This window comes from Podarcis muralis, chromosome 3 (genome assembly GCF_964188315.1).
Source record: "Podarcis muralis chromosome 3, rPodMur119.hap1.1, whole genome shotgun sequence".
Classification (NCBI taxonomy): domain Eukaryota; kingdom Metazoa; phylum Chordata; class Lepidosauria; order Squamata; family Lacertidae; genus Podarcis; species Podarcis muralis.
Window position 1 is genome coordinate 93,716,324 of NC_135657.1, and position 144,179 is coordinate 93,860,502.

At 45.1% G+C, this 144,179-nt stretch overlaps 3 protein-coding genes across 4 annotated transcripts; 1 reads left to right on the forward strand and 2 right to left on the reverse strand.

Annotated features, from left to right (window-relative positions):
* Positions 1-4,966: 4,966 nt before the first annotated feature.
* On the reverse strand, positions 4,967-67,676 carry RNF144A (ring finger protein 144A). Its single transcript, XM_028722483.2, has 8 exons — positions 67,272-67,676; positions 31,301-31,446; positions 15,864-15,968; positions 15,605-15,665; positions 14,642-14,849; positions 13,045-13,192; positions 11,093-11,182; positions 4,967-9,635 (listed from the first exon to the last, which is right to left on the reverse strand). The coding sequence occupies exons 2-8, from the start codon at positions 31,433-31,435 to the stop codon at positions 9,504-9,506; spliced, it is 879 nt and encodes a 292-aa protein (XP_028578316.1). The 5' UTR covers positions 31,436-31,446; positions 67,272-67,676; the 3' UTR covers positions 4,967-9,503.
* Positions 67,677-71,455: 3,779 nt separating this feature from the next.
* Positions 71,456-82,494, reverse strand: RSAD2 (radical S-adenosyl methionine domain containing 2). 2 transcript variants are annotated; one of them, XM_028722482.2, is made up of 6 exons: positions 80,782-82,494; positions 79,322-79,483; positions 76,546-76,775; positions 75,109-75,258; positions 74,000-74,032; positions 71,456-73,346 (listed from the first exon to the last, which is right to left on the reverse strand). In XM_028722482.2, the coding sequence occupies exons 1-6, from the start codon at positions 81,062-81,064 to the stop codon at positions 73,182-73,184; spliced, it is 1,023 nt and encodes a 340-aa protein (XP_028578315.2). In that variant the 5' UTR covers positions 81,065-82,494; the 3' UTR covers positions 71,456-73,181. The 2 variants fall into 2 exon arrangements, with proteins under 2 accessions (XP_028578315.2, XP_077782481.1); XM_077926355.1 differs by lacking the exon at positions 79,322-79,483.
* Positions 82,495-82,503: 9 nt separating this feature from the next.
* On the forward strand, positions 82,504-92,534 carry CMPK2 (cytidine/uridine monophosphate kinase 2). The gene is made up of 5 exons (XM_028722481.2): positions 82,504-83,256; positions 84,494-84,608; positions 86,174-86,375; positions 87,952-88,185; positions 89,963-92,534. Exons 1-5 carry the CDS (start codon positions 82,609-82,611, stop codon positions 90,084-90,086), a joined length of 1,323 nt encoding a protein of 440 aa, XP_028578314.2. The 5' UTR covers positions 82,504-82,608; the 3' UTR covers positions 90,087-92,534.
* The last annotated feature ends 51,645 nt before the right edge of the window (positions 92,535-144,179 follow it).

A 144,179-nucleotide genomic window follows, 5' to 3' on the forward strand; every position in this document is an offset into this window, starting at 1 on the left:
GCCGCCATTGCACCATCGCCGCACGATTTCTTTTCTCATTCTGAGGTAAAGTACCTGAGGTACTATTTCTGGGTTAGCGGAGTCTCTAACCCAAAGTGTTTGTAACCAGAGGTACCACAGTATTTAGTATTGTCCCTTTAATAACTTTTGAATGCTTTATCTGGATTTGTTTTTAACTGGCTTTTTTTCTTTCCCCATTTCCAATTCAGCATCTGAAGAAGCAGGTGGTTGCCTGCCATGCCAATTTGTAATAGAAGCATATTAAAAATCGGTCTCAAGGTGCCATCAAACACATTTCTCTTCAAGAGACAATATACTATTAAAGAGTCTTGCGCACATGTCTGTACAGAGATTTCACATTGAATGCATAGAGTATTGCTCACCGCAGATGCAAACAGGCACTTCCTATATAGGAGGAATCCCATGTTTGCATCTAAGCCTGCAGAGTTTGGATCATGCCCAATTTATGTATTTTTTTTTTAAAAAAACCCTATCCGTGTTCCTTTCCTTCGGGCTTTTCCTCGACCTCACAACTCTCGCTCTTGAAGAGTTTCTCTATTTAGCAGTCTGCATTTCAGACAAAAAGCAGAAACTTAAATACAAGAATAAACTGAGGTTTTTATCTTGAAATACCTTGGAGAGCAAGTGCTTTACCAAAAATGTGTTAATGCTGACAGCGTGATCATCCCCTCCCTGTACGCTAATAAAATACCAGCTCAGTCTGTGGAAATGTTCAGGAAGAGATAAGTGCCAGCAATAATTCTTACACAGAGACAGCTGAGAGAAAATTATTAGCAGGCACAACTTGAGTACAAGGCCATCTTCAAAGCACTCATCCTGATGCTCGAATCGAAGGCATTACTTTACATTTAACGTGATTAATTGCTCTTAAAATAATAAAGATCACCCAGAACCGTAAAAACAAAGGGGTGATTGAGCACTTATAAATATTTAAAGTGCAGACATATGGCTTCTTTTTATGTCTCTGCTACAGGTTGGAAGCCTGGCTTTAACCCACGGACATGAAATATTAGGCGGAATATGTATAAAATGTTATTGATTTGAGTGTCCATGTGCACATTTGGATATCAGCTGTAAATTCTGAGCCTAGGGGAAGAAATGTAGCAAATGTATACCTGATGGGCAATGAGCAAAGAATGAAAGGTGCTTCACTGTGTTTCGGTAGGAGAAGGCTGGAATTATTCCATTACCACTCCCAATTTTGAAGCAGGCATGTTGTTTCTACCATGTTTGTCTTTTCAATTCTGTGCCCAGTTAATAACTTGCTTGCTTACAGCATACCCAGCCATTTCTTCTTTTCCATTTGAGGAGAGCAACAAAAGCCTCTTAGCTTAGACTATGTTTTGAGAACCTGTAGCCCTTCAAATGTTGCTGGACTACAAATCCCATCCCCCCTGACCATTCTGGCTGAAGCTGTCGGGAGTTGGAGTCCCACAACATCAGGAGGGCCACAAGTCTCCATCCTTTCAGGGCCGGCCTGACCATTTGTCTCGCTGAGGCAGTTGCCTCAAACAGCAGGCTTGGGAGGGCTGGGAGAGGCGGCAGATATGGAAAGAGATGGGTGTCCTCACGCATCTCCTTTGTTGTGGATGCAGCACCACAAAGTCAAATTAATGGATTATTGGGGTTTGGGAATTGGTTACCTGGTGGAAAGTAGTACTAAAAAAAGGGTTCACTGTGGTAACTCCCATTATCGTCATGCTTCATGGTCCAATATTTTACCTCAGAAAGTTGCCATTCTTTATATACTAAAAGTCAAATGTTTTACCTCAGAAAGAAACACACACACACACACACACACACACATTTTTTGTCCCCTGAATCCGCTTCTGCTGTGGCTGCACATTCCATCTTAAATCTTGTTGCTCCATTATAGTAGTGTTTGTAAAAACCCTGCTCCCAATTTCCCCCACAATGAATCTATTTTAGACCATCACCACCCAGCCTTATTATAATTAATATTAATTTTATTATTTGTACCCCACTCATCTGACTGGGTTGCCCCTGCTATTCTGGGCAGCTTCCTATATCCAGTAAAACATTAAACATTTTTAAAAAACACCCTCCCCTGCTGCCTTCAGATGTCTTCTAAAGGTTGTATACTTATCTCCTTCTATTCCAATAAATATTTTCTCATCTTGGGACACTTCCAGCTTAAGCAAAAAGTGCTTGTGTGCTTGACCTCAGTTAAAGTAATATCCCGCTCACTTTCATTTGTGTATTTTTTCCTAAAACAGAGCATGCTAATATGCAATAAAAGACGAGTTAACAATATTCTGCAGCGGCCTAAGCATGTGCCTGCCTCATTGTCAGCAAGGATTAAGTGATCACTGATAATGTTTATCACACAAAATAATGTTTAGTGGATCTGCACTACAATAAATTTATTTCTTATGTGATGCATGCTAAATATTTGATCAAGGAAGCTGTTTGACATACTTTAATGTGTGTAAAGACTGCGCCCTGCTGGTTTCCTAGCAAAATAAGTGAAAATATGAGATGCTTAAAAACCCACTTGCTTGTAAAAGAAACGGGCAGAATTGCATCATTAAAGTAACAATCGTTGGGCCTTTAGCCATTCAGTTTTCAGGATGAACAACCAACATTTACTGAAGCATAAAATGTATGCATGGTGGACTTTGCCTGGAAATCTTTATGTTGGTAGCTCATATTTTCTAGCATGGCTAGACAAAGTATTTATTATAATGACAAAAATGACACTCTCATGCTAATAACTGCACGTTTTTTAAAAAACATTTTACTTGCCAAATATTCATTAAAAATCCCCTCATTGTGTATCTATTGCATTTGATTTAACTGAAACCTGTTCAACAGTTACCCAACCAGGCTGAATACAACTCATATAAAAACTGGGGGCTATTAGTGGTTCAATAAACTTGCTTTTAGTGGCTTGCCTGAGATTGCAAAGATTTTTTAAAAAATGTTTACAGTGTGAATATATGGCTGGTAGGCTTCCGTTTAGAGAGGTGAAAACTAGGCAGGCCTTATTTATCCATAGCTTGAAAACAAAAAGGCTGTTCTTTTCACATCCTTCTTTATTCTTCTTATTTTGAATTAAACTTGATATAGCACTAGAGTGGTCAATTCATCTTCACAAATACATGTACACAAATAACAGATTCAATCACTTCTCAAAGGTGTTGTTGTGGAAATGATGAATTTCCCTGGGGAAACAAGGAAATCCAATAATTTTTCTAAGCCAATATAGGGGTTTGGAAATCTACCCTTGCCCATACCAAAAAAAGTCTCTGCCAGTGCCTTCACCCACAATCCACCAAAACAAAAGTCCAACTTCTTCTCCTTTCCTCCATAAGTGACCGTGACATGGGGTCATAGCAGAGGTGAGGTTCCCATTAAAGTCTTGTTCTTCTTTTCCCTCCCTTTCTCACTCAACTGTATACTTAGCAATGACACTTACCCAGCCCTCCTGGGTAAATTTCTGACAGCCACTTGGGCTTTAGATGCTGGCACACTGCTACAAAGGTCAGGGTGATGGAGAAGGGAGGAGGAAAACCTTGTGTACCTGGCCACTATCATTCCAGCTTACCAGATATATGAATGGATGGGGCAAAATGTGTTTTGGGAGAGAGGGCTGGAGGGACAGGCAAGGGAAGCTAGGAATTCTTCCCCAGGTTAGATATCACTCGAAGCGTTTTCCAGAGAGATGTCTGCAAATCTTATGGCTGTTTTGAGCATGCTGGCATTTTGACCTTGTTTCTGTTTACATCTCCAAAGGCACAGGTTGAACTCTTAATTTACTATACAAAAGTTGTTACATGATGCTAAGAGTTCTTCATTTTAAGTTGCTTTGCGGTGCCTCTTGTGCAGGGATTCGTTAATGGGGGAAAAGCAGTAATGATTGCGTTTTGATTACAGGAAGAAGAAGAAAAATGACGGAGTGAGTTCAGATGATAATTTCATCTCGATTTGGCAGTTAAGGCATACTTGTCGTCACTGTGCCCATGCTCATCTTCCTGTCAAAATGTGATCCTGCACACAAATAATCCAGTGCATGCAAACCTCAAAGATACAGCTTATTCCTCAATGGAAAATCAACTGAGTGATTGAGGATTAAACATAGTGATGACCAGCTTTTCTTTTTTTACAGCCGCAACTCAGTTCTGGCTCCTCTCAGGTGGGCACCATTGCCATTATAAGAGAACAAGGGAGGCATTCATGGCAAGTTCCAGCACCTATTTTCTATAAATAAATAAATATAGCAGTGGGGGTGACACATACAAAATCAGCCTGTATAAGACAGGGAGAAAGCATGCCAGGTTGGGAAGGGGGCAACCAGGCCCTGCTTACAGGCAGGGGGTTAGTTTGGGACAAAATATCATTGGAAACACCCCAGGCTTTTAAGTTTAAACCAGGCCTTTTGACAGCCGCAGGACTGTGGACAGGCTTGACATTGAAATATTATTATTTCTTCACCATCTTGAGATGGTTGGTTTATGTGGAGCAGAAGTAGCAAGTAGGATGTTAGTGAAACATTGGGCAAGATTGAAATCTTGTCACTCTGATATGGGTTGACTGGGAACAACAGAAAGGACTGGAGCCACCAGAATCTCTATCAGTTTCTAAAGTTGCTGATAGAGATTCTGGTGGCTGAATCTCTATCATTGCTCAGTTCCATGGTGGATGGTTCTTTGTACTGTTCTTGCAAGCAGCCAGCCAGATGAAGCACATATTGCATGTGATGGAAGAAAATAGTTTAGCTGAAACAAACCAGTAGCCCCTGTGGCTTATTGCTGACCAGGATGCAAATCTTAAATGTGTTTTTTTCTTGCAGTTGAAAACATCCAAAGCATAGCCCTGAAAAAATAATCACTTTGTGTTGACTTCTCATTGAGAACAAGCCCACGAGAAGGCTATTATGCTGAGAGGGAAGGGGGGAATAAACAAACTTCTGACAGGAGACAGGTTCATTTAAAATATCTATTGAAATTACAAATAAAACTCTTCAATATGATTCGAAGTACAAAACAACATTCAAAGGCATTCAACAGCTCTTTTATACATCACAGTGTTAGTGGCACGAAATGTAGTTACATTTCAAATACGGAAAACAAAAATTAAATTCTTTTTACACTAGTCAAATACATCATTTATACATATGCATGACTCCTCCGTGCTTCTCTATACAAGGTTAAAAATACATCCATGGTAAAATGAGTAAGGGAGGGATTTGTTTATAGGGCACATACCTATACCTGCACCAAAGGTTCCTCATCTTTGTTAAGAAAGATACACATATTAACAAAGCCAGAACCATCATGGGGCTTTAAACACAAATGGCAGGCGTTTACTTTATGGAAGAGTATTAGTAAGTAAGCATGATTACAAGCTGTTTGGAAATCCCTAATGCCATCACCATCAACTAAATCCATTATTGTCCATCTTCAGTAGAGTCCCTGGGAGAAATCTCTTTGTAAAGCTAACCAGGCCAAAGAGCTTTGATACACACACACAAAACCAGAGATGAGTTCCATGGGCTGGCTCTTCCTCCATTCCCTCACCATTTTTTTCTTGTTCAACTTAAGACTTTTTTTCAACATTATTTCTGGAATTTGCTGCAGTTTTCAGTTCACTTTTTTTGTACCACCCTCTCTCCTACAGGTTACTGGTGTGCATGAACTTAAATTGAAGTATGGATTAAAAAAAAGGCCTTCAAAGGATCTTGGTGCAATCATAGCATTGCCTCAGGTGGACTTAAAAAAAAACAACAGCAACAAGCATGTATATGTACCCATGTTCATTAAAAACAAATGAGTAGGAACTGAAAACTGTGACGCATTGTGTGCATGTATAGCAGCATGAACAAAGTCTGAAAATCAAAAATGGAACAATGATGGATTCCTAATGCGTTGGTGTGATATTGCAAAGAAGATCAAGTAATTCAGAAACCCAAACCCATAGAGGAAGCAGCTCTAGGAAATAAACTATTACTTTCTCTCCCGACCAAATATTTACAATTGCAAACAAGTATTTGTATGTATATATTTCTTAACATGGTTCATATGTCCAAAATTTCTGTCGCTCTGCTTCAGATAAAAAGATATTGTGCCAACTACACTAGACCATTTGTTGCATACAAAGAATTGGTCTAAATAGTTCTGATTTATTTATTTTTTTGCAGCCCAAAGGTACACAGAATAAAACATTATCTAAAACACTGCCATGCCCAACACTAGAAAAATGGTGACTTTGTAGGGTACAAGGGTTGAGGTGAAGACAACTAGAATTGTACCCCAAGCGCTTCCCAGAGAAGCTTGAAAGACACAAGACTCCTGCAAAATGAGGTTTCTTTAAAGGTGGGTGAGGAAAGATGCAGTCAAAATGACTTGCCCCACATGGGTGAAGCTCAATTTGGCATACACTGGAGTTTGGTCTAAAGTTTAGGGACCAGGTGTAGCAGAACATTTTGCTAGTTGCTGCTCTCATTTTAGCGTGTGTAGAAGTATAACCCAGGTCAGCTGGTAGGGGTTGGAACGTCCTAGGCCATGGAATGAGCTTTACATCAGTATTGTCCAAAAGAAAACACATTATGTCCATTAAAAAGGGATTTAAGGCAATGCACTAAACGCAGCAACAGTACAGAAATAAAATACAAGTGATACCAGGAGATGAGGTCCACCCTTCATTAGAATGAGAATAAAAATGCTAATATCTGATGTTCCTCTACAGAGGCTTGAAATTTAAAGTTTAAATAAGTTCATGTTATATCACTCACACACACCCATTTCAAAGAAATACTGACAGTCAAAATATGTGATTCCCAACAAATGGCAACTACTTGATTCTAAGCAAGGACCCAAACTTAAAACACAGTGTGATGTGTATGATATGCAGGATGCAAAAGCGATTTCAGTGTCTGGTTTAATGTTAAAGGAGGTTTTTCCCCCCTCATCGAAGTATTCTTTGAGGATATGATATGTTAGGAACAGCATGGCTTCCAAAGACGGAGGCTGCAACCTGAAAGCAAATAAAGAAGTGTGCCTCTAACGCCATTTTGCTTCTAGTGTGATGCAACTTTGGATTTTTTTGTTGTCTGGCGGCATCAGATGGATGGTTGAACCTCTAGAGGTTCTGTACTCAGCCACATGCAAGCACACACAAAACAAAGTCGCAGTCAGCAACCTGAGGTAACCAGAGAGAACAAAAGCGAGTGCCCACCTTAGCAGGTCTCTTCCACTTTTCACGGATGCTCACTGCCTCAGCTCCATCGTTATTTGAAAGGGTGAGAAATGGGAGAGCCAGGCAGTGAATTTGTTAACTTTGTAAGCTAAATAGCTGAAAACAAGCAGAGGACTAAGTGTTTCCATACATAACAGCCTGTGCAACTTGACAGGAGCAGGCAAACCATACTCACTTGATGTCTGAGGGGGTACCTTCACAGCAACGTATGATGCTGTTGGTTGGGCGAATTAGTATATAAAACAAAGATAGACAGAACAGGTTCCTTTCCCTCCTGCAATCAATGGATCGATTATTTGGCATGTGGGGAACAGCATGAACCAGGTGTACATTAGATTCACAAGCTACCTGCCCAATCCCCACTGCTGTGTACTTAATGCCTGGAAATTTTTGGTTGTCACCTACCTGAGATGTAGGCCTAGCTCCTGTTCACTGTCATTGCACAGGCATCGAAAGATTTCCCATTCTCTTCATTCTTCGGGATCACGTTTCATATTGATTATATACTACATTTTCAACTCATACTTTTTCCTACTATGGAAACTTATGTGCTTTTAGGAGAGTTTGTTTACAGTTCTCACCCAAAGCAGCACGGAAGAATCACATAGAGTAGCCTATCAATATAGTAAGTTGATGTCCACATCATTCTCCTTCAGGATAATGGCAGCACCTCAATTTAGGCAAGACCCGGGACAACAAACAGAGCAGCAAAATGATAAACAAAGAAAAACGAAGGTGGGGAGAGAGGGCTGCTTAAAAACAAACAGAACTAAATGTTTGTTGTCACAGTATCATACAGCACGAGATATAACAGTTTTAAAAATGGACTGGAAAACCTATCAGTCTCAACGGACTCTTTATATTATTACAACTGCGGGCGCTTGCATTAATTAAAGAAAAGTGAAAACAAAGCAAACTCAAGAGAGCCTAAAAATCTGCATACTCTATAGGGTGGAAATGATTGTACAAATAAATTTACATCTCATGCACTGAGATGGATGTAAGGCTCAATACTACACTCCTTCCTTCTTCCCTCTTCATTCTATTCAGGAGAAGATCTATTTGGCTTAAAATGATATATAGGTACATAAAAAGATACCTGACCAGAGGTAGCCCTATTTATGCAACACGTAGCCACGTAACGGGTGAGAGAGATGTAGAAAAGAATGTCAGACAGACTTTCAAAGAAAAGGAATACCAACATCTTTTTTTTAAAAAAGAGCCTTGATAATAATAGCAGGTCTGGGTTGTGTATCTCAGCCTCTATGGTTGGCAATTTCTTTTTCTGTTCCAAAGAACAAATGTGCATCCACACAAATAGTTCACGTTTCCCAAAATGTTAGGAGGCATCCTATTGAAAAGATATAGGCATAGGATGCCGTATGTCAGGGGTGGCTAACCTTTTTTAATAGATGCATTCACACTTTGCTAACCCTCCATGCCAGCGGCGGGTGCAGCTCGCCCCCCCCCCCATACTCTCACATGCTCACGGACAACACACATACGCATGCAGATCAGCTGAGAAGCGGGGGCTACAGCTCAATCCTATCCAATTCCCCATTATGGGGAAAAGGGGATCCCTAGCTGGTGCTGGGGTGGGCAGAAAGGTTTCAATCCCCGTCCCCCAGGCTGTGTCTACTTTTTTAGTGTCACTGCCAAATTTGGTGGCATGAGGGATGCAGAAACATTGGCTTGGAGGGCTGCATCAGCCCCCACCCTCAAACATTCCTGGCCTATACGTACGTGACCAGATTGTTCTTATAATATTGCATGGGAAACAGCTTCAGGGGTGTATGGATGCCCAATATTTTCCCAGGGCAAATATTAACAGAGACTTCAGTTTCATTAGACAAGATATTTAAAGTCACACTTTAAAATGGGCCGATATATTTTTTTTTTAATGGTAAGCGATTCTTAAAACACACATGTCTAACACCTCAATTTGATGCAAATAGATATGCTGAACGGGCTTTGTTTCGACACCGTAGCGTCTCAGTTCCAAATCTGACAACGTAGCCTTGCGTTACTGACACATGATGTTTCCGACGTCCCAGCTTGCTTCGCGCTGGCCCCCCCCTAAAACACACCAGGATATGCCTTGCACTCTGTAAACCGACTTGCGGGCAAGGTCGCTGGGAATCGTGGAGCCTCCTGCAACGTTGGGAATCAGGGCGAGTAAGGCCAACGCAATGTCAAGTGCAAGAAGAGGGTGGTTGAGTAGGAAATGCACTGCGATGATGAGCCAGTCCCACTTTCACTCCACCTTAAGTCGGGAGGGGGTCGTCGTCTCCTTTACTACACTTGCACTTGCAGCAAAGCACGAATGGGGTAGCAAGCAGAAGGAAAGGGGAGGCCACTAACAGTAACAGACCAAACCCTGCAAAGATCCCCACGACCTGGATAAAAAAAAGAAAAAGAAAGAAGATCACATATGCCAGCGGTTGTTCTCAAATAATCTGCCTGAAGGGGGACTGGGGGAGAGTTCTCCCTTCCAAACTGTGCAGTGGCAAGGGGTTGCACACTGTTGCAACACACACACACACACACAGAATAAAGGGCTGGCAACTGCAATTTCAACTGTTCTGCGCCCCTGTCACCTGTCTCATGAAAGGCCCTGAGTTTATCCATGGAATTACGCACTCCCCAGGGTAGCCTATGAGGAGGTATGGGATTCAGAAGGGTATTGTTCAATATGCACCTGAGGATTCAGTTTCATGGAGGATCAAAATCTCCAAATTGCTGACCTACTTGAAAAGTATGGTTCCAATGATTTATAAAATTGTCCAGCTAAAGAAAAGTACAACAGGTGCCGCCTTTAGTGTTTGACATCCATTAACATAACTGTCTTAAGTTAAACAGAGATGATTTGGGTGGAGGGTTTTTCTTATGGGGAAAAAAGCCACTTTATAATAATCTCTCTCCCCCCCCCCCCTTTCTGCTTCAGATTCAGATTACTTTACTTTCTCTTTATTGGTCCTGAAAAAGTCAATTTGTTTTTGGCCAGCAGGTGGTACTGTTGAACAACATTCAAAATAAGGAATGGCATGCATTACTTACTGTATTATATAATAGTATATTTGGAGGTTTTCATTTCATTTCCCTTCTCCCCCCCCCCCCCAATAATTCCTCAAATATTTATATTTTTGTGGAGTGGGGAATTTATTATTGTGCTTAACATGGGCTTCCCTCGCATCCCCTGAAAAATATGTCTGCTTCCCTCTCTGCAATCTCCTGCTATACATCATCTCTGAAGTGTAATTTTGGCATGAGCAACACAGCTCCCCATTGCAACAGCATGCCTGCTGTAGTAATAAAAGCTCAGTTGCTCTTTTAATATTATTCTTCCAAGGTTCTTCTATGTCAAAATAAACATGGTAGGTTTTAACAGCTATCAATCTGTCTTGTGGGCCACCTCGATCAAATTATGTCATCTTGGGTTTGCGGACTGATGTCTGTAAATCCTGCAACAGCTCTCAGGGTGTTTTGTTTCTGCCCAGCAGAAATCTAGCAGCTACAGACTCACAGAAACTACAGGGAATAACTGATTGAGACACAATTTTACCTTACTCTCCACCTCATTGCAAGTTGGGTAACTGCCTCTATTTTCCTGCAACGTGACTCTGTAGTCTTTCCACCTTGAAGAGGAACTATTGTTTCTGCACTTCAGATCAGCTTTCATCAGCAATACTTGTATGTAAGGCAAACCAGCTAACATTGCTTTTTAAAACCTTCCCATTTTCCTCGTGCCATTTTCCCTCCTCTGACTCCCAATTCCCCACATTCACTTTTTTCATGAATAAGACGAAAATTGGGGGGTGGGGCAGCAGATACGCAAAGTCACATCAACACCTACCTGCGTTCTGTGCCAAATAACTGATGCCCTGGAATGACCGAGCTTATTTCGGCAAGGTCCCTTGTCATAATGTATAAGAAGGAAGTCATCCTGTAAAGTGTCAATAAAAGGAGAGGGGGAAATATGCATATATATTATTTCAGCCGTGGCTGAGAACTTGACTCTTGACAAGCAGTCAAAAGGTTACAAAACCTTTTGGTTACAAAACCTTTCCACTTAGCAGGTACGGTTGCAATTTCAGCTGAATTTTCGGAAACTACTTTAAGCACCCGTTGGGTTGAGCTATTTCAATTGCTTCTTGTTTTCAGCAAACAGCTGAAAGTCTGCAAATTTTTGTAATAAACCTGATTTGTGATGAGGGCTGGATAACTTCGATTGGGAGTCCAATTGTGTACTCAGAAATAAGTCCTACTGGGTTTAGCAAGCAGAGCTTACTCCCAAGTAAATGTGCAGAAGACTGCAGTTCTAGGATCCTGCCACAGGCTAGAGAGAGAGAGGAGTGAATGGTACTTCTCCCTGTTTTTCCGCCCCCACTCGCAGAGGTCAATTTTCATTTTTTCCCCTATCTACTTTTGGCACATCAGTCACATTTCACAATGCAATGGTAACGTCACAAGCTATGGATTCCGCTGCTGTGCCAACAGCAATGACATCACTGAGTTGGCTCCTTTGGAACAGGGAGCAGCTAACAGCCAGCATAAATGAGTCAGACCGCTCAGCTCTATGGCACGGAGCGCAAAGTCAATATTGACCGCAGAAAGGGCCCCGTGGAACCCAATAACACATATTTCACAGAAATAGGCCGAAGTGGGCCATTGTGCAATCTACAATATTGGCAGCAGCCCTTTCAGAGATGTGAGTTAATGCCAGGAGGAGTTTAAAAGACAAAAACAAAAAAAACTTAAAGAAAGACAAGAGAAGGAAAAGGTAATACAGTGGTACCTCGGGTTACAAACACCTCAGGTTACAAATGCTTCAGGTTACAAACTCCGCTAACCTGGAAGAGTTACCTCGAGTTGAGAACTTTGCCCAAGGATGAGAACGGAAATCGTGTGCGGGCGGCACAGCGGCAGCAAGAGGCCCGATTAGCAAAAGCACGCCTCTAGTTAAGAACAGTTTCAGGTTAAGAATGGACCTCCGGAACGAATTAAGTTTGTAACTAGAGGTACCACTGTATGCCCAAACTGAGATAGTACAAATAAGACCCCTTCCCCAGTTCATCCCATTTCAGGGTTTGTTCTTGTGCTCTTTTTCTGCAGTTAAACCAGGCCCAAAGTGCCATCATCGGTATAACAGTAAAACAATATTATGTAACAAGAAATGTAACCCTAACTTTTCAAAACAGTTCATTGCTTAAAAACAAAAAAGCACAAAAACTATACCAACGAAGTTTACAGCAGCAGAGAATCAACATTTAACATCCCGCATCGAAACATTCAGTATGAAAACTTAAGATTAAACAGCCCATCATATTAAGAATTCACAAAACCACCACCACCCAGAAACAGCCCTAAATTTAGCAACAAAAAATGTATCTCTAAAACAAAGCTAAATTTGCTTTCAACAGCAGCTAAGCCAAAGCCGAAACTCTGATATGGCCAAAGTAACTCCAAACTAAATGTCACTTCTGTCCCAGATGATGGGGCTTTTTATGCCATAAATATATACAAACTCTAATTTTTTGCAACAATGTTAGTTCATGCAATGGTATCTTGCTAATTGTTTGCTGCAGTACAGCTAAATGTATGCCACAGTCTGTATTTATGTCTCTGTATTTATGTCTACAGAGGCAACCTAACTTTCTAGGACTTGTAACATTTCAATGCTTCCCTTTACAGTTTTTGAATATTATATCAATGGACATTTTGAATGCTTTATTAACAGGAATTTATTACAGGGATAGAATCAAGGAATTTCATCTTCCAATCTTAAACTCAACTACGTATACTTACATCAAGTGATTCCAAACAGTACCAGCAAAAGGCATGTTTACAGTTTTTGCACATCATTTGGGCACAGCCTTCGTCCCGTTCAATGTAAACTTTGCATTTCGGACAGCGTTTGATGGGTGCATCATCTTCTTCCATTTTATAAGCAGAGCTGGAAAAGATGTTTTGGAAATTTTATGGGAGAAATGTGTTGCGAGTCCAGGTTCCCGGCTTGGTAACACGGTAAGTGTTGTTAATTAAAAAGGAGAATTTATTACAAAAACAAACAGATAGCTCCGGACGGCTCTAACAAAGCATCATCAATCAAGATGACCCTTCTGAAGACTCCTTCCGGTTTCTACAGAAGATATTGAACTTTCATACCTTGTCTCATTTTGTTTCCTGTCTAGCAGCCCTCCCATTTGACGACTTTTAGGAGAGATTGGATCAGCTCCAATCTCTTCCCGTTCTGACAGACTGCTTCCGTCTCTGTTTGCAGCTGTTTGAGCTTTCTGAGAGCTTTGGCTGTGTTCCACCCCGCTCTGTCGTTCCCTTGGCAACCAACATTCCAATGTCCGGAAGAGTTACCCTTGTCTGCTGTGGTTTTTGCCCAGTCTAAGTACAATATGAGCCAGCGGTGGCCAAACTCAGCCCCTCCAGCTGTTTTTGGACTACAACTCCCATCACCCCTAGCTAATAGGACCAGCGGTCAGGGATGATGGGAACTGTATCCCACAAACAGCTGGAGGGCAGCGTTTGGCCACCACTGATCTAAGCCTCTCTGTTCCTGGCTGCTTTCTGCAGTTGGCTGCAAACCTTCGCTTGGAATTGGCTCATTCTTGACAAAATGCTCTTGGTTTTTAAAAACTGCATTTCTTAAAACACTCTGAGCCTTTTGCAGACTGAAGCTATTCCTATGTCTGCATGGATTTGTCACACAGCCACAAGACCAAAGGCAGGTTTTCGTTTCCACTGAAACTACACATCCTTCATCTTTATCATTCAGTTTTAATAGCTTCTACAAACCTCAAATAAGTCAGGTTGACTAACAATACATCTGCCAGTATTGCTTGTATAAAATTGATTTGTATCAACCTAGGAATTGGGGGCGGGGAGCTAAGTTGTGCACACAATTATGGGCTCCTTCCAATGTTACTTGAGATGGTGGACAGCTCCATGACTTCTTTTCATGCTGATCAGCAGCATTAGAATTCCACAGGGAAACTGAGTAACACAGGTGTGCTGATAAAGCAATTGTATGGGATATTTCCATCAGAACATGGACTTCTTACCAAACAGCAGGGCATAGAGCCACAGTCCAAAAGGTAACCCACATTGACAAGGTGACATCCTAAAACTTCCAGAACCTTGAGGAATTCCTAGCATATACCTGGTTTCAGAAGCAGGGCAATCTATCTGCCAGAGTTGGGCTTTTTCTGCTTCCGTCTTGTGATGGGAGGGAGAAACGGCTTCAAATAACAGGTGAATAAGGAGACACCTGAGGCTATCACAATGAAAATCAGTCTTTTTTAAAACAAAACACACAAAAAAACCTGCTGAGCGAAGCTGTTAATGTGTTAAGAATTATGCCAACGTCAATTGGTAATGTACAGTTCTATACCTTGTTTCCCCTGGAAGGTAGCTGATTGGCATATTTTCTTGACAGCCTTGTCCCGGATGCCAATTGGATTTGCACGCCGAGCAAAATTCTATGTCGCAAGATTTGCATTGTACCAGCTGTGGGTTCTGGGGGCCTGATTCCTGAAGCTGACAAACCGCTTGGCAGGAAGAGGATGGGCACCAAGTCCGACAAGGATCCAAAAGCACTTCTGTGGAGGAAACAAACTGCAGTTGGGAAAAGGCCACAGCTCAGTGAAGGAGCATGTATATATATAATATGCTTTTGCATGGGTTCAGTTCCACAGCATCTCAAGGTAGGGCTGGAAAATCCCTGTCCTTGGAAGACAATGGCTTGACTCAAGCATAAGGCAAGTTTTTAAGATGCAGAATTCTTCTTGAATCAAGCCACACACAGTGGAATGCCAATTCCTGATCATATCCACTATCTTATTCTTTGGTATGGCTGTGGAATATCAACGGGAAGCAGGAAGTTTAATAAATAAATAAATTTAAATACCATTTGTTTATAAAATGTTCCAAGTGATGTACAACCATATAACGAAGACATAAGAAAAATAAACAAGAACCTTGTTAAATAGTATCTGTAGCCTCATTAAAACAGAGTCTACAATAGGTGGTAATGAATGTAATCAAAATCAATAAATGCCTGGATGAACAGGTAAGTTTTTAACATCTGTTGGAAATACAATATTGACAGCGCATTTCGAATTTCCGTGGGGAGCTATCCCGCATGGTTAAAAAAAAATAAAAATAAAGCACCTCTTCCTCATGTTTTGGAAATGTATTTTCCACACACGAGATTGAATCCAATGTTAGTCATGCTCAGAGATGACCCTTTGAAGTTAATGAACATGGGCACATTATTTTCAGTGGGTCTACTGTGAGTGGAATTTAGTTGGCTACAACCCCCAGTTTGGGGCCACCTGGGATGTCTGCTGTATACCTCTTTCAAACTGTAGCTTCTTATACTTCTGCATGATTTCTGATGCAACCATACACTCAATCTGTTTTAAAGAGAGAGAGAGAACGAGAGAGAGAGAGATACAAGCATCCGATTAATGATAGCGATAACTAAAGGGATAACAGGCAAAGATAGACAATGAGCTTGGAGCAGAAGTTACATAACGGCAAGTCGCACAAATATCTGCAATAACAACTGAGCTGAACTTTTACGTAAGACAAATTCGTGTCAGGAAACGTACTTCATTTTCTTGAAGATGACCTCGCTTCGGGCAGGAGGCATCAGGGCAGCTAATGGCTGTTTCTAAGCCTTCCTTGATCAAAATCTCCACATACTGTTTCAGGCACTGTAAGAAAGTCAGACCCAGTGGCTGTCAATATTATTCACCATTGAAATATATGCTTCAACAATAACAGTTGGTCTGTCATCCAAAAGGTGCAAATCCCGATGGGTCTACTCACGTGAGCAGCGTTATTTCAGATCTTCCTCGAGCGTTTTTCACGCTATTAATCTTCCTTCTCCAATACCAGGCTGCTCACCAAAGAAGACCCCCGCCTCTGCTCCCCAGTTTGAATGTCTATTTGTACTCATCGGACGGCTCCTACAAAATCTGATCTACCCATGGCCCAGTTGAGATGTTATGGCTGACCCCAGTTTCCATGCCAAGCATGCAGTGGGGAAATCATGCGCCTTTCCTCTGCACATGTCCAGGCTGGTAATATATTGGATGTAAACAGTCATGTGGTTGGTTAGACTCCAACTTCCTGGAAACCAGCTGGGAAACTATGAATAGTTTATTTAGAGCTTGGTTTGCCATGTGAGGATTGGCCAACCCTTCATCTTAAAAGGAAAGCCAACCTTCATTTGGTGAACAAGTCACTAGCCTATTAGAGTAAGCAGTGTTCTGTGTTTAGGGAAGCTTTTAATGTTTGATGTATTACGGTATTTTAATATTTTTCTGGAAGCCCCCCAGAGTGGCTGGGGAAGCCCAGCCAGATGGGCGGAGTATAAATAATAAATTATTATTGTTGTTGTTAATGCCCTCCTGCACATCCTTGGTTCAGGGTAAACCACAGTTTGCTGTTATCTTCATGACAGACCAGTAACTGTGGTTGTAACTGGATATAGTTTGCTTCCAAACCAGAATCAGAACCATGGTTTGAAGTGCTTTCCATTTCTGGTTTGGGGGAAAACAATGATGATTGGTTACCCGATTCAGACCTCATGTCAACCCAAGTTTCCTGCTTGGCAGGGGGTTGGACTCGATGGCCCTTGTGGTCTATTCCAACTCTATGATTCTAAAATTAATTTATAAGGCTAAACGTGCATGATGGTCTTTCCTCCCCCACCCCCAGCATGCAAGTCTGATGTTCCTGATGACCAAGCTATAGTTTGACAGGAATGACTGAACCAGACTCAGACTTGACCAGACTCAAGAGAAGGTTGATGAGTTACAGAATCAGACACCAGGGATCCCAAAGGCTATTTTGGGATAGCCCAAGGGCTACAGCTCAGCTCGCCCAGTGGGATGTGTTGAACTCTTTCCCTTTCAACAGCAGCCTGCCATATGACCAGAAACAACTGTGGCGTGGGGGCTGCTATGGACTAAGTTCATTCATACAATCCTTGGAACTCTTTGTACACTTCTATGGTCCCTTCCCAGCACACAGGGCCTATTGACAGTTACATTTAAAACCAAGTTTGCGGCAGCTTTGTTTTCTAAGACCGGTAACATGTTTTCATCTTTCATGGTATGAACTGTGGATTCTCACAGCTCTTTCCACAATGCTCTTAGCAACTACCAAGCCGTTCCCATCTTCAAGGATACAATACTAGAGCATTTTGCTATAATCGTTTTCTTTATATAGCTGTTTCCACCCACGGTGCTTTACATAAACGAACCCATGCTTTTTAAAACACACACACATATATGCATGCTCAGGCAGCCTCCATTCACACCAGCAGATACCCGCCCACCCCCCAGTTGCCATAGCTTTCTTTCATATGACGTTTAATAGGTTTTAAGTGAGAATCCAGGTTTTGGGATTAATGGTTGCAGAAAAAATGGAAAGCATATAGGTTTGTGTTCTGCTCACACTCAGCCTCTCTCGATGGGAGGGAATGGGTGCGCTGAATGGGACTGTAAGCAAAACTTGTACACATATGTACACATGTGGCAACCTGGTGCTGTGCTCTCTTTTTCCTTTTATAGTACCTCTGAGGCCAACTTCCTTCTCTTTCTCCCATGTTCCCAATGGCTAAGAACTGCAGACTCTAAAGAGAATGGAGTGGTGGGAATAAGAGGCACAGCTAGGCAGGAGACAAACAGGTGGTCATTTCAATTTCACTTTGGCTTCAGGGGAGGGAACTAAGGCAGTGTCTCCCAAACTTGTGCCTCTAGGTGTTTCTGGACTACAGTTCCCAACATCCCTGACCACGGGTTCTATTAGATAGGGATGATGGAAGTTGTAGATATCTTTCCTCCCAAGACACCCTAAAGCAGAACAGGCCTATTTCATAGTCTGTTCAGGTGACTGGATCTGCTCTGAGGGATTCCAGTCCTATTACAAATTACTAAATGAGATTAGGCTCTCCCATCCACTTTCACAAAAAGCGCTGCTCATTTGATGGTCCCTCTTCTTCCTCCAATGAGACATACAGTGACCCGGGAAAGGGTATTCTCAGTGTTAAGTTGTGGGTGAACATATCAGACGACACAGCGATTCTCCAAACAGCTCTTGTTTATTCACAGATCAGAACAGAACTGAACTGAAGGGTTCAGCCAGCCTGCTTATATAGAGCTCCAGTACAACGTAACTGTAACAACTTTCTGTAACTATCCAATCACTGAATGTCACTTTCGAACCCTTATTTGAATATGTGGACCTGAACTATCTACAGTATCCCCTTGCTGGCCCAGGGTGAGAACTTCAGTACATAACACTCAGGCACCTCAACTTCCCTCGCAAACCCAAACAATGCCAACTCTTAAGTTGCTGGCATCAATTAAACACTTATTTATTTGCACAGCCCTGTGTGTGATTTATTGGCCTCTATGCCTGCTGCTGTGTAGTTTATTTATCTTGCTGCTATTTTATATTTTTAGAGTTTGTTGATGTGTTCCCTGCGGGTTGGGTTGTTGGGTTAGGTATTTTACTGGCAACCCACTGTGGGATCATCTTGCATGCTGAACAGCGGGATATAAATATTCAGCACGAACAAAGAAATATATATATATATACACAAATTGCCTTGTGTAAGCAGAGCAGCCTTCTGCAGCGAAATAAATATGGGCAGGGGAACTTTGTGCACATCACAGCTCTGTGCGCTCACAGAAGATCACAGAAAGAAGCACATCTTTCTTCAACAGGCGCACCATTAATGATCATCAGCCACACACCACACAGTACTGGGACCCGGCTGGGCAGGGACAGTGAGATTTCCGACATGGCGCTGTAAGTGCGATCGAGAATGCTATCCAACTTGCACATGAGAAATGTGTATTAAAATGAGACTGCGTGCATATCTGATGACAACATTTAGCCCTCAGAGAGCCACATCTAGAGATGAGTATACTTTGTGAATGATTCATTTAAAACAAAAGGGCTTCTTCCCAGCAAGGTTAGCTGGAATTTTATTTTATTTTCCGAACATCTTCCAAACAAAAGAGGATACAGAAGACCCCCTGCGATACATGGCAGGCAGTCCAGTTGTGTTAATACAGGTCTACCCATGCATTATTCTGAGATCTACAAGTAGGTATACAAATTTAACAAATAAATAACAACAACAATTCAGGTTCATTCCCACTATAACCAGGTTTGTTTGTTTTTTTAGTGCAGAGATAAACTGCTAAGTGGGCAAGGATGGCAGCTGTGTCACAACGCATAACACAATGAGCTGTTGCTACACATAAATAGCCAGAGGTAGCATGCTTGTACAGCGGCGTACAACATATCCATACATCAAAGCTAGCAATATATAGTACAAAAAATGCAAAACCCATGCTTTGCACTGATGAAACACACCACTCATGAGCTCTCATAATCAGAATAATTACTTGATAATTCATTTGGGCTAAAGCATTTTTACATAAAGATGATAGATGTCGCTGAGGGCTGTTTTATCTCTGTCACAAATAACATCTCTTTTAGTGTTGTTGCGCAGAATATTGCACAGCAGATGTTCACATTGCTTAGCACCCCTTTACACTTTTTTTTGGAGGGGTGTCCACTTAGTGCCGATGTTTTTCCAATCCTCTCTGCTTGGGGCAGGGAAAGAGGGCACCCTTGTCTCTATTGCCAAAGTAACTAGGACATCATTTGAGCATGTAACTCCAATCCCAGCGCAACTGCTGATTAGTTTCCGGGCCCACATCAAAGTGCTGGTGTTGACCTATAAAGTCTTACACAGCTCAGGACCTCAATACCTTAAGGCTCACCTCTCCCCATACAAACCCAGCCTGCTTGTCATCTGAGGCCCTTCTCTATGTCCCCCATCCCAGAGAGGTTCGGAGGGTGGCAACAAGAGAGCGGGCCTTTTCTGTGGTGGCTCCCCGATTGTGGAATGCTCTCCCCAGAAAGGCTCGCCTGACTCCATCATTACATGTCTTTAGGTGCCAGGCAAAAACATTCCTCTTTACCCAGGCCTATGGCTATTAAATAATCTATGGCCTGTGAAAGTGGGGGGGGGGGGGGGGCTGATATTATGATGACTATTTTATTATTGGGCTGTCTGTCAGTATGCTTTTTATTATGTTTTTATCATTGATGTTCTGTAATGTGTTTTTAATGCTGTACACTGCCAGGTATCTTTTGATAAAGGGTGGTGTCAGGGGTTCAGGAGCAGAGGGACAGGAAAGGGAGGAATTAGAGACCGAGGGAGAGGAATCCGAGGGAGAGGTCAGCGATGATAGCCGTCCGAGGTCTCTAAGTCTCTCCAGCGAATCAGAGGATTCACAGAAAGGGGCTCCCGTGGTCAGAGCTAGGGGGTTGCCAGAGGGAACACCTCAGGAAGGAGGAGCCAGAGGGGACTCAGAGAGCAGCAGCTGGAAATCGGGACCAGCTTCCCCACCGGAGAGCAGTAGGGGGGAGGAGCCCCGGGCATCGGCAGCAGGCAGCTTTCCATCAGCGGAAGGACATGAGTCAGGGTTAGCCACGCCTGCATCAGAGAGCGAGGAAACGGTCAAAAGGAAGGTCAGGGGCAGCGCGCGCGCGCCAAGTTCAAATGTACAAGAGGGTGGCGCAATGAGCAGCCCGGAGAGGGAGCCGGGTCCCAAAGCCCGCCGAAGAGAGGGGGAGGAGTCCGAGGGGTCCGCATCCGAGGCGTCCAGGAAGGAAGGCACCCCGGGGGGTAGTAGGACCCAGAGGCGGAAGGAGAAACGAAGAAGGTGGAGTAAGGCTAGAGTCTTAAACTGGTGTACAGGGGGCGGAGACTCAGACGAGGCTTCGCTGGTCTAGGGTCTAGACGTAGAGACGCACGCTAGGGCTTGAAAATGGGAACTAAACTTAAATAAAGACTTTTGTACAGTTCTGCTGGCTAGCGTTGGTCTTCTGTGAGCTGGGACCTGGAGGCAGTCTCTGACAGTAAGCCTCGTCTCCGTTTTTCATCGGTTTTCTTCGCCTCAAGCATCGCTACGGGAGCGAGGCAGGGAGGGCAGAAGACTGGTGCCTTGCGAGCTCACAAAAGTCAGGCGTGATGACTACAGAACAGAAAATAGCTGCCCTGCAAGAAGCGGTGACACAACTCAGCGCTGAGATAATCGCATCCAGGAAGAGAGAGGAAGAAGCGGCGGCTGCCTGCAAAGATCTTCAAGCCAGGTTGGAAGGGCTTGCGAAGCAGGGGCTACCGGGACCCAGATCCGAGGGGATTGGGTTGGGGAAGAGAGGAGGCAGCATTGTATCTCATTTTGATGGGAATTTGCAGCAGTACCCCAATTTCCGAGCAGACGTGCTGTTTGCGCTGCAGCTGTTGGATAGAGACTTTAGAGATGAGCAAGAGAAAGTGGGGTTCATCCTGTCCCATTTGCATGGGGACGCGAAAGCATGGCTGCGCAATCTGTGGAGGGATAAGGATCCAGCGCTCCAAAGCGCAAATGCATTCATTAAGGCAATGGATTCCTGTTTCTTATCAAACATAGACATTGACATTGCCCGGAAAGACATATTTGGGCTAAGACAAGGGAAAGCCAGCGTCAGGCAGTATCATTCCCGGTTTTTTGCATTGGTCAACGCGCTGAATTGGGATAAGGATTCTCCGCCAGTTAGAGACCTTTTTTTGGAGGGATTGAGCCCACAGATCAAGGATGAGATGGCACGGGGAGAGAGACCCACAACCACTCAGCAAGTGGTTGAAAGAGCGCTATCGATTGGGGTGAGGCAGGAAGAACGCCCATGGAGCAAAGAAGAAGGGCGTTGGGGACGCACACCAGGGAGAGTGCCCACCCTCTTGCCCAGAGATGCAGCGCGTGCGCAGTCCACGCCTCCACAGGGAGGGGGCGAAGAGCAGATGGAGATTGGCGGTGCTAGGGCTCACTCAGCTACCAGAGCCTTAACACCGGGAGCAGTCAAACCGAAGCTGCCTAGAGGGAACAGGAAGTGCTATATATGTGATAGTGGACAGCACATGGCGAAAGAGTGTCCCCAGAGGCTCCACAAGCACACTGCAGCTTCAGTGACAGTACTGGAAACAACTCAGCAGAGAGAACCACAGCAGGGAAACGACGGAGTCTTGCTGGAAACGGAGGCACTGGGGCCCAGCCAGACGAGTCAGTGAGGAAGTCCCCAGAGATTTTGCAGCCCACAGACCCCCTCCCACCCAAACCAGTGGTGCAGCTCACCGCATCGCTCCAGCTGCCCAATGGACTCACCTTAGAAGTGCCTATTACAATTGACTCTGGCAGTAATGCAGACTTTATAGGACTGGAGTTCATTCAACAACACAACGTAGCTTTACTGCCAGCCACGCTGCCCCTGAAGGTTGTCACGGTGGATGGCAGGGAACTGCTAGGGGGGCAGGTGGTACAGCAGACGCCGCCGATGGTGATGCAAATTGGGAATCACCGGGAGGTCATCAGCTTCAATGTCACCCAACTGTCGGACACGCCTGTAGTATTAGGCATGAGTTGGCTGCACAGGCACAGCCCAGCATTGGCTTGGTACCAGCGCCAACTGACTTTTGGCTCCTCCTACTGTGCGGAACACTGCATTATACCCAGCCCAGAAGGGGAAGAGGAAGACCCGCAGTTACAGTTGGGCACGCTGCAAGCAGTACCCCTCAAGTATGCGGAGTTTTTGGAGGTATTCTGCGAGAAGGAGGCGGACAAGCTACCTCCTCACAGACCCTATGACTGCAAGATTGACCTCCTGCCGGGGGCGACGCTGCCAACTGGGAAACTGTACTCCATGTCTGAGGATGAACTGCAGGAACTCAGGGAGTTCATAGATCACAATTTGAAGCGTGGGTTCATCCGGGAGTCAAAAGCGGTGGGAGGCAGTCCAGTATTCTTTGTGAAGAAGCGGGACACGCCCCAAAAGAGGCTGGTGGTGGACTATCGAATTTTAAACTCGAAAACTAAGCCCTCAGCCTTCCCCATGCCCAAGATAGACGACCTGCTCGCGACGGTGCGGAAAGGACGCGTTTTCACCAAGTTGGATCTACGTGGGGCGTACAACCTGATTCGCATGCGCGAAGGCGACGAGTGGAAGACGGCCATGTTCACGCCACTGGGCACCTACGAATACAGAGTTATGCCCTTCGGATTACAAAATGGCTCTCACTGTTTCCAAGCCTTTATGCATCATGTGCTGGCGGGGCTCCTTTACAAGAAGTGCGTATGCTTCCTGGACGACATCCTGATTTTTTCAGAATCGCGAGAGGCGCACGAGAGGGATGTCAGGGAAGTTCTGCAGAGACTGAAGGAGCACAGGCTGTACGCCAAGCTGGAGAAGTGCCAGTTCGACATGACGGAGGTGGATTTCCTGGGATACAAGTTGTCGGACACGGGGCTCGCCATGGACAGCGCCAAGGTTCGCGCAGTTTTAGACTGGAAAAGCCCACGCAATCGGAAGGAAGTCCAGCGGTTTGTCGGCTTTGCCAACTTTTACCGCAAGTTCATCAAGGGATTTGCCATGCAGACAGCGGCCATCACCGACACGCTCAGCTCCAAGAAGAAGAAATTCATCTGGACGGAGCAAGCGGAGCAGTCCTTTCAGAAACTCAAGCGTCTCTTCGCGTCCGAAGAGCAGCTGCTGCATGTGAATCCCAGCAGACCCATGAGGGTGGAGACAGACGCCTCAGACAGAGCCGTGGGAGCTGTCCTGTTGCAACAAGACCAGCAGGGGGACTGGAGGCCGTGCGCCTTCTACTCGAGGAAGCTCAGCAAGTCGGAGCAGAATTATACCATCTGGGACAGGGAGTTGCTAGCCATCCATGCAGCGTTCAAGGCATGGCGGCACTTCCTTATCGGAGCCAGACACACAGTGCAGGTCCACACGGACCACAAGAATCTGGAGTACTGGCGCACGGCTAGGTTCCTCAACCAGAGACACATTAGATGGGCAGAGTTCTTCGCGGACTTCGACTTCAAGATAGAGTACATTCCAGGCGACAACAACGTGATGGCGGATGCATTGTCCAGAAAGCCGCAATACCTTGAGGAGGCGGCACCGTCGGCGGCCAAGCACATTTTCGCACCGGAAGCGTGGGCATGCGCGTCGGCAACCGTGGACCTGGACGCCGTACGTCGCGCGCTGCGGGAAGACCCCTTCGCACAAGCCAAGATGGAGGAGGTGCACAAGGGCACAGCGAAGGCCGACGAGTTCCAGATACGCGATGGGTTGCTCATCCACAAGGGAGCACTCTACGTGCCGGGAGACGACCTCCGCGCAAGGGTACTGCAGCAGCTACACGACGCTCCCACCGCCGGGCACTTTGGCAAAGAAAAGACTGTCGAACTAGTAGCCAGAGACTTTTGGTGGCCCAAGATGCGGGGGGAAGTAGCGGATTACGTCTCGAGATGTGACACCTGCCAAAGGGCCAAGTCAGTTCACAAACCGCCGGCGGGACTGCTGGAACCGCTGCAGACACCGTCTGAACCGTGGGAGAGGGTGGCCCTGGACTTCGTCACGGATCTGCCCAGTTCGAGGGGAAAGACAGCAGTGCTAGTAGTGGTGGACATGTTTACTAAAATGGCACACTTCATTCCGTGTGCGAAGGTAGCCACGGCAGAGCAGACCGCCAAACTGTTCATAGACCACGTGTTCAAAGTCCACGGTCTGCCACGGTCTATTCTCTCCGACCGGGGGCGACAGTTCATCTCGAACTTCTGGCAGAAGCTGATGGGCATTCTGAACGTCAAAGTCAATTTGGCGTCGGCGAGACACCCACAGACCAACGGGCAAGCGGAGAGGGTCAACACCATCATGCAACAGTACCTGAGATGCTACGCCAATCAGCAGCCCACGACATGGGTGGACTACCTGCCACTCGCCGAATTCGCTTACAACAATACGAAGCACGTGTCGACGGGGGTGACGCCGTTCTTCGCCAACAACAGGAGGCATCCCAGAACCTTCCCGAGTTTAGAGAGAGTGGGGGAGGGGGAGCCACAGGCAGCGGAAGCCTTAGCGTCGGAGTTGCAGGAAGTCCACGAACAGCTCAGGAGGCAGTTAGAACTAGCAAAACACGCATACAAAGTGCAGGCCGACAGACACAGAAGAGTTGGGGAAGACATACAGGTGGGAGACTGGGTCTGGTTAGCAGCGCAAGCAGTGCCGACCAGATCGTTAGCGAAGAAGAAGCTAGGGCATAAACAGATAGGACCTTACCAAGTCCAGGCACAGGTCAATCCAGTGGCCTTCCGGTTGGCTCTTCCGGAGGGTTCCAGAATGCATCCGGTGTTCCATAGATCGGTGCTCACGCCCTACAAAGCACCTCATAGATTTCAGGAGCCAGACACAGCACCAGACCCGCTCAGAGAAGGGCCCAGAAAGGGGGGGTCGCCAAGGAGGGGGCACATCAACGAGGTCACAGAGATTTTAGACTCGAGATGGGGGGAAGAGGGAGTAGAATATCTCCTAGCCAGAGAGGGTACCCCGGCCAGTGCCAACAGCTGGGTACCGGACTATGCTTTGGAGGAGCCTCTGCTCAAAGAGGAGTTTCATGCCCTCTTCCCACACAGGCCCATGCCAGCCGAGTATTTCGACGACTGGCTCTTCACACCCACTCTTTCAGCCAGCACATTCCAGGGGTTCGCCTCGGACGAAGAACAGGCCCCAGTCACGAGCTCCCAGGTGGGTTCGCCACCGGGGTCTGCCTCAGACAGCTCTTATTGGTGGGACGATCGACCAGAGGAGCAGTGGCGCAGGAAGTGGCTGAGGGGTCCTTGGCTGGGACCACCCGAAGAGGGGGAGGGGGGCGAGACGGACATGGACGTGTTGGGGGAAGACGTGGGGTTCGAGCACGGAGACAGAGAGATGGAAGCAGAAGAGAGCGACGTCGACGAGTACATGGGGGACGGACTGTATCCTGCACGCACCCCCGCTACGACGGAGCACCCAGTACCCACACCGGAAGGAGGGGAGGGGGGAAGGGGGGGCTTCGAGGGGGGGATGGATGTCAGGGGTTCAGGAGCAGAGGGACAGGAAAGGGAGGAATTAGAGACCGAGGGAGAGGAATCCGAGGGAGAGGTCAGCGATGATAGCCGTCCGAGGTCTCTAAGTCTCTCCAGCGAATCAGAGGATTCACAGAAAGGGGCTCCCGTGGTCAGAGCTAGGGGGTTGCCAGAGGGAACACCTCAGGAAGGAGGAGCCAGAGGGGACTCAGAGAGCAGCAGCTGGAAATCGGGACCAGCTTCCCCACCGGAGAGCAGTAGGGGGGAGGAGCCCCAGGCATCGGCAGCAGGCAGCTTTCCGTCAGCGGAAGGACATGAGTCAGGGTTAGCCACGCCTGCATCAGAGAGCGAGGAAACGGTCAAAAGGAAGGTCAGGGGCAGCGCGCACGCGCCAAGTTCAAATGTACAAGAGGGTGGCGCAATGAGCAGCCCGGAGAGGGAGCCGGGTCCCAAAGCCCGCCGAAGAGAGGGGGAGGAGTCCGAGGGGTCCGCATCCGAGGCGTCCAGGAAGGAAGGCACCCCGGGGGGTAGTAGGACCCAGAGGCGGAAGGAGAAACGAAGAAGGTGGAGTAAGGCTAGAGTCTTAAACTGGTGTACAGGGGGCGGAGACTCAGACGAGGCTTCGCTGGTCTAGGGTCTAGACGTAGAGACGCACGCTAGGGCTTGAAAATGGGAACTAAACTTAAATAAAGACTTTTGTACAGTTCTGCTGGCTAGCGTTGGTCTTCTGTGAGCTGGGACCTGGAGGCAGTCTCTGACAGGTGGTGTATAAACTGCAGCAGCAGCAATAACGATAATTCTCTTGCATGAGTACAGAGGAACAACATCCATATATGGGTGTCATTACTCATACCTCTTCCAAATGCAAGGGAGCAGGGGACCAGTTCATTCATGGAGCCAGTGTGGTGTAGTGGTTAAGAGCGGTGGACTCGTAATCTGGTGAACTGGGTTCGCTTCCCTGCTCCTCCACATGCAGCTGCTGGGTGACCTTGGGCTAGTCACACTTCTCTGAAGTCTCTCAGCCTCACTCACCTCACAGAGTGTTTGTTGTGGGGAAGGAAGGGAAAGGAGTTTGTGAGCCGCTTTGAGACTCCTTAGGGTAGTGATAAAGCGGGATATCAAATCCAAACTCTTCTTCTTCTTCTTCTTCATGGGAAGCTGCCTTGTACTAAAGAGACCTTTGTCTCTCTAGCTCCATATTATCTGCAATGTTCTCTTTAGTGCCATATTGTCTACAATGACTGGCAGTGGTTCTCTAGCCCTTCCTGGAGATGCCAGGGTTTGAATCTAGGGTCTTCTGCATGCAAAGCAGGTGTTCTACTGCTGAGCTACAGCCCTTCTGTTAACAGGAGCTCCTGCCCTCTTCTACCTGCCTCTTTGCAAACTCGTTTCAGCTGCATTTCTTCTACAAGCGAGGATGGCCAACTATGCCAAGGCCAGCACTATGTCTGTGGTTTTTTTCCTCTGCACCAGAAGATAACAGGCAGCTTGACAACCTTGGAAAGCTCTTCCCGCCCACACAGCAGTGAAACGTGGGCTGAGGAAACAGGTCCGTTTCTGCAACCTTCGTACCGCGCTAATCCTGCTCGGCTGGCAAGTAATTCCCCTGCAAAGCATCAGTGCATTTTTAATCACGGCTGTGGCTTATACAAGGCCTCAGATGGAGCTGAGAGGGATGCTTCCTTTAAAAAGGACACAGGGCTACATGTTTGCTGGAGAACATGTCAAAGGGCACTGGCAGCAGATGCTCTCGCAAAGCTGCTCCGAGAGAGAGCACAGTGCTGGCTACCCATTAAAAGAAGCTGGGATAAGCATGACTAGGGGAAGTGACTGGCTGCAGACAGTGAGATTAATAGCCGAGAAACTGGAATATATTCTAGGAAAGCAGTTTCAGAAATTGTCGCCGAAAGGATTAATTAGCAGTACTCTTAGGTGCTTCTCAGCTCGTGAACTGTGTTTTAATTTAAAGGTGGTTTGATTCCCCAACAGCCACTCACCCTCACATAATTATCAATCAGGGAGAGGCATGGGTGCGGGACACAACAAGGAAACACAAACCCTGGTTAAGTGCTCAAACACACACACCAGGAATCTCTTGCTATCGCTTAGCGGCGATTGGGTTGGTTTGTAATAGAAACTGTTCCAAAATATAACATTGTGAATTAAGCTAACCGATCTATTCCCCCCCCCCCCAAGAAACCCGAAAACATTATGCTAATGTGTCAAGGAGATTATCCTTTATGAGCTCCTTTCCAGCAACACTTCAGGGGTTGCCAATGTAGTGAGGGCTATTCAGTTATATAATGATCCTTTACTAGTGCAGACTAAAACGTTGGCGTAGGATGTGTACTTCGTTCCGACTATGTAGTTCTGAAAGATCTCTGTGTGGCTCTTTTTCCATTCATTTTTCCACCCACAAAAAAGAAAGAGATCTTCCAGCAGTTCCTACCAACGTACTGAACTGTAATAAATGGCAGATCTCTTAACAGCTGCATTTAGTCCTCCCCAGTTTAAGGGAGCTGCTCAGAGCTGCAATTCTATAAAAAAAAGTTCGAAGTAAAGCCAAACCCAGTGATTTCAACAACAAACAACAACAACAACAACAACAAAGAGTCTAGAACAGTCAAGTTTGTACCTAGGCTCAAAGAGTCTAGAACAGTCAAGTTTGTACCTAGGCTCAATCGCTCCTAGGAACCCTGCCTTAAAGGGCCCTTGCCATCATTCCCTTTATTTACAATATTCAGGCTTTCAGTACCATTGTTTATGTAGCCAAAATGCTCCCATGCACACACAAAAGGGAGATGTCAGCCAGCTTGGGGCAACCCAGAGGTTTATGGAAGTACAATGCAAGCTTCAGAGAAAGTGGGAGGGAAGAGAACCTCAAAAACAGCCAAATATGGAATGAGTGTAGCCACAGAATTGTTGACTATCCGGATAGTTAAAAATCAGGCAATGGGAAACCTGAGCAGGGCAGCACTCCAGGCCTCTCTGACTGGCTTTCAGAACTCTCCGCAGCCACCTCTTGTCTCCAGGCCACACCGCTCACCAACCCTGCTTCGCCTCCGCCTGGAGCTAGAATGTGTCTGTGAACTGAGAATAGGCCTTGCTTGCTAAGGGAGCGCTGCGTGAGTCAATTAACAGTTGCTGCTCTGCTCTCGTTTGCTCCCTCCCCTGCCCCTTGGAAGGTTACTCAGAATGGAACATGGCACTGAAAAAGATTCCCCAACCTTGCTTTAGCAAAAGGACTGTGTGGACAGTGCTGTCTTTCAGGCTGAAAACCAAAGCGTGGGGCAAGTCACGCTGCCAGTCGTGGATTTGAAAAGCTTGGAACAGGTACCTCGAGCGGCCACAACCAAGTGGGTAAGCAAGAAAAGGCGCACCACGGGGAAGTCCAGAAAATAGTTAAACTTTGCCAGTTACCTGCTCTATAAGGGATGATTGCTGCTTGTCACCAGCAATTTGTATGCATGCACAAATTCCTGCTGCAACTAGCAGTAGAGAGCACAAAACTGCAAGCTAAGGATTTGTTGCTGTTGTAAAACTCTGCATAATTGAGCTAGATGCTCTGGTGCTAAAATGTTGCTTTTTGGTGAATGAAAGACTGTACGGTGGTACCTTGAGTTACAGATGCTTCAGGTGACAGACGCTTCAGGTTACAGACTCCGCTAACCCAGAAATAGTACCTCAGGTTAAGAACTTTGCTTCAGGGTGAGAACAGAAATCGCGTGGCGGCAGTGGGAGGCCCCATTAGCTAAAGTGGTACCTCAGGTTAAGAACAGTTTCAGGTTAAGAATGGACCTCCAGAACGAATTAAGTTCTTAACCTGAGGTACCACTGTATATGCAAGTGTGGGGGAACTACCTCACTGCCCAGGAAACACGGAGTTGCCCTTAAGCCTTCCTGTGCTGCGAAGTACAGTGCCCGAAGGAAATAGAGAGTCCCCATCACCTGGGCAAGAAGAATGAAGCTGCAGAAGAATGAAGCTGAAAGTCATTTGGGTTGCATTTTTTGTTTAAGCCAAGGGAGGAGTTTTGCACCCTCTACCCACCCCCAGAATTTCTGAAGAATTTTCTGCTTGGCTGTTGCTTAGACTCAGTCCTATTAATTTCTTTTTTAAGGGGGAAAAAACCTGTAGAAGTGGGTGGTGTTCTTTGACTGAAACTAGTCTTCTTGCTTGCTACCCTTCTAGACCCGACCTGGCCAAGTTCTCCCTGTGTAAATACATACTGAAGCTACTTTAGGCTTTTGTTTTTAACTGGAGATGGATGAAGCTCGACGCCCACTCACTTCCCGCCCATGCCATTCTCAATACACTTATGACCTTAACCAGATGGCTCTTTCTTTTCTGTGGCACGCTGCTTTTCAAAACCCAGACGTCAAAAGCTCCACACAGCCGTTTAGGAGATTGCTCTTTGGCTTCTCTGTTTGAAATGTTGCTGATGTAGCACAAAGACACCCTCCTCTCACACACACACAAACACACACATTCCATCCCCCTCTTTCTTTCAAATGTGCTTTTTTATGAAGAAAGGCACACAACTTAATAAACACAACCTCACAATCCGGTAACGGATCATAACAATATGGGTCTGAATAAGCCCCAGGTGCCCGCTTATCCATAAATGGGCACAAAATTATCATTATAATATTTTTAACCCTCTGCAAAAGTGGCACCTATAAAGATTACCTCCATTTTATCCTCTCACAAGCGCTGCAAGTGAGATTAGGCCAAACGCCAGCGACTGAACCAGCAAGGTGCATCTTGGGAGCTTCTGTCCAATAAACCTCACCACTTCCATCTTCCCTGAAGCAGCCCAGAATTTTCCCACAGTTCTGTATGTGTGGTATTAAGCACCAGGGTAATACAACAGGAGGTGTAAAAGCACCACAACAACCCTGGGACTATGCCCACACGCCTGCATTAACTATGTACGCATGCACGGCACGTACAACCCACAAATCCTCAAGCATAACTCTCGTTGGCTGCGCACAGATCTTGGCGGGTGTGGTGTGGACAACAGAACCGTTTCCAGCCGAGGCGTATACATTGTTTGAAGCTTACTAACCAAAGTACAGAAGATGCACTGGCATTGTGCGATTGTTGTCATCTGCTCCACTGGAAATTCTCCAAGGCAGAGTTTGCACGACACGAGAGGATCGAGCACCAAGTCCCAAGTAGGTCTGTATCTTGCTGTAGTCATTGCAGAATAATCTGAAATGAGAGAGAAGAGATGCATCAGTGAAAGAAAGAAAGAAAGAGAACTTTATCAGACACCTGGTCCATCTTCTGCCGCCTGGCCTCGATGCAAAGCTGAGTGTCAGGGAACTGCCATCGGCTCAGGGGCGAGAGGGGAAAAGCCGGATGGATTACAGAGAGCCCCCAAAGATCGTGGGAAGCAGCTCCTCCTCCGCGGAGGAGAGTAACCGCGCCTCCAGTGGAGAGGAGCTTCAGGGCTTGGAGGAGGCGAGGTGGTGCCAGGACACCTTGGCCTGGGCAAAGCGGGGAGGAGAGAGGTCCTCCGTTACCCACGCCCTCCCTGCGCAGTAAGCTTCCACGCCGAGAGGGGAGGAGCAGATTGGGCATCAAGAAACTACTCTGCTGGGGAAGGTTTAAGGACCGCCCACTCACAGATTCTGCCAGTGAATGAGCGAGCCACGGGAGAGTGGCGCTTTGCACAGAGAAAGTTTATTTTGGCATCAAAAGCAAGGCTTCACAGCCGAGCAGGGAGGCATTTGCCTACTTGCTCTCGAGCAACCCCTTGGTACCCTAACACTGAGCATAGCCTTATTTTCCCCTCCCAAATGGGAAATGTGCATAGAAAGGGGACAGGCATGGCCACCCTACTTGACTGGGTGTTCTGGCCACAGTGTTTGCGTCACATGTCAGTTTACCGCATCAGGCTATTCGTCACTTCCATCACAGCACTAATGGGCTCAATCACTATTCCCGTTTCAAACTGCAGAGTGTAATGATGCATAGAGTGGACACTTAAGACATAATCTTGTTCAGGAGAAATGGTTTTATGTTATCACATAACTCATATGCACAGGCCAAAGAGGATGTTTATATTCAGCAATGGCCAGCCTTGCTGGCAAACGTACTGTAAACTGAGTCCAAGCTGCAGACTGTGCCATGCTAGTGAATCCTGAGCCTTGGTGTGTTTTTAGTTCTGTTCTTCTGAGGTGGGGAGCAGAGCAACACAGCCTGAGCTTTCTGCCACAGGCTACATAATCCATAACATACAGCTCCCCCATTCTTTTAAATGCCCAAACACGCACCTGCACCTTAATTATAAAAGGGATAAAAGCCCATGCACTCCCACCAGTCTAATGAACAATGTACAGTGGTACCTCAGGTTACATACACTTCAGGTTACATACACTTCAGGTTACAGACTCCGCTAACCTAGAAACAGTGCTTCAGGTTAAGAACTTTGCTTCAGGATGAGAACAGAAATCATGCTGTGGTGGTGCGGCAGCAGCAGGAGGCCCCATTAGCTAAAGTGGTGCTTCAGGTTAAGAACAGTTTCAGGTTAAGAACGGACCTCTGGAACGAATTAAGTACTTAACCTGAGGTACCACTGTAATTACATAGATTCATCCCTATATTGAGCTACAGTTTTAGCTTTTTTCATAATTCATATCTCAGCTCAAAAGGCTGCATTTTCCTGTAACTATCGATTTGTGGACTTGAAGCCCTCCAACGGTTACGAAAAATCGCTTTATAGTTTGGCCTTCAGGTCTCCAAGGAAAGAAACAAACAAAATATTTCAGTTCTTTGCCACAAAGCAGTATCGGGCAAAGCTAACACTGAACTGGCAAGAATTGGATGAGAGAGAGAAAAGCAAGAAAAGATCAAGCAATCATATATGGGGGTGGGCGTCCCAGATCATTTCTTCTGAAAATCCACGGCATGAACTTTGCTCGCGGCGAGGGGATAGAGAAAGGTACTGAACAGGATATTAGCTCTAAATCATGTTGTTACAGAGATATAGCGGACCTCAGAGCAAACTATTTTCCTTGTGTGAAGTTCTAAGGGTGTGCAAGAGTGTGTGAACCTGGCAGAAGGAGGAGGGGTAGAGATATTTGTGTGTATATTAAACCACACTTTTTGTTGGTTTTGGTTTACTGGGGTTCACTCCCCTCTCCCCCACCAATCAGCCCAGGGCTGGTTTTAAAAAACGTTCATACAAATGTGTCTCTTAGAGATTTCCTGGAATATGTAGAAACCGCTTTATTTTTAGATGGCTCCATTTTTTGCTTCCAAACTGAGAGACACTGAACTACCTGAGCTTATGCGGGAATGAAATTTGCTTACCAGTACATTTTTAAGCCTTGTGATGCATCGAGTGTACCACTTACTGCTGCATTACAAAAACAACACCGAAAATGGGAACATCAAGAGATGCCATTTCATCTATGACTACTCAAGGCGCTGCTCTGTTTTCAATATGCCAGGGTGGCTCAACTGTACTATTTCCCTCTCAAGATACACACAAGTAGCAGAGAAGAGCCTTCCCCAGTTGCCAAGTCTGTGGGTTTTAAAGGAGAAAGTGGTTGTTTGTACATATGTGCACTCTCACAAGTGATGTGGAGGCAAGTGCGTTTTCTACTTGCTCTGCTCCCTATCCAATTACAAAACACAACACAACAAGCTGCCCTTAGAGAGGAAGTCTGTTGTCTGTGGGTGAGAGAAACGCAGGCACTTGGTTGGTGCGAAGCAGAGAACAAAGAGGCCTGTTTACTTGTCGGGAGCCAAGTGGGAGTAGAACACTTAATATTTTGAAATCCAGGGTTGTGTTATTTCCTGTTGGGAAGTGCTATAGGGCCAGGCTGTGTGCAAGCCACAGAACCGTTAAAGGCGTAGAGTCCGTCCCGGGAAGAAAAGGGTGTCCATCTCTTCTATTATTGTCAGGGATGGTACACAAGAGAGACATCACCCCTGAGAGAAGCTTTCGAAGAGGCTGGGCCTCATGTAGAAGCAAGCAATACAACGTTGATTTGTACCGTTAGCTACTTTTTAATTTTTTAAAAAACCCATCAGTATAATATCCACCATCCCATAAGATCTCTTCTCTCTCTGCTGACCTCATCTCTCTTGCAGCCTCATCCTCCAACTCTGCCCTCACTAACTGCCCTCTTGGTACACCGGACGATCTACTCTGATGTCACCTGCAAAGCAGCATGACATCACAGGCACTCTGGCTGCCATTAGCTCAGCTTCAAATAACTCACACGCTGAGCAAAACTACACATCATGAGTAATGCCAGTCCAGTAAATGATTCTCCCTTGTAAAGGAACTCTCGTTAAATATGAGTCAGGAAACCTGCAGGGCGGGGAGTGGGGAGACGGTGTCAAGAGAAAATAGTCCACTAATGAAAGACCCTAGCCTCTTCCCATTCTGCCCCCTTTTTTGCTACAAGCTTCCCCTTCCCAAAGATGTTTCAAAAGGGGCAAGGAGCATAGCTCCATTGTAATGATTTTTTTAAACTGGACCTGAGTGCCCTAGAGCAGCCCTCCTCAATCTGGTGCCCTCCAGATGTTTTGGACAACTATGAAGTCTCACTGGATAGCTCAGTTAGGAGAGCATAAGATTCTTAATCTCAGGGTTGTGGGTACGAACCTCACGTGGGGCAAAAGATTCCTACACTGCAGGGTGTTGGACCAGATGACCCTAGTCCAACTAGGGTCCAGTTCTATTCTTCTAACTCCCATTGGCTATGCTGGCTAAGCCAATAGGAGTTGGAGACCAAAACATCTGGAGGGGCACCGGATTGCCTTTGAGCGAGTGTGGGGAAGCGCTGGCCCTTCGGATGTGGTTGTAATAACACTCCCAGCATCCCTGGCCACTGGCTACGTCTGCTGTGGCTAATGGGAGCTGTAGTTCAGTAACATCTGGAAGGCCAAAGGGTTCTTGGACCTGCCTTAGAAGTGTCCTAGGTCCAAAAGCAATGGACTACCCTTACCCAGACATGATGCTGTTTGGTAACACCGTGCAAATTGGCCAAGTAGTTTCAGAGCCTTATGATGTTGAAGAGCCGCTTGTAGTATGTAATTAATCCCCAAGCCATGTGATAAACAGAGGCCTGCATATATATTATTTGGGAGGTTGAATGAGGAAACGTTGTTCCTAAGGGGAAAGATTATGAAGTGCGTGTGTATGTGTTGAATCAAGTCAACCTAGGCTGCACCAATGAGGGTGCATATGGGAGAGCGGGGCAAACTTAACTGGGAGCGAGTCCCATTCAGCAAAGTGTTAACCTGTGTTAAGAGCAGGGGCACCGTCCCAGAGAAACGATGAAAATAATATCATGAGGCACAGCTTACAAAAGATGGAAGCAATATAAACATCCCACAAGCTTCCTGAGGGCTATTTCACTGTGGTAAATTATTGTCCCCAGTATATACAAGTCCACCCATAATAGCAATGAAACATGGCAGAGCCTTAGATGCTACATTTTACAGTGTAATGTTACAGGGAATGTGAGGGAGCCACTGAAAAAATATATATACTCCCAGCGTAAGAGTCTTCCTTCTTTGGGACAAAAGGCATGTGAGTTGGACCTTCCTTCCAGATGGAAGGTTGTTGGTACCACAGGTGAGAATTGCAAGGCAAACTCTAATTTTGGCCAGGCAATTTCTGCCCCCTTTGGCAATTACTCGAAAAATACGAAAATGCATCTGTTACTAATATACCAATGAAAATTACAATGTACTTTGTAATTGAGGAAGCATTTTATGAATTTTTAATGGTCTGCTTATTTAAAACTAAATGTTAAAAAACAAGGGGGGGTTGAGGGAAGCATCTTAACTAGAAGATCGTTATTGCTGCCATGTCCGTCTCAAGCAGAAACCGAAAATTAACTTCTGAGTTAGTAAACTGATTAATTCCCTCCATGTTTCAGCTGCTTCTCTGAATGTGGTTTAGCAATTCTAGCGAGCTAAGCAAATTAAGGAAGAGGAATGCCAGATTTAGAAATTAACTTTCCGTTTCAGTTGGAGCTAGAACAAATTCATGTTCCCCTTACAGATCGTTCTGCGCTTCTTAAGCAAGCAACACTAGTTAAAAGTGTTGCTTAAAAGCAATTCTCTCTGATCACCACCCACCTACCTTCAGAGGGCAACAGGATACAGAACAGGGCGTCTGATGACAATTATACCACCTGGAGACAGTTCTTTAAGTACCAGGGTCCAAAGCCATTAAGAATGTTCAAAGGTAATGTGTGGCACTTGGGCCCAGAGTGGGCGGACAGCAAGCGAGAGATACACAAAAAGGCACCAAACATTTGTACTTTTACATAAATCAGATCCAAGTGTCCCTATTTTCCAGAGACAGTCCCAGATTTACAGAAGCTGTCCCGATTTCTGATGTCATCCCGCTTTTCCTATTTCCATCGCAGAAATGTTCGAGGGTGTGGTAGGATGTCCCTATGTTCATCAGAGAAGTGTTGGCAGGTATGGAATAGGACACCCCTATTTTGATCAGAGAAATGTTGGATGGTGTGCATAAACATGTACTATAACTCATAGCCTTGATAGCTTGGACATATAAACTGAATGAAGAATTGAATGTATCTTAAGATACTAGAGCCAGCAATACTTTCCACGCTTCCCATCATAAGTCACTGCTCCCAGTGAAGTTGCACAAATTGAAGAGGGGTGATTTATGGGCAGCCTGCTTGTCTATGCAACCGTGTACCATATGGCCATTGCATAAACCAACTAAGTAGATACTACAATGCCACATCAAGCTGGGCATGCAGGGATCCATGACGGTCTGGCTCTCCCAACTTGTCAAGTACCTGATGGCTGGCATGGACAGCAATGAGGCCAGAAATAACTTGTGTGGCAGAACACAGCACAGAGAAGCAAAGAAGCTAAGTGCACTGTAAGGGTCAGGACAAGCTTCCTTCCTCATATCAGATTTCAGAAAGAGAAATAATAATACACTTCTCTTATACTATCCTAAACATTCTTCTGAAAACACCAGTCCTATTGATTTTGATGGAATTGATTTTCAATAAGCATGCTCAGAACTGCAAGTTTTATTTTTAACTTCTAGATTGCGACTAAGTTAAAAGGTGCATGTGGGGGGGAGGGTGTTGGGTTGTCTCCAAGTAAACACAGGCATCCAACCATAGGAGGTTGAGGGGGAAGAGGGGGCACCTCTCCCTTGGTGGGGAAGAGTTATTGTTAGAGCCTGTGGTCTAAACCACTGAGCCTCTTGGGCTTGCCGATCAGTAGGTCGGCGGTTCGAATCCCCACAACGGAGTGAGCTCCTGTTGCTCTGCCCCAGCTCCTGCCAACCTAGCAGTTTGAAAGCATACCAGTGCAAGTAGATAAACAGGTACTGCTGTGGCGGGAAGGTAAATGGTGTTTCCGTGCACTTTGGTTTCTGTCACGGTGTTCTGTTGCGCCAGAAGCGGTTTAGTCATGCTGGCCACATGACCCGGAAAGCTGTTTGTGGACAAACACCAGCTCCCTCGACTTGAAAGTGAGGTGAGCACCGCAACCCCATAGTTGCCTTTGACTGGACTTAACCATCCAGGTGTCCTTTACATTTTACCTTACCTACAGGTGAATGGGCAGAAGCTGTGAAAATGCTATTACAGACTTTCACTTTACCCAGAAATAATGCCTGCCATCTTTTTGCCCGCCGTGAAATCTTGCACAGCTTCCATTCACTACAATGGGGCTTTTACTGGAAAACCTCCCAATGGATTGTGTGCCCACTGGCATCTGTGACTGCAAGCACCAGGCAGTAGACAACACACGCCATATTGTGCTGACCATACTCCACGAAGGAGTACGGGTTGTCCTGCCAGGAAACTATTCTGGGAGGAATTTTCCTTTTGGGCTATTTTACCTTTGCGAGCCTACCTATGTCGGTGTTAATAATATTCAGGGCTCCGTGAAGGGCTCAAACATAGAGACGTCTTGAATAAATCCTAGTGCTCATTACAAAGCATTTGCTTGTGCGTCTCAGAACTGCACATTCCAAGCAGTGAAGTGGTTTTGGTAGAACATCAAACAAAATCCTCCTTCAGCCATGTCCTGATGTGACACCCAACATGTCCCTGCTTGAGGAGAAGCTGCTAGCCATGAGTGGTTATCAGAAGAAAGAAACTGCTTTTTTACTTTTACCTTGTGAGGATTCCATCATGCAAGAAAGAAACAGAGAATTAAGGGCTGTAAAAAAAAAAAAAACAGACCAAAAACAAACGTCTGGTTTGCTTGCAAACTTTCGAAGCTGAGGATTTCAATGCTTTTCCCTGCTCCGTAAATAGCTTAGGGCCTACAAATTCCAGCCAATTCTGTCCAAATTTACATAGCACTAAGTCCCATTCAGCTCAACAGGGGGCTTATTCACACTTACCTTTCCTCTGCTCTTTCCTGGCACAGTTCGGGATTTAAAGCTCTCCTGTCTGAGTGCCTGGGGTTGTTGTTTTGCGTTTCCTGCAAAAACCTGCTCTTTAAAGCTCAATTGGAGCAAACGTCAATCCACGGAGAAACTCGAGTTGACATTTGCACCGATTCAGCTTTAAAGAGCAGGTTTTTGTGAGGAAAGCTTGGGACAAAAAAAAGCGGGGCGGGGCAAAAAGTAAGTGTGGATAAGTTTTACCTGTGAGTAACCAGGCATGGGACTCCTCCATAAGGCTGCAATCCTCCTAAACACACTTATCAAGGTGCAAGCTGCACTAAAGAATTATTTAAAGCTTTTTAAAAGAAATCTCAACCTTCAGCTAAAGAGGGCTTCTGGAGCAGCTTACAAACGTAGTTCCTGTCCTTAGGCTTACAATCTAAAAGACACGACACAAAAGGGATTGTAGGGGAGGAGGTACAGTACTTCAGAGTCGACCTGCACAGAACCACACAATGCAACCAGGAAGGGAAGGCTTTAGCTTCCTCGCAGGATTAAGGGACCCATTCTAACAAATCCATCTGTGCTCAACAGCCGCACTGTTCATTCTGCTTGGATTGGCTTTGCCTGCACAGAGCAGGGTTGTGTGAATATATGCACACTGCAGCAAACCCTTTAGAAGCTTATGTTGTGGGAGGGTCCTATAAGTCTAGCTGTGCAACTTCAGTGTATGGCGGTTGCGTTACCCTTCTGGCATAGAGCAGTGTGGATTGAAATTAGCTTGAATTGGCCAAAAGGAAGGAAGGAAGGAAGGAAGGAAGGAAGGAAGGAAGGAAGGAAGGAAGGAAGGAAGGAAGGAAGGAAGGAAATGAGAACCACCAGCACATGCCATGTGCACAAAGGCTCATGTGATTTGGCTCTGAAACTGGCAAGGAAAGGAGAAGAAAGTAAGAGAAAGGCACATCACTGCTACTGAAGTACAGTGGTACCTCGGGTTATATATGCTTCAGGTTACATATGCTTCAGGTTACAGACGCCGCTAACTCAGAAATAGTGCTTCAGGTTAAGAACTTTGCTTCAGGATGAGAACAGAAATCGTGCTCCAGCGGCACGGCAGCAGCAGGAGGCCTCATTAGCTAAAGTGGTGCTTCAGGTTAAGAACAGTTTCAGGTTAAGTACGGACCTCGAGAACGAATTAAGTACTTAACCCGAGGTACCACTGTATACCCAAAGCAGGACTTGGGTAAAATTTGGGGGGATTTGCCAATTCAGAATACTGCCCTGCAGAATACTAAACAAATCTAATGCATACTCATTTATCAATTGAAAAACTGCCTTGTGTACAGTGATGATGAAAAACAGTATATAAATCTAAAATTAAATGAAAAGTACAGACCCCCCCCTTTCCCTTGACACCATTTTTATAAATAAGCATTTTGTATTCTTGCAATAATCTTTATCCTTGCAGTAATATGATCCATTTAACCATGGTGGTTAAAAACAGCAAAAGGAATGCTTGAAACGGGCTTTGCTCTGCAAACTGTTCTCTCAAAGAGTTCTTGGGATACGCTTAGAAGACCTGCTTTTTCCTCATGCCCAAAAAGTAAACGCTTCAAATAAATTCTTATAAAAAGCTTGGCTGGAAAAATCAAGTTATTATTAAAGAGACTGTGATTAAAGAGGAAGAAACCTGCTCTAAAGTTTCCAAAAGAGAGTGTTTGCTGAATATTTTAGAAGGTAGGAATCTCAAAACTGAACTTCTGCTGACAGAGATCAAACCAGTCCAAAACCCACAGGGCCCTGCCCTCTGTTCAAGCTTCTGGGACGATCATAGATGAAGATCCCTCCACAGTAGCCCAGTTGAGTCATGTGGTAAAAGAAAATCAGCTCCTGGGACATACATGTCTATTTAAAGCAATACCACTGTTCCAACAGTGAATCTTTTTCTGGGTCAGTCTCTTTCATTATTGTCCTTTCCTATTTACTTTAATGACCGCTCTTTCCTTAAGGGCAGCCTTATAGTCCAGAATTACCATCTAAGATACAAAAATAGGATCTGGGTTCTAAGAGGGCACTACCTCGGGTTTTCCTATTTTAAAACTGTACACCCTAAATTACATCGGAATGCTTAAATTAGGACTTCCAAGCTGTTTTCGGACATTTCCAGTAAGAGATTAAATCTTAATAAGTCATAAACTTTCTCCTTTTTTCAGGGGAGGTTGTTTTTGTTGTTGTTTCACATGCTACTGCAAACGCGTACCAAAGAGGTCTGCGCTTGAGCAGAATGTATATTTCCAGAGCTTGGATAGCTCAGTTGGTAAGAGCTTGGTGCCGATAACACCAAGGTTGCAGGTTCAATCCCCTACATTGCAGGAGCCTGGAATGGTTAGATGATCCCCCCCAACTCTACAGTCCTATGATTCTATGACAACACTTGTACTAACCAAATGCAGTCCTCAGATGGCAGGAAAATGAAAGCAGAAAATTCTTAAGAGGGCAATCCATGCCTTTGGTGGAGGTCGAGGTGGGGAGAATAGGAATACAGTGGTACCTCGGGTTACATACGCTTCAGGTTACATATGCTTCAGGTTACAGACTCTGCTAACCCAGAAATAGTACCTCAGGTTAAGAACTTTGCTTCAGGATGAGAACAGAAATCGTGCTATGGCAGCAGCAGGAGGCCCCATTAGCTAAAGTGGTACCTTAGGTTAAGAACAGACCTCTGGAACGAATTAAGTACTTAACCCGAGGTACCACTGTAACCACAAATAGTGAACTGAAATGTAGGCCTCCGAAGGAACAGCCCCACACCCTTGGTCTGTTATACCAGGGGTAGGCAACCTAAGGCCCGTGGGCCGGATGCGGCCCAATTGCCTTCTAAATCCGGCCCACGAATGGTCCAGGAATTAGCATGTTTTTACCTGAGCAGAATGTGTCCTTTTACTTAAAATGCATCTCTGGGTTATTTGTGGGGCATAGGAATTCGTTCATTTTTATTATTATTTTCAAAATATAGTAAGGCCCACCACAATGTTTGAGGGACGGTGGACCGGCCCACGGCTGGAAAAGGTTGCTGACCCCTGTGTTATATTATCTAGCTGGGCTGGGCTGGTTGCTCGCTGGGATCAAACATTTTGGAATAGCACATCTCAGCCTTGAAAAGGAGCCTTGTAGAAAAATGCTCTTCAAAGTGGTTCTGGGTGGAATTCAACATTGCGCTTTTCCAACGGTTCTACTTGTGCAAGCATTCCAGCTTGTCAGATGTAAAAAATAAAATAAAAATAAAAACCAACCCTCCCCCTGCTGTTCTAGGGTTCTCCTGACAGCTCCTTGAGCCAATATGGGGGGGGGGGGGTCCTTGCTGTGAAGGCAGAAGTACTTGCACAGGATTTCTTGAGGCAAAAACATGAGTGTGAGTCACCAACACATCAAAAGTCATCAGCCATGTCTATGGCTGCAGTTCTAACCCTACTGACCTGGGAGTAAGTCCAAATGAATTCAATAGGACTTATGTCCACTGTGCAAACATGGCTGGCACTGAGCTATAAAGTCTCACCAAAATCAATGGAACCAATCTCAGTTGCAAGTTGGCTTAAGTCCCATTGGTGAGATTCAGATGTCCTGGTTTGGGCGATCTGGAACAAGCCCTGTGTCTGCACATTCCCTCTCTGCTTTCAGCTTCGTATACTGTATTATGCATTGTAAGTATCTCTGTTACCATCCTTCAGTTGTATTCCCAGGACAGTTTACACAAAGAATAAGACAACGGAAACGCCTTTACGTCTAAACCTGTGAACCGTGACTTGACGAAACCTTCCAAACAAGGATCAAATCAGCAATGTGATCCATTCTTCTCAATGCACCTGGCAATGTTTAGGGTTTTACAGGTCAGGACTTTCAAAGCCATGAGTAGCAACCTCCCATGTTAGTATTTGCTTGACACCCAAACGGAATTAATTACTAGAAATTAAGTCCATACTACTCCTGCCAACCTAGCAGTTCGAAAGCACGTCAAAGTGCAAGTAGATAAATAGGTACCGCTCTGGCGGGAAGGTAAACGGCGTTTCCGTGCGCTGCTCTGGTTCGCCAGAAGCGGCTTAGTCATGCGGGCCACATGACCTGGAAGCTGTGCGCTGGCTCCCTCGGCCAATAAAGCGAGATGAGCGCCACAACCGCAGAGTTGGCCACGACTGGACCTAATGGTCAGGGGTCCCTTTACCTTTACCTTTAAGTCCATACTATTTCAATACAACTTCCAGGAAGTGGCTTCGGCTGCGGCACCATGCCACCATGATTAGTCAAGCTTCCTAACAAAGAAAACCAAAGGACTGATGGTTCTCAAAAGACCTTGCATAATCGGAAATGAAGTTAGCTGTGCATTGTTCCGATACCACCCATCCAAGTCCCGGGGTTTTTTTATCAGTGGGAGACCTGCTGGTACAGTTCTAAATTTGCCCATTCCCGACCACAGAACACAATTAAAATGTACTTTAGCTTTCACCACATTCCTATGATAGAGCTCTTCCTTCCCTTTAGAGGCAGTTTAAAGAAAACAAACAACCGCTTGACCTGTGTAGGCAAGGTTACGCTTGCCCTCGTAGAAAACTATTGTTATAGCGACTCTCTCTGCGTTAAAAGAAATGGCTCCGTCTAACTACCACAAAGTAGCAACAAGTGGCACATTCATCACAATTGCACCAGAAATGTGAGCAGAAAAGGGAGAGCACGTGAAACGGCCAGGATCCAAGAAGCTACTGTTCAGTTGTCAGTCATACTTAGAGTAACCTCCGTCTGGGCGATATCATAAATTGCTTTTGAAGCTTCGCTCATTTTTAAAAGCCATTTGGCACAGTCATGGGATGGCGGCGAAGGCTGCGGTTTTGAAAGTGCGAGTCCGTTTGGGTGGAAGGAATGAGTTATGCAGTTGCTTCCGACACTGGCCAAATCTAACTATGAAGGAAAGCTCAAAAGGTGAAACAAGAGGGAGTTGTGGCCAATTCATGTGACACTAAGTGGGGTTGGTCACAAGTGTTTAGGTCAAGGGCATCTGAGTTTTGGCACCGGGCGATTTGATTAGGCCTCCACAGGCGTTACAGCCCGCTACACGAGTACCATCTTGAGAGGGAGAACGTTCCCCTCTGTCACTACCCTGCTCCGCAAACTGGGTGGTGAACTTCTGAAGTTAGGAGCACCCTGTACTCACAGAGTCTCCGTTTGTGATTCAGAATCCAGGAAATTAGCTTTCTAAGCTGCTCTAATGGATTATAACACTTGGCTACTGATTTAGCACATGCCCCTTAATAACTCAACCTGTGTTTATCTGCCCATGTTCGTAGATTTCATCCAAGGTGGGAAGAGTGCACCCAATTATTCTCTCCACAGTCTTTACAACCCTGGACAGCATTGTTTCTTCACTTAACAGACCTAAAACATACTGTGGCTAAATATGAAGCTCCCAGAAAGGACATTTACTTATCTCTGGCACAGCAGCACAACTAAGGTCTAGTTTGTATGTAGAACGAAGGAGTACACTAGTTGACCCTACAGATTTATTCTCTTGCTCAAAGTATACAGTACAGCTGAATTGGAGTGCTGAAGGAGTTGACTTTTAATCTGGAAGCGGTTTAGGAATCATCCCAAGTGGTGGCCATACCGCCAGAAAAAAACAGCAGTTCACAAAAGCCATGTTGCTTTAAGTCATAAGCATACCAGCAGTGGTTCCCTACTGGTGGTCCACAGACCAGAAAAGCTCCATGTAACCCACCCAGGGGGTCTGTGGCACCATTCAAATAACAAAAATTACCACAGAGATATCAGAATTTTCCAAAGTAGGAGGTCCATGCTTTGGCTTTTGGAAAACAGGGGGGTCTGCCTTCCTTAGCTAACGGAATCACTGCAATATAGGATTCTCTTTTAATGATATAATGCACAGAGCTTCTCCAGTATGAAAGGAAATTTGGCATTTTGCTTCACTAATTCATTATTTGGATAGCAGCCATTCTAGCTGTATTTAAAACTGAAAATGCATTTCTCATGCAACACTAAAATAATATATTAAACTGATAAAGTACATCAAGCTAAGTATTTTACACAGGGGAGGGGAGGGATTCCAGCTAAAATGACAAAAAGCCACCCAAAATCACTTTAAAAAGCAATTTACCCTGGTCCTGTTTAGCACACTGCCAAAAATCTTGTCAGCTCTGTCCTTTCCTTTGCGCTGAAATTTGTTGCCAAGAGTTTAGTAATGAGCACTCATTTTATCACATATATCTTTCCGATTCTTTTTTTTAAAAAGCAATTGAATTTTCATGGTTGGTATGAGGGGAATATATAAATAGAAAGTTGTACTGGATCTCAGATTCGTTTAAAGGAACTTGCCATAATATTTTTTTATTATTTTTAAGCAAAGTAAAATCCATGTTCTTCTTGGCACCGGACGACAATAAAAGGATAAAAAGTGAAAACTGTGTGCAGAGGCCAACTGTTGTCAAGACAGCTAATGCAAAGTCCAGCACAACAATGTCTCTTTTGTCTGTACTGCCTATCCCACAAGAAGGGCAGCAGGGGGAACGTTAGAATACTGTGAGCCAAATATCTAACAGAGGAACTAGTTGGAGGACCAAACCTTATCTAGATTACTAAACTAAAACAGAGGCACAAAAAGAGCCGAGTCATGGAACCACCATTATTTGTGTCTGAAGGGTCACTCTTTTATACCTCGGGCTTTATGAGGCTGGTAACTAAAGAGCTAAATGAGCTGTCGCAGGTTTTCTGAATAGCGAGCCGCTTTTGAATGGGAAGAAAGGGCAACTGTCCGCTGCCACTGAATACATTAGGTGGAAATGGAACTAGGCTGTGCACGCTGCTTTCAGGAAAGACCCAAAGTTAACTCTTAACGCTGAAACCTCAAGGCTCTGGATCTGTCCCCCTGGGCATAATCTGAACTTCGGAAGCAATCGCTGTTCTCTGCCCACCTCAGCCCTCAATTCATACCTTTGAGGATTGAGGAAATAGCTCGGCTGGTTAGAGTGTGGTACTCATAATGCGAAGGTCGCAGGTTCGATCCCTGTATGGGACAGCTGCATATTCTTGCATTGAAGGGTTGGACTAAATCAGGGCTTCCAAAAATTGGTCCTCCAGCTGTTTCTGGACTACAATTAACATCAGCCCTAGCTAGTGATGGTCAAGGGTGATGGGAATTGAACCAGATGATTCTCATGGTCTATGATTCAATTACTTGTTCATATTGCTGGTGTTGGCAAACGGTGCAACATTTTTCCGTGTTGCTGGTTACGTACACCGTCTCTGTTGCCATAGGTCATAGGTAGGCAAACTAAGGCCTGGAGGCTGGATCCAGCCCAATCGCCTTCTAAATCCAGCCTGCGGACAGTCCGGGAATCAGCGTGTTTTTACACGAGTAGATTGTGTGCTTTTATTTAAAATGCATCTCTGGGTTAGTTGTGGGGCATAGGAATTCGTTCATTTTTTTCCCTTCAAAATATAGTCGGGCCCCCCGCAAGGTCTGAGGGACAATGGACCGGCCCCCTGCTGAAAAGGCTTGCTGACCCCTGCTTTCTTGCTGCTCCCCACTGCTGTTCTTAGACGCATTTGCCCAAGAGCTTTCCGTTGCACAGCTCAAGTAAAGGAGGGGGGGGAACTGAATGTGGGAAGATGCACTGCCACCTTCAGTGGTCTCTGCCTACGTAACACTTTTGCTTTTAAAAACCATATTCCCTCCACCCCTTTATATGCAGTTTGGGCAAATCCAGGCTTTAAAACATCTGGATATGCTGCAGCTACATCTCGGTTTGGCCCTAACTGGCGAACACAGTGCTGATGACAGGTCACGTGGGCAAAGAGCAAATCACATGGGCAGCACCTTCCCCACAGATAACAGAATCATAAGAGTTAGAAGGGACCACCAGGGTCATATTGTCCAACCCCCTAGCATTCACTCTGACACGCTATTCCCCCCCCCCCCAAACATTCAAACATGCAAATCCTCTTCTGCTAGTCCAAATAACAGAGCCAGGAACAGCTTTTATCACATGATCTGAGGCTTGTCGAAACCAGGCCGAAGTTATCAGATGCCCCTGTGGACAAAATGTGGCTTACTGTGTTGTTATCTCCATTTTCTTAACGTACCACCACTTTTTTCCCATTGGGGGGAAAGCTTCATTTCTTAAAGAGCTGAATTTTTACATCACTTTGCAAGTATACAGTGGTACCTCAGGTTACATACGCTTCAAGTTACAGACTCCGCTAACCCAGAAATAGTGCTACAGGTTAAGAACTTTGCTTCAGGATGAGAACAGAAATTGTGCTCCGGCGGTGCGGCGGCAGCGGGAGGCCCCATTAGCTAAAGTGGTGCTTCAGGTTAAGAACAGTTTCAGGTTAAGTACGGACCTCCGGAATGAAATAAGTACTTAACCTGAGGTACCACTGTACTTAGAAAAAGAGACACACACACTTCCCTTCTCCCCATAACGGAGCAACGTACCACCATTTAACTATTAGTGAATATACTTTCAATATTTCAATTTTTAAAAACGCAGGTATTTTGTATTACCAAATAAATTCAAGAAACACATGCCTTCCCCAGGAATGCTAGCAGTGTCCATTCAAGCTGATATGGTTGAACACATTGATGTCTTCTCCCACATACCTCCTGGATTTGCCAAAGCAGGTTATGCTGAGTTCTAGCATATAAACAAAGCATCTAAAAGCAATTTTGTAGGAATCGGCTCTCACCACAAGCAATGCTGGACGCCCTCTGGTGCCATGCATTGAGAGAGAGAAAGATTACCTATCAAAAGTCACAGCCTGCCTGTCATTCAGCACTTTTTGCTTTCTGCAAGTCTTTTTTTTAAAAAGGGGTTTCTATTTATATGTCTGTCAAATCCTTGTGACTTTGATAAGGAACATGGGTTCTCTGCATGCATGGCTTGCCATCATTCCTCTGTGCCTTGAGAGAGATTACCCTGAAGCCGTTCCTTTTCGCATTTATGCCCCCTGCATATGTGATGCATTTTCAGAAGAGACAAACTCTGCTACATCACAAGTTCTGGCTGAGCTGACCTAAGCCAGGCAGAGGGGAGGAAAGCCTTTAAAATAGAGTTTGGCTTGGCACATTACCACTAAATATGAGTCTATTTGACAACATTCATGAATATTTGGGAAGCGGGTGGTGCTGTGGGTAAAACCTCAGCGCCTAGGACTTGCCGATCGCATGGTCGGCGGTTCGAATCCCCGTGGTGGGGTGAGCTCCCGTCGTTCGGTCCCAGCTCCTGCCCACCTAGCAGTTCGAAAGCACTCTTAAGTGCAAGTAGATAAATAGGTACCGCTTTATTTCGGGAAGGTAAACGGCGTTTCCGTGTGCTGCGCTGGTGCTGGCTCGCCAGAGCAGCTTCGTCACGCTGGCCACGTGACCCGGAAGTGTCTGCGGACAGCGCTGGCTCCCGGCCTATAGAGTGAGATGAGCGCACAACCCTAGAGTCTGTCAAGACTGGCCCGTACGGGCAGGGGTACCTTTACCTATGAGTCTATTTGACAACATTCATGAATATTTGGTACAAATATAAACTGTGTACAGTGGTACCTCAGGTTACATGCACTTCAGGTTACATACGCTTCAGGTTACAGACTCTGCTAACCCAGAAATAATGCTTCAGGTTAAGAACTTTGCTTCAGGATGAGAACAGAAATCATGCTCCGGCGGCGCAGCAGCAGCAGGAGGCCCCATTAGCTAAAATGGTGCTTCAGGTTAAGAACAGTTTCAGGTTAAGTACGGACCTCCGGAATGAATTAAGTACTTAACCTGAGGTACCACTGTATTTCAATATGGAATATATTTTACGCCACTCATTCTTTTTAAAACTTTCTATGATTATTCATTTATTATCTTGCAATTGTATTCTTCCTTTGGAATTTGCTGGATCCAGAGGTTAGAAGGATCTCAAATACAGCTTGCTTCCTCTCCACTCTCAAACTCATGACAATCCTTAGGGTTATCTCTCAGCAATAATAGGAGAAAACAAAAAAATATTCCTTCCAGTAGCATCTTAAAGACCAACTAAGTTAGTTCTTGGTATGAGCTTTCGTGTGCATGCACACCTCTTCAGATACACGGCTACCTATCTGTAACAATAATAGGAGCTAAAACATATTGGAACACTTTGCAAAATCGAAGTGAATTGTTCAGCACAAACAGCCTTAGCAAAGAACAGGGCAGATGAATGGAAGGAAGAGCAGCCTGAGCTATTTCAAAAGAGCAACTGTCTGGTAGTTAGAGAGACAGGCAATTAAAAAACAACAGCAGCACCGGGTGAAAACTTTGCGTGACAATACAACCAGGGCTAATACATGATCAAAAGTAAGGAACAAGAGGGAAGTGTTAGGCTTTATGTACAACTGTGAACTAGAGCTGTTTGATGATTTAAATGAAATGTGAAATGGCTGGTGAAAATATTTTAGCACCAGCTGACAGTCTGCAAAGAGACACCCAAGTGCTTTGATTCTGCAAGTCTTTGAGGTATTTTGTCAAAGCCTCGTTTCAAGATAAACCTCTAACACAAACTGCAGTTAAAATTAATTTTCCTCTTCCCTGTGAAATCTGTCTTCCACATTGGGAGTTCTAAAATGGAGCTCCCATCTTGAAACAAAAGACGGAGGTTAAACGGGAAGAAACTGCGCCAAACAGCCTGATTTTGCTGACAGACTTTGAATACTAGTAGGTATTGCGCTGCCTCCCTTTTTCCCATAGATAACTGCCGGCTCCCCCTGCCCGAAGGCTCCCCCTGACCGAAGAGGCTGCGCACGGCTAAGGCAGAAGCCAGGGCGGCACGTCGCTGAAGGGGCGCTGCGCAGTTCTCCCTCTCTGAGAGGGAGAACTGCACAGCGCCCCTTCAGCAAAGCTGGAGAAGGAACAGAAGGAGACCCTTCTGTTCCTCCTCCGGCTTCGCAGGCCAGGCGCTGCGCAGCAACACCGGGCTGCGCAGCGCCCCTTCAGTGAAACGGGAGGAGGAACAGAAGGGGCTCCATTCCTCCTCCCGCTTCGCTGAAGGGGCGCTGCGCAGTTCTCCCTCTGTGCGTTGCACCATTCGCTCCATAAGACGCACTCACATTCCCCCTTACTTTTTAGGAGGAAAAACGTGCTTCCTATGGCACGAAAAATACGGTAACAACTACTGTGGTTTTTTCCTTTGTTATTGTTGAATTCTAAATAAAGTATTGTTCTTTTTTTTTTTTTTTGGTGTGTTTTTTAAAAAAAGACACCTGCAAGGAAAAGAAGGCAATTGTAGGAATAAATCTATGACATTTGTTTGGGCAGGAAAGAGGGAGGGAGCACCGAGTTCTACATGGGTGGCAGTGATCCTCTGCCTTTAAGGGAGAACTGCCTGATGTGCAGCATTTCCGCAGAGGAAACTTTTCTAGGCCTGGAGAAGAAGTCATGGGAAAAAGCTTCGCCTGCTTAATTTCTAAAAGCCAAAGAGCTATTTAAAGGCATGGAATGTCTGCCAGGGAAAGGACTGGCAACTCTAGCCGAGGAGTGTGTCTGTGTGTGGGTGTGTAAAAACAGTGAAGATTCCTTGGTTTTAAGGAACAATTAGCAGTGCATGAAAATAACCAACAAAAACGACAAACGGCACTGTTTGTGCAACCTGGTGCACGTAGTTAAAAATTAGATCAAACAAGTTGAAGTAACATAAAGGCAAGAGAGGGAACACCTAATACAGCCCCATCCCAAGACTGCAAGTCAGTCTCTTCTCCTCTGTCCTTCCCTGCCCAACATCCATGTTCTAGATCCCTGGAATAATAATAGTAATAACCTCTGCAAACCTCAGTATTCTGCTTCTCAATGGCAAAAAAATTAATAAAATCCTAACCCAGCAAAGGGCAGCAATTATGAGCCCGTTATAAACCTGGATAAATAAAAAGCCTCAATTTTTATAAAGTGGCTGCAAATCATCACTTACAGTTATGAAACCCAACTGTAGGGTTGCCAGATTCTTTTTTTTTCATGCATAATTTTTTATTGGTTTATACAAAAACATAATACAAAAATTCAATATGTTATTTTCACAGATTTTTAACTTTGACTTCCTTCAGCCTCTCCACAAATCATCCTTAACCATTTTTTATCAAGTTTCGCATTTCCTATTTTATATTGACATTAATCACCTCTCTTCTTCCATTTCTCTTTAGACAATACTCTTATCTTTCACAGAACTCCTTTAAAGCCCACTAGCGTTATCTGTCCTTCACTTAGATTCTCCAGATAACCCGTGAATCTCCAAAGAACCTTTGGTCTTTTAAGTATCTGATTTTTCCTGTCATTTTATCCAACTCCGCGTACTCTAACAGTTTGGATCTCCACTCCTCAATTGTTGGCAGTTCCCCCTGTTTCCAGTATTGAGCTAACAAAACTCTTGCTGCCGTTGTTGCGTACTGGAACAATTTACGGTCTTTCTCCTTTATCTCCCTTCCTACCAATCCCAACAGAAAAGACTCCGGTTTTTTTTTCAAAGGTATATCTTAAAATTCTCTTGATTTCATTATATACCTTTTCCCAAAAATCTTTTACCTTTTGGCATTCCCACCACATATGGTAGAAGGACCCCTCCCTTTCCCTGCATTTCCAACATTTATCACAAGTTTTATACATTTTTGCCAATTTTGCAGGGGTCATATACCATCGGTAAAACATCTAGGGTTGCCAGATTCTTGTCTGTCTAAGGCTGCCAACTTTGCAACTAGCACCTGTAACAATGTCTTTAAAAAACAAAGCACAAACAGTGTGATCTATTGCAATTTGCATGTGATAATGTTCATCTCTGTACAGGAGAAAAGTTTTGCTGGCTAATTCTTGCCTTTTGTGCAGCTATTAAAAGGCATAGCTGCAGAGGCAGACTGAAAAGCTGGTTCTTGATGACAGTCCCTTTTTGCTTGTTGAAGCAGGCAGGACTCTGGGTTTTACCCCATAGCAGCCAGGGTATGAGGGACCTGTTGGAGAAAAGTTGGAGGGGGCACAAAAATATCTGCCAGGAATATAAGCTGCAAATGTATACCTATAGGCCTGAAAGTATGGAGTTGATTTCTGAGTAAGGTAAAGGTAAAGGGATCCCTGACCGTTAGGTCCAGTCGCGGACAACTCTGGGGTTGCGGTGCTCATCTTGCTTTACTGGCCAAGGGAGCCAGCGTACAGCTTCCAGGTCATGTGGCCAGCATGACTGAACCAGAGCAGCGCACAAAAACGCCGTTTACCTTTCCACTGGAGCGGTACCTATTTATCTACTTGCACTTTGACGTGCTTTCAAACTGCTAGGTTGGCAGGAGCAGGGACCGAGCAACGGGAGCTCACCCCGTCGTTGGGATTCGAACCGCCAACCTTCCGATCGGCAAGCCCAAGGCTCACTGGTTTAAACCACAGCACCACCCATGTCCCTGATTTCTGAGTAGGGACTGGCAATTTGGTCAAACTCAGTTTCTCATTTTTCTAATGTTTAGTTCAGTTCTCCACAATCCCACATAAGTTTGTGATTATTATTTTTAAGTCCTCATGAAAATTCATCAGCAAATTTATACTACTACATAGGCTTTTTATGCAGTTTTGCATAATCTACACATTTTTGTAAAGCAATTTTCCCTAATTCAATGTTGCTTCCACTAATAAATACATTTGTGTGAGCACTTGGACCTAGCATATGTGTGTTAGTACACACTGCTTGGCTGGAGAACTGCAAAGAAAAATGTGCAAAGTGTGAATTCAAACGATGCCTGAATTTCAGTTTGTGTAATGTTTTGTAGTTAGGTAGGCTTGCCTTTCAATGTGAATTAAATCTAATTTGTCCGCCATCCCTACCTCTGAGTAGACAGTTTTAAAAATCTTTATCTGTTGTATTTTATCAGCTAGGCTGTTGTTTTATTGAACTTGAGATGATAACAACAACATCAATAAACAACAACAACAACGTTATCATTTGTACCTATTTGTACTTAATTTATTTTAACTCTATTCTCTCAACCCAGAAGCACTTGTGCGTTGCAGGTGCAAAGTTAAAATAAATGACAAAAATACCAAGCTCTATTGTTACATTACTGCTGAATGAACTTCTGCATATATAGCTTTTCTTTCCAAACTTGGCAAACAGCTGGCGTCAACTTGCCAGCTAGCACTTTTTAAGTTGTTAGCAAGTTATGTATTTTTAGCCATTTATTTTTCTTAAAGCCATTTGAACTTCAAAAAATACACATCAGAAGAATTTATATGAAATGAAGACTTTTGAGGCATGAGGTCCATGCACTAACAACACAATCCCATGTCTACTCAGAAGTAAGTCACACTTGAGTTCAAGGTGAATTCCAGGTAAAGGTGTGCAGGATTCAGCCTAAGCCTGTGAAGGAGTGTTGCTAGATCCTGTTCTACAGCCCTTTTATAATACCTATGGTTGTCTTTAAAACTAAAACTAAGTGGGTTCCAGTACCTTTAACAGTTGCATTCTCAAAAAAACAAAAAACCAACCTCAGCGTAATGGGGAGTTTATCACTGTAAAGTCGTACCTTAGTTGTCAAACGCCTTGGTACAGTGATCCGTGCGGGATGAATGTTCGCAACCCGCATCTGCACACGCACAGGTTGCCGGCGCTTCTGCGCATGCGCAAAGCGCAATTTAGCACTTTTGCACATGCACAGCCGTTGAAACCTGGAAGTAACCCATTCTAGTACTTCCGGGTTTCGGCGGTCCACAACCCCCAAAAAGGCAACCTGAAGCATCGGTAACCCGAGGTATGACTGCACTTGGGACGTTTTCGTTCCTGAACGCTGCAAAGTGAGTGTTCTGGTTTGCGAAAATTTTTCGGAAGCCGAATCTCCGATGAGGCTTCTGCTGCTTCCAAATGAGTGCAGGAAGCTCCTGCAGCCAAATGGAAGCGGCAGCTTGGTTTTCAAACCATTTCAGGAGTCAAATGGATTAAGTTTGACAACCAAGGTGTGACTGTATGTGTGTCTGTTGGATTTCAGACAGTTACACTGAAATTAAAAGCACAAGAACCACGCTGGAACAAAACGTGGCAGTCCTAAGAGCATCCCCATTGTTACTAAGAATAAGGAGAACCTTTACAAAAATGTAGCTAGTTGCAATAAAGAATTGTATAAAGTTTATGGAATGAATTAACAAATAAATAACTTCAAAAACAACAAAAATGTAGCTAGTCTAATACGAACAAAGGGCAGGAAGCACAACGTTAACTTTCCAAGGGAGGAACTGCCTTCTGTTTCACCCTAGTCTAGTCAATATGTTTTGGCCATTGCTTCCCCTCTGCAATGGGGCACGGGTGGCACTGTGGGTTAAACCACAGAGCCTAGGACTTGCCGATCAGAAGGTCGGTGGTTCGAATCCCCACGACGGGGTGAGCTCCCATTGCTCGGTCCCTGCTCCTGCCAACCTAGCAGTTTGAAAGCACATCAAAGTGCAAGTAGATAAATAGGGACCGCTCCAGCAGGAAGGTAAACAGCGTTTCTGTGCGCTGCTCAGGTTCGCCAGAAGCGGCTTAGTCATGCTGGACACATGACCCGGAAGCTGTCTGTGGTCAAACGCTGGCTCCCTCGGCCAATAAAGCGAGATGAGCGCCGCAACCCCAGAGTTGGTCACGACTGGACCTAATGGTCAGGGGTCCCTTTACCTTTACCTTCCCCTCTGCAAGAAGGGCTTAATTTGCATTGGGGGGGAGCAATAAGTGGGAGAAATATTTAACTCTTCTCCTGCTCATTGGTTTTCTTCCAAGGGGGCCCCTCCACCATTTTTCCTTCCAAAATTAAAACTGCCATGGGGAAGGGGAATTGCACGTTCATGTCTTCCACACTCAGCTCCCATTCCTATCTGAAAGTAGGGGTGCGGGGGAATTCAGAAGGTGTGATACGTGGGCAGGCAAGCAAAGAGAGTTTAATCCTGCCGCAACCTGCCTTTGACACAGAGACATGGGCCTGTAATCTGGGCTGCAGAAGGAAGCAGCTGGGGGTGGGTAGGTGGGTTAAGCCCCCTTTGCCCACTTCTCCGCCACCTCAATAAATGTATCAACACCTTCTGGAACCCCCACCCCAACTTGCAGAGGAGAAACGGTAGCAGGGTGTTGAAGACATGAGGCTGAGGCAGAACGTGCCGTCCGTCCCCAAGATGGCAGTTTTAGTTTTGGCAAGAAAGATGTGGTGACTCAGGCAAGTAAACTATATCCCAAGATTATTATATATATTTTTTTAAAAAAATGCAGAATCTCTTGCCAAATCCTATCTACAGAAGGCAGAAACCCTGCTGATGACTTAATATGGTGAGAAGTTAAAAATGTGACAGAAAGGCTGTGAACACTGGTAGTTTCCTTATCCAACTGACAGCTACCTCGGGAAAATGCAATACATGCCAGAAAGAAAGATAGAAAGAACGAAAGTCTATTTTAGAGGCTAAGAAGGGAAATGTACCTACTGTGAAAGTTTAAAACAGATTAGAACTGAGCAGTTTGCAAATGTGTTGTTATTAGGTAGCCCACCAGACTGGATGTCAAGTGAGAAAACACAGATCTTAAGCCAAACAGATCACCACCTTGAGATACCACTGTCCCAAACTTGGCCTGGCTGGTTTTAGATTTGTCAACTTCTGAGATCGGAAACTACCTCACTTGATAGCTGTTTGTTATCACAGTAATGGCAAAACAACAACTAAACAAACCCCCTGCCAGGAAACAACATCTCCTGGACCAATGGGGTGTTGAGGCTTTAAAATTCCTTGCCTCTTTTCTGCAATAGTATTCCATATCAAAATCCACTTCTCTCTTCAGGCTTATTAAGAGCTACTATTCTGGTTGAATGTGATGAGTAAAAACAGTTTCCCCTCCCTTTCAAGTCATCAATATGCCACAGGTAATTAGCTAACATAAATGGGCGAGGATATGCTCACCGGGTGACCCTGGGCAAGTCACCATCTCTCAGCCTCATAGGGGCTGCTCTGAACGATGTACAGTGGTACCTCAGGTTGAGTACTTAATTCGTTCCGGAGGTCTGTACTTAACCTGAAACTGTTCTTAACCTGAAGCACCACTTTAGCTAATGGGGCCTCCTGATGCTGCTGTGCCGCTGGAGCACGATTTCTGTTCTCATCCTGAAACAAAGTTCTTAACCTGAAGCACTATTTCTGGGTTAGCAGAGTCTATAACCTGAAGCGTATGTAACCTGAAGCGTATGTCACCTGAGGTACCACTGTACCTGATCTTAACCTCCTCAGAGGAAAAGTAAAGTATAACTCTATTGTAAATGTCTTGTGGGCCTGTAAAAACATACCTGCAAACCTGTCTCACCTTTAAATGCCGGGAAATTGTCAGACTGGAGGGAGCATAACAAGATGGAAGGCCTAACACTCCAATGTTCAGCAGTGCAGCATGTTCATTGTTCCTCAGTCAACAAAGACACAAGGACATTCCAGACTAGGTAGCGGACTCGACCATTCCTCCTACTATCTCTACTGAAAACTAAGCAGATCCTATACCACCGTACTATTCTGCTGCACAGCTTTCGTTATAATCAATAAAAGGTTTGCTAGAAACCAGAGAGGGAAGCTGAGGTTCTGTTGCAGCAGGATTAATCTGAGGAAATAGACCCGATGATTCAAGAGTGCATGCCTCGTGCACTGCTGATGGGGATGGAGGAATTGTGCCAAATTTAAGCCAGTTGTTTTCCTTAGGATTAAAAAAAATAATAAAAAAATGATTCCGGGGAACAGCAGAACAGAGAAGATTAGCTGGCTGTAGCAAATGCTGGTTTCCTTGAGCTGCTGAGGCAACAGTTGCATGTATATTATTCTAACCTCAATTCAAGGCTTCAGATTCAAGATCTGATTTAAAGTGCTAGTGACGGATACAAGTCCTAAACAGCTTGGGACCCAAATCTCTGCAACATCAGACAACTAAATCTGCTTGCAGATCCTGCCAAGATTCAGGGTGAGGGGATACACAGGGCAGCAAATATGGTGCAAATATCTGCCCTGGATCATAAACAGGCATATTAAAATGAAATATTCACCCCATGAGAAGTAACTTTGTGATGATTCTTCCAATAACAGGACAGTTACTATATGCAGAAGTGAGCTGACTTCAACTTGCATGTGAATGACCCCCAAAAATGTTCAGCTATGGGGTGTGGCTCTAACAGTCTGGAATTCCACCTTTCTTTGTCTCGGAATAGATTTATTTCGAAATCCACTATGTGTTGTCTAAGTGGGGCTGGCCACACTGATTCCCAGAAGCCACCAGCATATGTGTGCATGTGGGGTAGGGAACTTGTGGCCCTCTTATGTTAATGTATTCCAGTTCCCATCAGCCTCAAGCAGCATGGTCAATGTCAGAGCTGATGATGAGTTGTAGCTCATCAAAATCCATAGCGCTCCAGATGTTGCTGAACTACAGCTTCCATCAGCCCCAGCAAGCATAGCCAATGGCCACGGATGAGGCAAGTTGTAGTTTAGCAACATCTGGAAGCTAACAAAGGTTCTTCATGAAATCTGGGTGTCCAACCATTTGGAGAAGCTGTATACATGCAGGAAAAACCCTTTCCATGTCTGCACTGAACACAAAAAGTTTGGAAGACAGAGCTATTGGGCACGATCCGTCCTCCTCAAATGTATCCAGCATACATGGAAATGGGGAGAGAAATGAAATGACTGAATTGGGCTATGGATTTCAAACAGAATGAAATGAGACAAAAACTGAAATTATACTGGAATGGATGAAGTAAATAATTATACATATAGAAGTCAGATGAAGAATCAAAAGTTCTTTAGCTTCTTTACTTCTCTCTCTGAAATCTTTTTCTATTCCTTTTTCTCTATCTCTTCCTCTTTCTTTCCTTTTTCCTTTACCCTCTTTCCTTTCTCTCTTTCCCCCCGCCCCCTTTAGATTATTGTTTTATTGTTGGACACACAAAAAAAAAGCTATTTGATAATAATCTTTGTATTTTTCTTTATAAATCCTAATTAAAAATATATTTAAAGAAATCACCTTTAGATAACACAAAGATTGAGGGTGATCAATCTCCCCACAGAATAGAAAGGCATCTTCTTGAGCATCTTAGTGTGGGGAAAGATGCAAAAGTTCCACTTTGGATGCACTGAGGAAATGCAGGAACAGAAAGAGCAAGTCACTTTTGTACCATTTCCCAGCATCTTCAAACATCTCGAGTCCCTCTAAATAATAAACGATGCTTTCTTTTTCTATGCTGATGTGTTTGTTTCCTTTGCCTCCCGCTCCCTCCCCTACCGAATCACTGGAGGAGACGGTGACTAGTTCACACCATCCCAACGGGATTGTTGTTTTGCTCTCAGCTTGAAGAACATTCAGTTGTCAGCAGCACTGGGAGTACCCAAAGTGGGCCCTTATGGCTAGGATTAGGTGCCCATGAACAAAGGTTTAGAGATCCAGGGGTAAGGATCACCCTGCCACCACATCTCATGGTGCCTCGGAGGGCACAGATGCAGTCTAGTAGCAGCTACCAGGAGCCACAGTTCTCTCCAGACGGGAAGAAGCTTTTTGGTGGTACTTCACCTCTGCTTCTTCCAAGGCAGCTACTTTGGCTTGGATGTACCTCTCACAAGTGCTTCTTGGGTGGGGAGTTCCATGGCTTCGCTGGGAGGCTGGCACCTCAAATGGGCTACAAATAACTTCCTGCCTGTCCAGCCCAGGGAAGAAGAGAAGAGTTTGGAAGGAGTCTCAAAGCGGCTAACATTCTCCTTTCCCCTCCTCCCCCACAACAAACACTCTGGGAGGTGAGTGGGGCTGAGAGACTTCAGAGAAGTGTGACTAGCCCAAGCTCACCCAGCAGCTGCATGTGGAGGAGCGAAGACGCGAACCCGGTTCCCCAGATTACAAGTCTACCGCTCTTAACCACTACACCACACTGGAAAGCCCTTAATGGTAGGAAAAGCACATGCCAGGACACCTGCACATCACTTGCAAGCTGCTGTACACAGCTTGCCCAAGAGCCCCTTGCTATGTGTGGTACCCAATGCAATGTTCATCTGTGCTGCCAGCTTATCCAAAGTCAAGTATGGCTCTGGAAATACTCAGTTCTCAGTGTGTGTGTGTGTTAGGAACCACCACACTCTATCCAGCTCTGTATCAGAGCTAAGCCACAATCAGCTGTCAGAGGGAAATCAGGAGATGGGAACCAGATGTCAGTAGTTGGGTCATGGAGTGAGACAGTGGTCAGCTGGGGGGTGTTTTTTAGTGGGGCGAGGGAGACACTTAAGCCAGGAGTCCGAACCTATGAGCAAACAAGAATGTGCTAGAGCAGTACAACCACGGCTATGGGAAGATACTCCAAGTCACGGTTCAAGTTGCTCCTGACACAAAGTCACTGCGCACAGAGAACCAGATTGAGTCTAACCCACAGACATATGTGACAGCCAGGAGCTAAGTAGCTGAGACGGAAGTATCTTCTAAAAGTTGGATATCTAGCTGGAGTCACACCTATCTCCAGGCAGATCGATACATACATACATGCTCTTCCCTACTTCATGACTGTCAGACTTCATATTGGACCATCACCACAGGCAGCAAAGAGTTGCCATCACAGAGGACTTTTAGTAGCTGACACATTTAACTGTCAATCAAATAAGAGATGAGAAAGATCAAGGGATGCATGTGACTCATGCGTGAAACAGGCCTCAGATGAGAGTTTTGCACCTCAGGTTCAAAGAATTCCCACATGAGCGGTGGTCACAAAGCCATCTAGAAATTGGAGCAGAATTTAAAGGATATTATTTTGAGTGCAGTTTTCTGTTGAAAGCTCATACCTCCAAAAGCTACCTGGGCTGGAGTTCCTATTTCTCAAAAGTCTGGACCCAAAAAGACCTAGTGTTCTGCTTTAGTGTACTGGAGCTTGGAGATATCCTGCTAATATGCTGCTTTATTTCTTCTTCTTTCACATCCTTCTGGAGAAGACAGCAAGAATGGATTACATGGGCAGCTCCTGAATGAGACATTATCTAGAGGCTTTCGAGGGAGCAACTGAGCCATTTATGGTTGCAATTGTTTTTTAAATGTCTGGAACATAATGCGCTGAAAGACCTAAATAGATAAAAAGAACTCTGACTGCTGCTTCTTTTTACCTCCCTATAAAAATCTAGGAATGATACTGTACTGTAAGTTCTAGGAAACAGATAGAATTTTCAAACCAGTTAATTTTGGAAAATCCAAGAATAGTCCTATTTAATTGGTGGCTCTTGAGCATTTCCCTCCAAAGTACTGCAAAGCAAAAATGCCATATACCTTCCATCAAAAGCAGTTTACTTCAGCTCATACAATAAAGCAGCATTTCTGAAACACTACTCAGGTGTTCTTAGAGGCATAGGTCAGTCTTTTTACTGAACCAAACTATGCTGGAGAAGCTGGCCTCTGCATTTAACGGGCAGTCCAGAAGTACGAGCAGCCAAAACAAAGATGGATGGATGTTCTATATCACACAGGATGGCAATCAGCTCGTAAAATAACCTGAGGCGTGTCGGCAAGCGACGGCATCGAAGGACAACTCAGTTAGGCTGAAACAACTTTCCACCTTCCTTAAATTAAGGGTGGGGGCACAGGCCATTGGTGCTGAGTGGAACTCTGAACAAACAGCCTTTTAAACGCACTGCCGAAACATTTCCACAAACTATGCCTCAGAGCTATGCGGGGGAAAATGAATTGCACTGAGAGTTCAACACATTCTGCAACACCAACAGACACCAACAGCAAGAAGTCATCATCTGCACCAACTGGGGAAAGGTGTCAGACGACGGTCCCCTAAAACATTTCCCTAAAATATTTGGAGGGATAGCCACACGCCCGATATCATCCGCTGACATCTCTGCTGTTGGAGTTACCCTGGACAGAAACATGTGGCCAAGCATTCTCAAAACATTTAACTTCCATGCATTATTAAGAATGGATAGATCCCTGAGGCCCAGATCTCCTGAGTTCAAAAGCTTACAAATTTAGTGCCAAGCAACCTAGAAAATCTAAGATTATTTAGTTTTCACTAGCTACTGTTGTTGTGAATCCCTCCCTTAACTTACTCTACATAATTAAATTGCCTTTCACTATCCATTCCGCTGCCATCTGACCCCCACTCTTTCTTCCACCCATGTATAAATGTGCCATCTGATGAAGCAGACTCCAGTCCATGAAAGCTAATGCCACAGTAAACTTGCTATTCGTTAAAATGTCACAGATTCTTTGCTTTCTTTAATCCGTTCCTGAACCACGTGAGAATCCACCCTCTCCCCCCACCCCCACAAGTCTGCTAAATTTACCCAAGAGCTAATGAAGACTGTTGAAACCTTTTTGGAAGTCCAAAGGGTGACTTCCTCCATGTGTGCTGACAGTGTCAAAGAATTCTGAAAAATTGGTGAGGCAGGGATACCAGCAGCCTTTTCTATAAACCCTTACCCATGCTGTGCTTTATGCTAGCTGCTTATCTGCACAGCGGGTGGTGTTGAAGGTAGATAACGTGACCCTTAAAACAGAACAAAGTAACTACTGCTCAACAGATGCACACTTGGGTGTTGGAGGGCCTTCCCAACCAGTGCTCAAAATCAGCCAGGTGCCAGGCGCTTTTTGCACCTGGCTATTGGCCACATAAGGCATGCGGGTGGCGCTGTGGGTTAAACCATAGAGCCTAGGACTTGCCAATCAGAAGGTCGGCAGTTCGAATCCCCGTGACGAGGTGAGCTCCCATTGCTCGGTCCCTGCTCCTGCCAACCTAGCAGTTCAAAAGCAGTTCAAGTGCAAGTAGATAAATAGGTACCACTCTGGTGGGAAGGTAAATAGCGTTTCCGTGCGCTGCTCTGGTTCGCCAGAAGCGGCTTAGTCATACTGGCCATATGACCCGGAAGCTGTACGCCGGCTCCCTCGGCCAATAAAGCGAGATGAGCGCCGCAACCCCAGAGTCTACCCTCAGTAGATATTCACGTTTAAACTGACAGGCAAAAAAGGGAAGAGGATGGAGAGATCTCTTGAAGAGAAACCATAGGATCCTCATAACTCCCCATAAAGGCTTGGTGTGCTGCTACAGAGAAGAAATGGCCAGGGAGCAGAAGAGAACAAGAATTCTGAAGGATGTGAAGAGGTCAAAGGTCAGCGAGGGAGGCTCATATAATTAGACCGGAAGATCTGCTGGAATAAAATAAGATTCCTATGATGTAACTAGATTTGAAATAGCCTGGGGTGACTCATGACATTAATGAAATCTGCCCCAAAATATAAGCCAAGATGGAAAGGACGCAGAGAACTCCAGTGAATTATGGAAAAATGCAGGCAAAACAGCAACAACTGAGAAGTTTTCATGCTGTCAGTGTTTAGTTAGCAAAGGATGGAATCCCTCATGATAAGCTACCCAGTTAATTCATCCGTTACAGTTACTCAAAAATTAAAATTCCACATTTCATCACCAACTGCAGGTGGCTTCAACTTTGTAGATTTTAAAATCTACAGGCTTAAAAAATGCACACACCAGTTTTAAATTTAGGCCTTAATTTTAGGAGCTAAAATTAAATAGCTGTTTTGGAATGCATAGCTTTTTTAGCTTCTGGAATTCATGCTGCTGTTCCATTTATTTTTAACTGGTCTATGTTTCGGGTAATTTCATGCTGCTAGCATTTAAAACGGTCTAGTTTGCCTTTAAATGGTATTGTGTCTTTATGATAGGTAAGCCGCCTTGTAAGGACTATGCCCATAAAGGCAGCCTATAAATAAGTTTATAAGGAAATAAGTACAGCCCAGACCCGATGCAACACATGCACATATATTCCTAAATTTTGATTTACGCAGGGAAGAAACCTGCGCCACCTGAAAGCTTGCATACAGCAATTCTGAACGACGACTCGGCCAAACAATACTTATTGCCTTCCTTTCTCCGTGTTCTATTTCTTACACTTCGATCTCACTCTTAGCCTCTTTATGTGAAGCAAGGTTATGGATAAATGTCCAGCGACGCTGCGTTGACAGCATACTTGAGGGTACTATTCCCCCTCCCTGCCCCCATCTATCTCCTTTATGTTTCCCTGCAGCAAATGATGAGTATCCTGAGTCAATTTGTGTGGGTTTCCTGCCAGCGGCTTCAGCAAGGCTCGCTTCAAAAAACATACCAAGAATAGCATATGAGCCTCTCCAGGCAGCAGAGTTGGAGGGAGTGGAATATTCGCCAGGCCAGCCTATGGATGAGATGACCGGAGCTCCTTTAGAGAACATGTAAGGGGGCCTCTGTGCAGTTCTGCGGTCTCAAAGTGCAACATATAGTTCCTCCTACACTTGGTATTTTTAAGATTAAGATTGCTGGAAGAAATATCAACAACCTCAGATATGCAGATGACACAACATTGATGGCAGAAAGTGAGGAGGAATTAAAGAACCTTTTAATGAGGGTGAAAGAGGAGAGCGCAAAATATGGTTTGAAGCTCAACATCAAAAAAACGAAGATCATGGCCACTGGGCCCATCACCTCCTGGCAAATAGAAAGGGAAGAAATGGAGGCAGTGAGAGATTTTACTTTCTTGGGCTCCATGATCACTGCAGATGGTGACAGCAGTCACAAAATTAAAAGACGCCTGCTTCTTTGGAGAAAAGCAATGACAAACCTAGACAGCATCTTAAAAAGCAGAGACATCACCTTGCCAACAAAGGTCTGTATAGTTAAAGCTATGGTTTTCCCAGTAGTGATGTATGGAAGTGAGAGCTGGACCATAAAGAAGGCTGATCGCAGAAGAATTGATGATTTTGAATTATGGTGCTGGAGGAGACTCTTGAGAGTCCCATGGACTGCAAGAAGATCAAACCTATCCATTCTTAAGGAAATCAGCCCTGAGTGCTCACTGAAAGGACAGATTGTGAAGCTGAGGCTCTGATACTTTGGCCACCTCATGAGAAGAGAAGACTCCCTGGAAAAGACCCTGATGCTGGGAAAGATGGAGGGCACAAGGAGAAGGGGATGACAGAGGACAAGATGGTTGGATAATGTTCTCAAAGCTGCCAGCATGAGCTTGACCAAACTGCGGGAGACAGTGGAAGAGACAGGAGTGCCTGGCGTGCTCTGGTCCATGGGGTCACAAAGAGTCGGACACGACTAAACGACTAAACAACAACAACACTTGGCATTTGCACAATTCTGCTGCTTCTTCTGAGGCTAATTTTAGGCACCCACCATCTTTCAGCCATTTTAGCAGATCTGACCTTCCAAGAGCAAGGCATCTGCCAGTAGCAACACAAGAGAGAGAGACAGACTTGACATTCACGCAACTCTGGCTCCTCCAGCCAACAGAGGGAATGGGAGAAAGGGGCTTGCACTCTAAGTCACAACACTTCCACACTTGCATTTTTGAAAATCCCACTTGTGAAGTGCCCAAAGAATGTGTTGCAAAAGAATTATTATTATTATTATTATTATTATTATTATTATTATTATTATGTCAGCAAGTTTGCTAAACATGTGAACAGGAGGTACAAAGCGTTCCCAGATTGTGAACCAGGTACTCCATAAACCAGATTGGCCCCTTATGTAGTCCATTAATTGGTCCAGGCAAGCTCTGCCATCTGGTTCCTTATGATCACAAGGAACTGGTTCACACATGCGAGCCGGCCACTTTCTCTTCCCCACTCATCTCTCAAGCAGCCTCACCCAAGGCCTCCCTGGTTATAGGGTTGCACAGACAACCACAATGACTTCAGGTGGCAATAGCCAGCAGCAATGCCAGTGCTTTTCTAGCTGGAGTGATTGGAGGGATTTCACACAGAAGATCTCCATAACAAGAAGTGGTGAGCCCAATGGGTTCAGGAAAGGGATGGAAGCACCTTACCAGTGTATGCAAACCAGTGCTTCCCAAACTTGGGTGTCTCCAGCTGCTTTTGGACTACCACTCCCACCATCGCTAGCTAGCAGGACCACTGGTCAAGGATAATGGGAAGTGTAGTCCAAAAGCAGGTGGAGAGCCAAGTGTGGGAAACCCTGCTCTAATGGAAGCCTCCGCTGGATCAAATGGCTTTCCAACAGGGGATGGTGATGGCTGGATAGCACTCTTGCAACACTAGGCAGAAGCAATAAGCATGAGATGGATGAAGTGACTACAGGTGCAGCTGCTCCCAACAATGTATTGTGAAGAGACAGCTCATCTGAAAATGTCCACAGGTATAAGAATAAAGTCAATTACCCAACAGCAGGGATGGGGAAACCTACCGCCTTCCAGATGCTGTTGAAATCCAACTCATCAGCCCCAGGCAGAATGGCCAATGCTCTCGAATGATGGGAATTAGGAGTCCTAAAAAACCCCATCTGGGGGGGCCACAGGTTCCCCATCGCAGCCTTGCAGCCTTGACCTTCCCGGGGGACATAATAGGTAAAGGTAAAGGGACCCCTGACCATTAGGTCCAGTCGTGACCAACTCTGGGGTTGCGGTGCTCATCTCGCTTTATTGGGTGAGGGAGCCGGCGTACAGCTTCCGGGTCATGTGGCCAGCATAACTAAGCCGCTTCTGGCAAACCAGAGCAGCACATGCAAACGCCGTTTACCTTCCCACCGGAGCAGTGCCTATTTATCTACTTGCACTTTGACGTGCTTTCGAACTGCTAGGTTGGCAGGAGCTGGGTCTGAGCAACGGGAGCTCACCCCATTGCGGGGATTCGAACCGCTGACCTTCTGATCGGCAAGTCCTAGGCTCTGTGGTTTAACCCACAGCGCCACCCGTGTCCCTTCGGGGGACATAATATGTCTCAACAAATCAGAGAACCGGCAAAGGGGAATCTCTGGGCGTTATAATCACATCCATCCAGCCAAACACACATAGCACCATCCCAGGCCTAAATCCTCTGAAAGCTTCTTAAATACTCTCCCAACGCTTTCCCCTCTGTTCTGGCAGCCCTCCCCACATACTCAGACCTTCAAGTGCGGCCAAAGGTTGTCAGATCTCGCCCTTTTTCCCCCTGCAGAAAATCTGCCAGTGGAAAGGATTAAGTTGGGAGATTGCTCTCCCTGCTGCTGCTTCTCCATCTGAAGGGATTCCAAGGCTGCCTGAGTATTAATGTCAGTGGAGGCTGTGGATGCTGGCTGCATCCCCCTGCCTTTTTGTACTGTCTCTACAAACCTGTTTCTACCTTGGCTGGGGCAGGGTGGGGGTAACTAAGCAAAAAAACCAAAAAGTGTCCCATGGGCGCAGAGAGCTTTATAAATGGAGGGTCATGTCAGGATGGATGCCAAATGCGGCAGGAGGACAGCAGGAGAGAAGCCTATGATTATATTAAATTGTGTGCGTACAAAGAATCGTAGAGTCGGAAGGGACCCCAAGGGTCATCTAGTCCAACCCCCTGCAATGCAGGAATCCTGCTCACAGCCGTGCCTTGGTGGGCTCGGGGTCAACAGCCAGATGCAATGACCCATTGTGCCACAAGATGCCACATAAAGGTAAAGGTAAAGGTACCCCTGCCCGTACGGGCCAGTCTTGACAGACTCTGGGGTTGTGCGCCCATCTCACTCTATAGGCCGGGGGCCAGCGCTGTCCGGAGACACTTCCGGGTCACGTGGCCAGCGTGACATCGCTGCTCTGGCGAGCCAGAGCCGCACACGGAAACGCCGTTTACCTTCCCGCCAGTAAGCGGTCCCTATCTACTTGCACCCGGGGGTGCTTTCGAACTGCTAGGTTGGCAGGCGCTGGGACCGAGCAGCGGGAGCGCACCCCGCCGCAGGGATTCGAAACCGCTGACCTTTCGATCGGCAAGCCCTAGGCGCTGAGGCTTTTACCCACAGCGCCACCCGCGTCCCTAAGATGCCACATAGCTATCCAATAAACTACCGGTACTTCCACAGCCATCTGTACCTGCCATGGGTGCCAATCAAGCAGGTCTTCCCCCACATTGGCCAGCATGCCGGCCAGCTAAGGGAAATAAATAACCGACGTGAAAACCAATTCCAAGAGAGATAAATAACCAACACAAAATCAATTTGCGCCTCTTGGCGATCAACGACTTGCGTGGATATTTTTTTTTCAGGTAGATGCTATCTATTTAGCACTTTAGAAATGAAGAAGCGTTAAGAGTGGCCCGATCCAACTTCCTACACTCATTTGCCTGGTGGAGAAGAACAAGGAGAATAGCCAAGGATGCCCACCACCCAAGAGGCACACCCACCGACCCAGCCAGAGGGACAGGCGAGAACCTGGAATCCGCATTCCCAGCCGCCCTGGGGGGCAAAGTGAACTTCTCCATGGCGCCACCGCCTCAGCCTCTTGGGGGGGGGGAGTGGGGCTAAAATTTAACACTGCACTGGGGTACCAACTTGAACAAATTATTGGGGATGGGGGACCAGGTAAGCTCCGCCCCGCGTAATCCATCACAAGACGTGGCGGTGCGCACAAGCCATTTGAACGGCAATGTCCATAAACTGGGGGGGGGGGCTCCGTTATTTTATTGGGGGAGGGGGGCGAAGGGAGACCTCGGCCCTAGGAAGGGGCTCCTATGCCCGCATCTTCGTCCCCGGGAAGCAAACACAAAGGCGCGCGTCGGTGCGGACGCCTCGGAGAAGGAGCCGCCTCGCCAATTCCCGAGCGAGCGGCCTAGAGAGCGCGCCATCCCCGTCGGATGCAAGCAGACACAAAGCCGAGCGCGCCGCGCCGCCTTACCCTCCTGCCGCCGCCGCGCGGGAAGAAGGGGGGACTGGGGCCGCCGCTGCCTCTTCCCTCCTGCTCTGCTGCTGCTGCTCCTCCTCCCGCTCGCCTGGACCGCCGCGCCTCAGTCTCTCGCGCTGCCTTGCCCGGGTGTTGCCTCTTGGCGCATTGTGTGCCGCTGCCTTCCCGGCGAAGTCTTGCCCGCGCGCTTCTGCCTCTCCCTCTCCCGCCGCTCCTTTTCTTCTTCTCCTCCTGCCCGCTGCCCGCCTCCCCGAAGGAAGGGGGGGAGGAGGAGGAGGAGGAAGGAAGGAAGGAAAAGGGAGCAGCTAATCTGAGCGCAAGGACGCCATTAAGCTCCGGCGGCTTTGCAGCCGCGGCGGCTGGGCTTTGAAGCGCGCCGCTCAAGTCCGGGCGCGGCGCGCGCGCGGGGAGGACGCGCCCCCTGCCGGACTCCCCAGTTCGCGCCTCGCTCAGACGGGGCGGAGGCTTTGAATGGTGGGGGGGTCTCCTTTCTCCGGCTTGGGAAGGAGAAGCGCCTCCGGAGAAGAGGGCTGGCTGGGGGGTAGCTGCCCCTCACAGCGCCCCGTCGTCGAGATGCGCCTCCGGATGGCGGTTTCTTCACCCGTTGCGAAAAAGCGCCTCTGGGTGGGTTGTGCGGCAGTACGAATGCCTGCCATCGACCCATAACAGAAAGCGAGGAGAGATTGTGTCCTCCCTGGCCAATATAGGTAGGATGAGTGTGAGTGGAAACTAGCCTGCTGTGGGGTTGGACTACAACTCCTGTCATCTCTGACTGCTGGTCTCTGCAGGCCAGGGATGGTTGTGGTTTGTAGCACAACAACATCTGGGAATCCGAGATGGAGAAAGGTAATAGGCATTCATTGCTTCACCTGGGCAGTGTGTATAGAGCACCTGAGCTGCCCAGATGACAAGCCTCGCTGATGTGGTCCGAAGGAAAGCAGAGCAATACGTTTGGCACCAGTTTGGCTGCAGGAGTTGCCGGAAGGTGCCATCCAACCGCCTTAGGGATTTGTGTAGCCTTTTCTTCTCCTGAAGATATCCCACAAGGCAGTTCCGGTTTACGGTCATTTCTCCTAGATGGGCTACCTTCCAGAGTTGATGACCCATGTCTGCTCCTCGCTTCCTTCTACAGCAGGCATCCCCAACCTTTGGCCCTCTGGATGTTTTGTACTACAATTCCCATCAACCTGATCTGTTAGCTAGGGATCATGGGAGTTGTAGACCAAAACATCTGGAGGGCCGCAGGTTGGGGATGCCAGCTCTACAGCATGTGCAGAAACTGCCTTCTCGGCTGTTGGACCCGCTATTGGTCTGTCTGCTCCATCCTCCAGAGCCTGCCTTCACTTATTAAGGTTTTGATACCTATCAGCTGCCCTCGCTTGGTTTAGCCAGCCAATTGAAGCCATTCCCCTGGTATGGCTGCTGTCACATTCTGACAGTTTATAGGAGCCACAGGTGACAGCTGAATGCGGGGGGGGGGGGGGGAGTGGACAAACTACTCCAGGAGGACCACAACATGTCTCCCCCACCAGAGGTACTACCTCTCCCCTCACACTCCCATCAAACACAATCAAGTGGGCAGCATTTTTGAACTGTCTGGTGATGACCTGAATGGCTAATCTGTTTATAACAAAAAAACTTTTTTACTAATTATGAGCAAGATCAACACACTAATTAGATCATTCTCTGGGGCATCAGGAAGAATCTCTGTGCAGAATTGCCCAGAAAAACTACGGTACATTGCTGGCTAACTGAGCTAGAAGATTTGGTTCTACAGGCTGTAATACATTCAGCTGCTAAGTAGCTGATATTCTGGATGGGCAGCAGACAGCGGTTGTAATGGTAGAGTAGCAGTGCTAGTAAGGCTGGAACAGACACCATCACGCTTCTTGCAACATGTGTGCTGGTGGCTTTGAGGTTTTAAGGCTTGATGCAATCCATAATGAAATATATGTGGTTTGGGTGTAGACTTGCAAACTTTATTTAGGCAAGATTCCATCTGAAGAGAGGGCAGATTTGGCTAAACTGCTGTGGAATCAAGCCCCATAATTTCTTCTTACATATTTTGAAGGCGGGGAGGGGGAAAACTAATGTCAAAGGCCTACATAAAAGAAATAATAAGGATGGGAGAATTTCTGGACACACTTTGTTGTGTATGATTATGGTTATGGCAATAAAAATAGTGATTCAGAGAATTACCATTCAAGAAGTTCTTTTTTTACATATTTATTTTGTCCCGGCAGCAAACGATACATCTTTATATAGAGCCTGTGGCTTTGGTCTAAATTAGTGTCTTGCCGATGTAACGCGGGTCATCGTAACCAGCTTAAAATTCATCTTTCAAAATATTACTAGACTGTGTGGTTAAAGGGACAAAATAAAATCCCTCTCAAATGGAAGGGATTGTAGCATAATGGTGCATTACAGTACCTGCCCAGGTTCATTGTCATTCGGAATATTTATTAAATTTTAAATTGCTGTTTTTATCTATGTCATTTTAATGTGATATTAATGCTGTATTCTTAGTTTGAGATTTTGATTTATGTGGAAATTGTTTTCCATTTGGTTGTGTATTTTTTGATGTGGTTTATTTATTGTTTATGACTTTTGTAATGTAAAGCTTGTCATGTTGTAAGCCGCCTTGAGTATTGTTTTTTAACTGGAAAAGTGGCATACAAATAAAAAATGATGATTTTTTTTGAGGATTTTAGGCTTGTCTTTGAAATGCAGTTATTCTCAGGCCAGCTTACAAGTTGTTGACAGCAGCAATAACAAGCTCAAAACTCACATGCAGGCCAACAGCCCTGTTGATGGTCAGAGCATGCTCCGTGCTTGGGGCCTGCAATCTCACGGTCTCTGGCAGTTGCTATCCATAGAATCATAGACTTGTAGAGTGGGAGGGGACCTCTGAGGGTCATCTAGTCCAGCCCCCTGCAATGCAGGAATCTCAAGGAAGGAGAGTCCAGTGTTCTTTCTGGTGGTGGGAGAGGAGGGGAGCAAGCTCCCTACAGCGGCTCCTTCACTGACTAATGGATGAGGGCCAAGCTGGTCTCCCCCTTGTCATGATGTTTGTCCTGGATACGACTGGGCGCTGTATCGATATATCGTTCAAAGTAATCAATTTGAAGTCCATATTGTGATATCCGTTTCATAGTTCTTGACCCGGCAATATAACTTGAATCAGGATATGCGCTAGGGCGGGGCGATATATCATCCAAAACTGGTTTGAAGTCCATATCATGATGTTGCTTTCATAATTTTTGACCTGGCAATATATTACATTCATGATGTGTGCACGCGCGCTATGCAAAAAGAACTATGTGGGGAAAACTGTGAAGCCAGCAGATGCCGCTCCATAGCCTCATCCTTGTTTCAGACATTGTGATAAATCAGTATATTGTAATGTTTGGCTGGCGATACATTGCAATGTTGAAAATCAGCTCCATCCTTATTTTGGACATTGTGTTATCTCGGGTATATTGCAATGTTTAACTGGTGATACATATTGCGATGTTGAAAACCAGATATCTCCCAGCCCTAGTTCTTAGGTAGAAATAGTGCAGGGGAGCATCAGCCTCCCAGTGTCCCTCGAGTCCCTGGTCTTGTAGGCATCCAGTTTTCCCACCCAGATGAACTGGGGCTACCATCTGCTTCATCATTTTGGCAAAGTCCTGTTTCCAAGCTAGTTCGCCAAGGGCTTTGGAAGTAGAGGGACATAGGGCATTGGCAGGGAGGAGAGAACGGCTGTAGCTCAATGGTACAGCATCTGCATTGCATGCAGAAGGTCCCAGGTTCAGTCCCCGACATCTCCAGGTAGGGATGGGAGATGTCCCTACCTGGAACCCTGGAGAGCCACTGCTATCCAATGTAAGGAATACTGAACTAGGTGGACCAATGGTTTGTCTTGGTATAAGGAACATTCCTGCACCCCATGTTTCTAGGCATGAGTGTGGAGGTACTTGGCATCTGTTCTGTGGTGGACTCTCCTTCCTTGGTTTAGGGGCGGTGGGGTGAGAGGGAGAGAATATTATGTTGCGCAAGGAGACTTACGTTTCGCAAGGCACATGGCGCCACATTCTCTTTTACCAGCCATTTTTATTTATTGCTTTTACTTCCATCCCTCACACAAAAACACAAGCGCATGTAATCCCCCATCTTATTAAGAAAAACAACACTAATGTTTGTTTGTTTGTTATTTGTTAAATTTGTATACTTCCCTATACCCACAGTTCTCAGGGTGTTTTCAACATAAAATTATAATATAAAAACACAAAAAATACATAATCACTAGAAACAAGCAACAGTTTTTCCAGTTTTATGACCGTTCGCCTGTATTAGTTTACAAAAGTATTTGTATGTCACATCAGAAACATCAAGGTGGTGTACGGCAATATATACAGAACGAAACAATACAAAATAATCTTCAAGATGCCTGCCTAATCTTAATAAAACTTAAACCAAATAGGCACGTCTTTTCCATAGCATTTATTATGGTTATTTATTGAATTTATATACCGCCCTATACCCGGGGGTCTCAGGACGGTACACAGAATAAAATCAAGATATAAAACCACAAAAGACATAATAAAAATAAAAACAACAACCCACTAGCCCCCCCACAAAACCCCCCACACATTTAGCATCGCTAAACACCTGGCTTCTAGCCCAGGGCAGTTGGACCTCTGAAACACGGGGGACAAATCCTGCTCCTCCACATGATCTCAGTGATGGAGCTGGGATATAAGGACTCAGGCAGCCCTTAAGGTATCCTGGACACAAGTAGTTCAAAGGCTTTGTATATTAATACGAGAGACTTGAACCTGGGCAGCCAATGCAGGTGATCTAGGAGAGTGGTCACACACTGCCAGCCCTCTCTGCCCCCATCAGTAGTCTAGCTGCTGCATTCTCAATAGCTGAAGCTTCAGGTGCGACACAGCACATAATCTGGAAGTTACCAGATAGCTCAGTATGGCGGTGATAACACCCAACGCGGCAGGTTCGATCCCTGCATGGGACTGCTGCCTATTCCTGCAATTGCAGAGGGTTGAACTAGACAATCCTTAAGGTCCTTTCCAACTCTACAATTCTATTAATTATAGTTTCCTTTTACAAAATAATAATACTATGTGTGTCCAGCCAGAGTTAACGGATCATTGCTGGTGTATGGAATAAATGGCGACCACACACACACACACACACACACACATATATATATATTAAAAGCTTGTGCCATTTTATTTCTTCTGTTGTGTTCCAATGGCACATTAGCCACTGCTGGGCCATTAGTCTCTTTGAGAGTTCCCCCATTTTTTGGCGGTAGCACATTTAGTTTCCTATGTATTGCTAAAGTCTTCGCCAAATACAATCTTTTCACTCTTGGTAATTTAGTAATGCTCCAGTGATGTCTGTGTGTGCTTGATGTCCGGCTATATCTTCGACTTCACAGCATTTATCTGAAAGTGTTGATGACAGCTGCCTCCGTGCATGTAAATAAGTATCTGAGCGCTTGTGTCCTTGACACCATGGGCCTTCCTCTTTATACATTTAAGCCTCACTGACCTTAGGTATTGCTGGTTAATATGTAGTCTTCCTCTGCAAACCCAAAGACTTAGGAAGACATGGTGTGACAGTTCAAATCTTCTTCTGTGTTTAAGTCTTTGGGAAGATGTTTTATCCAAGCCGATGTATACACAGTGCTGATTTTGTTGCTGGTGCAAGCCATTATTTAAATATACAGTGACTGAAAGCTAATTCCCACTTGTGGGGAAATGTACACCTGTTTTGCTTGCAGCAGTCCACAGTCACACCCAAAGAAGCTAAAATACATATCGTTCTCTCTTGAGGGTGGAAGAAATGGATACTGTTCATGGTTTCAGTGCACATGTGGTAAACAGACAGGTTTGGTCACCATTCTAGTGCCATATCTGCTTTGCTCCAGACGTATTTTCCTCCTCGCTTGAAAAACATATTTTCATCAAATCCACTGAATTTTATTGCGTCTTCTACACCTACATTCAGGATAGATCGGGAAGGCTCTTTCCGGCCATTTGCACAGTTTAGAAAACGCATCTGGGTAGAGGGGTGGACAGAGAGGAGAATTAAGAACATATATAGCAGATCCCACAAAACAAATGCCCACATCCCAGACATTGAGATTAAAGTTGCTGGGACACCCCTGGTGCCTTACTCCAAATGTATGTAAAGAAGTATGCAGTGAAGATCCACAGAGGAACATTTTAAATAAATGCATTTCCCACCCTTAAACCACAGAGCCTAGGACTTGCCAATCAGAAGGTTGGCGGTTCGAATCCCCGTGACGGGGTGAGCTCTCGTTGCTCGGTCCCTGCTCCTGCCAACCTAGCAGTTCGAAAGCACGTCAAAGTGCAAGTAGATAAATAGGTACCGCTCCAGCGGGAAGGTAAACGGCATTTCCGTGTGCTGCTCTGGTTCGCCAGAAGCGGCTTAGTCATGCTAGGTGGGTCTCCTAATTTGGCCTGTGAGGCAGTTTTCCCCAGACCACACTGCAGATTTCATATGTGACATCAAATGTGGGACAGGTAAAGATGGGGCTGTGAAAGAACAATCCCCACTGATTTAAGTGAGACTTGTCCAGCCAAGTAAGTGTAGGGCAAAGGCTGATATTTTGCCCCATAGATGGAATGAACATTTCAAGTTGTGGTTGGGGGGGGGGGTAAATAAGACAACAAAAGAAAACAACTTACATATTCATCCAGAATTAAGTATGAATCTCTCATCTGTTAAATTAAAAAGGGGGATGGAGTAAAAAATAATAATATTAAAACATATCTGTAGGTTTGAAGATTGGTGAGCAGTAATAATGACAGATTTTACCTAAGCTATAGGATCGTTGTTTTTCTAATAACTTAAACCTGTATATAAATTGCATAGAACTGATCTATGCTTTAAGACAAAAACAACTTCATTGGGTATAAGGGGATCGCTCTCTGTCTTAAAGTGCTTTCAATCTAAAATTCAACAGAGAGAAAACATAAAGGGGATGGTTTATCTTCAAACATTAAATGAGGGGGGAACCCCCTAAAATTTTCAGAATGCTGAATTCTATACCCAATCCCAGTTTCTTCTGTTATACCTCACAGTTATAAAATAATACATGACAGCATTCATCAACAACAGCTCTATTACTACCACAATTTTGTCCTCTTAACTATTTTGAAAAAAATGAGCTAATGTTTAAGAAGTGAGTAAACCAACAAAGCTACCCTCTCTGCCAACCCAGCAGTTTGAAAGCACACCAGCGCAAGTAGATAAATAGGTACCGCTGCAGCAGGAAGTTAAATGGTGTTTCCATCTGCTCTGGCACTCGTCACAGGGCTCCGTGCGCCAGAAGCAGTTTAGTCATGCTGGCCACATGACCTGGAAAAGCTATCTGCGGACAAATGCCAGCTCCCTGAAAGCCAAGATGAGCACCACACCCCATAGTCGAATTCAACTGGACTTAACCGTCCAGGGTTCCTTTACCTTTTACCCTCCCTGATGAAACAGACTGTATCAGAAGCTGCTTTAACACTGCTGCAATGCCAGGATATTGTTAAGGCTTAATGTTTTCCACCTATCCGTCCAAGCCCTACCCATCTGGAGTGCTTATCATACAGCGCTGCAAGCTTACAAGAATTCTAGCCGACGTGGCCCCCATTTCCAGCAGGGGAAAAAGCAATAAACTTTGTGCCTGCGTTTTTCTGCTAGCAAGCTCCTTTCAAAATACAAAACCAAACCATTAGCATTTTTAGTTTTCAAGATAAAAAGGTCTTTTCTCAGAGTTGATGAATAGTCTGCATTAGAAGAACTTTACCTTTTGATTAGATTCGGGCACCAAGCACGAGACATCTTTATGACGATGCAGGAATCGTTCAAAATCTTTGTCGCTGATGACAAATCTCTCCGCTTCTCTCAGAGCCTCTTCCCCTGTATTTTCTCCTTCGATGAGCAGGCACTGAAATACCTGTGAGATAGCAGAGTGTATGATTAAGAGAGGATGTTTGTCGGTCACACAAACACCCTGGCAAAACAATGATCTGATGGAGAGACTCTCGGTAGTCTCTTTTTACACAGTAATAGACCATGGGTAAACTATACGATAAGGGATGCGGGTGGTGCTGTGGGTTAAACCACAGAGCCTAGGGCTTGCTGATCAGAAGGTCAGCGGTTCGAATCCCCGCAATGGGGTGAGCTCCCGTTGCTCGGTCCCTGATCCTACCAACCTAGCAGTTCGAAAGCACATCAAAATGCAAGTAGATAAATAGGTATCGCTCCATCGGGAAGGTAAACGGAGTTTCCGTGCGCTGCTTTGGTTCGCCAGAAGTGGCTTAGTCATGCTGGCCACATGACCTCCCTCAGCTGTACACTGGCTCCCTCAACCAATAAAGCAAGATGAGCGCAGCAACCCCAGAGTCGGTCACGACTGGACCTAATGGTCAGGGTCCCTTTACCTTTACCTTTAAACTATACAATAGTGACTGGAGGCTCACTTACTGTCACCTATGAGAAAACACACCCACAGCATTTTGCCACCCACACCAGCCAGTAGGTCCATTATCCTCCTAGAGCAGCAACAGAATCACCAGTCTCTTCAGGCGTTACGCGTGTGAAGAGGATGAATGTGATGAAAGGGGCTGTGCAGCTGTATGTCTAGCCTCATCCTCACCACTGTGTCGGGCATAAATTCTGAAGCAACCAGTCTGCTTTATGATTGGAAGCTCCTGGCTCAATTGAGAACTGGGAGGAGCCACACAACCAGTTCTATTTTACTAGGGCCAAACTTTCATTTAGGCCAGAACTCTGTTCTCAGATGCTCATAGGAAGCTTGTAAGCAGAACCTGAGTGCATTGCAGCAATCCTCTGTCAGGGATGGAGTTTTATTGGTGCAGAATCTTCCTGGATTCACGAGAACATTATTGTACTTTCTAGTCAAACATGACCGCAGCTGGTGTTTTTCCCCTGTGAGCCATGTGAGAACTCAAGATCGGTGCTCAGAGACAGGGAGATATAAACCTGCCGCTGAGCACATTATCCTTTCTTCTTACTTTACTTTGGGTCTGTATATACCATGTATTTTTTGCTTCTGCTGAATCGATTCACAGCAGCTGGTATTTAGGAATATGCTGCCTCAAACAGTGGAGGTAGAACACAGCCGTTATGTTCTAATGTGTCCTGGGACCTCACGGTGAAGGGCAAGTAAGAAATCTTATAACGAAATGAAAGCATTTTGCTGAAAAGAAGAGGTTCTTACCTTCCAACGGACAGGGTTTAGAGCTTTAATGTGCTCGTTCATATCCTCTTCCATGTTGAATCTGTTAATCACGGAGTTTATTTTGAAAGCCACACCATAATCTTGGCACCACTTCTTCAGTTTTTGGAGATTCTCAACATGGCTTTTCCTCCCTTGCCCACGGCCAATCAAAACATTGACTTCCTCGCAGAAGCTGTCACACGACACTGCAAGTATGTCTAGGTATTTCCCTGAAAGAGACAATGTTCGCCCATGAACACCATGAGGCAAGGTGAGGCAAGAGCCCCAGGTAGAAAGAGCCCTAGGGGCAGCAGATCCCAATGCAGATCTTTCTTCAGGGCCGGCCCACCCATGAGGCAAGGTGAGGTGACTGCCTCAGGCAGAAGGATATACCAGGGCAGCAGTTCCTGATGTTGATCTTTCTTCCCTCCTTGTTCATGATGTAGATCTTTCCTCACCCCTTGTTTCTTGGGGCTACTTTGGGGTCTGCTTCAGGTGGCAAAATGTCTTGGGCCAGCCTTGATCCACACTATGGGCCAATGATTCATATCCTATTCAATCCCAAGTTATTTTCACAGGCTGGACCAGAAAATAACACACAATGTGCTTTTGGATTGTAATTAACTTTTCTTCCATTTATCTATAAATTCCTTACCAAAGCGTCAATCGAGCTCAACATTATTTTGACAACCATGAATTCATTCATTCAACAAATCTAATACATTACTGCCCCTCTTGCTGGTTGCCCTGGAAGAGGCAAACTTATGGGAGTTTTACTAAAATAGTAATAAACCTAGATGCTTTTAATTAATTAATTGAACAGGTATCCAATCGCCCAAACAGAGCAACTTATAGCTGAGGCCAAAAAGAAGCAGAAATAAATTAGGGCTCATCCATACTGCTGGGTAATGCAGACAACAAGCTTTGGTGCCTCCATTAATTCTCCACAGTTCACACATCCTCCTCATACTTCCCCATCCCTCAATCCAGATTTTCTCATCCCTAACCCTTTTCAGAGCATCCCTGGTGTGAGAGAAAACCCTGGAAATCTCACCGGAGCAGAAAAACACCCCCCAAATCAACAATGTGATCTTTTTTTTTTTTTTTTTTTTTTTTTTGCCCCCAGCCACTAGATGAAGGTTAAGCAGGATAAAGGACTAATAACACATTTTCGAACAGAAAAAAAAGAATGGGCCTTGAAACAAAACGTCATGTATCTCTGCTACCCTAGAGAAAGATTCCTGTTCAAGGTTTCAGAATGTCTGGAGAGGCAGCCTTGAGCTGTTCACGCCTCTAGAGCAACGGCTGTCCTGATCCACCAGCTCATTGGAGTGGTTTGGTGCAGAGATACCAAAGGAGTATGTCAAAAATGCCAGTGCGGTCAATTCTAGTGCTTTATTATAGGAAAGAGTGAACTTACAGCCCAGCCGTTGGAGCTCCACTGCCTTTGGAGAAACGGGACAAACACCACAAATGTGGGAGGTCACCATGACTTGTCCGCACCCAAGCAAACTTTAACACATTCCTTATACACAAAGCAGCATGCCAGACCCTCCCACCCATTCACCTGCCTAGTGAGGCCATAGGTGGCAACTATCCAAAGCTTACAGATAAGTTTCCCTCTCTGGGCCAAGAGCCCAGCAACCCAAGGTCCACAGATAAGCACAGCATCAAAGCAAGTGAATAAACGAGCTCATTTTTCCAGGAACTACCAATTAATGTATTGACTACCAAAATGCACACAAAAACCCAAAATGCGCACAAAAAGGCTGTGCTGAAAATTCAATTTATGTGAGTAGTCGTGTATTCAGCATCAAATGCTATTGAGCAAAAGCAAAGAGTAAAAGGTAAAGGGACCCCTGACCATTAGGTCCAGTCGTGGCCAACTCTGGGGTTGCGGCGCTCATCTCTCTTTATTGGCCGAGGGAGCCGGCGTACAGCTTCCGGGTCATGTGGCCAGCATGACTAAGCCGCTTCTGGAGAACCAGAGCAGCGCACGGAAACGCCGTTTACCTTCCCGCCAGAGTGATACCTATTTATCTACTTGCACTTTGACATGCTTTTTAACTGCTAGGTTGGCAGGAGCAGGGACCGAGCAACGGGAGCTCACCCCGTCTCAGGGATTCAAACCACCAACCTTCCGATCAGCAAGTCCTAGGCTCTGTGGTTTAACCCACAGCACCACCCGCATCCCAAAGCTGTTGTAGGGATATAGGTCATTGTCCTGTTGTGCATGGATAGACTGTCTCCGTTGGCTCCATTTACATTCAGAGAACAGGGTCCCTATTAGTACAGTGGTACCTCGGGTTAAGAACTTAATTCGTTCCAGAGGTCCATTCTTAACCTGAAACCGTTATTAACCTGAAGCACCACTTTAGCTAATGGGGCCTCCTGCTGATGTTGCGCCGCCAGAGCACAATTTCTGTTCTCCTCCTGAAGCAAAGTACTTAACCCGAGGTACTTTTTCTGGGTTAGCGGAGTCTGTACCCTGAAGCGTCTGTAACCTGAAGCGTCTGTAACCTGAAGCGTCTGTAACCCAAGGTACTACTGTATTAGTGTTTATCCTTCTGTGGTAAATGGGAGATTATTTCTTTTACTTGTAAAGTAAAGCATCTATGGCCAGCTAGCTCAGTAGGTACAGCACGAGATGCTTGATCTCAGGGTCGTGGGTTTGAGCCCTACATTAGGAGGAAGCTTCCTGCCCAGCAGGGAGGGTTGGTCTAGATGACCCTCCCGGCCCCTTCCAACTCGATGATTCTCCTGCGCTCTCTCTTACCATAGCATCTGAACCATCTTTCCTTGATCATACTTCCGTTGCTCACAATGCTAACGCTCGGCAGCTGAAGGTCTTCCTTGCAGAACTGGACCAGCTTCCCAACAAATTCTCCTCTCTCGTGCAGAAACGGCTCCCCTCCTGAAAAGTTTATTTTCTCCATGCCTAGGATGCAGAAGTAGGTGTGGGGGGGAGAGTAAGTCGAAAGCATATTCTGACAATTGCACATGCAGTGTGTATGTGTTTGTGTGTATTGTCACGAGGGCTGACAGGAAGTGCTGCAGGTCAAGAAGAGGCCAGAGTCGTGCTTATGCACAGCTCACAAACTTAACATATAGAATAAGAGAACAAGAAGAACATATGTTTAAAGTTTATTGTATATATGGGAAATAATTGTGTACAGCTGAACATGCTAGCAGCATTAAGACAAATTCATCAGTATACTGTAAAATGGTTTTGATGGATGCAATAATGGAAGACTGTACTCAATGTGTAAAATATGAAGGGATTTATGATATGCAAAGGATGCGGGTGGCCTGTGGGTTAAACCACAGAGCCTAGGACTTGCCGATCAGAAGGTCGGCGGTTCGAATCCCCATGACGGGGTGAGCTCCCGTTGCTCAGTCCCTGCTCCTGCCAACCTAGCAGTTCGAAAGCCCCTCAAAGTGCAAGTAGATAAATAGGTACCGCTCCGGTGGGAAGGTAAACAGCATTTCTGTGCACTGCTCTGGTTTGCCAGAAGCGGCTTAGTCATGCTGGCCACATGACCTGGAAGCTGTACGCTGGTTCCCTCGGCCAATAAAGCGAGATGAGCACCACAACCCTAGAGTCGTTTGCAACTGGACCTAATGGTCAGGGGTCCCTTTACCTTTACTTTATGATATGTAAAATGAACCACGGAAAGAGAAGAATGGAAGTCAGTGATATCTTAAGGATGTAAAATGAGTATTTTAAATTGTAAAACAGAAAGCTTAATAAAATTATATACAAAAGAAGAGTTTGGAGTCTTGGAATGCAATCGTTTTGTCTTGATTATTGCAAACGAAAGGCCGTGTGCAATTAATCTAGGCTGCAATCTTATACATATTCACACCGGGACAAATCCACTTGAACTTGCGATGGAGACAAACATCAAGCGGTCCCACCCTTTGCCCGGTTGAACTACTGTCTGCCTAAACAACAAACAGCAGGACTCCCTCCTGGAGGAAAAGCACCAGCTATCTAGCTAGTACAGGAGCCAACTCCTAGGGGCTGAGGTCCCTTCCAGTCCCCCATAAAATATTTGAGATGTTGGCTCACCCACCCACCCTGCCCAAAGTTGATGGGCATTGCTATTCAAATAGTGGGCGCGCCCAGCATCTTGTGATCGATTATGCGGGGCGGCGCTTGCTTGGGTACCCCCGATGTTTTATTCAGGTGGGTAGCTAGCCAGACAGCCCCGGGTCACCCACTCACTCACTCACCCGCCTGCTTGAGCAAGCTGAGTCCTCTCTTGGCTTCCTGCAGGGGCAACACGAAGGAGGTCTTGGCTGTGTGGAAGCAGAAGCCGCACTTGTAGTTGCACTGCCGGGTGAAGTGGTAGTTGACGCTGAGCGGCACCGGCGTCCCGGAGGGGCTCCCTTTCTCCGGGGCGGGCAGGCGGCGCCCGGGAGCCCCCCAGAGCCAGAGGGGCGCCAGGCTGCTCCAGAGCGCGGCCAGAGCGCGGAGCAGGAGGCCGAGCAGGTGGCGGGGAGGCGAGAGCATCATCCTCGTTACGCACACAGGCGCTCCTCTCCGAGGCTTCACTGCGCGGCGGGGGGCGAGCCGGCGGCTTTTTAGCGAGCAGATAACGGGACGGCGGGGCTGCGAGGAGGAGGAGGAGGAGAGTTTCGGTTTCCATTTCCCGAGAAACTAAAATTGGCCCGGGGTTGCCAAGGGCGCGAGGACTCGCTCGGTTGCCTATGCAAAGGCACACCCACTAGCAGCCCCCACGCGCGCACAACACACACAGAGAACACACCTAGCAGGAGTCTTTCCTTTTTAGTTAGTATACAGCCGTGATTCATTCATGACTCTACTTCCGTGCAAAAGGGAGCCCAACTTTTCATGCGGAATCTTACCTGTCCTGACTGCGAAAGTGAAGCTGGTGCTTCATATGATTTGGAAGTCTAGAAATGGAGCACATCCCACCCTCAAATAATTTGTGCCTCTGCTGATACTGCCTGTCATTTGAATGCTCAAACCCCCCCCCCCATTTTTAGAACTGCGCATTACAGTATCCTCTTTCCAAGCGCACGTTCCCCCACACCAAGTCCATGTTTTGTGTGCACGCTTAAAAAAACAACTTGGATCAAGTCATGATATTAGAAAGTTCGTGAGTAAACATCATTAACCAACGCAGGGAACGGCCGCTCCGTTCATAGTGTGCACGTTTGAGCTTTACTGTATACAGTGGTACCTTGGGTTAAGAACTTAATTCGTTCCTGAGGTCTGTTCTTAACCTGAAACTGTTCTTAACTTGAGGCCCCACTTTAGCTAATGGGGCCTCCTGCTGCCGCTGCACGATTTCTGTTCTTATCCTGAAGCAAAGTTCTTAACCTGAAGCACTATTTCTGGGTTAGTGGAGTCTGTAACCTGAAGCGTATGTAACCTGAAGCGTATGTAACCCGAGGTACCACTGTATTTGAAACGTCCCACGCTTCTCTCCTAGTTTTGGGGGGTCTTTGTGGGGTCCTCGTTTCCGTTTTCCCTATACCCGCGAATGTGAGCTGATTAAAGTTTATTCCAAAACATATCTGCGAAAGCGCCGTGGTTTTCGCTACGAGACCAATGCGGCTGTCCCTTCATTATTATTATTATTATTATTATTATTATTATTAGCCCTCTGGCTGCGTCGCCCCAGCAATCGACAATGCCCAGGGGAAGGGTCAGCTTCACTTTCCCTTCGCGTCAGTTTCCATTCCGTTTTCTGGATCCGATTCTTGCTCCGCTTGGCAAAGAAGCGCCTGCACACACCCGCTCCCTTTCCTCAGCTCCCGCCTAATCAGGACATGCAAAACGCTCCCTGCCAAAGTTCAGGTTCGTTTCTCCCTCTGCAGGAGCGGCTGGTGATGAAGCGAACCTGCTTTTAAAAAGAAGCCCAATGAAAAGTTGCAGAAAGCAACTCGTCCCCCCGGAGCAAAGGCAGTATAGAGAGAGAGAGCGCGCATGCGCCGCCTGGCGGAAACCGCCCCCACTCCTCCTCGATCACTTTCGCGTCCCTGCCTGTTGCGCGCCCCGCTCGGTAAGTTTCGATTCTCTGCGGCGAAGCGATGCTGCGACGGGGCGCCCTCGCTCTGCTGGTGCCGCTCAGACGCCGCTCCGCCATGGCGACGCCTCCCGATCGCCGCTTCGTGGTGGAACTCGCGGGCTCGGAGCTGGTCCATTTCTCCCTGAGCAACGACGACGACAACAACCACCGTGCGCCTCCCCGGTGCTTCCTGCCCCGTCCGGGGAGATGCTACTCCTTCTGCCTCCCGGCGGCGGGGAGCCCCCGGGAGCGGGTCCGGGCTGCCCGGCTGCACCGGCTTCTGCAGCGGAGGCTGAGCCAGGAGCAGCCCTTCGGGGCCGGGAGCGCAGCGCTGGCGCTCCTCTCCTACAGCCCCAGCCGCGAGGCTGCGCTGGAGAGAGGCTTCCTGGTGCAGGACGAGCGGCGGGCGCCCGAGATCGAGCGCTCCCTCGAAGAGCTGCTTCGCCACCTGCTGCCGGCGCCGGTCCACCTTGCGGTATACGAGGTGGCGGAAGGCGGCGAGGTGCGCTGCGCACTGTGGCGCCTTGACGGGGCGGCGCAGGGCAGGCAGCTGGTGCGCAGGGCACGCGTGGTCGCCGAGGAGGAGCCGGCGCTGCATCCTGCCGGCGCGCACCTCCTGGACGACGCCGTGTTCCGCTCTCGGGGAGCTGCCCGGAGGGTCCTGGAGGAGGTGAGTGTTGCTTCTCATGTGCATCTCTTGCTTGTTGCTGTTGTTTAGTCGTTTAGTCATGTCTGACTCTGTGTGACCCCATGGATCAGAGCAGCCAGGCACTCCTGTCTTCCACGGCCTCCCGCAGTTTGGTCAAACTCATGCTGATAGCTTCGAGAACACCATCTCGTCCTCTTCTCCTTGTGCCCTCCATCTTTCCCAGCATGAGGGTCTTTTCCAGGGAGTCTTCTCTTCTCATGAGGTGGCCAAAGTATTGGAGCCTCAGCTTCAATCGATATGTCCTTCCAGTGAGCACTCAGGGCTGATTTCTTTAAGAATGGGTAGGTTTGATCTTCTTGCAGTCCATGGGACTCTCAAGAGTCTCCTCCAGCACCAGAATTCAAAAGCATCAATTCTTTGGTGATCAGCCTTCTTTATGGTCTCTTGCTTAGGCGAATGAAATAACTCCCAGGATTGGCAGAATGGGCAGCCTTCAGGTGCCGGTACTCACCATCAAGCTGTTACAATAAATGCCACAATTTTTAACAACAAAAAAGAGGTTCCTGTTATTTCCCCCCATGAAAGGGGTACAAGGCAGCTTACAGCTAAAAACAGCTGAAAAGCGTAAAAAGAAACCAATCATTTTTTTAAAAAAATGATTTAATAAAATTGAACCCCCCCTCTCTTTCTCTATTGAAAACGTACAATCACAACAAAGCAGCATGGCACCACCTCCCTTGTTAAAAGCAGTCAATTCCAAAATGCCTGTTGGAACAAGGTCTTCTTCACTTGCTGGAAAAGTATAGAATCAAAGAGGCACCCCAAGGGTCATCTAGTCCAACCCCCTGCAATGGAGGAATACTTTTGCCCAACATGAGACTCGAACCCACAACCCTGAGATTATTAAGAGTCTCATGCTTTACTGAGGGAGCTATCCAGCAGCTGCTATAGTAGCATTTTTTCTTCCCTCTCTGTTTCCTTTAATGCCCAAATGAATCTCTCTCTGCACTGTCCCTGTTTCAGGGAATTCAAACATATCTTGGCCTCCCAGCAAGGGGACTGGGCAGGCTGTCATTGGGACATTCCAAAGAACCCCAGGAAACAAACGCTATTGAGTCGCCCCATCGCTATCTCCCAGAGCTCTCACAAGCTTTTGTGACAGACCTTTAAATGCTCCCCCATAGACATTGCTGAGGCTTCAGTCCCCGAGTTATTGATAAGCAACTGCTTCTTTAGTAAATACATGCTTTCCTTACAGTGCACTTCTCTCATTCCTGAGGCCAAAGCAGTCCTTGATCTGGTGGATCAGTGCCCTCAGCATCCAAAGAAGGGCGATTTCCCAGTGATAGTTATCGAGGGTCTGGATGCAACAGGTAAGAGTTTAAGGCAAAACTCAAAAGGCGTGAATAAACCTGTGAGCTCTGCAACAGAATGTTGCAGTGAGAAGGGATTCAGGGTTTCAGCTGCTCCACCCAGGTCTCTGTCCATCCCCAACAGTCAACTTTCAGTGGCCACTGAGCACATTTGGTCTTCATTGGACGGTTCTTGGGGCTCCCCCTTGATAGGGCTGCTCCAAGAAGGTTGGGTCTCTCTGTTGATGATGCTAAACCTGCAATCCTATTCACACACTCAGGATGACCCTAATTCGTCAGGCATGGGAGAAGAACAGCAAGAGCACAGGCCACCAAACATGTCTCGAGGGTGAAGGAAGGAATCAGAGTAGGGTGGAAGACAACTGATGTCTTCATCTCACCAAAAGAACCATCAGTGCCAGGAAGGAGGGAAAAACAGGCCATTTAATTCACTCAGGCACATTTACATTGTTTGCCTCCTCCATGAGAAGTTCTGGAGGGTGGCTACACAAGAATGGGCCTTTTCTGTGGTGGTTCCCCATCTGTAGAGGTACAAAGGTAAAGGTCAAAGACCCCTGGACGGTTAAGTCCAGTCAAAGGAAACTGAGGGGTTGCCGTGCTCATCTCAGTTTCAGGCCATGGGAGCCGGCGTTCGTCCGCAGACAGCTTTCTGGGTCATGTGGCCAGCATGACTAAACTGCTTTTGGCACAACAGAACACCATGACAAGTGCCAGAGTGTATGGAAACGCAGTTTACCTTCCCGCTGCAGTGGTACCTATTTATCTACTTGTACTGGGGTGCTTTCGAACTGCTAGGTTGGCAGGAGCTGGGACAGAGCAACGGGAGCTCACCCCGTTGCAGGGATTCAAACTGCTGACCTTTTGATCGGCAAGCCCAAGAGGCTCAGTGGTTTAGGCCACAGCTCCACCCACATCCCTCTGCCATCTGTGGAATGCTTTCCCCAGGGAAGCTCACCTGGCATCTTCTTTACATATTCTTAGGCAGTGGCGTAGCGTGGGGGGTGCAGGGGGGGCCGGCCGCACCGGGCGCAACATCTGGGATTAGGGCAAATCCACAGGTTAGGGGGCGCAAATCCACGGGTTAGGGGGCGCAAATCCACGGGTTAGGGGGCGCAAATTACTTGCCTTGCCCCGGGTGCTGACAACCCACGCTACGCCACTGTTCTTAGGCACCAGGCAAAAACGTTTCTCTCCAGCCAGGAATTCTGTGGCTTTTTAAATGTGTCTGTGGGAGGGGACTTATTGGTTGGTTTTGTTTTATTATGTATTTTGTGTTCCTATTTTGTATTTTTCTGTTGTGAACCACCCTGGAATCTTTGGATGAAGGGTGGTATACCAATTTAATCAAACAAATAATAATAATAATAATAATAATAATAATAATAATAATACATTACACCCTGCAATTTCTGGTTGAACAGTATGCATTTTTTTTAAGTACTTATACAGATGTTACAAAATTCAAGAGGCTTTCAGAGGATGCTTTTGTCTCTGTTGAACTTCTTAGATCAACTCTTGCACTGTGCCGTGAATAAAGGACACTGTCTTCCTTGTATTATATATAGGCAAAACAACATTGACTCAAGCTGTGAAGGATTCGCTGAATGCTGTTCTCTTGAGGTCTCCTCCGCCTAGCGTCAGCCAGTGGAGAAAGATATTTGATGATGAACCAACGCTCATACGGAGGGCATTTTATGCTCTGACCAATTACATCCTTGCTTCCGAAATAGCGAAAGCATCCTCTAAGTTACCAGTGATCGTAGACAGGTTGGTAAAAAAGAAATATTCTCTTCATTGCACATTATCCAAAAGAACTTGGGAGCCCTTTTTCTGTCTGTACAGTGGTACCTTGGGTTAAGAACTTAATTCATTCTGGAGGTCTGTTCTTAACCTGAAACTGTTCTTAACCTTAAGCACTACTTTAGCTAATGGGGCCTCCTGCTGCTGCTGTGCCGGCGCTGCACGATTTTGTTCTCATCCTGAAGCAAAGTTCTTAACCCGAGGTACTATTTCTGGGTTAGCGGAGGCTGTAACCTGAAGAATATGTAACCTGAAGCGTATGTAACCTGAAGCGTATGTAACCCCGAGGTACCACTGTATATAATTACATTACCTGTTTCCTGTATGGGGCCACCATTGGCATTATTTTTGCCCTACTTGCCATCGTTCTGCTTTAGAGTCTTAGAAAGCAAAAGCATGTATAATATAACCAGTCAATCACCCCTTGTTTTGATTGGCTGGATCTCACTCTTACCTGAAGTTAACAGGCCTGAATCCAGAGGACTTGTTGCTTGCACTCAAGGAAGATTGAACGTGTGTTTCTCACAGCAGCTACCCTTTCCAGGATTCTCTGGAGGAAGCCATGACTGTCAAAGTGGTACAGACGTACAGTGGTGCCTCGCAAGACGAAATTAATCCGTTCCGCGAGTCTCTTCGTCTTGTGGTTTTTCCGTCTTGCGAAGCACGGCTATTAGCGGCTTAGCGGCTATTAATGGCTTAGCGGCTTTAAGAAAAAGGAAACAAACTCGCAAGAACTCGCAAGACGATTCGTCTTGCGAAGCAAGCCCATAGGGAAATTCGCATTGCGGAATGACTCAAAAAACGGAAAACCCTTTCATCTAGCGAGTTTTTCGTCTTGCGAGGCACCACTGTATTTTAAATGTGCATGGCAGAGATGTGACCAACGTCACCATCCCTTAAACCAGGGTTGGCCAACTCACAAAAGACTGCGATCTATTTTCAGAATTAAAATCTGACAATGATCTACCCCTGCTTTTTGGGGTTCAGGGCAAAGTTGTTGAGCTTTTTTAAGGGAGGATGAAAGCTCCAATTCTTAGGAGGGAAGTTCTGTTTCTGGGGGGGTTAAAGGGGCAAGGGTCTAAGGAAAAAAGCTGCTCACAATAATATCGCTTTTAATGAAAACAGCCACAGGGAGAAAGCTCCGTCTTCCCTTCCACTGATCAGACAACAATGGAGGGCAGGGCGAGAAGGCGGGGCAGGAGTCACTTTCAACGCCGCTGAGGAAAGGGAGCCACAGATCGACCCGCGATCTACCAAAACCTCGCACGGATCTACCAGTAGATCGCGATCGACCTGTTGGACATCCCTGCAGGCTTAGACTAACCTACCTCACACATGGTTCTTATGAGGCTAGCCCTTCGTATAGACTGCTTTAAATGCCTCTTGAGAAGAGATGTAGTCCAAAATGAGAATGAAGGCCACATAACGGATTTTAGTTAAATGCAGAGTCGCCTATTTGCACAGCTCATTCTATGCACCTAGTGTTGAATTTTCTTGAAACCTTCAAATGCCTCAAGTTTCACCCACACCCGTAATTTGATAGGTATTGGCACAGCACTGCCGCGTATGCAGTTGCCACCGAAATAAGTGGGAAAGTGCAGAATCTCCCTCCTCTGCATCATGAAGTATACCACTGGCCCGAAGACCTCCTAAAACCAGATGTTGTTCTACTGCTAACTGTTAGTCCTGAGGAAAGAATCCGGAGACTGAAGGGACGAGGGATGGAGAAAACAGAGGAGGAGACTGAGCTAGAAGCTAATACTTGTTTCCGTCAAAAGTATGTATTAAACCCATAATATTGTTGTAAGCTTGGCCAGAGAACTGGAGCGGATGAACTCAAGGGCCCCTTTCAACTCTTGATTCTATGATTGTAGGTAAAGGTAAAGGTACCCCTGCCTGTACGGGCCAGTCTTGACAGACTCTAGGGTTGTGCGCCCATCTCACTCTATAGGCTGGGGGCCAGCGCTGTCCGGAGACACTTCCGGGTCACGTGGCCAGCGTGACAAGCTGCATCTGGCGAGCCAGCGCAGCACACGGAACGCCGTTTACCTTCCCGCTAGTAAGTGGTCCCTATTTATCTACTTGCACCCGGGGGTGCTTTCGAACTGCTAGGTTGGCAGGCGCTGGGACCGAGCGACAGGAGCGCACCCCGCCGCGGGTTGTAAGGTACTGCTAAAATGGACAAACCAGTCGGTCAGCTCTATCCCGGCATATTGCTTTGTTAGGTCAACAACCTGATGCTGTGTTGCCTGGGAACCAAGATGGCTGAAAAAGGTTTAGGTGTTGGTTGAGGAGGAATGCCTGTATAGAGAAAGCAGAGCTGTCAGAGGGGAGCCACACCCTGTGCAGAGAAGGCAAAAGAGAAGAATTGAGCTGGACATTTTTTTAAAGAGTTGTTTCAACTGTGGCTCTCCAGAAGTTGTTGGGCTGCAATTCCCTTCAGTCCCAGCCAGTGTGGCAAATATTCAGGGATGATGAGAGTTGTAGTCCAACAACATCTGGAGGTCATAGGTTCCCACTTCATGGCTTACACCAGAGGTCAGCAAGCTTTTTCAGTAGGGGGCCGATCCACTGTCCCTCAGACCTTGTGGGGGGGGGCAGACTATATTTGGGGGGGGGGGTGAATGAATTCCTATGCCCCACAAATAACCCAGAGATGCATTGTAAATAAAAGCACACATTCTACTCATATAAAAACACGCTGATTCCCAGACCATCTGCGGGCCAGATTTAGAAGGCGATTGGGCCGGATCTGGCCCCCAGGCCTTAGGTTGCCTACCCATGGCTTACACCATGTGGCATTTTTAAAGACTTGGATAAGGCCACCTGCCCCAGGCGAGATAGCCTGGAGAAGGAGGCAGGCAGGCAAAGATCCTGCTACCCACTTGCTCCTGAACCAGATCACTTGACCCCTTCACCAACACAGCAGTGACACCCTCTGCCCATTTTATGAGCTATTTTTCATCCTGTCCCCTCTTCTCTCCACCCTGCCACGCTGTCCCTTAGTTCTCCTTAGGAATCCATTTCTTTCAATGTTTTAATTATGGCAGTACTTCAGATGTGTCGTGAAGTCTTTTGACTCCAGTTGGAAAGTGGGATATGCATCTAAAACAGCTCAATTAAGGCTACAATTCTAAACAAACTTTCTAGTGTGAAAGGCCTGTTCAGCTTGGTGTGATTCATGTTGGGTAAACACAGGTGGGGTGGTGCCATGGAGCCACCCATTTGATATCAACACTGTTGCTGGTTACTGGGATAGTGTGAGAGTGTCACGGTGTGGTTGGTGAGGTTGGAGCTGAAAAAGCACAGTGGCAGAGCCAATCAGGCATCCCTGCTGATGCACTTTCATGGCTCCGACCATGCCACCACCCTGGGAGGATAGTACTATAAACTTATCAGTGGATAGCTGAAATCTGTTACAGGAGTCAATCCTAAATACATCGTCTTGGGAGTAGGTTCCTAAGGAGCGAACTGAGTAGCATTGCAATGGAAACATTGTGACTCACTTCTATGTGTGGGTTAAATTTGTACTCTTCCTTACTCTTTTCTGACAGAGTTGAAGAATCTTACAGAAGGATGGAGAATCCGACGTGTCAACCAGTTGACGCCAGTCCCTCTAGAGAAGAGGTTCTCAAAGCTGTTCTGCACCTAGTTAAAAACCAGTGTCATTTACCATAATTGGTTGTGAATGTAGTAGTGCCAGGCTGCTTTGGCATAAAAGGGGTTGCCCCCAAACTTCCCAGCAGATAAGTCTTGAGTAGGAGTGTTAACAACTTCATTTTCTCAAAGAGTGAGAAGCATATTGGATTATATGGGACGGATGCCACATTGTCGTGGGTTAGCCAAAAATCCTATCAATGATAGTTTGCTGATGAGCACCAAGGATTTGTAACAGAAATCTCAGTACAACCAGAGGCAAATCAGGGGTATCTGTTTTTTGGGGAGGGATTTGTTGTCCCTCTCATTTTCACCTGTATTTTAAATTGGTTTTTCTTTTCTTTTCTTTCCCCCTATTATGTTTTTACTGTGATTTTATTGGTGTTAGCCACCCTGAGCCCAGCTCTGGCTGGGGAGGGAGGGGAATAATAATAATAATAATAATAATAATAATAATAATAATAATAATAATGGATATTATTATTATTATTATTTCCCCAGTTTTTCAGGGGACTACAAGGTAAGAGTGAGGGCACTGCTTCTTGCTCTTGCTCTGACTTGGCTTTGTGACAATATCACATGGCCAAACCTGATGGATTACTTAATTTAGCGAACTCATTATGCTGCCTACATGATTCCGCTTTCGCTAGCCCATTTAATAAAAAAATATGGAGCTGAAACTGTGGGTTAGGGAAGACAGCAGTTCTGAAAAGTTGCAAAGCGGTACACCAAAAAGGTAAAAAGGTGGTGATCATGAATTCCACACACACACCCCCTTCAGCTTGGAAAATGTTCACAGGCAGCAATTTGGCACGATCCTAATTCCCAACTCTCACCAAACTTCAGTTACAATTCTTTGCAGGGAGGCTATGACAATTAAGCCATTATAACACTAATGCTTTTTTGTAGAGTCAATCTGCCCAGTGAGTCATAGTCCATAAAAATGTAAAATGATGTCCTGAGAGCTGATTACTCTGATAATTAGAGATATAATTCTGCACTGGGGGGCAGCACGGAATGGTGGATGTGCAAGTCCTTTCGTGCCACACTGCTGCTTTTCTGTGGCTTACGAAGTAACTCACATCGCTCAACTTCATTTTTCCTTCCTTCCCTTTTTTTTGGCACACTCAAGTGGCAGCAAAGAGAGGTGCAGCTCACTGTTTTAAAAAGAAATTGGGGAAACAGGAGTATTTATGCATAGCCCGCTGGGCTGGATTTTGGCTTCAGCAAAAGATCATAAGGAATATTGTTTAGCTCTAAACTTTTAGTTTTGGCCTATATTACCAATGAGGGACGCGGGTGGCACTGTGGGTTAAATCACAGAGCCTAGGACTTGCGGTTCGAATCCCCGCAATGGGGTGAGCTCCCGTATCTCGGTCCCAGCTCCTGCCAACCTAGCAGTTTGAAAGCACATCAAAGTGCAAGTAAATAAATAGGTACCGCTCTGGCGGGAAGGTAAACGGCATTTCCGTGCGCTGCTCTGGTTTGCCAGAAGCGGCTTAGTCATGCTGGCCACATGACCCGGAAGCTGTACGCCGGCTCCCTCGGCCAATAAAGCAAGATGAGTGCCGCAACCCCAGAGTCAGCCACGACTGGACCTAATGGTCAGGGGTCCCTTTACCTTTATATTACCAACGATCATTTGGAGTGGCTGATATCTGAACAATTGCAAATGAAGAAGATTCATGTCTCCTCAAGCAAACTCTATGTAGGAAAGTAATCCTAAACTTTGACTTGTAGTGGGTAGAGCCGAGGGGTCTCTAGCTTTCACTTAAATGAGCCAGTTCACTCTCCCACTTCTCGTGTTTTAATCACCTGAATTTGTCACTGTCCTGCATTTCAACAGGAGGAGTAATGTATCTTGCATGGATTAAAATTGTCATTTCTCTTGCAAAACCTTGGCTGTGCACCTGTTGTCTATGTGATTATGCATGTGCATATAAAATAAACCAGACTACTCATTCAGGGCAGACAGCATGAAAACCTAAGGAGAACTCTGTGTAGTTGTCATCATGACTATTAGTAGTCATTAATAGATGCTTGAAGATGCATTTCCACGAAGAGGAATATTCATATTTCAGATTGCTTGTGCTATAAATTGAAAGATAGCCTCAAAATGTTAACCAGCGGATTTTTGCGAATTTAATGCATATTTCAATTCACTAAAATTGAAGAGCAAAAATTAAGATTAATACTCTAAGGAGTATTTTCTTCACTTATCACTTCCCTCTGTGGCCGCCTATGCTCGTGCTGTGCCCCCCCCCCCATTTATGCATTTTCACCTGTGGCTCCCTTGGAATATCCTGGGCCCACCAGGGGGCCATATGGCCCCCAGCTGGGAAACACTGGACTAAAGCATCACTAACTTGTGCATCTAGAGCAGGGATCAGCAAACTTTTCCAGCAGGAGGCCGGTTCACAGTCCCTCAGACCTTGTGGGGGGCCGGACTATATTTTGAAAAAAAAATAATGAACGAATTCCTATGCCCCACAAATAACCCAGAGATGCATTTTAAATATTAAGCATATAAGAGCAGACTCTTTGTGGCCTTCGTTGACTTGACATCTGCCTTTGACTCAATCTGTAGAGATAGACTATGGAAAAAATTATATGAAACGGACATTGATAGACGACTTTTAAAAATTCTCAGAGAGTTACACACAGATATTACAGTCAAAGTCAGAACTGGGCCATCGGGAACTCTTACGGACCCACTGCCATTGGGGAAAGGGGTCAAACAGGGATGCCCGCTAGCCCCATTTCTTTTTAACTTTTATATAAACGACATTGTTCAGTACATGGCAAAGTACAAGTCATCGGCTCCAGCCCTTGAAGGTAAACGTCTGAATATATTGCTATATGCCGATGACATGGCTTTAATGGCACTCACCTGAAGAGGCCTACGCAGCATGCTGGAGGGGATTGCAGCCTACTGTTCCCATAACTAACTAAAGATAAACTATGACAAAACAAAATTTGTGGTGTTCACTAGAGCTCGCCACACCTTTAGATGGTCTTTAGACGAACATGTGATTGAACAGTGCCCTTTTTTTAAATATCTGGGTGTCACATTCCAGGCTACATCTAGTTGGCTAGCCCACTTTAAGGCTGTAACCATCCTAACACGAAGAACAATTGGTGTCCTGCTTAGTTTCTTCCATACCCGGGGAGGACAATTTGTGATCCCGGCATTAAGAGCTTTTGTTGGGAAAGCTATTCCCCAGATGTTATATGGGATAGAACTCTGGGGGTGGAACCAGAGGCTGCTGGAACGGCTTGAAATTTTGCAAAATTATTATCTCAAGAGGATTCTAGGCCTTCCTCAAGGAACCCCAGCAGCTTTCTTGAGGGTGGAGGTTGGTTTACCCTCTGTGTCTGCCAGGGCCCACATAAGATTCCTACGATTTTACATCAACCTTGCAAACACTTCAAACACCTTATTGGCCAAACAAGCCTTTGTATCTCTTCAAAAGAACACCACTTGGCGTCAAAACCTATCTGAGATTCTGGTTAGATACACCCTACCGGAGTTTAATATCCTCAAACTGTGGAGCCCGGACAAAGTTCGGGAATGGATCCTGGAGAGAGACGCTCTGCTAGATATCACAAAAATACAGAACCCAGGGTCCTCCCACTGGTTTCCCCGACTGAAAACAGTCAAAACCTGCGCCAATTACTTGGCGAATATCACCAATCCCACCCTTCGGAGAGCCTTCACCATGGCCCGTTTTCAAACCATTCCTACGGCCTATCTGTCAGGCAGATATGCAAAAATCCCAGTAGAGCAGTGTATATGTCCTTGTCATATGAGAACCAAAGAGGATCTCACACATTACATGTTGTATTGTCCCATCTATTCGGCCTTCAGGGATGCGATGTTACAAATTATTCCCAAATCAATAGTCAACTCTGAGGACCAAGTAAAGTTTTTACTGGTGGACGCTGATCCACGGATTTCTCACGTGGTAGCGGTCTTTGTGGTGAAGGCTATGAAAACTAGGGTACGGTTCCTGGAGGAAACAGTGAGGTCCCTCCCATTGCTCTCTTAACCTGTTGCTGTATCTTCTTTCCTGAATGGTGGGGTTTTTTGGGTAGTTTCCTTGCTGGGACAGCATGGCATGAATTTTAGCTTACTTTTATAATTTTACTGTCTATCTTTCAATAATTTTTTATGGTATTTTGTGTAAAGGCATGGACCTCACAAATTTAATAAACTTGAACCTATCTGGGCATTTTAAATAAAAGCACACATTCTACTCATGTAAAAACACACTGATTCCCGGACCGTCTGCGGGCAGGATTTAGAAGGCGATTGGGCCGGATCCAGCCCCTAGGCCTTAGTTTGCGTACCCATGACCTAGAGCTAACATTATATTTTACTGGACCAAAATCCCATTAACATAGTGCTGCGTCGCCTTCTCAACCAATATTTACAATGGCTCTTTTTAATCCAAAGGACTTGGTTCTGGTCTATGGAAATTAGTTCCTTCGCTGTGTTTTGCCTTTTAATATTGGCAAACGGTTTTGTTAGGGGGTGTGTGTGTTTCATTTTGTTGTTGTTTTTAACTAGATGAGCAGATATTGCCACTAGAGGGCAGAAAAGAGCTAGGCACGGCATGTCTCTAAAGTCAGGCAACAAGAAATACCTTCTGTCAAGGCAATCATTTCCAGCTTTGGAGGGATAGCGAGCAGAGATAAAGAGTGCTGAAACAGCAGAACGCATTACGCTCAGTCTAGAGCTTCGGGCCATGCTGGAGCTCTCTGGTGGAGCTGCTGTTGATAGATCGTGGTCTGGCAGGATTTTGTGAATAAGGGGGAGGGCTTCCCTGGGCGAAATGCTGTAAGACAGCCTTCCGCAACCTGGTGCCCTCCGGATTTTGCTAGTAGCCATCGTCCCTGGCTGATGGGTGCTGGAATGACTTCATCTGAATGGCACCAGGATGATGAGAAAGGCTGTTTTGGATTAAAAAGACTTTGGCATTCCCGTTTAAAAGGTGCCTGCTGCAAGTGATTATTATCCCCAACATGGAAACCTTTCTTTAGCATCTCAGTTTTGCTGCGGTTTCCGTGATCTGAAATGAAAACGTTTCGCACGTGTTTCCAAAGCTGGCAAAAAAATTTGTTAAATCGTGTGAAAACTAGAAAGTAGCGCTTTTGGAAGGCCAACATATCTCTTGACCCCCTTCTAGGAGCTCATCTCTTTTGCTCTTGTTCAAGAAAACCGGTATCGACAACATAAAACACAGACTATTGTTGTAAACAAAATCTTCCCCATCTTCCGTTATGGGGTATCCAAGAGCCCATATAGAGTCCTTAAGTGGGTTCCCTATCGGTAGGAGAAAATAACAGAGGCCAACCAGAGAATATTGAGAAGCAAAGCAGCTAGTAAGCCTGATTTATTAAAGCTGTTGCAACAGGGTGCTCCCCTCACACGCAGGAGGACGGAGGAGGACCCAGAACAAAGGTGTGCCTGCCCTTATATAGACATTTTAAATTCCCTGCCCTGGAGCTCAAGACCACCCCTCCATACATCATACATACATCACACAAAAGGGTGTAACCCAACACACACACCCTGCCACAAACATCTTACCTACTTCACAGAAAAGGCAGTCTACAACAGAAATGTGAATGTTGCTGTTTTTCCTGTCTGCCAGGTTATCTGATAATGCCTTATCTGATTGCCTTTCCTGGTTGTCTGCCCATTCCTTTGAGATGTTGATGACCCAATTCCCATAGCTGTCAACTTTCCCCCTTTTTAAAGGGAAATTCCCTTATTCCAAATAGGATTCCTCGCAAGAAAAGTGAAAAGTTGAGAGCTATGCCAATTCCTGAGACAATGGGAAGGTTCCCTCACCCCCTCCCTCCTTGCAGAGAAAACATTTGGTCAGTTTGGGAGTCAAAATGGTTTCAGGGAGGTCTTCCTGTGCTGCTCCAGACATGTGGTCCACATATCTATGTACGTGCTTGGTTGGTACATTTATGAACATTATTATATATATATATATATATATATATATATATATATATATATATGCAGGTTTTGGTGTCCTCGGGTGTCTTCCCGTGTAAAAGTTGGGGTGTCTAGGCGACGTTTCGACGAGGTCTCACTCGTCATCTTCAGGCTGGTGCTTTCGGCTTCTTGTTACTGGAACAGAGCAGGATCTCAGTGTTTGAGTTCCTATAAATACTGTTGAGGAGGTGTGGTGTATAGCCTCCAATGTTCTGGGCAGAGAGGAAGTTCCTAGGCTAGTGTGCCTTTTCTTCTTTTGTTCCTTAATTGCTTGAGGGATATCTTGAGTGATTTCTTGAGTGATATCCTGGTTACCACTTAGGTGGGTCATTAGGTGTGGATTAGTTGCTAAAGCCTTTGTGTCTTGACCTCTTGAACTTTGTGAAGAGTTTTTCTGAGAAGATGGCTGTAGTTGTGCTTTGGCTTGGCTTCGTGTATAGGGGCGAGCTGTGGTTTTGTGGCCTGTGCCAGCCAGATCTGTGTAGGGATTGCAGGGGGGTGCAGCATCCGGAGGTGCCACCATGGTTTGGCTACTGGATGGTGTCTGTAATTTATCTGTGGAGAGGGTCTGGGTTTGGGTCTGGTGAGGTTGATTGGTGATGGCGTTCTGTGTGCCTCTGGATCTGGTGTCAGTTTTTGTGGGGAGGGCTAATTTCCAGATGTCTGGCAAGCGGGATGTGTCGTCACGCTTGTTCATGTTGTGAGGGTGTTTCTCTATCTCGATGGCTTCCATGATTATTCTCTTGTGGTGATGTTCCATGTTAGAGAGCAATTTGGAATCTGCAAAATTAATTTCGTGTCCTGTTTCTTTCATGTGTTGGAAAAGAGAGGAAGTTTTTTCTTCTTTTTTGACGGCATTCTTGTGTTCTGCGATACGTGCATTTATTCGTCAATAATAAATGCACGTATCGCAGAACACAAGAATGCCGTCAAAAAAGAAGAAAAAACTTCCTCTCTTTTCCAACACATGAAAGAAACAGGACACGAAATTAATTTTGCAGATTCCAAATTGCTCTCTAACATGGAACATCACCACAAGAGAATAATCATGGAAGCCATCGAGATAGAGAAACACCCTCACAACATGAACAAGCGTGACGACACATCCCGCTTGCCAGACATCTGGAAATTAGCCCTCCCCACAAAAACTGACACCAGATCCAGAGGCACACAGAACGCCATCACCAATCAACCTCACCAGACCCAAACCCAGACCCTCTCCACAGATAAATTACAGACACCATCCAGTAGCCAAACCATGGTGGCACCTCCGGATGCTGCACCCCCCTGCAATCCCTACACAGATCTGGCTGGCACAGGCCACAAAACCACAGCTCGCCCCTATACACGAAGCCAAGCCAAAGCACAACTACAGCCATCTTCTCAGAAAAACTCTTCACAAAGTTCAAGAGGTCAAGACACAAAGGCTTTAGCAACTAATCCACACCTAATGACCCACCTAAGTGGTAACCAGGATATCACTCAAGAAATCACTCAAGATATCCCTCAAGCAATTAAGGAACAAAAGAAGAAAAGGCACACTAGCCTAGGAACTTCCTCTCTGCCCAGAACATTGGAGGCTATACACCACACCTCCTCAACAGTATTTATAGGAACTCAAACACTGAGATCCTGCTCTGTTCCAGTAACAAGAAGCCGAAAGCACCAGCCTGAAGATGACGAGTGAGACCTCGTCGAAACGTCGCCTAGACACCCCAACTTTTACACGGGAAGACACCCGAGGACACCAAAACCTGCATTCCTGTACCCGTGAAAATCTACGAAAGCATATATATATATATATATATATATATATATATATATATATATATAAGACCTTAATTTTTTTATTGCACTATAAAGGAAGGCAGCAAAACTGTTGTCTACTGATATTGACCTTAATGGAGGTGACTTTAACAGGACTACTCTAAAGTAAATGGGATAAAGAGTACAAGCAGTGAGGTGGTGGTAGTAAGTATTCAGGGTTGCTCACATGGGCGTAGCTGGGATTTATTTTAGTGGTGCAGGCTTTATGTTAGGGGACGCAGAACCGAGTTGTCTGCAATGCAATTGGTCAGTTAGTTAAGTATTTTTATTTATTTACTTGATTGGGGATGGGGCAGCTGGCTACACCCATGGTTGCATTTTCTTCGGCACTGTGATTGAACAACAGTTCTTCCTATTTTACCAGACTTGTGTGTTTGCATATATCAGGGGTGTACATTGGCTCTGAATGGGATGCCAAGGAACAAAGAAAACAGAGGTGCTTTGAGGGTACCCTTCCCCTAAGTTGAAGGGAGACATCAGTAGCTCCTCTCGCCTGAGTTAGATTTTTTAAGAGTTGGTTTTTAAATCCTGTGTTTCTCTGCTATACCACACATGCGTGCGTCTGCACAAACACACAGACACACACGCCACAGCTTTCCAGAACTCTGCAGGCGGTGATCTGATCGAGAAGCCTCACATAATAAGACTTATTAAAGATCCCTGCCATAAGGGATGTGGAAGAAAGTGGATCCATTTTACTTCCCTCACAAAAAAGCCCCTGGACCTATTTGTCTGCAATTTCCCAAGCTTCATTCATTCTAGAGCAGGGGTCAGCAAACTTTTTCAGCAGGGGGATGGTTCACTGTCCCTCAGACCTTGTGGGGGGTTGGACTATATTTTTTTTTTGGGGGGGGGAAAGAACAAATTCCTATGCACCACAAATAACCCAGAGATGCGTTTTAAATAAAAGCACACATTCTACTCATGTAAAATCACCAGGCAGGCCCCACAAATAACCCAGAGATGCATTTTAAATAAAAGGACCCATTGTACTCATGTAAAAACACGCTGATTCCGATTTAGAAGGCGATTGGGCCGGATCCCCGGGCCTTAGTTTGCCTACCCACGTTCTAGAGGCTTAATCCACACAGCCATGTGAGTAAATTTCATCTATTTTGGCAAAAAGAAAGGGAAAAGGCATTCCAACAATTTTTTTAGATTCCCCATTGTAGTGAATCGGGGGACTCAGAGCTTCATTTTCTACACAGAGCATCTTGGGAGCTGACCGCAGAGCAAAGCAGAGAGTGCACAGAACACCTCAGAAACAGGCTAGAATGTTTTTAAAGCAAGGTGAAACTTGAACCCTGCACATACCCCTGGTATGTACGTATGTGTAGTCTTTAAATTGCTGCGGAACGTGATGGTGCACTGATCATAATAGAATTGCCCATCTCATCAGCTCCTATGAGCAAAACCTCCACTTTCAGCTGCATCGCTCTTTTATTTTCGAAGTCTTCCTTAGCGGACCTGCTCTGCAACATTGCCGTTCTCAACCAGCGCTATTTCCGCTATCATTGCATCATTCAGCCTGGGGAAAATGTTGGTTCCTGGCACTCCAAAACCATGTACCAATTGCATTGATCTGACACCACATTGTAGAGAGCCCGTCTGCGCCTCTGATGTATTATATTTTAATAGGTTCGCTCATGCTGTTATAATTAAGGGTGTGTCAGACTTTCCATAATAGGGATCTGATTTTTTTTCAGGGGGTCTATAAAATTTCACTCTTGGCTGCATCTTGGGATATATACAAGAGGTCCCGCTGCTTTTAAAGCTTTTCTGGATGCCTTAAAACATTCTTTTTTACCAAATTGGCTCATTAAGAAAAGGAAAGGGGAGTGGACACAATAATACATTAGCTCCTGAAGTCTCCCTTCCCCTAACTGGGTTACGCAGCCCCCACCTCCAATTTTGTTCTGGTGCAAAGAAATATAGCCGTAATGTGAATTTGCTATTAAAAGAAATCACGAAAAAATAATTACGAAAGGATGCGCTGAAACACCATCTTGCAGTTGGCAGTTATGGGAATGTGGTTCAAGTGGGGAAATGAAGTTTTATGTGTGTTTTGTGCCTCTCTTAATCAGTCCAACCCTTGACATGAACAAGTTGCAATCCACAAGCTTCGCAATCCCTTTATGTCGGGCAAACACAATAGTTTAGCTAGCTAAATTCACTAAATTAAGTAAAGAACTATTAACAAAGAGCTTAGTTAATTAATCTTCGGATCACATTGTTTTATAATACGGCTTTAATTTAAGTCTTCTCAGGTCTTAGATAAAGGAGATCTTTGATGAGGATGTCTCAAGCCTCTTTGGGCGATCCAAACTAAAGGAAGCGAGTGCGATTTACACAAGGGTAAATTATGCTGGTGTAACTTGCTTATTCACAGTTCCTCTTGTCTCACGGCTTTCCCCCAGGGAAAACCACTCTTTTTTTGGCTCAATCAGAGCAAACGGCAATTTGGGTCCCCCCCCCCCCCCCCAGATTGCCACATGCTCCAATCTATCGCTAAAGAGCTTGGCAAGGAGCATGGCAAGAGGAAAACAGCTTGGACTCCTTGGATTCCTGCATTGCAGGGGATTGGACAAGATGACCCTTTCTATGATTCTATGGTCTCGTGCCTTCTAGGGCCCAACACAAGCAGAAATGTGGGCAAGCCCCTTTTCCAAACACTGTTCAGGAGCCTGCCAGAGCCTGGGAGAGGGAAAACAAGCCTTTAAAAAAAAGGTTGACTTACACCACAGATTTGCTAGGTCACATGACTGACGTTTGCATTTCTTAGTGCAGAAAGTATTGATCTGATGTGTAGAGATCTTTCCTATTCTAATTACCATATTTTTCACTCTATAAGATGCACTTTCCCCCTCCTTAAACATAAGGGGAAATGTGTGTCCGTCTTATGAAGCGAATGCAGGCTGCGCGGCTAAGCCAGAAGAGCGAGAGGGAGCGCTGCGCAGTGCTCCGTCTCGCTGTTCTAGCTTCGGGCTTAGCTGCGCAAAGCCTCTGCAGGGCAGCGGGATGAAGTCTCCCCGTGCCCTGCGGAGGCTTCGCGCAAAGCTAGGCCAGCTAGAGGGAGCGCTGTGCAGCGCTCCCTCTAGCTATTCTGGATTTTGGATAGCTCCCACAAAGCCTCCGTAGGGCAGCAGGACAAAGGCTCCCCGCTGCCCTGCGGAGGCTTCGTGCGACTCTTGCAGGAAGTGGGGGGAAGGGACAGAGGGCAGCTTACCTGTGCGCAGCCTCTTCCGGGCAGGGGGAGCCTTCATCCCGCTGCCCGGGAGAGGCTTCAGCAACTATCTCAGAAGCCAGAACAGCAAGAGGCTATCCCAGAAGCCAGATCCCTCTTGCTGTTCTGGCTTCTGGGATTCAGAATTTTTTTTTTCTTGTTTCCTCCCCCCCAAACTGTCTTATCGTCTGGTGCGTCCTATAGAGCGAAAAATATGGTAATTCAAGAGGGTTCTGGAAAGCTCCTCTGTGTGAAAGAAACAAGCAGGAGGTTCATGATGTTTGGGTTATTCCTTCAGAGAAGCTGAGTACAGCTGGCTTAAACTGGTTCTCTTATCTCTTCTGCCAAGGTCATGCTGAGTATAAAAATAGGGCCAGAGGGAGCCTGGGCTTCACTTTCTCTTTCTATCTCTTTTGCTTCTGGTGTGGTGTCCTGTACATAGTATGCTTAGTGTTAAGGTTATTATAAGTTATGTGACTTATTATAAGTTACAGTAAATTTAAGTATGCTGCAACTGGATTTCTTATGGACAATGCCAGTCCTGGGTGTATTGGATTTGTGACCCTTATGCTCATTTGCCTTCAGTAGCAGTAAAGCAGTAAATGACAGAACAGAGTTTGGAATACAGTGGTGCCTCGCAAGACGAAATTAATCCGTTCCGCAAGTCTCTTCGTCTTGCGGTTTTTTCGTCTTGCGAAGCACGGCTATTAGTGGCTTAGCGGCTATTAACGGCTTAGTGGCGTTAAGAAAAAGGAAACAAACTCGCAAGAACTCGCAAGACGTTTCGTCTTGCGAAGCAAGCCCATAGGGAAATTTGTCTTGCGGAACGACTCAAAAAACGGAAAACTCTTTCGTCTTGCGCATTTTTCGTCTTGCGAGGCATTCGTCTTGCGAGGTACCACTGTAAGGGTATGTCGCCCACTTCCCTGTTCTGCCCCCACCACACCCATTCCACCCTCCCAGGGTGCCCCCTTTCCAGGACTCTCTCCAGCTTCGGCTCAGCTGGCTTCCACTGAGCGCCAGGTGAACTCGGAGAATTTCTGATGGCATATACCTTTCTGAGCTGGAATGAGGGCCTTCAGGTGGCTCAGCCAGAAACCAATCTATTCTATTCTGGATTGGATTTGGATTACTCCCTCAGCGTATGAATTAGCATTGCCCTGCGGTGGCTGCTTTGCAGACTGGGGGGAGTAATAATAATATTAATAATAATAATTTATTATTTATACCCCGCCCATCTGGCTGGGTTTCCCCAGCCACTCTGGGCAGCTTCCAACAGAATATTAAAATACAACAATCTATTAAACATTAAAAGCTTCCCTAAACAGGGCTGCTTTCAGATGTCTTCTAAAAGTCTCATAGTTGTTTTTCTCTTTGACATCCGGTGGGAGGGCGTTCCACAGGGCAGGTGCCACTACCGAGAAGGCCAAATTGGGATGGGATGGGGAAGGAGAGGAAATGACATCACACATAGCCCTCTCTATCAATGGTATTTCTATGGTCTGAGTGTCTTGCCTATCAGCAAAACAGCTCTGTGGGCTCGGCCCCTTCTCATGCTAACTAGCAAGAATATACACTTGCTAGGTTTGGCTACTTCCACATGGGAAACATTTAAGTGGCTATCCGCTCTGGTTCTCCAGTTATCTGTTTCCATCCAGAGAAGCGGCAGGTTATATGTTTGAAAAGAAAGCAGAGGAAAGAAGTGGAGCGCATTCCTTTCTCCCAAAGTGTCGACGACTCGTGGTTTAATTGAAAAGCTGCATTAATGAAGTGACAAATTAAATCTAAGTTTAAAACTTACTTTAAATAAGAGTACAAATCAGTCCCAGCGTTATTCAAACAGGAAACACATAATTTACAGCACATTTAATTTCAATCAGTGCTTTCAAATGGTTCACAGAGAGTTCAGTCGCTCTCTAGTACAAGAGCGCAAGGCTGACTGTGGAAGGGAGTGTGAAAATGTAGCCAGTTATGCACACGCAGTGGTTTGGGTGGTGTGTTATTCTTCAGCTGTCTTGCTCTTGGCAGAGGCTGTATTTTTATTCTGCAGAGGAAATTTGCTCTAAAAGAGTGTCTTTCATTCAAGGCAAATCTGACAAAAGCCCTTTTGGGGGAATGTATCTTATATTTGGCTTACTGACCATTAGTCAGGGCTCAGATGGGGGCATTATCTAAAGTGCAATCAAATGCCATGCTACGGAGGGAAGCACTAAAACCTTTTTAATTAAAAATGTCATAAAAGCTTAAATAAAATAATAACCTCCAGTTAACAGCAATTGCTTAAAGGCTGTGCATGTGTGCGTGTGGGTGCGCGCGCACACACACACACATGTGTGTTTGCAGCAAGAACAAGAGCATGGTCACCTGGTAATCGAGTATATTGTCTACCAGCAGAATAACCCGAAAAGCAGATTTCAACATGCTGATTCCACATTATGGTCACTTTTCAGTAACCTTCCAACCACAAAAGCACAAAATACACAGGAAAGCAAATGCAGAGTCTGAGCGCTCAAATCTTGTTAAAACGCATTTGCTGTCACAAAAGTGGAAAGAAGTGGTAAGCCAGGATTTGCTGGTAGGTTGCTGTAGATGGCAATTTTTATTTTTACTTCCAACTGTTTAGCCGTAGCAAGAAGGAGTATCCATGCTCTGTAGTAGTTTAGATGAAGATATAATTTTACACACACACACACTGCCCATCTGGCTGAGTTACACCCAGATATGTCCATGTCCATTCAGGTTGTCCCAATGTATAACTGGTGAGGTTTAGGAGATAATTGGCTCCACCTGCTGAGCCACCATTTTGTATCTGGCTATACCACTTCACCTGGAGAGTGAAGTCAAATGGGCCTTAGAAAGCACTGCAAATAACAAGGCCAGTGGAAGAGATGGTATTCCAGCTGAACTATTTAAAATTTTAAAAGATGATGCTGTTAAGGTGCTACACTCAATATGCCAGCAAGTTTGGAAAACTCAGCAGTGGCCAGAGGATTGGAGAAGATCAGTCTACATCCCAATCTCAAAGAAAGGCAGTGCCAAAGAATGCTCCAACTACCACACAATTGCACTCATTTCACACGCTAGCAAGGTTATGCTGAAAATTCTACAAGGAAGGCTCAAGCAGTATGTGGACCGAGAACTCCCAGAAGTGCAAGCCGGATTTAGAAGAGGCAGAGGAACCAGAGACCAAATTGCAAACATGCGCTGGATTATGGAGAAAGCTAGAGAGTTCCAGAAAGACATCTACTTCTGCTTCATTGAAAGTGCAAAAGCCTTTGACTGTGTTGACCACAGCAAACTATGGCAAGTTCTTAAAGAAATGGGAGTGCCTGATCACCTCATCTGTCTCCTGAGAAATCTCTATGTGGGACAAGAAGCTACAGTTAGAACTGGATATGGAACAACTGATTGGTTCAAAATTGGGAAAGGAGTACAGCAAGGCTGTACACTGTCTCCCTGCTTATTTAACTTATATGCAGAATTCATCATGCGAAAGGCTGGGCTGGATGAATCCGAAGCCGGAATTAAGATTGCCGGAAGAAATATCAACAACCTCAGATATGCAGATGACACAACCTTGATGGCAGAAAGTGAGGAGGAATTAAAGAACCTTTTAATGAGGGTGAAAGAGGAGAGCGCAAAATATGGTCTGAAGCTCAACATCAAAAAAACGAAGATCATGGCCACTGGTCCCATCACTTCCTGGCAAATAGAAGGGGAAGAAATGGAGGCAGTAAGAGATTTTACTTTCTTGGGCTCCATGATCACTGCAGATGGTGACAGCAGTCACGAAATTAAAAGACGCCTGCTTCTTGGGAGAAAAGCAATGACAAACCTAGACAGCATCTTAAAAAGTAGAGACATCACCTTGCCAACAAAGGTCCGTATAGTAAAAGCTATGGTTTTCCCAGTAGTGATGTATGGAAGTGAGAGCTGGACCATAAAGAAGGCTGATCGCAGAAGAATTGATGCTTTTGAATTATGGTGCTGGAGGAGACTCTTGAGAGTCCCATGGACTGCAAGAAGATCAAACGTATCCATTCTTAAGGAAATCAGCTCTGAGTGCTCACTGGAAGGACAGCTGAGGCTCTGATACTTTGGCCACCTCATGAGAAGAGAAGACTCCCTGGAAAAGACTCTGATGTTGGGAAAGATGGAGTACACAAGGAGAAGGGGACGACAGAGGATGAGATGGTTGGATGGTGTTCTTGAAGCTACCAGCATGAGTTTGATCAAACTGCGGGAGGCAGTGGAGGACAGAAGTGCCTGGCGTGCTCTGGTCCATGGGGTCACGAAGAGTCGGACACGACTAAACGACTAAACAACAACAACAACATACCACTTCTCACCACGATTGCACATGACTCCTGTTGGGGGGTGCGGTCCTAGTTAAAAAAAGAGAGAGACCACAGTAGTTCCCACTAGCCTGAAGTCTTTCCACAACGTCTTTCTCCTGACGGCTTTCCAGCTGTGATTTGGGGCGCCAAAGGTTTCTCAACGAACAGATTAGTAATGGTAGACCTTCCCTGAAGGGTCTTCTCTGAAGAACAGCTTTTCTACAGTTACAACTCTCTTCCCCTAAAATGGGGAAGCTGTGGCCCTCCAGATGTTGCTGAATTCCAGTTCTTGTCAGCTTCAGCCTGTGTCACAGACGATGGGAATTGTAGTCTAGAAATATCTGTGGGAGCCACAGAGAGTGTACTGCCAAATCACGTGAGGTAATGTTTAAGCCTAACAGGCATCTCTGAGGGAACTGAGATAGTGTGTCTACCCTTTTCAGCCTGAGGCCTGCATCCCAGTGGTGGGTGGGGCCAGAGGCCAAAGTGAGCCAAAGTACAAGTGTAAATTTCACCTTCGTAGAGTAGTCTAGCACACACACACACACACATTCAGACATCCCTCTCTATCCTTCGACTCTATCCTATACCAGCACTCAAGCACACATACCAGCCAGTCAAGAACACTGAAAGAGGAAGGTGAAGGGTGCTGGTTGCAGAGAGGGTGTGTGGCCTAGAGGGAATCCTAGGAGCTAGATACAGCAAAACCAAGGGCCACTTTTGGCCCATAGGTTTAAGGTTTCCCAATTCTGCCCAAAGAAAGGTGCCTCAGAATCTTCTGCAGACAACCAGAGTTTTATGGAAGACAAATACCCAGGAGCTCCTCAGAAGACGAATAAATGATGTTGTGGCATCAGCAGGCGGATTCGAAACCGCTGCTTTATCATGTGGATTTCATTTTAAAACGTTCATCTCAGCATGCAGGAGTCACCACACTGGTTAATTCTTTAAGCCACAATGTTTTATTTCCAAGACGTTGAATCGATTTGACTCCGTCAACAGTTACTGTTGATGGGGTAAAGAGGCTTGTTTTCTTTCTCTCTCTTTTTTTATAGGCCTGTTCATGATAAGAACCCATTGAACCATGTTGGCTCCGTTGCAACTAAATGTTCCCTGAAAGTATTTGAACCAAGCCAGTTTTTCTTTCCAGGATTAATATGTGAGTACTATTTTTTTGCTAAATGCCCTAGCTAGCCTCCATCTGCTTGCTTCAAAGAGATTCCCCACAATCACCCATTACTCTCTGGGCTGTGTGCATGTACCCAAGCAATGGAAATCTGAAATATTTTTTCCCTGCTCTGCATACATTTACCCTCCATAATTCATTTTGGATTTCGCAAATCATGAGGTGGAGTGATGACCTGTCCGGGGCACTGAAGCTACTCTTCTCCTCCCAATCGTCTGGATATCTTACTCAGCAAGCCTTCTGACTTCTTAGATTTCAGCAGACATTGCAACGTGGAAGCATATATTCACAGAAGGGCTAGAAACCTGCTACGTTAAAAAAAATAAAATAAGGTGGAGCCTGTCGAGAACCTGCATCCAGTATAATAACATCCTACGTTTTTTCCCTGCAAGCTTGCAAAATTGTGGCTTACACATGGGCCTGATTATTCTGCCCTGTGGATAATCCTCGACTTTGAGAGGAGCCCTCAACATCTTTTGTGTGTGTGTGTGTGTGTGTGTGTGTGTGTGTGTGTGTGTGTCTGTGCATGCATCACCATAATTAATAACATCTTCTGAGCATCCCAGTTGGCACGCTCTGCACTGGAAGGGAATTAACTCATGTACTAATATCTCTGGGGGGGTCACTCCACCGGCTGTTCCTTCAGCAGGCCTGGGGCAGCAGGGAAGCACACACCTGCTCTAGATTAGATATGGCTTCAGAATCTGACCCGCTTCCAAAAACCTTTTGGCCTGGGAATCCTGCGTAAGGCGGCCTACTCCAACCAGTCACTCGGTGCTACATCGGCTAGTGAGGTGTGCATTTAAAAGTTACCTCTCGCTGTAGATCGGGCTCTGTGTCTCTCTGCCACATAGCCGGTGGCAGCCCCAGAATTGGCAGGGGTTGGTGGTGGTGGAGCACTGTCAAAAGACCTCATTAAGCTGAAAGTTAGTGCTTGGCTACACAGGTTGAAAAATCCCCCACGCATTGTCTTCAGTCTTCTTGAATGCTCCCTGCAAGGAGGGTAGGTCCATCTCAGATAAGTCTCAAGGCCTTGGCAAATGCCCAGCTGTGCCGCTCTCCGAAGATGTCCGTGTTGTTCAGCTGCCTCAGCATAGCCAAATAAAATACCGTTCTATTTCACCGCTGCAGTTCGGAACGGCAACGGTGCAGATGCGACAGAGGAGATGTTTCACGGGCGAGGACAGGTTGGTGCATAACAGCGATCCATTATCTCTCTGCTGCAGCTTTAGGAGTGTGGCAACAGAAGCGCTGAGCAGATGGCACCTTGGCAGACTCGGGCCGCCTGCATTTGGCAGTCCTTCCTGTTTCAGGGCTTCAGCAGCTATTTTGAACATGTGTGACAATATTGGCTGCTTCCATTCCACAGGAAGGTAAAGGTAGACAAGCTCTTTCTCCTTAGGCAACTATCAATCACATTTACGCTCCACTCTTCCACCAAAGATCTCAAAGTAAACACACACACTTTCTCTTTCTCTTCTTGTGTGTGCTTCCCATCCTGGTAATTTAAATGGCCAGACCCACATCTGAAGTCTCCTTCAGATGACCTCTTTTTATTTTTATTCTTTAGCATTCATCCTGATTTACTTGCACAAAGCTTACGTGGAGGCCAGATTGGATCCAGGTCTAATTAAGTATCCACTGTGATTTATTTATTGGGAGGTTGCGTGTCGAGGTCCCCAAGCCACCCCCCAAAATAACTCACAACGGACACGTAATTTTTGTTTAAGATTTTTGGCATGATTTTGGCCACAACTTTATTAAAATACAAACCGCGAGTGGTTGTTTAGGCATTGGTTAAGACTATCTGTCCCCCCGCCTGGGGACAGAACTGACTTCCGGGCACCACCGAAAGACAGTGCGGGGGAAAGCAAGTCGGGGAGAAATGGAGCTGAGTCACAGACCCTCAATTCTTACCCGCCTGCTCCCCGAAGGCTTGCCGGCCCTAGTCCCATTCCAGGGATTGGACGAAAAGATGGCAAGCCCCAGGATTCCTTTAACGGAATTCCCTTTCCGCGGCAACCATGGAGGGGCAGGCCCAGCCTATCCTAACCCCTCCTCCACCAGATTTATAACCAATGCCTAACCACAACCTTACAAGTTGTGACGATTTGCTATGCAGTAGGCAAAAACCACCCAGCCAATTTGCCAGGTGGAAAAATTCCTACCAGGCCCCTGCTCAAAGGCATACGACCCCATGACAGGCATAGCAAGGTCAATGCAACAACCCCTTACTCTAGGGCAGGTGGGCAGATGATCCGTTGCACGCAGCAAAAGAGAAAGTACAAGGCTGTGTGCAGAGTATTTAAACCTTTTACCCCTCCCACCAAAATTGCAACATAACTTTTGCCCCAGCAACTCAGCAATCCAATCACTGCCCCCTGGCCATATTGGAGAACTTACAAAGGGGGTTGCTCAGTAGACCCCACCGCAACACGTGCTCTCCCTGAAGGAGAACACGCTTTATGTAACAATGATTATCCTGCATTTATCTTCGTTTGCTTGCGGTCTTTGCACATTGTCTTGTTAATCGTTGATTCGTTCCAAACTATTCAATACATTTCCTTGTCACTTTCGAAACTGCAAAAGTTCTTCTTCTTTTAAGGATTTGCTTTCCAAGATGACATGGCCTTTAACTCATGTTAGTTGCAGAAACCTAAATCGACTTTACATTCGTGAATCCCTCCTGTGAAATACCATCAGTCTCCGGAAGCACCCTTAGTTTCAGCAATGCTGGTGCGCCCTGCTCCTTCGCTGGGCTCTGACTGGTCACATGTGTTAGAAATCGGTGTCGGAGAACAGAGGTTGCTTAGAGCAGAAATCAGAATATTCTCTCACATGCTTAACACACTAAGCTGTGTTGTAGCCTGGAATGTGGATCACGAGGGGTGGGTAACCCGAAAAACGGCATATATAATGAGGCTGGGTTATTGATAGGTCAGCTGGAGGCAACATTATTTGGGAGGACTTTTCTTTCTCTCTAACCTTAAGAGAACCCAGGACAGAGAGTGGCCTTGCAAGGGCATGTTTATGGGTTCAAAATCCAGCTGTTGTTGTTGTTATTACTATTATTATTTATTAGATTTATATACCACCCTGCATCATAAGATCTTAGGGCAGTTCACAGAATAAAATACAGGAAAGTTGTTGTTAACAACAACAACAAAGGCTTTTATTTATTTCTTCTTCTTCTCCTCCTTTGTCAATCACTCGTAGCCGAGTAAGATTGTCTTCCATAAACATGGTCTTAACAGTGAGTCCATAAGTGACTGTGGAGGCCAATTCTAGATCCAAACGTCCTTCCACAGTGGGGACATAGGTTTTCAGGCAGGAGCTGATCACGGTGAGGGTTTGCCAAGCATGCCTTTCTCTTAGCATGTTTCTCCCTTTCCTCCTGAGTTCGAGCGTCTTCAAAGCCCATGACACCTTCGGTAAAGGCTGTTCTCCAATTTTTTCTAAAGTTTTTTTAAGATTTGCCTTGAGAGAGTCTTTAAACCTCTGTTGCTGAACATCAGCATTAGGCTTTTCATTTTTTAGTTCATAATAGAGTAGTTGCTTTGGAAGACGATCATCAGGCATCCGCACCACATGAGCAGTCCAACGAAGTTGATGTCGAGGAATCATTGCTTTGGCACTGGTGATCTTTGCTTCTTCCAGAACACGGCATTTATATCCCACCTTTCTTCCAAGAAGCTCAAGGTAGGGTCACACGTGGTTCCCTTCCCTATTTTATCCTCACAACAACCCTGTGAGGTAGGTGAGAGACTGTGACTGGCCCAAGGTCACTCTGGGAGCTTCATGGCTGAGTGGGGGATTTGAACCCTAGTCTCCCAGGTCCTAGTCTTTCACTCTAAGCTCTGCACCACACCAGCTCTCACCATGGGGTGATGATGATGATGATTCCTGTGCCCATGAGCTTAATATTTATGCACAGTGCTATTTTTCTAGAAAAGGAGGTGCCGGAACTCACCATGAATACCTCCTTTGTTCTCTTAGAAAGGCTATGGCGCCCACCTGAGAGGTGCTGGAACTGAGTTCCAGTGAGTTCTGGCCACAAGAATACACACTCACACCCCATTCACACACAATTCTCATTACAAGTCACCCAAAACAACCAACCACACCCTAAGCCACCCCCCAACCTCTCTCACCACCAAGGAAATGCAGTGGTAGCTCGGGTTACAGACGCTTCAGGTTACAGGTGCTTCAGGTTACAAACTCTGCTAACTCAGAAATAGAACGGGTTAAGAACTTTGATTCAGGATGAGAACAGAAATCGTGCAGTGGCAGCAGGAGGCCCCATTAGCTAAAGTGGTGCTTCAGGTTAAGAACAGTTTCAGGTTAAGAATGGACCTCCAGAACGAATTAAGTTCTTAACCCGAGGCACCACTGTACAACAAGTGAATAGTAAGAGAACCCATACAAGTAACGTTGACACAACCCCTCCCACACACTAAGTAGAAAAATAGAAGCATAACCACCTGACCCCACCCTAGTCCCAATTCCTCCTCCCCCGTTCTCCTCCTCTTTTCTTCCTAATGGTTTAAACCAATTCATGAACCAAGAATTTATACATTGACCACTAATCATGAAACATACGTTGTAGATATTTTGCCACATTTATTGTGCTATTTTTGTGATATACAAATGACATGTGAAAACTTGGTGTACTTATTTGTATAACATTATTCTTGTTTATAAAACCCAAAAAGAAAGAAGAAAGAAAGAAGGAAGGAAGGAAGGAAGGAAGGAAGGAAGGAAGGAAGGAAGGAAGGAAAGAAAGAAAGCGCTGCTTGCGCATGCCACTTTCAAGTTGTGATCACCACTCGCTTGAGATAATACAACCCGTCTTTTTGAAAATGAAGTTGGTGGTTTGGGGACTAGCAGTAGAAAGGTGCTCTCATGCTTCTTACAGCTGCAAACATGTATCAAGGGACTGTGTAAGATACAGCCAAATACTGCATTTACGTTGCAGTTAAAAAGAGGCGACGAGGAAGGCTGCCTGCACTGTGAAACGGAAATCTGGCATTTAAAGGGTGGCGCGGAGCCGGTTCCTGCTGTAATGCAGAATGCTCCATATAAATAGTGAAGCAAAAGACCCCTGTGGCGGATTGTAAGGCAGTAAACCAGGAAACAAATTACTGCTGCTGTAAAAAAATAAAACACAAATGAAAGAATACAAACACAGGAGAATGGCAAGGCCCTCCTAAGATAATGTGGATGGCATCAGGAGTGGCACAATGCAAAATCCCTGTAAATAAGGTTGCCAGTTGGCCTGGGTTTCAGCCTCTTGGAGAGGAGCCAAGACAGGAGTGTGTACAGCAGGGGAAGAGGGGAGGCAAATGTGTGTTTGTGCATGAGAGAGGTTCCTTTTAAACAGGTATTTCTTTCTTTTCTGATTTTTGAAACTAAAAAAAACCCAGCACTTTGCACACACCCAAAAGCACTTCCCCTCCCCTTTACAAGGTGGAAATCGCTCTGAATATGTTGAGGGGATGCAGTGCCCTTAAATGCAACCCAAGGAATGGCTCCCAGCTGTGACAAAAGCAAAGGGACTCTGCTCCTGTCCAGAGGCATTCAGACCAGGGTACCAGAATTGTTTTAGAGCACCAGACTCCCCTTTGAAATGCTTGCCACACCCCAGATCCCAGGGACAAAGTGGGCACCAGCCAAAGGGCAGTGGGCTCAGTGTTGTGCTCCGTGTTGAGGCCCTTGGGAAAGAAAAGGGGGCGAACCTCCCTGGAAGTAACAGGGCCCTCCGTAAGAAGTCAGGAGGTCTCTGGCGTCACCACCACCCCTTACTAGAGGCTCCTTTTGTCAGCAGTCAGATGCAACCAGCAAACATAAGGTTCCAAATATGATTTCCATTTTGAATGTATGTATGTATGTGCCTCTGGTTAAAAGGACTAGCTGGTGGTAATCTAGTTCTGGAGGACATTATCTTAACAAAAAAAGAGGAGGGGGTAAATAGATTTTTTTAAAAAAGAAAACTCTTCAGCTGGACATATTTTTGGCTCCAGTTCATTAGGCGGGCTGCTATTTGTGCGTGTGCATGTGTGCAAATAGGGAGAAGCTAACCTCTTCCATCCATCTATCTCCCCTCGGGAGGCCGCCACATAACTGTCAAAAAATAAGCTTTTATTGTCAGCATCTTCTTAGGCTTCCCCGATTGACAAAAGGCAGGGACAAGTTGTTGCAAGATTCCGTGGGCTGCGAAGGAATTAAAGACTGTCCAATTATAGCGTTCCAAGGCCCCATAAAACCCTCCCCTTCTTGCCCAGAGCTACTCCTAATTGGGTTTAATTATGAGCCAGTGGTTTCCCTAGAATTAATTGTACAATATTTGTAGTCTGATCCTAATAACGAAGCCAGGTTCATACAGACGCAGCTCTTGATTTATGTTTACAAGCGCGTAAAACATAGAACAGAGGGAGCCCCAGTTTGGGACTTCAAACATTAAATCAGGCCCTTTTTTATGCGGAATTCCTACAGGAAGTTCCCAAACCAGTTTTAAATGCCAGGCCCTCAGCCCTGGGACACATGGATGAATAACAAGCAAATATACTTGAGCATGTGCAGAATGCCTTTTTGTCGTTCTTAAGTGAACACAGCGAGCTCTCCCCTCCCTGATGCAGACCAATACATAGAAGATAAGGCTATCAATAGCCTTTTAGGAATGTTAGCTAAAATGGAACATCCTTGTTCAAACTAGAGATGGATGGCTCTCTACGTTTTGAGTTCTTTCAGTTTCTCATTTCCCCAAACTTAAATTCAGCTTTCCACATTTTTGCAGCAATTTGCAATTTTTTAAAAAAGTGTGAAAATTCTTCATGCAAATAAACTCATTTGGTTACACAGTTTTGACAGATATATGCTTTGCATGCAATTAGTCATAACATAATGCATTTTTGTATGTCTTATTCATTAATACACACATTTTTATGCATACCATATCCGAATACATACTTTCTTGTAGGCATTGCTAGGCTGCAGAACTGCACTGCAAAATTCAAAGAAGTGAAGATTTCAAAGAATGGCTTCGTTTTGTTTCACATACCGTTTCAGAAAGTGTGCATTTGCTATGGTTGCTTTTAAATGCAACCAATATTGGATTTTCCACCCATCCTCAATCGTAGGAAAGGATCCCCCTGTTTCTTCCTCTTTCTCTTCTTGGATTTATGCTTAAAAGATGGACCAGGTTTAATTAGTAGAATGACATAATCCTCTGTCAGCCCGTAAGCTCTGGGAAAGGAATGGCGCTAGGGATTTAGCAGGCTTAGGTGAAGGAGCCAAACCACCGCGCGTCTCTTGCTTGTCTCAAATGCACAGCACAGAAGCTTCAAAAGAATGGCTCTCAGAGGCCCTTTAAAACTCCTAGGAAAATTTACTGCCTTGGCATTGGGCTGGCCCCAGTGTTTACTGTTTGCTTTGCAATCTCCCTCTTCAGAAGAATGCAAGAGGTTGTGTTATAATGGCAAAGAGGGGAATGAGTTACGGAACTGGGGAACTCCTTGGTTTGATTGCTCAGACCCTTATCTCTGTCATATGAGGGCAGTCAGGACCAGTTCAGTAGTTGCCTTCCTATGTGGAGGCCACATCATGCAACTCCACACAATTCCACGTCACATCTCCATGGTATGTTTGCCCTGGACCAGGAATGAAGAAGCCTGGCTTTGTGGAATTGCTGATCTGAAGCAACTCCTACACACCTCCATGCCTACTTTTAGCACACAGTGTCTTTGTGAGTCAGCGGAAAACAAGTGAGTCACTTTGCTTCAAGGTAGACCTGCCAAGGATAGGTGAGTAGAGGGCTGCTCACTCCTAGAATTGACCTCAAATGCATGAAGGCCCACAAGGGGAGGGTTTTGGAGCATTCAAAGTGTCCTGCTCAGAGGCTCCAATTGCCTGTCTCTGTCAGGGACTGCCTGGATGAGGAAGAGTGGCGGGTGCCGCCTGGCCTAGAGACCCTCCAGAAGACATAGAAGATGACTTAGACCCTAGATCATGGTGATGGGACACCGGGGATATGTCTGGGGGAAAGGATGAGCTGGGAGGTGCTAGTAGCAAGAGGTTTGAGTGATCAAGGTGGGTCAGAAGCAGTGCTGGATTTATGTATAGGCTAAGTAGGCTGAAGCCTAGGGCCTCTAAATCTAGGGGTCCTCACCACCCAGCCTGCTCCCCAGCAGGCAGTCACCCCTCTCCCAAAATTGAAAACCCAAGACTTCATGCAAGGGCAGGGCAACTTGGGCCTCTAAATCTAGGGGGCCTCCCCAGCCTATATGCTCCCCAGTGCCGCAGTTTCCCCTCTCCCAAAATTGCAAACCCAAGACTTCATGCAAGGCCGTGCAAGGACAATTCAGGCCCAGCAACTATGAGACTCAGGGCTAGCCAGTGGGGCCCAATTTGAAGCCTTGGGGCCCAACTTGATTTTTTTTTTGTAGGGCCCCAGTTCACAGCCAAAGTCTGCAAAATCTTAGAGATATAAATAAAATCTATCTAGATTGCCCTGGTGCGCGGGGCCCCTTAGGAGCAGCCTATAGGGCCCAATTGGCCAAATTGCTCCAATTGCCTTAAGGCCAGCCCTGATGAGACTGTGCAGGGGTTGGACTGACAAGCCCTGCCCCTTCTAGGTCCCTGGTGTCACTATTCAGAGTACAGACTCAAGGACTTGTTATGGAAATAAAGGGAAGCACTTATTGGAAATCAGTTTTGTCACCTCTCTCACCCCCCCCCCCAACCCCAGGACGATGAGCCCAGCCACCTTTTATTCACAGTCGCATAAGCACTACACTACAGCATGGCCATAAACCTGTACGTATACACCCAATATGGACCAATGGAGATTTATGTTACTGCTTTATGAATGAACAGTGTGTTTTATGAATGGACTCTGTATTTTGTGAATTACATAAGAGCCACCAATAGGGAGCTCTATAATCTGACAGCTAACCAATCGGGTACTACCAAACAGTGACCCCTATTGCTGAAATCAGGTAACCAGCAGCAAATGTTTCAGCTCAGCCTTTGCACTGTTTACTGAACACCCCCTGCTGTGCAGATAATGGAGAAAGCTCATAAATTGTATAAAATATTATGAAAATGATGTAAAGTGGTATTTAACACCAACAAAATTGGCCAACATGTATAAATTTAAAAAATAAGGAATATTGGAAATGTAATGAAAAGGAAGGGAATTTTTATCATATGTGGTGGACTTGTGGTAAAGTAAAAGCTTACTGGGATATGATATATAATGAGATAAAGAAAATGTACAAAAGTACATTTGTTAAAAAAACAGAAGCATAGGTGAAGAAATTCCAAAAAAAGATCAAAGATTGTTCAGATATGCAACAAATGCAGCAAGAATTTTATTAGCTCAAAAATGGAAACAACAGGATATACCAATGATACGACAATTGCAAGCAATTAACAACACTGGCAGGAATTAATTAAGAAGACTTATAATGTTGACTATATAGACCTTTATACATATTGGTTAAAATTTTTGATAAATGAAGGGACATCATGTAAAGAGGAAGAAGTCTAAATGCTATGATATAAAAAAGAATTAAGGTAACCATGAGATGGGAGGGAGATCAACAGTTTATTTGAACAATGTGGAAAATATGAATGTATTTTAGAAGTCAACTTAGGAACAAAGAAGTCAAATTCTGAAGGGTTTTGGGAGCCACAAACACACACACACGCTAGTGGGCCCAAAACCTGACTGTTTACGTGCCGTACGTCCAGAACTTCTCAGACAAAGCTCAACAACTTTTGTGTCTGGATTTTCACTTTTTGAAATATGGCAACCCTCGCCCATGAATGAATCTGCCTGTCCTTTTCTCTCTCTGCTGATCTTGAGCAGCAGAAGTTCATGCACTGAAACAGAAGGGAACTTCCACTTCTGCTTTGCTACTACAGGCATATTAATGCCGGCCATTTGAAAGCACTACCCTAGAAGCACCCAGAAGCACCATGGAACAATGTTAGTCCTGGTTCTTTCTGCCTTCCACGCTGAAACAAATTCTCTCTTTCTGTGTCTCTCTCACTCCCTCCTTTGTTTTCCAGAGCCTCTGAAGAGAGTCGCTAGGTTTGTGCTTCAGAAGTGCTCAAATAAACAGACATATGGGCTGCACCTGGCCAGTGCTTGCGGTGCCCTTGGAGTCCTGCATGCTCTTGCTGGGGCTCGCAGAAGCCCGGGGAAACCAAGCTCTGTTTATATATTCCCAAAGGCTGTATAAACAGTGAGCTCTCCTCCTTTCCAGCAGTTCGAGGCTGAATATATACACAGGCAGGTACATGGGCTGGGCCTTTCCTCCCATTATTTTGGAGGAGCGTTAGATTGCATTAGATTGTCATGGCTGCTGCCACCTCCTTCACTACTTTTCAAACTGCCAGTCCGATTGGCAAGAGATCTTCTCATATGTGCTTTGGGTTAGGGCAGCTTTCTCAAACTTGGGTCCCCAGATGTTGTTGGACTACAACTCCCATCATCCCTGACTGCTGGTCCTGCTAGCTAGGGATGATGGGAACTGTAGTCCAATGGGGACTGAAGTTTGGGAAAAGGCTGGCTTAGGAGAATATGGCTTAGGGCGTACACACATGGACCTTTCCAGGCACAGGTCTGAGCCTAAAAGCTGTGTATCCATGAGATTTCATTTCATTTCACTTTTATTTTGCATACTGCCTTTCTTTATTGCTATGCGCAAGGCGGCTTACAGCAACATAAGACAAAGAACACACACCTTAAATTAATCTGATCCCATATCAAAAGTCACAATAAAATGTAACTTTGAAATGGGTAGGCTTATAGCAAATAAAGTAACAACCAATAATGTATTGGAATATAACAGCACACCATAAAACTGACTCTCACAATATCAGCAAATAATAATCAGAAATTCATCCTTAACAACTGCAATAAATAATTACTAAGCTGTGATCAATAAAAATAACTGCAAGTAGTCACAATGCGTAAAATACCACAATACATACCAAACCATGTAAGAGGATCAAACCGAGAAACATAAGGCACACAACTTATAAAACTATTCTTTTAAAAAATCACTGAACTGCATGAAAACCCACTCTTTAGTGCTCAATCAGAACAAACATCCATTCAGGTCTTCTGTGGATTGTCATTTGCTCCAACTGAGCTTTAGAAAGTGGGTTTTCATGGGGGAAATTCCAGGCCACGAAAAGGGTGATTGGACATGGAGCTTTAAAGCATGGACTGTACCTGGAAAGAGCAGAAGAAATGTAAGTGTGGATAAGCCTTTAGTTTCTCTTTTTTCCCACCCAGTGTGGTGTAGTGGTTAAGAGTGGTAGTCTCGTAATCTGGGGAACCGGGTTCACGTCTCTGCTCCTCCACCTGCTGGGTGACCTTGGGCTAGTCACACTTCTCTGAAGTCTCTCAGCCTCACTCACCTCACAGAGTGTTTGTTGTGGGGGAGGAAGGGAAAGGAGATTGTTAGCCGCTTTGAGACTCCTTAAAGGGAGTGAAAGGCGGGATATCAAATCCAAACTCTTCTTCTTCTTCTTCTTCTTCTTCTTCTTCTTCTTCTTCTTCTTCTTCTTCTTCAGTTTGGTTCTCTACATTTCCACATACGTTTGCTCTTTTTTTTTGGTGGGGGAAAGTCCTCATGAAAACTCATTAGCATTTTGGTGCAAATTTCTCTGAATATATACATTTTTGAAAAGCAATTTCCCCTAATATAATGCCTTTCTGTATGCTACTGTCACTAATAAATCTGTTCATTTGCACATTTCACCACAGCATATGCATTTTTGTACCCATTACTTGGCTGGGAAAGCGCATTGCAAAATTCAAAGAATTGTGGATTTCAAAGGATGGCTTTGTTGGAGTTCACGTATTGTTTAGTAAAATGGGAATTCAGTAAGTTCACCTTTAAATGTGAACCAGATCAAGTTTCTCCGCCATCCTGTGTTTTCCTACTGTTGTCCTTGTATGCTTAGAGCTATGCTTCTAATCTCTCAACTAAAAACACAGACCCAGTGTAGTTGAGTGGCAAGAGTGTCAGACCTGAACCTGCCCATCCAGGCTTCAAATCCCCACGTGGTCAGGAAGCTCCCTGGCATAGCTGTCAACTTTTCCCTTTTCTTGCGAGGTATCCTATTCGGAATAAGGGAATTTCCCTTATAAAAGGGAAACGTTGACAGCTTGGGCCTGCAAGGGTGACCTTGGGCCAGTCACTGACTCTCAGTCCAACCCACTGCACAGGGTTCTTGTGAGGATATTGTTAAGAAAACAAACTTGCACTGGCAATTAAGATAATATCCTTCTGTAATAGCTGGTCTCTGATTTTAAAATTGTATACGGTTTTATGTACAATTATTGTAAACCGCTCTGATTTTTAAAAAAAATGAAAAGTGGCATATAAATATTTCTATAAACTAATAAATAAAGTGGAGATGGGCAGAGAACACCAATGTACGCCAAACCTGAGCAGAGCTGTAAGTGCAATAAGGAGTAAAAGGATCATAAGTCTTCAGCACAAACCGCAACTCTGATGAGAATGATGAACAGATGGCTTTATCTTGCATCATCGTTTTCCTTTCGGCCAAGTTCAAGCTGAAAATCCTTCCTAAGGACCCCATCCTTTTTATCTGCAATTGCTTAATAGGATGGTTTTATGAACTCTGCTGGAGAAAGGCCAATCTAGTCTAGGGAGATGTTCGCAACCTCTTTGACGGAGCCTTCGCTTCTCAGAGGATGTTATGTTTCCAGCGGCCATTTTGCTCCATTTGTCTCAACGTTCTGCTGCTCATGCTGTGAGCTCTTCAGGAAAACAACAACAACCAGGTCTTTATGTCTCCTCTACCTGTATCCTTTGCCTGTGAGCAGCTTTGCAAAAAAAGAGCGAAGGTGGGGGAAGGCAATTTACAGACTCTCCTATACGTTTGCAATACAAAAATCTATCTAATTTTATTAAGGTTAATTTGACCCTGCAATTGACACAAGACCCCGACCAACAAAGGAGACACATTTATGGGGATCATTCTTTTCAGATGCATGCAGAAATCCTATTGTACAGCTGAAGTCCCGTGGTTCTTTTGAGAAACACAATACACGTACGCAGGTGGGCTTCTGACATTTTCCGTTGTTTTGCTCAGTATGTACCAATAGGTGGCAGTGTTTTCCCTACTGTTTAAAGCCTTGCTTTTTGGAGAGAAACTTTCTAGCATACTTGCAGCAGATGCTACTGTGTGACCATTGAAAGCCCTGTTTGACCCTTTGACATTTTTGGTCACCGTGACTCATAAAGCTGTGATCCATAAAGCTTTGCTTCAGGTGTTACACTGAAGAAGCAAACACACAGTCAATTCCACCTTTGACTGCTGCAGGTGCTGATTGTAATATTCGCTGGCAAAACTTACGCAAAAACCTTGTTTCCAAAATGGAAGGTTTTCCACTATTATATTTTTCTGTGGGAAATCTTCCAGTTTTGGAAATGCGTTGTATCATAAAACCCCTCAGCAGCACAAGGAATGAACACAACACAAATCAGATCGGGCTACTGGAATGGATAGAAAGCTACTCAAATCTAAAATATTTTGCCCCAACGAGACATGTACATTTATGTGCACAGCTCTTTAGTATGTTAATAGTTTTCTGCCTTTTCTTCTTGAAATCGAAATAACATAATGGAAGTATATGCTACTGAGACTTAAAATATTTGCTCATATTGTAATGAAAATAATTCAGCTACAAATTTAAATGTAATATTTAAAGTGCACTTTATTGGGTTTTGAATAAACATACACAAACCTTTTATTGGTAATATATAGATAGATAAATTAAGGATATTTACAATTTTATAGCATGTAGAGAATAACATGTGCTGAAAAACCAAAGAGAGGAGCTGAGGGAAGTCCGGGGTGTGTGTGTTCCTTTTTGGGGAGGGGGAGGGGAAAATGGGGGGGGGGAATGAGGAAGATGTGTTTTTGATAATTTGTTATGTTGAAACTCCTAATTAAAAATATTCAAAAAATAAAAATAAATAAAGTGCACTTTATTGAATTCCTCTCTCCCCACTCAAAGATCGTGGATTGTTACTTTTGGCTGTTAGAAAACCAAAATGTTTCAGATGATCTTGAGATAATTTTTAAAAAGTGCTTTTTTTAATGTAAGAAAAGCAAACATACCCAATCAGATCCACATCAACAGTGTTGTCCTATTATTGCACAAGATCCTCCTTGTGCAGGTAGCACATAATCCAAGGCCGCTCAGTTTTATAGCTGAGTTATGGAGGAATGCGACAAAATACACACAGACCTTGATGTTAAAATGTGTGCATGTTGTATCAGGGTATGCATGCAAAAACCTAAGTGAGGGGGAAAAGGCATCTGAGATGTATCCTCACACTTGGAATCACTCATAAATAGGTAAGGTAAAGGTAAAGGACCCCTGGATGGTTAAGTCCAGTCAAAGGGGTTGTGGTGCTCATCTCACTTTCAAACCAAGGGAGCCAGTGTATGTCCACAGACAGCTTTCTGGGTCATGTGGCCAACATGACTAAACAGCTTCTGGTGCAACGGGACACCGTGACGGAAGCCAGAGTGCATGGAAACACCGTTTACCTTCCCACCACAGCGGTGCCTATTTATCTACTCACACTGGTGTGCTTTTGAACTGCTAGGTTGTCAGGAGCTGGGGCAGAACAACGGGAGCTCACCCTGTCGCAGGGATTCGAACCGCCGACCTGATTGGCAGGCCCAAGAGGCTCAGTGGTTTAGACCACAGTGCCACCCGCGTCCCCACTCATAAATAAGCATGCACTAAACAACTTCATGTTTCCCCCTCTTAGTTCCACCGCAAATGAAACATGGACTCATTTTGCAATTCATTTTGCAATTCTTGCATGTGAACTTTTCCTGCAAGAATGTCATGCCAGCTGATTTTCAAGCTGTCATTCCTCAAGAACCACAGCCACACAGGAAGCCTCTCTTTCGACATCTTCATAGGGCTTTTGGAAGTGTGCGGCTATTTGGATCACCACTGGATGACACTGTTGCTCTGTAGAGCAGGACCAAGGGGCTTGCTTTGCTAATGAAACTTGGGGAAAGAACAGCAAAAAGCAAAAAGGGGAAGAAGATGTGAGAGGTTTTTCTTCCAAATGCTTAGTAGATTGTCTGTCTTGCGCTCTCCAGTTATTCTTTCCAGTTGCATCCGAAGGCATCTTTGCTAGTTAAAAGCTGTTTTCTTTTTGCATGGCTCTTGGGTCTGCCTTCAGATATGGCTGTGATTCTAGGGACCGGGTTTTCCAGAACAAGAGCAATGAAGGAGGAGGGGAGGAGGGGAGGAGGGGAAAAGAAAAAAAAGCCCAACCATATATAGTAACTTCATATGTCGCACAGGGCGGCTTTCCTTACAACATCACTTAGAAGATTAAAAATAAATTGAAGCATATGTCACTTCAAAGAGGGCAGAAAAAGGACATCTGCATGATTTGGGTGCATTAATAAGAAAGATCTGCTGTGCCTTGATTTGAACTGCATGGGCAAAGATCAGATTGGTGAGTTTGTGAACGGAGTGTTTTTTAAAAGATTTCTTTCTTTCTTTTTAACAAAAAGGAGTCTCAGGCCGGGTTGGATGAAGCAGGAGGGAGGGGAGAGCTGACTTGGACTTCTGACATATTGTTGGTAAATTGAGCTTTCGCCCTTTTAACTTGAAGAGTTTACAATGAGGGGGAAAAAAATAAAAGCAATTGAGCTCCAAATATCTAAGGCTGCATTTCAGTGGTGTAAGCAAGAACAGCTCCTCAGCCTCAGGCAAGCTTTATCAACCATGACCATCTGGGCTGCTACCTTTGGCTCAGTGTGATTATGGAGGTAGCGGCCTATAGACTCTGAAATGAAATGAACAACCATCTATTTGTCTTTCTTTCTTTCTTTCTTTCTTTCTTTCTTTCTTTCTTTCTTTCTTTCTTTCTTTCTTTCTTCCCTTCCTTCTCCCCAGGCTTTGCCTCAAAAACCACTCCTTTCCTTTTCATCTCACATCAAACACAATGGCATCTCCACCATCATATCAAAATGCACCCTTAAGACAAAAAATAAAGGGGGGCAGGATTTTGAAAGAAGAACATTTACAAATACTCCACTGACCCTAAAGTACTTTAGGGGCACCCAGGGGGATGGGGCATTCCCAGTGACTCCCCTGCCTGCCCTCCCTTCACTTTGAACGATAGGACTTCATGCTATTACATAAGATTTAAAAGCTTCATTTTAAAAGCCCCCTCAGTTTCAAAAGTGATTTTCTCTATTGGACGAGGGGGCTGTTGTTTTTCGAACATCAAGCTCAGGAGTCGCATTGTGCATGTAGTTCATTAGATCCTGACCCATATCTACGCACACAAATACGCACACACATACAAAAATAGTATACCAGAAGTCAGTGTTTTTTTCTGGGGGGACGCAGGGGTACGCATACCCCTAAACAATCTAACGGGAGAAGAAACTTTTTTTAAAAAAAAATAGTTTCTTTTCTAGCACGGTGAATCGTCACTTCCGTTGTACCCACGATGGAGGCCTCATTTCCTCTCACACTGTTTCCTGAGTCTCAGACAGAAGCGAGCGTTTAATGTGTGAAGTAGGAGTTGGAATCTAGCATGGTGATTGGTCAGTTTCATTGTTATTTACTATATTTATTTTTCCTGATTTGAACTATAAAATGGTGATTTTCTTGAGTCAAAATGAGAGCACACCTAAACATTATTTTTTTTAGGAAAAAAAGCACTGCCAGAAGTACAGACAGACATTACAGTGGTGCCTCGCAAGACGAAATTAATCCGTTCCGCGTGTCTCTTCGTCTTGCAGTTTTTTCGTCTTGCGAAGCATGGCTATTAGCGGCTTAGCGGCTATTAGCGGCTTAGCGGCTATTAACGGCTTAGCGGCTTAGCGGCTATTAACAGCTTAGCGGCTTTAAGAAAAAGGAAACAAACTCGCAAGAACTCGCAAGACGTTTCGTCTTGCGAAGCAAGCCCATAGGGAAATTCGTCTTGTGGAATGACTCAAAAAACAGAAAACCCTTTCGTCTAGCGAGTTTTTCGTCTTGCGAGGCATTCGTCTTGCGGGGCACCACTGTATTGTTAATATTTATTTATATACGTGTTTTAGGCAAAATGCATATAAAATGTGCATTTTAGCAGGAAATGGGTACACAAGTGCTTCTTTAGGGGGGAAAGCATACATTTGAAATTGATTTTTTATTTGCTGATTTCTTAAAAAAAATTTTTTTGCAGCTTCATGATTGAACACTGAAGAAACTGGCATGGACTTAGGACTGAAAGATGGGCAGGGTGTAAATAAATTATTATTATTATTATTATTATTATTATTATTATTATTATTATTAAACACATGCAAAATGGATATTGACAAGAAATAGGTTGACCTGTCTATTTCTGAAAAAGGGCTTTTCATGTTGCTATTCAGCTGATAGGCCCCAAATGAACATTCAGCCTTCGATCTTTCAAGATAGTGATTTACCTTGCAAGGTTGCTAGATGGTGCTAAAGACTGCTGAATATTTTACTTGTTTGCTTATTTATTTGGAAGGATACTATGCTTGACTGTGGTTAGAATGAGCTGACGTTATTTACACCTTTATTTCAGTTACTTATTTATTAAATTTCTAAACTGCTCTTCAAGGATGACGGGGTGGTTTACAATAGAAAAACGCAAAAATACACAACTAGGCAACAAACAAAAACAATGCTACCCACAGTTTAAGGTTGTTTAATTAGCCAAAGGCCTGGGAGAAAAGAAAAGTTTTTGCCTGGCATCTAAGGATATGCAATGAAGGTGCCAGGCGAGCCTCCCTGGGGAGAGCATCCCACAAACATGGAGCTACTGAAGAAAAGGCCTGTTCTTGGGCTGCCACCCTCTGGACCTCTTGTGGAAGAGGCACACAGAGAAGGGCCTCAGATGATGATCACAGGGTCCAGGTAGGTTCATATGTGGAGAGGCAGTCTTTGAGGTATTGTGGTCCTGAGCTCTTTAAGGCTTTATAGGTCAAAACCAGCACTTTGAATTGGGCCCAGAAACTAGTTGGCAGCCAGTGTGGTCAGGTCACAATTGGCATTATATGATCAAAACGTCTTGCCCCAGTGAGCAACCTGGCTGCTGAATTCTGCGCCTGGTGAAATTTCTGAACCATCTTCAGAGGCAGCCCCATGTTTCACACACTGCAGTAATCTAACCTACATGGTGCTGTTCAGAACTCCTGATACTACAGAATTTACAAGGTTGCATCATGGATCATGGAACTACATTGCTGAATGGCTTTAGGAATGGAGAGTCATGGAAAATTTGCAGCTCACAGCTTCCTTGGGTTTGGTTAAGAGGAGAGCTATACCTGGTTTCAACAACATATTCTTCTGAGAATGCCCTTAAGAGGAACATCTCTGCTAGTGTTAGTAGATGGATAGATGAAACAACTGCCTTAAAAATGCCCCTGCTAATTTACCCTGCTTCAAACCAATTACTGGGTGGAATCCAGACTAAGTCAACAGGTCTTTGCTGACACTGAAATCAATGGAACTTAGTAATAATGAATTTATTCCAGGGCTTTGCCCCTGTATGTCCCTCATTCCAGCTCAAGGAATCTCAGCTAGGAGAACCTAAATCAGTGTAACCTATGCTGGTATAACCCCCCCCCCCAAATTCTGTGGGTGAGGGGGCCGGACAGGTCAAGGAGAGACTCAAACCCTCTTTCAGCTTGGTCATATGGGCTGGCAACCCAGTGGAACTTATCCAGCAAAAAGAATGGTTTAAGTCAAATCCAGGCTCCCTCAACCTTAGCCCTCCAGATGTTTTGAGACTACAATTCCCATCATCCCTAGCCACTGGTCCTGCTAACTAGGGATCATGGGAGTTGTAGGCCAAAACATCTGGAGGGCTGAAGTTGAGGAAGCCTGGTGAAATCCCTCCTTAACAGAGTTTGGAATAGGGGTAACTATAGTTGGGATTGCTCTGTTGGTCTAGATCCAACTCAACAATGGATTCTTGCTCAATACAACTCACAGTTGTGAATGACAAATAGAAAAGCCAATGATATGACCCATCATACAGAGTCACCCATACTATGAGTCAGTATTAAAATTCCCATAATCCACATGGGCTCCTCTGCCAATGTGCCATATAGGATTGTTGTTGTTTAGTCGTTTAGTCATGTCCAACTCTTCGTGACCCCATGGACCAGAGCACGCCAGGCACTCCTGTCTTCCACTGCCTCCCGCAGTTTGGTCAGACTCATGTTTGTAGCTTCGAAAACGCTGTCTAACCATCTTGTCCTCTGTCGTCCCCTTCTTCTTGTGCCCTCAATCTTTCCCAACATCAGGGTCTTTTCCAGGGAGTCTTCTCTTCTCATGAGGTGGCCAAAGTATTGGAGCCTCAGCTTCTCGACCTGTCCTTCCAGTGAGCACTCAGGGCTGATTTCCTTAAGAATGGATAGGTTTGATCTTCTTGCAGTCCATGGGACTCTCAAGAGTCTCCTCCAGCACCACAGTTCAAAAGCATCAATTCTTCGGCGATCAGCCTTCTTTATGGTCCAGCTCCATATAGGATTAAGATGGCTCAATAGATAGGTAGATGATGCTTGTATCATATGGGATATTGCCAAATATTTTTCAACATAGACAATTGCTAGCTGCTTTCAGCTGCTGCCTCTGGGTCTCTTTGGCATTCCTCCAGCATACACAATTGCCAGAGTATATGGCTTTGTTGCAGTGTGCAAGCTTCATTGCTGCTAATGCTACTCGTGATGGTTGGCTTTCAGTGGTGAAGCTAATTGCTTAGAAAGTGACAGCGCTGATTTGTTTTTCTTTTGCTGGACAGTTCGTTGCTGACAGGAGCTCACTGTGATGCGCTGTCATCTCAGCTATGACAGTCCTATCATGTTAACTGCTAGTCACCCTTGTGAAATTAAACCTTTAGCGAAGGAAACAAAAGGGAGGGGGTATACTCCTCTGAGCATCCATTGACAGAATCTTAAATTTATGCACAGTAAATAGGGAGTTGTGCTCGAAGATTTATGGAGAGAATTGAATGGCAAAATTGGCATAATTGCGAGCAATTCAAAAATATCACAAGGCAAAATCCACACATATGTATATTACTTAATGCTACAAATGCTTTGCACTTGGATCCAGTGTAGAGACCCACTGGACTCTCTTTTTTTGATGTTTGTGTCCTGGTGTATGTATTACTGAACCACGTAATACCCTAATCCATTAAAAGATGAGGTGGTGGCTCCTGCGAAGAAGAGGAGGAGGAGGAGGAGGAGGAGGAGGAGGAGGAGGAGGAGAATTTGGACTTGATATCCCGCCTTTCACTCTGCTTAAGGAGTCTCAAAGCGGCTAACATTCTCCTTTCCCTTCCTCCCCCACAACAAACACTCTGTGAGGTGAGTGGGGCTGAGAGACTTCAAAGAAGTGTGACTAGCCCAAGGTCACCCAGCAGTTGCATGTGGGGGGAAGTGAACCTGGTTCACCAGATTACGAGTCCACCACTCTTTTTTTAAATATACATTTTTATTAGTTTTTACATATATTTTCCAAACAGAACATATCATCTCATCTTATGCAACATTTTGGCTATTTTAGCCTGAGACTTCCATCAACCATGTCTAATGATTTTCAGACCTCATCTCATTTGTTATCCTAACCATTACTTTTAATAACCCACAACTTAAAATCCATTCTCATAATTCTTTTCTGCAATATTTCATATAGTTCTCCTTACAAAACTTCTTGTAGTCCTACAAGCGTAGTCAGTTGGTTACAATTGTCTTTCAGATAACTCGTATATTTACTCCAATCTTTCAAGAATTTCTGGTCCCGCTGATTTCAAATTCTCCCTGTCGTCTTATCCAATTCTGCGTAGTCCATCAATTTCATCTGCTATTCCTCTTTTGTCGGTAGTTCTTCCTGCTTCCATTTCTGTGCCAATAACGCTCTTGCTGCAGTTGTCACATAGAAAAATAGTTTTTTATCTTGTCTTTAATATCCGTGCCTACAATACCAAGAAAAAATGCTTCTGGGGTTTTTTTTAATAAATGTATATTTCAACATCTTTTTCATCCCATTATAAATCATTTCCCAGAAGCCTTTCACTTTCTTACATTCACGAGTCCACCACTCTTAACCACTACACCATGCTGCGAGAAGGAGGTGCTTCGATCATGGTCTTCAAAGAACACTTGAGTTAGGTGTCCAACATTGGCACTCAGTTGCAAGGAGGCCCTGGCTGTTCATATGCTTTTACCTCCCACGATAATAAGGCCCTCATGTGAGCAGGCGTCTGAGCAGAGTGGAGATCATCTCTTCTTCAAGGTTTGTGAAGGAAGAGACTGGAAGCTGTCTTCTCCACCACACAATGCCTTCTGGAGGGGCTAGGACTGTGTGAAGCAGGGATGGGGAATCAATGTCCCTCCCAGACCACTGGCCTATTGGTTCAAGTTGATGAGAGTTGGGATTCTACTCACATCATATTCTCAATCCCTGGTGTAATGTTAAGTCTAAGGTTAGTGTTTGGAATACTATGTTTGAAGTAAGTCAATATTCCCTGCCTATCTCTAACTCTACAAGAGCCACTTATGCATTAATCTTAACTTTGCTCCATCCATCCTTCTGTCGCTTGCCTTTCTCTTTCTTTCTCAGTCTTTTTATCCCTGAATTGTCTGTCTGTCTGAAAGACTGAGCTCACTGCAGCTCAGGGTGCAATCTACCAGCTGAAAACTACTCAGTACAGACCAATGTTTTTCACTGTGTTTGATTCATGTTTAGGTCAGAGAACTCGAAGGGGACTGAGATTTTCAAAGCATTTTATATCATTTCCTAGCATTCCTCACCGATTAGATTAAAGAGCAGAGAGGCTTTAGACCAAAATGTATTGTTTGTCCTTAAGTAACAGATGCTAAGGACATCTGCAGCAGGTTTTCCTACTGTGTCCTGCTAATGACCTCAGCCCTGACCTTGAATTCAGCCAATGAATGGAAGAGGCATTTAACCCAAGTCTATTCTTGGTCACATTCCACATGCCAGTTACTGAAAGTATTAGAATCTAAACTCTTGGGAACTGAGACATCCTTACATTCTTCATATTTGACACCTTGGATGAAAAACAACAACCCTGAAATATAAAGGTCAACATTGCCTGCCTGCTTGCTTTATTTTGTCTGAATAATAACAAAGGGGAAATGCAGCCTGCATTAGCTGGAAAGAAATGCGCAGTCACTAATGTACAGCATTCCATTTCCTTCACTGTTGCATTCTGCTTACTGGCACCTAAAGGATATTTTCGTGAAATTATGAGGCTGCATTTCACAGACACGAAAGCAGGTCAGTTTCAACTGCACCAAGACTTAATCTCCAGCTGGAATTATTATTGCATTGAGAGAGGTGGGCAGGTTTCCTTATCTATAATGTGTTTACTGCAGGGGTTCTCAGCTGTTTCGGGTCCTGGGATTGGGAACACAAAAGCAGGTCACACAACAGCCAGGACACCTTAATGGCAAAGAGGTCTACATAGTTCCTAAACGAGGCTCCTGCCTGGAAGCGTAAACCAAAAGCCACAGTTTAGTTTTTAGGTATAAAATTGTGATTTCCGTACGGCAGAAAGATTCGTTCTTGCAATGTGAACATTTCACAACGTCAGGGCACAGGAGCCTCCCAAAAGATGATCGTTCTCTGCACTTCACACAAAAGCCTCACTTGCTCCCTCTTATCGCAGCATCTGTTTCATGTTTGGAAGAGGAGGGGGGGGGGGGCTAGCAGGAAGCCTGCAAAGTGAAACAGCAAACACTTGCTGATTCACTGGGCAGTAAAGGGATGGAAGGTGGAGGAAAGGCTTGTTCATTTCATTTCCTCACGCAGGGAGCACTGATTCTGCAAATTTGGGTTTTGATGGGTCATGCCGATGGATTGAAAACAGGAAAAGTCACTAAGGTTCAACGGCTGATGCCTCAAGTTGCATTTTTATTCAGGAAAGTTGAGAGGAGCAACAGCAGTTCAGAAGAGTGAAAACTATGATGATGATGAAGATGACAAAGATGAGGATGATAATGGTTTTTAATGGCTTACATAAAAAACACCTAAAATAATAGCTTCTACTCCTTTCAGAATGGCACTTAAAAATTTCCAGGTGGATCATGACCTTTGAATACAGGACCCCACAGGTAGTGGCTCCGCTCAAGCTTATTTGAAAGCAACGCCTATGAGGGCTATGGGAAGGGTAGTTTGTTAAGGGTGCTGGGAACTAGCTCAGTGAAGGGCTGCCAACTCTAAGCATTGTTAATGGACTACATTTCCCAAGATAACTGTTAAAGTGGCATCATAGAGTGCTTTCAGTGATAGAGACTGTGGATGTAACCTGGAACAAATTGGAGTCTACAGAGCTGAATGACACCATGTTTGGTGAAGACTGCCTAGAAGCATAGGGCTTGGATTGCTGGCTAACTTGATTGTGCCAGGAAAACGTTAAAAGAAGGGACAGGCAGCACCAGAAAGCGAAAATGCAAGGTGGGGCAGTGGAAACCCTCACATCCTCCCCAAATGAAATTTTTTTTCAATAGCAGGATCTGTGATAATGTCTCCCTCATCCTTTGTATTTCATTTTGTGAGGGTTCCCCCCTCCCATTCAAGGAAAGGATATCTCTCTGGTTCAGATTAGCTAGAGCTTACCCCCTGCCCCCAGGAAGAGTTTGTGCATATCAGGGGTAGCAAACCTCATGCCCTTCAGATGTTATGAACTTCAACTCCCATCATCCCTGGCCATTGACCATGCTTGCTGGGGCTGATGGGAATTGTAGTCCAAAACATTTGGAGGGCACCCCTTGGCTAGCCCTGGTGTATGCCATCTTGCTTAGCTTGCCTGAGCCAGAGCCTGCCGCTGTTGTTAATATTTTTTGTTTATGAATGGCTCCCTGTGCTCTCAGCCCTTCGTGGCTGTTTGATTCAATGACTCTTATCCAGGCCTAGAAATTCTGCCATTTTAAATTCCTCCTCTATGAAACATGCAGAAATCAAGACTCTAGAACTCTCCACATGCTCATCACTTCAGACTCCCTTGCCTGAGAGGCCCCTTGAGATTAATGCTAATAATCATAGTTCCATTCAGCAGGGAAAGTATAAATCACATCACCCATTGCAGATGTGTTGTACATGCATTGCCCTTGTCATTTTTATCACTTACAGTCTGACAAAAAGAGATAAATTTTTGGAGGCATACATTTCTTTCTTCAAAGGTATAAATTCCAATTTTGGACAAGCATACACTCCAGGGGAGATTAATTTACTCCTGCCATAGACCTCACAGGTCGTCTGCCTAGGGAGCAACCCTGAAGAATTATAATGCAGCCCCTCTTTCACTGAAACTGCCGTCTCCACTTACCTTTCCAAACCTTCTTATATATCACATCCTCTTCCGCCACGAACAAGCCAATGGAAAGTTCCAGAGAATACACTGCAGCCTTCTTGTCCAGTGAAAGCAGATGACTCCAAATTCCCCCAGACATCACCCATAGAAAAAGATTCCATGGGTAGGAAAGCAGCTGTGTCTGTGCATTTGATTGTGGGGTGTATTTGGACCCAGAAATGCCTTAGAAAAAGGGTTTCATGTGTTAGATGGGTCTGTTGACAACTTTTAGCTGCAAGCCAAGCTCAATACATTTTGCTACCTGAGGCAAAGGGCATAATGGCACACGCTCATAATCCTTGTATAGAAGCTTACCAGTATTGGCAATTGAATCCTAGGTCAAGGCTGGCAATGGGACAATGTCCTCCACACAGGCTAGGTTTTAAAGCATTTAAACTAGGCACAAGGTGGACTATGCAACACACACAGTTCTGTCCTCCATCCCATCAGATGTTTTGGGACTACAACTCCCATCATCGCTAGCTAACAGTGGTCAGGGATGATGGGAATTGTAGTCCCAAAAACATCTGGAGGGTCGAGTGTGCCTCTGCCTGCTCTATTCAGTCCAATCCCTCCTTCCCAGCCCTTTGTAAAAAGGATTTGGAGGGCAGCCTAATTCAAACCAATAGAAATTGTGTTGCAGGCTGGGTTGGTTATGTTATGCTGGATTACTCATTATTTCAGTGCTGGCTTTTAAAGCAGTGCTTTGCAGATGTTTTCATTTGTTTTAACGGTGCGATGGTGACAGCACTGTTTGCCGACTGTTTTGTATTCCAAGGAGAAATGAAGACTAATGATGTGATGTGTCTTTACTCTACTGCATCTCCTTTGTTTGGTATACATGCCATTTTCTGCCAGGTATTGATGACCAAGATAGCCCCATGGAAGCCATTCACAACTGATAACATGCCCATGATCCACTCAGGCACAGTATCTCCTTTCAATAGAACGTCCCAGGAATCTAAGTTCACTATTTCTAAACTGATCGATGCTTCCTCTTCAGGTTGTTTATAAGATCACAAATTATTACAAAGCTGTGCCAGTAAACTGCAAAGAAAGCAATATGAAGAGGTGGGAGTTAATGTTGCCTAAAAGAGCACACGGGAAGATTCTCTATTCTAGATATCGATGCAAAATGCTGGGGCCGCATGCAACATCTCCTTCCTCTTTGAAAGGCAGTACATTCAGTGCAATATTTTCGAGGATTTCAATGAAGAAGCAGGAGATAGATCAAGATGAAAGGACTGCTGGATAAAGGCACCCTGCCATTTTTATTGCAATCTTTTTCTCTTGGTAAACTTTTTCCCCCCTGCCACAGGCTGTTATGTGAATGTATTTACAGTCTGCTTGCATTTAGCTCCCTTCATTTGTGCCCATTTGTGACAGATTTATATAGTTCTGGTTTCTCCTTGTCTACTTTATCATTTACACTTCTGTACATGAATGCTGTGATTAGAGAACAGCTTCTGACAGTGGGCTGCGATATGCTATGCTATTATGTGCTGGCATTTTACTTATTTCTTTGAAAGGCTTTCTTCTTCTTCTTCTTCTTCTTCTTCTTCTTCTTCTTCTTCTTCTTCTTCTTCTTCTAGCTTAAGAGGCCTTGTTTTTTGTTGTGGTGGTTAAAAGAATTTTGTTGTTGTCCTGCACTAAAACAGAAAGGGTGCAAAATGGAGAAACACACCAAATTAAAAGCAAATGTGAAAAACCCTGTCTCGCAGCATGTGCCGTTGTTTTCAGAAGAATAATTTAACACTGATCACTGCCATAGAATCAGTGGAACACACAACTGCTGCTGGTAAATCATTTTTCATTTCCGAAACAGGCAATTAGCTTGTGAAATACCAAGGATTACGTTTTTTAAAAATAATTCTCAGATTTACCTTAATAATGGAACGCTGTTTTCTATAAGGCATTTTTAGCGAGTGGCTTATAGTAGATGCTAAGCTTAGGTGTCTTATATTGTCTGTATTCATAAAGCGGTACAGTGGTACCTTGGTTCTCGAACTTAATCCGTTCCGGAAGTCGATTCGACTTCTGAAACGTTCGCAAACCAAGGTGCAGCTTCCGATTGGAACAGGCGCCCCGGAAACAATAGCCGACAGCCGCATTGGGTGTTCGGCTTCCGAAAAACGTTCCAAAACTGGAACACTTCCTTCCGGGTTTTTGGTATTTGGGAGCCAGAATGTTTGAGTACCAAGGTGTTTGAGAACCAAGATACCACTGTATATAAGTCAGTTAGACACTTCAATGTGAGGAAATGTAATTTTGCCCCCTTTCTGGCTCCTGTAAGATGTCTATGTGTGCTAAAAGAAGATGTTTCCAGCACTAGATTAAGCATGGTGTGTTTTTGTGTGTTATGGTTCTGCATTTCACTGTGTGGTGCAGAGGACTCCTTTTGCCTTTCCTACTAAGAAGGAAACACCTGCCCCATGCATTTAGAGAAGTATCACACCACTTTAAACAGCCATGACTTTCCCCAAAGAATTATGGGAGCTGTACTTTGTTAAGCATGCTCTGAGGAGCGCCATGTTCCCCCGCCTCACGGAGCTATAGTTCCTAGGGGCAAGAAAGATTGGCTGTTAAACCACTCTGAGAATCGTAGCTCCATGAGGAGGAATACGAAACTTCTGCCAACAAGTTTGAGGAAGTCGAGATACCGAGAAGTGTTTCCACCATCAAATCCTTTTCCTGATCTGAGAGAGTGTCTGTGCCTGGGGCTTTTTCCTCTGAGGAGGGTGGGTCCCAGTTCTACCTTTAATTTGGAATGTTTGATTTTGTATTTATAATTCATATATTTTATAGACATATTAATTTACCTGGCTTTGTGATCAATGCCATGGTTCACTAGCAACAGAACAATTAAGACAACTTGATATGTCAAAATATTCCGAATGATGACGACGATGTAAAGGGCGACAAAAAAAGAGAGAGGAAAGCATAGCAAAAGAAAACATTTGCAGATATATGAAAGACGTTCAAAAAACAGAATTGATCCCATCATCCTTCTGAAAGGCTTTCTAACAGTTCAAACTTCCTTGTCAGTCTGAAACAAAAACCTATAATATTAAACTCAAATGTAAAGTGCCAAAAATATTTGACTTGTCAATGTACAAAAATGAATATTTTAACATTTCCAACAAAAACCCAGATATTTTGACATATGGAAATGAAATGTTCACTTTGGGATTGTTGATGAAATGAAACATTTCATTTCAACATGTTGATTCAAATGTCAATTCAACACTCAGTGTCTGAATTAGCATATTAATGGCGATTGTTGAGTCATATGCCACTTGAATGTTATTTTGTTTTGTGACTCAACATTTGAACCAACGCTTGGAAATGGAAGCACTCCGTGCAAATAAACATGTCTTGTCTGATATATAAATGCAACACAATCACTGTCTGGCAGTTCCTCCTCCTCACACAAAGTATTCAGCAATAAATAAAGTATTAAAACAACAGTATCCTCCATGGGAGTCATAAGAATCCGAGGAAGGAGGCATGAGGGTTATCAGGTGCGCTATATGCAACTATACACATACACCCAAGAAACACACAACTGGGACCACTAACCCAGACTCTGACTCATGGTGCACCATGGCAAAAACTGGGTTTCAGGGGTTTCAGATATTAGCAGCATGCCAACAAGCTAGAGTTCAGAGTACTCAGATACATGGTTCATAATGAAACCAAACAGATTAACTCGTTAATTCTAAAAATCTATATTTCATCAAAGGGACATGGGTGGCGCTGTGGATTAAACCACAGAGCCTAGGACTTGCCGATCAGAAGGTCAGCGGTTTGAATCCCCGTGACGGGGTGAGCTCTCATTGCTCTGTTCCTGCTCCTGCCAACCTAGCAGTTCAAAAGCACGTCAAAGTGCAAGTAGATAAACAGGTATCGCTCTGGCAGGAAGGTAAACAGCGTTTCCGTGCGCTGCTCTGGTTCGCCAGAAGCGGCTTAGTCATGCTGGCCACATGACCCAGAAGCTGTATGCCGGCTCCCTTGGCCAGTAAAGCGAGATGAGCGCCGGAACCCCAGAGTCGGCCACGACTGGACCTAATGGTCAGGGGTCCCTTTACCTTTTATATTTCATCAAGGATGATAATCATTGCTTAAATTGTAGAAGGGACTTCCAGCAGAATTTCAGAGCCCTTCAATGGCATCTTTGGCCTGGACAAGCTGGTGGCAAACCTGTACCTGAGTGGTACCAGTACCAGTTCAGAGTACAGATGAGGACTTACCTAGGAACTTCCTATACCAAGGAAGACCAATGGTCCATCTAGCTCAGTATTGTCAACACTGACTGATAGGAGCTCTCCAGGATGTTAGGCAGGGTCCTTTTCCAGTTCTAGCCAGAGATTCTGCGGATTGACCCACTGATCTGCAGCCCTCGCCCAGTGATGATCCATACAAAAAATGCCCTGCTGATAGAAGAATTAGCACATCAATGGAAAGGTCTAGCTTGCATGGCAGATCTTTTCAATAGGTAGATATCTCTCTGTAGAAGAGCCCCGGGGAGCTGTCTGAAGTGGTGCAAAGGTGGAACACAACTTAGACATGTGTTACCACCTCTGTGTTCTTCACATTGGGAGATAAGAGGGGAAGGAGCATGCATGAGCCCAAGGTAAACACAGCCAGTGTGTGTGTGCATGTGTGCTTAAGAGAGAAGAAGACAGGAAAAGAGTAGAACCGGTTGAAGACATTTTGTTGCCTGAGGTGAAGAGCAATATGGTGCCTCCTCCTGTTCCATGTACAAAAGCCAACCAGTGGGCAGATCAATCTTACTTTGATGGATCAACAGTAGCTGTGTTTGTGGTGGGGCTGAGCTGCCTTTCCAACGCAGGTGTTACTGCTGCTTATTAGGCCTCTGAGGGGGCTCCCACTGGTGCACCAGTTTTGCCCTGACCCCATTCAGGTAAGTAAGCAGTGGGGCTGCTCAATACCACTTCACCCCCTGTGCTACTGTTTTGACACAGTGTCCTCCAGTGAACCTGAGGGTACAGGCTTGGTTAGGGGGCACAGGGCCATGTGCACTTAGCTCTGTCCACTCCCCTATCATCAGGATCTGTCACCTGAGGCAGGCAGCTCCTTCTGCCTAATGGCTGTGCTGGCCCTGTGAGGGAAGCTGATTGTGCCTTGAAACGACAAATTGGAGCTGAGCTTGAGTTTGTAGGATTTTCCTCAGGATTCATAAAACAGTATGAACATCAACCCAAGAAAACCATGCTGTAATATAGGTACGGTTTTTCACTGAACAGAACACATCTCTGTGCAAAAGTCTAAATTTTCTTTAACGTTGTGCTATGGCAAAGTGCTGATCTTCACAACATCTCTTCCTTGCCACTAAGAGGTTATTAGGCAATAAAAATGTTTTATTGGACTAGTTATACAAATCATCCTGAGATCCTGAACCAGCTAGACCAGAACTGAGTTAAACTCTCTTTAAGCCCCAGTGAACACATACATCTGAATGGGAGTACCACAGAATTTTGCCTAGATTTTGTTCGCTTAAGGAAGATGTACACTCAAATGTGTCCTCAGAGCAAAACTCAGAACAGACTTATGAAAGAAAGTTCACTTCAGACCTTCTCTAAACTTTTAACAAAGATCGGGAAGCAAATATCTAATTGAACTCTGCCTATTCCATTTTAATCCCCTTTTGGATGTTGGCCAAGACTACAGGAATGAGTGCTGATATATCATCACAAGTGCTGCTGGTCTCATGTTATGTCACTGGTCCCGATGTTACATAATCTGATCAATCCCCTAATTCATATATGGTACGCCATACACTGACAGATTCTTCCTAAAATGGGCAGTGGGTTGTATATTTCTTTTCCAGAGTTCCCAACTTTCATTGAAATGGACCAAAAACATATTTGTTTTGTTCCTGTTTATTGCTCTGTTCCTGAACAGTTAGCCGATGATTTGACAGTAACTTCTGTCATTCTTTAATGACATTAAAAATGTATTTTGAGCAAATGTTTGTCTCATTTAAATACACATAAACACGTGAGTCATTCTTGAAATTATTTTAGCAACATTTTATAGAGTTGTAAATGCTCTTAAAATAATTGCACCAGCATTCATGCTGCTAAAATAATTTAGCCTTGGTAGAATTTCTTTCACATGTGTTTCTGTGAAATCAGAACCATTCAAGACGTTATAAATCTAATGCTTACTTGTGTTGCGATTTGCCTATTAAAACACAAAAATGCTCTAATGGTTAAGACATCATGCAATTTATTTTTTTAAAAAATGTATTTATTTTAAATGAAACAAAATGGCCAGGATCCAAAGAGTCCCATGGATTATTACAAATGTTTCTTTTGGGGGCTTGAACAATTTTGTGTTCCAACTGTACTTCTTTAGGATTGCATTATTGTGGTTGCTTCAAAGGCTTCCAGCACATAGGAGTTGTTTGGTGTTCTTTTTAAGAAGCATGGGGGGGGGGGTACCACATAAAGGAGGAGGCGTCTCTGCATTTGCTGAAGCCCCGAACATGACACTTTGGGCCTTGGCACATGGCCAACGTCAAGATAACCATGGTTCAAGAGACTTCCGGGTCGGCGCCATTGGTAATGGCGGACTCCCTCTGACTTGGAGGGACCAGCTCTGCGGGAATCGGGTCTGTACCGCTACGGCGAAGCGGGGACCCTTTAAAAATCACAGGCGGGTGAAGCCTGTGAGCGTGGGACTCGGCGGGCACCCTTCGCGCCCCACCCTGTAGTTCTTCAGAGGGGATCAGCGCAGTTTACATTGAACATGGGTGGCGCTGTAGTCTAAATCACTGAGCCTCTTGGGCAGGGGTCAGCAACCTTTTTCAGCATGGGCCAGTCCACCGTCCCTCAGAGCATGTGGTGGGCTGGATTATATTTTGAAAAGAAAAAAAGCAGCAAATTTCTGTGCCCCACAAATAATCCAGGGATACATTTTAAATAAAAGTACACATTCTACTCATGTAAAAACACCAGGCAGCCCCCACAAATAACCCAGAGATGCATTTTAAATAAAAGAAAACATTATACTAATATAAAAACCCGATGATTCCTGGACCATCCGAAGCCAGATTTAGAAGGTGATTGGGCCGCATCTGGCCCCTGGGCCTTAGGTTGCCTACCCCTGCTCTTGTGTCTGCTAATCAGAAGGCTGGTGGTTTGAATCCCCACAATAGGGTGAGCTCCCGTTGCTTTGTCCCAGCTCCTACGAACCCAGCAGTTTGAAGCATGCCAGTGCAAGTAGATAAATAGGTACCGCTGTGGTGGGAAGATAAACGGTGTTTCCATGCGCTCTGGTTTCTGTCATGGTGTCCCGTTGTGCCAAAAACGGTTTAGTCATGCTGACCACATGACGCAGAAAGCTGTTTGTGGACAAGCACCAGCTCCCTCAGTCTGAAAGAGAGATGAGCACCACAACCCCATAGTCGCCTTTGAGTGGACTTAACTGTCCAGGGGTCCTTTACCTTTACATGTTATAAGAAGACTCTCCCATTCATTGCCTGCTCTGGGCCAGACTCCTTTGCTTCAGCAGTCTAATCTCATCTGCCTTTGGACTAATTGGCAATTGGTTTGGAGTCAATTGGACAAGGTTGTATTTTTGGGGCATTAACTTGTGACACTGCTTTGCTTTGTCAATTACTTGGTTTGGGGGGCAGCACAAAATGCGGGGTTTGTAGCACAAAATGACATGAAACTATAGCACAAAACTTTGGCCTCAGTTGGGGGAGGGGGATCCAGAATGTTGGGGTCACACGTTAATGAAGTTCTATGTTCCACTGGTTCATGGGGTGATTTAGTAACCACTCCATCTTCATCCAGCCAGTGCAACCCAAGGATAGGTCCATACAGTAAATGATTTTCAGTCATTTTGTTTCCTCCCTCGTTGGGTCTTCCTCATATCCCTAAACAGGTGTTCTATTCAGATACATATTGCTTCCAATATACAACTCACCGCTTGATCTCATTACTGTATAAACAGGACCAGAGGCGGCTCGTGTTGGCTGCCAGCTATCTGAATAACTGGATAAAATGGATGGTTTCCTTACCTTTTGATTAGATTTTTGTGTCAGTCCTTACAGTGACAAATTTTGAAAAAAAGTAATAAAAAGACAATGTAATTTTAAAATCAATAATATGTACCAGGGGCAGGGAGGGAGAAGCATAGATGGCAGTTTTGCATAGCTGGTAACATTGCATTGTAACACTTACTGCTCCTCTGTCAGCCCTCGCCTCAATTTATTAACGTTTAAATAGATTTCTTGGGAATTTTTAAAAACCTCGTATAATGACTGCAACCTTTTCTGTCGAGCCCGTTTCCATTACACAATGTTCTTCCAACTCTTACGGGAACAGCTAAAATGCACCTTCATTAAATATAGCCAGGGACAGGAGTTCTGTTAAGAGAAAAGCATCCCTCCAAAACAAGCAATTCTTATTTGTATCCTTCTGCCACTGCCACCCTCTATCCATTTATTGCTTTGGCTCCCTTTCAGTAAAGAGGTTGGGTAGGCCTCAAGCACAATAGCCAATTAAATCTATTCTAATCCTACTAATACCACAGTTCAAGGGCAGAGAAGGTAATATCATATTGTTACAGCTTGACCCTCAACCAGGGTCTGTGTTCCTTCGGAGAACTGAAGATGCAATGGAGGCTGCTGTAGCGTTAAGAAATATGATCTATTGATATTATTTGCACATGTGACTGAAGCCAGCAGTACTGAGGTGGGCAGCATGTTCCTGTCAGCTCTGTAGCCTGTAAGGATATGTGAAGGAGGATACAGCCCTGCACTAGAGCATTTCATTGGAAATAAACTTTATGGTGGTTTTAATCTGGAATAGCTCCCCCTTTTTCTGCTTCATGGCAGTCCAGGCTGAGTCTTTGGAGCAGTGTCCTTTGGCTTTGCTCTTGAACAAAGGTTGCTTTCACAAATCCATAGCCGCCTCCCCACTGCTTCTCTGTGGTGTAATGGAGATTATGTGTGATTGAGCAGGGACAATCCTGTGAGTGGTTTTGTTCCCATGTTGAAAGTGCATGTGTGAAGGGGAGCAGAGCTAAGTGACTGGTCCTAAAGATGCAAATCCACCTCCTAGAGCTGGGTTTCCAAATGTGGGTCTCCAGCTGTTTTTGGACTACAACTCCCATCATCCCTAGCTAACAGGTCCAGTGGTCAGGGATGTTGGGAACTGTAGTCCGAAAACAGCTAGAGACCAAAGTTTGGGAAACCCTGACCTAGAGCATCCATCTCCAACCTTGAGCCTCCAGGTGTTTTTGATCTACAATTCCCACCATCCCTGGGTGTGGATGATGGGGGTTGTAGTCCAAGAACACTCTGAGTGATATTAGAGAGGAACTTTTATATATATATATATATATATATATATATATATATATATATATATATATTCTATCCCGACCACGATATGCATTTTCAAAAAGTCTAGAAGATGTGCAATGCATTTATAATGTATGCACTATATCCAGTGCTCCAGATTAATTGGGGTTCTAATCAGAAAAGGCCAGGAGAGTCTTTATTTGAAAAAACAAAAAACTGGTACATTTCACAATGTAGGTTTATAGTGTCAGTTCTATTTCCTGAAAGTCACACGTAAGAAACAGTACGCTGCCATTATATTATTTCCCCAATTTGGCATCTGAGAACAATTATAGTTTGGCTTTGCTAGCTGTAAGCTTTTAAGTATGTATGTTGTCGTTCTCTTGCTTCCCTTAGTATAAGAATGCAATATTTTAGATATAAATTATACATGCTCCAAAGTAAATAACTGCAGCGAAGAAGAAATGAATTACCGTAAATAAGCAATACAGAAAACTTCCCTGAGGGCTCCAATGTACAGCACTTTCCCCACAGTTTGATTTGGCCATATTCATCAGAATGGGGCAGTAACTGCAGACACCATGCATGAAGCAGACAGCAATCTATGTGTAGCTTTGCTTATTTCAGAGGAACCAGCAAGCAATCCTATAATTACCAAGAGATATAAGACATATATGTGTCTCTTTATAGCTCTATATAGAGATATAGATATAGATCTATATTGGGCCAGGGAATCTGTGAGCAGAAAACCTTGCAGAAAAATGGAAATGTACACAACCCCATCACTACCCTGTATTGGTACTGAAAAATGTGGGACACAGTATTGTTCATTCATTCATTCAGCCTTTATTGGCATAATTCAGAAAATAGAAATCTTAAAAGAGGAAAAAAACCCTATCCATAATACATTGGTAATTCAGACATATTAAACACATAAACATATAAAAGACCCGGTAGCCACCATTAAGTAAAATTAAATACAGTGGTACCTCAGGTTACATACGCTTCAGGTTACATATGCTTCAGGTTACAGACTCCACTAACCCAGAAATAGAGCTTCAGGTTAAGAACTTTGCTTCAGGATGAGAACAGAAATTGTGCTCTGGCAGCACGGCGGCAGCGGGATGCCCCATTAGCTAAAGTGGTGCTTCAGGTTAAGAACAGTTTCAGCTTAAGTACAGACCTCCGGAACGAATTAAGTACTTAACCTGAGGTACCACTGTAGTTTTAGATTTGACTTTTAAAATCTCAACTAAATATCCCAAAACAATCTCAGTGGTTTGAGAATACCATCCCTCAGCAAATATTGGATTACATATTCTTTGCAAATAGATACTTTAAGCTTCAGAGGATGTCACCTGTAGGTCTCTCCAAAGAATGGCAAAGAGAGGGCAGTCGTATTGTTAATTAAATGGACTGAGGGTGCAATCCATCAAAACCACTCCACAGGATGGAGCTTTTCATAGTGGAAGAGCAGTCGCGCCCAGAGTGGGTCTGCTGCCAACCAGAGATGGCAAGGAGACAAGCTCAGGGGTCAACAGACCCTAGGCCAGCCTTTCTCAACCTGTGGGTCTCCAGATGTTGTTGAACTACAACTCCCTTCACCCCTAGCTAGCAAGGCCAGAGCTCAGGGATGATGGGAGTTGTAGTCCAACAACATCTGGGGACCCACAGGTTGAGAAAGGCTGGCCTAGGTCAACTCAGCTCTGCCCCTTTCTTGCCTTTGGAACGCCCCATTTTGGGGTTCCTGCTGGGCTTCACCCGTGGAGATCCCACCCACCCTGACGTTCAGGAGGAGGCCATCTCAGTGAATGGAATTGAGAGGAGGGATGCCTCAGCTCAGTCAAAATCCCAGTGTAAGGGAAGGTTTGGATTGATCAGCACCTCCCATTCATGAAAAGAAGAAAAATATTTGAAAGATGGTCTTTGTTTATTAATGTCTGGAACAACTGTCAGAATAAAGCCTTGCATGCTATGTTGTAATGCGAATCTAGTTAAATCTTACGATTACTTTACGACTATTGTGCTTAACTTTTTTTTAATATTGTTTTCTATTTGTAAACATCCTTTCCTTCTTTTCTCGAGATAAAAATATTATTGGCAATAGTGGCAAAATCTGTATCATCGGTTAAAATATAAGACAATAAAACTTAAACTGTTTAAGACTCCCAGCTGGTTGTATTACAAATACCTGGCCAAACAAATACAGTTTTAGTTTGTGGCTAAATGTTGCCAATTCTAAGTATTCCGAAAGCTTACATAACCACTCTCCCCTAGTGGGTAACTGATTGCCTTTCCAATACTTAGCCACCAGGATTCTTGCTGCAGACGTTGCATATAAGAAAAAATTAGTTTTGTCTTTTGGAATAACATCGTTTAAGATTCCTAAAAGGAATGCCTCTGGCCTTTTACTATATGATATTCTTCGTGGATCAAAGGTTTCTTCTTCCCACCGTCCCGTCCTGACATGATGCTGCTGCCTGTTTGCTTCTCCCCACCCCACCCTGAGCTCATCGATTATGTCTCAGTGCCAGACGCTTGCTCTTGATTCACAGATTTCATTTTCAGAATTCTTCCGACATGGAGAACACACCCATATAGTTAGTGTCTCACCAGAGGAGAGAGCTTTCTGTGATGCATGTGCAGAAATTTGGAGACCTCGTCGGCCTCAGTGTACTTGCAGGGAGGGAATTGCAATCCAAGCATGTAATGTGCCATTCATAAACCTGTTATATGGGTTCCCAGCGCCAACTCAGCTTACTACATAAGATCACTATGGCGCTCTTTTTCAGCATTATAAACAAGTTGTTTTCAAGAAGAAGGCACAAGGACACAGTAATGGAGGTGAGCTGGAGCCATGAATTTTATGAAAACTTTGATGGACACCCCATTAAAGGGCAACATCAGCTCACAAATCAGCTCTGTAATGTTCTTTGCTCCAGCATGGTGTGGAGCATGATTCATGGTGAATTTCCTTCTTCATGGCCACCATTTCATGCAGCATCATTCATCAGTTTATCAGGCACTTGAGCCAGAAAGCAAACTGTGTCATTATTTTAAATGGTATTAAGTAGCACTTTCCTCAGCTGTCTATACTCAACACACGTACCTACTTTAATAGGCAACCTGCTCAACTCCTATTGAGAGGATCATCTGCTCTAGGTTATGTTATTTGTGATATCTCTGTTCATGGCATCGTCATGTCAACCAGATTATTAAAAGCATCCCACCCAGTGCAATGAAAATAAACCGCAATCTGGAACTCCAGTGCCACAGACAAATAATAATAATGAAGAGATGCATAACTGCAGAATATGTTGTATGTCCCAAATACACTGTATCCATACAATTAAGGATTCTAGGTTTTGGCTGAAGCCTTACATAGATAAGTTAATAATAATGATGATGATAATTTATTATTTATACCCCGCCCATCTGGCTGGGTTTCCCCAGCCACTCTGGCTGGCTCCCAACAGAATTAAAAGCACAAGTTAAGTGGCCAAACATGCAGTTTTTATTCTCATAGATGTGAGGGGTACATTAATGGTTCGGCCAACTTTGACCAGCTTTGTAATTAAAAAAAAAATCCACTGCTAAATCTTTTTTTTTTTAGTTTTCCCACCAAAAAAAGGCAAGTGTTACAAAAGACTCCTACTCTATTTCCTCTGCGCAGGGTCTTACGCTGTGGAATTCCCAATAATTAAATGACAAAAGGGCCAAATGTCTAAGTAGAAAATCAATTTCACATCAT

Excerpts from the sequence above, each read along its gene's own strand:
- RSAD2 (XM_028722482.2), bottom strand. The coding sequence starts at position 81,064 with ATGATGCTCTCGCCTCCCCGCCACCTGCTCGGCCTCCTGCTCCGCGCT. Across the intron at positions 76,776-79,321 it reads AAGATGGTTCAGATGCTATG|GGAAATACCTAGACATACTT; the intron begins GTAAGAGAGAGC and ends TGTCTCTTTCAG. Across the intron at positions 73,347-73,999 it reads ACTTAATTCTGGATGAATAT|ATGCGTTTTCTAAACTGTGC; the intron begins GTAAGTTGTTTT and ends CCCTCTACCCAG.
- RNF144A (XM_028722483.2), bottom strand. The coding sequence starts at position 31,435 with ATGACTACAGCAAGATACAGACCTACTTGGGACTTGGTGCTCGATCCT. Across the intron at positions 15,969-31,300 it reads AGTGCATCTTCTGTACTTTG|TGCCTGAAACAGTATGTGGA; the intron begins GTTAGTAAGCTT and ends ACTTTCTTACAG. Across the intron at positions 9,636-11,092 it reads TTATTTGGCACAGAACGCAG|GTCGTGGGGATCTTTGCAGG; the intron begins GTAGGTGTTGAT and ends TTTTTTATCCAG.
- CMPK2 (XM_028722481.2), top strand. The coding sequence starts at position 82,609 with ATGCTGCGACGGGGCGCCCTCGCTCTGCTGGTGCCGCTCAGACGCCGC. Across the intron at positions 83,257-84,493 it reads CCCGGAGGGTCCTGGAGGAG|TGCACTTCTCTCATTCCTGA; the intron begins GTGAGTGTTGCT and ends CTTTCCTTACAG. Across the intron at positions 84,609-86,173 it reads CGAGGGTCTGGATGCAACAG|GCAAAACAACATTGACTCAA; the intron begins GTAAGAGTTTAA and ends TATTATATATAG.